Genomic DNA, 121,896 nt, shown 5'->3' with positions numbered 1-121,896 from the left:
CTCGCCTTGGTGAATTAGCTAACCTGACTAGCACGCTATGCAGCGCTTGTTAGCCAGCATGGTCTCAAAAGTCTATATAGGACCGTATCAACGAGGTGGGACCAGACCCTTCATTGACAAGTCTGGGAAGAGAGTAAAGCAGTGCTTGACTGAGACAAGCGGCGGGCGTGTACCTATTGAACCTGTCGGCCCTCTCTCTTCAAGTAGCATCCGGTAACCAACGATAGAGTGCACAGGAGCCGGATTGAGCTTGGGCAGCCACTGCACACACCACGCCCAGGCAGACAAGACATTTGATTCGACCAAAGATCCAATCCATCTCTGCTTCCCACAACTCCAATACAGCCGAGGTACGGCCACCCGGGAGAGGAAGTCACTATAGGAAACACCAAGCCACCTAAAAAATGCTACACGATTGTCAAGAGAACCTGCGTGTGGACTAGTATGGGCTCAGTGCCAGCCGTCCCCTAGTCCTGCACACAAACTGATTTGAACGAGGGCACTGCAGAGCATGCACCGAGACATACAAGACAACATTTGGGCACGGGCGCGAACCCGAACCCGGCTTAGCCTTCGTCATCTAGGTCGCATCTTTTGCCATCTTAATCATTACTAAAGCCAGGCCAAACAATCTGAAGAATAACTAATTGTTTGTGATTAGGTAACTATGAGAACCATACAAACTCCAGCACACAACGTCCAGAGGGGAAACTTTAGTCCGCACAACATAAGACAGTCTCATGTTTCATTTGTTTGTTTTAGTAGCGTGAATCATTCCTGTTCACACTGAGGTAAAGAGCGGAATAATTGAAGGAATTCATCCGAGCCTCATGCTTATCACCTGAGGAAGGCAGGGATTCCAGCGAGGTGTGGATTTCATTGGCCTTGTCAGGCGTGATTTTATATTCTTCAACCGAAGTCGCGAGTGCGACTCCCCATATTATGTTGTAAGGAAGTTGACTAACTGAAAGCGAACACATTGGGAGGGATCATAGACCATTCCTCCATATAGAATCCTTCCAGATCCTTGATATCCTTAGTCTACGCTTATGGACTGCCCTCTTCAATTCAAACCACCAAAATCTCCTGCGTTGTATGGGTGTGCTACTGCACCCAACTCCCCTTTCTCCATTGGCTACTAGGAACTTATTTTTTCTTCTCCTTTTTTAGGTGGGGGGGATGAGAGGTTGGGGGCTCTCTTACTTGACAAAAACAAAAATTTTCCAGCTTGATGTGCATCCCTCTATCACTGCTATTGTGCACCAAGGGAAGTGAACAAGTGCACACTTCGGGAGAAAGGAGATTAGATTATTGGGACGCAGCCCACATGCTTTAGAGTCCTCCACATCTACTGTCCAACCCCTTTATAATTTCGGGTTGCGTGTGGGTGTGATATCTGACCCTCTTGCACTGCACACAACCATCCCTCCCTCTCCATTAACTACTTTGTTTGCGTCCTTCCACTCCACCAGAGTTGCTTCTTTACTACGACGGAATATCTAAGGTAAGGAAACCTTATTGGTTATCATTCAGACAGTGCTATTCACTTTTACAGCGAATTTTGATGGCAGCATCTTATTGATGTTGTTCCTAATAGCATTTTTTTTTAAATTCTCTTCCATTTGTGATATATTAATGAACATATGCATGTGCCACGAGGCATGGTTTATTATAGTTTCTTTGCATTATAACCCCCACATTTGCATTATAACCCCCACATTTGCATTATAACCCCCACATTTGAATTGCAATGTGAAATTCTGGTTTAGGATTTCCAATGTTTTTATAAGAAATAAAGTTGAATTTGAACCTTGTGACTAACCAAATAGACTAAACTATGTGTTGAGCTATAACCCAGTCTGTAGGCATGGTGCGTCAGTCTCAACCCACCATTTGGAAAGCATTGTCCTTGGTTAGCACATAGTGCTAAAAATGCATTTGTTAAAAAATTATACATAAAATCTCATTGTTATCCCCTGAGCCAATATATATATTTTTATTTTTACGTGAAAGGTTAATATGCTTTTCTCGTTTTTTTGTGCAGGGAAGTACTATAACACTTTACACTACAGTGCCCTTATTACTATGTACTCGTGTAATTAGGTTAACAAGTAGTCTATTATTAGTACACTGTACTTTAACATTAGCCCTAACCCTGACCTGGAGTAACCTTGAGTACAGTTTTAGAAACATGTAATAATGAGTCATTATAATACATGTTACAGTGTAGCAGGAATCATTTCACATTAACAAGAGCACTATAAGGTATAGTATAGCCAGAATTACTGCCCTCAAATTATAGAAAAATACCTCTGCATTTACATTATTATTATTTCTACAATAATTATCAGTTTGTAGTAATTTTGTTGAATTTGACCCATAGCTTACAATGTTGAACACTCATATTGAGGTCAATATAAACTGAAATCCATGAGCATCTAATCATCAAAAGTAAATACAAATGTACGGTCACCTTGGTCATTGAAAATGAGTTGTCACCTCTTATAATTCTCAGGTTCAGAAGGTGACAACATGAAAGCATTGATTGGACTGGTCGTGTGTGCCGTGGCACTGCTATCTGGGTGTTGCACTGCTGGTAAATACATACATATATATCATAAGGTTTCCAAGGAATGCTGCCACTGGTCCAGGTTCAAATATTTCATAATCCTCCTAATGGTACGGTTAGGATTTGGGGTTGGGTAATCTGATCACAGATCTGTGTTTGAGGGCAATTTCTACCTTAATCTACCAGTATTACTTCTTCCCTGCTACGGTCGAGGGTACTCATTAACCATTACCACTATTACACTGACCCCTTGTGGTATAATGTATAAGTGGTCAAGACACCTCTGAAGTATCTTAGGTTATCTATTGGAATTTGAGGAATAAGGGTTGAAAATACATTTAGAAAACATACTGAGGCACCAAGCTGTGGCAGGCAATGGCTCTCTAGTGCTGCCTTAATAAAACCAGCCTGGAGGTCAGCCTTTGAAATTCCTCCAGCATCCCAGCATGCCCTAGCCTATGGGAGGGTGCCCTAAAATGGTTAGTGTCTCGACATCTGACTCTGCCCATTGACCGAGGCTGGACGGCTGGAGCCCTAACAAACCCCGGGGCCTCATCAGATCATTTCTCACGAGCCGTCCGAGAGGATGCCTGCCACGGCCAACAAAAGAGTGTGATAAATCAATTGAGCTTGCAGACAATGGCTCGGGGCAGGCCCGTGAAATGACAGACATCTCAGTGGGCTTGTAGGTCGATGCCAAAGGTCTTTTACAAATTACTGTTGATGTGTGTCAGTATGCCACTGACACCATACGATACCGAGGGAGCACCCCCGACTGGGCCCACCACTGTATGTGGAGCGATTGCGCCCCAGCACCTCCGCTTCCCCGCCTCTAACCCTGGCAGGGCTTGTTAGTTCTTGAGACGGACATGCTGAAATGGCATTGGTCACAGTCAGTCTACGGCAAGGAAAACTATTTTCAGTGTCATGCATAATGGAGGGGGATTGGAAGGGGGGACTGTTTGCTTCTTCTGCTGGAGACGTTCGATGGAGGGGTTGTTGGTTCCAGAACATGCCTTTAGGGAAGAGCGGGGTGGGTAGGAGCCCACTTTAGTCTCACCACAGGAGGTTCAAAACAGTCCTGTTGTACCCCATTAATGTCCCCCTACATTGCCCCCAAAATGGACTCCTTATCATTGGAGAGAAAAGTGTCTCGTTAGAAAGCTGCATTACAATACAGCCATTCTTCTCTATCCTGGCTCTTGGGTCTTAACTCCTGAAGTTGGAAGAGAGGACAGAGCATAACATGGTATGATGATACGCTTACATTAGAAGCCCTCAAGAAGCAACTTCTACTAGTTTTCAACCAGACAAAGCAAATGAACCAATGCAAGGGAAGGGATTAACGTTGAATCCTATTAATCCCTCACATTATATTTCATTACACAGACAGACTAAAGAGCAGTGTATATACATCGACGTGTTTGGTTTTTGTTGTTCCAGGGCCTGCAGCGTTATCCATCACCACTATATTGGTAAGGTATTACACATCATACTAATACTTATCGCATTCATATTATCATACTGTAAATTGTTTATGCATATCATCAGACATATGGCTAACATTCATTTTTATATTTCAAATTCATATTTATCATAATGACTCTTCTGATCCAATGCATTTATTTGGGCACACCTGTTCGAATGACACTGTGGCTTCTTTTACACATGCAGCCCAATTCCGATGTGATGAAATATCTGATACCTATCAGATTTTCCACCAAATGTGTAAACAGGAAAAACGACATAAAGTGCCCAATTCTGATATTTTGCCCAATTATTGTTCTTTTGAACAATCAGATTAGATTCCATGGCTGTGATTCCATAGGCCACATGATTCTGATCTGTCATGACATACACGGACCTCCTATTGAGATGCGCCTTTTGTTAAGTCAATCAGAAGTCAAATGTGGTGAAAAGGAGACTGGTGTGCCACTTCAATGTAACTCTATGATGGAATGCAATGTTTTAACTTATGATCCACTTGTCGGATTCTCTCCCACCAGCAAGAGCCATACACCATGACCCAAGGGTCTGAGCTGGAGGGGTATTGCATTGACCTGCTTGCGGAGATCGCTAAGAAGTTGGGCTTCAAGTATGAAGTGCACCTGGTGAAGGACGGCAAATACGGGCGACAGGACGAGAGCGGAAACTGGCACGGGATGATCGGGGAGGTGGTCCGAGGGGTGAGTGACCTGGACAGAAAGTAGCAGGTGGTGGTATACGCTACGCTGGGAGATTGGTTAAGTCATTCAGACTTGTGTTCAGTAGGCCGTGGATGGCTATACTCACTCACACTTGTGTGCGTGGGTCCCTATTCCTGTTTGTTTGTCCCTGTTCCTGTGTCTGTGTGTTCCTGCTCATGTGTGTGTGTCACTGTGTGATGTGTGTGTCTGCTTTTGTCTGCTCCTATTTATCAGGAGGCCGACCTGGCGGTCGCCTCTCTGACCCTCACTGCAACCAGGGAGCTCTCGGTGGAGATGAGCACTCCCTTCATGCAGATTGGTGTTGGCTTCATCCTGAGCAGGGACCCGGGCTCCGAGGAGAGCCACTTCGTCAGCTTCCTCTTCCCCTTCTCCACGGAGATGTGGGTGGGTGTCCTCGTGGCCTTCCTGGTGACTGGCCTCTGCATTTATCTGGTGGCCAGGTGAGATATCATCATCCACTCGGCCCCATTCCTAATCTAGCCCCTAGCTATAAACCCTAGTCATAAACCCTAGAATCCTAACTTCCACATAAGTCTGTCAGTCATCCATTAAAGTCAACGAGACTAAGTAAAAATACGTAGAAGTTAGAATCTTTGCATACAAAGATGTCAACATACAAATAATGCGTAATGCTGTGAAACATATAGGCTACATGATGTCCAGTGTACAACTCTAGCGTGGGAGATAGGGGTGGTTGATAATAGAGTACGTCAATGGAGGTAGAAACTACACTGCTATTTCATCCTTCTAAGAATCTGGTTTGGCCACTGTCCAGAGAATGAAGTTCTGTAAAGAAAGACATCTCAATGCTCACTTCACCCCCTTAGGATAAGCCCCTGTGAGTGGGCTGACCCCGAGACAGACGAACACAGTTTCACCCTCCTGCACAGCTTCTGGTACATCACCGGAGCCCTGACACTGCAAGGTAACGCAGCTATGAGCCAAATCGCCCGGACTTGTGTGTTTAATTTTTTTTTTTTAACATAGCCCTGCATCCCCTCCTTTACACAATTACAGACAACGGTCCTTAATAAATCGCAATCTGGGTCAGGTGGGCATAATTTGAAAGCTTGTTCTATTGCAACATGACTAGCTAAATTATAAAAAATACGAAGACTGACATTATATTATGAAATATTTATAGGCGCTAACAGGAGATAAAATTAACATATATTAAGTGGACGGGTGTGGATGGACACCCGACCCGTGTGTGTGTGTGTGTGTGTGTGTGTGTGTGTGTGTGTGTGTGTGTGTGTGTGTGTGTGTGTGTGTGTGTGTAATACACGCAAAGACGATGAAAACGCAAGGTAGGGATGCCAACATGCAAATGAGATTTAACAAAAAACAAGTAAATACATGAAAACAATAACACTTCAGATACATGCCCAAGCCAACACCAAACGATACTGTAATGAAACAGCAGGGGACAGGTCTCGAACCCTTGACGTTCTAGCCCGAGGTCCGGCACGCTATCGACTGTGCCGCAAAAGCATGCTCAAGCGGCAGAGTCGATTTCCGCGCTTTTAAACCCAGAGTCGTTACAATACCTTGCTTTTGCTTTTTTGTTTGTTGAATTTTTTTATTATTAGTATTATTTTTGTATGACTATTATTTATTCGGGTCAACAATTACTTGTACCATAGTACCAATTATATTGTTTTATGAAATGCTGATTGTTGGCCTGTTTAGGTTAATTATTTTATTTTCAGTTTGGGAGGGGGGTAAATGTATACAGTATATCTTTTGCTGTGATTCTGTTGTGATCAAAAACCAATATATAACAAGTATTTAAAAAATATGTGATGTGCACATTTGGACTCGGGTGTTTGGCTTGCTTGTATGACTTCAAAGCGGTATTTATAATAATCCTCAACTTCTCATCTTTCAAAATACATAGAGTCCACGTAATGTACAGCATTTTCCTCACTCAGACAACAAACAAATTGCATAAGTTACCCAGTTAGCAGTTAGCTGGAGAGGCGGGGGCAACTTCTTGTCGTGCCCGGTGCTCAAATTCAGAACCGCTGTCAGACAAAACCCATTCAGAACTTTAAAACAATTTTATTTTTATTTTTTTTAATTCAAAATACAGATCAACAATTTACATTGTTACATCATACAAAACAGAACGCAGGTATTAACGAGAAAATACTAAAACATACAAAAAAACATTCAGATCTGTGAAGCGGAGACCCTGAGCTCTGACGTCATGCATAGCATGTTACTGTACAGCCACTGTGTTCTAATTTAGGCGCTTATCAAATCAAATCAAATTTTATTTGTCACATACACATGGTTAGCAGATGTTAATGCGAGTGTACCGACAATGCAGTAATAACCAACGAGTAATCTAACCTAACAATTCCACAACTACTACCTTATACACACAAGTGTAAAGGGATAAAGAATATGTACATAAAGATATATGAATGAGTGATGGTACAGAACGGCATAGGCAAGATGCAGTAGATGCTATAGAGTACAGTATATACATATGAGATGAGTAATGTAGGGTATATAAACATAAAGTGGCATAGTGTCCAGATCTGCAATTTCCAACCCGTATACGGGTAGGAGTATGAAGTTTGCGTTCTCTATGGTTTGCGTTCTCAGGTGCTGGCCCACACCCTAAAGGCCTGTCTGGCCGCATTATCAGCGCCATCTGGTGGGTGTTTGCGGTGGTGCTCTTGGCCTGCTACTTCAGCAACTTCAACACCATGCTACGCTCGGACACCAAACACGGCTCGGTGATGAACTTCGATGAGCTGGCCAGACAGGACGTCATTGACTATGGAACAGTGGAAGGCGGCTCCACTTTCAATTTCTTCAAAGTACGTGTCGCTTTAAAAAGAAACCGCACAAATATATTAATTAGTAAACGTCAATCGATGTACAAAAATGGTAAATTGTCTGTACCTGCACATATTTCTTTACATTTCCTTCCATAGTGAGTTTCGGATAAAAACGTACACCTACAACTAGAATCGCTAATGTCTCAACAACTATGGCCGAAAATCATCTGACCAACTTTGCATTTCTAAGATTCCCTTTTCGCTCCCATTTCTAGAACTCCAACAACCCCACCTACCGACGCATCTTCCAGCACATGGAGAGGAAGAAGAGTTGTGTACCTTCTGTGGAAGAGGGCAATCGACGTGCCCAGGAAGGCAACTACGCCTTCATTGGCGAGGTAGCGTCTCTGGACCTAGCTGTGGCTCGCTACTGCAACCTGGTCCGCAGCAGTGAACTCATTGCCATGAGAGGGTACAGCATTGCAGCACCCCTAGGTGAGCCCCGAGCAGCTGGATCCACAGTACACCACATAGATGGGCCTGATATATCAATAGGCAACATTGGGAACATTGTCTATGTGTTTTTATGGGTGGTCTGCTGTGGTGATGAATATCTGAAGTATTCAAAATTCAGTACATTACTTGATATGCACCCAAACACATACACACTGACACCCTTCTCTCTCAAGACAAAAAATAACTCCCCTTTCTCACTTGCTGTCCCTCCATCTCCCTCCTCCTTCCCTCTGTATCCTCCCTCCCTCTCATTCCCTGCCAGGCTCCCCTATGATGAAGAACATAACGGTGGCCATACTGCAGCTGAGTGAGTCTGGGGAATTGGCGTACCTGCAGAGTAAGTGGTGGGCCAATAGCTGTATGCCAGAGGGGGGCCAAGCCCCACAGGCCCTCCAGGCCCACCTCCTGAGGGGCCTCTTCATGCTGCTGGCCCTGGGGTGTGGCCTGGGCCTCCTCATTGCCCTCCTGGAGCTTGCCTCCAAGGCCCGCAACCAAGCCAAGGACCAGAAGGTAAGGGAACATGAGGGGATATTGAATGGACTTAAAAAATATATACAGGTGAAGTCGGAAGTTTACATACACCTTAGCCAAATACATTTAAACTCAGTCTTTCACAATGGCTGACATTTAATCCCAGTACAAATTCCCTGTCTTAGGTCAATTAGGATCACCACTTTATTTTAAGAATGTGAAATGTCAGAATAATAGTAGAGAATGATTTATCTTCCTATAATTCCCCCTACTACTCACATTTCTTCTTCTCTCCTATCCTCTCTTCTGTCTCCTTTTTCTCTCCTCAAAGAAATCCTGCTGCTCAGTATTGTCGGCAGAGCTGAGTCAACGTTTCAGATCGGGCAGGGCGAATGCAGGCACAGAGACGTCAGAGAAGAGCAAAGCGTAAAGGATCTGTTTTACTGATTGTCTCCGAAAAGCACCATATAGTTTGATACGCATATTAACCATGTGTGAGGGACCCTGGACCTGTCCTTGGGAGCAGCAGTATCTTCCGTATCCTAGTAGAAATAGACTACTAACAGTTTGTATTTTATATATATTAAGTTGATACAGGCTTTGCAACTAACCTCCAGATAAATTATTTTGGCAACTGTATTTTCAATTGTTTTTGTTGTTGATATGTACTGCCAAAATATCTCATGTGCTACTAAATCTGGTGGCTTATGAGTTGTTTCATTAACCGTTCTATGTGTTTTACTTTAACCAAATTAAATCCCTAGACGTCCCAAATGCATAGATTATTTGTTAGTTTTGTTAAGTTTCACACCTAAGCTCTCTCATGTGTTTTGGATGGATGGATAGAAATAAATAAATACAATTGATTTTTTATGGATTTGTAAAATGGTTGCTTTCCAGGAGTGGGGGGAGTGAACAGGCACTGTGGGTTAGAGGTAGTTATTGTGATAACTGATCAGTACATTTTTTTTGTTGCATTGTGGGGTCAAATAAGATCTACCAAATTCCACGAATGGGCTCATTCTCCATCCCCCTTGGGGTGTCGTCTCGCGAAGCAAGATGGCGCTGCAATGCATACACTGTAAACCCCAATGTGCTGTCATTAGTCAAAACTTTTGAGGAAACCCATTGTACTTAATATATCTGAGTACAGTTACTTAAAGTAATTTTGTAGTCATTACTCAAACCGATAGAGTCACTGTGACAATTTGTTTTCTGAGGTCTTGGCTGATTTCTTTAGATTTTCCCATGATGTCAAGCAAAGAGGCACTGAGTTTGAAGGTAGGTCTTGAAATACATCCACAGGTACACCTCCAATTGACTCAAATGATATCAATGAGCCTATCAGAAGCTTCTAAAGCCATGACATAATTTTCTGGAATTTTCCAAGCTGTTTAAAGGCACAGTCAACTTAGTGTATGTTAACTTCTGACCCACTGGAATTGTGATACAGTGAATTATAAGTGAAATAATCTGTCTGTGAAAAACTAATTTGTTGACAAGAAATCTGTGGAGTGGTTGAAAAACAAGTTTTTGTTTTTCAAACAAAATGACTCCACCCTAAGTGTATGTAAACTTCCGACTTCAACTGTATTTGCTAGAATCTCCTTTGGCAGCAATTTACAGCTGTGAGTCTTTCTGGGTAAGTCTCTTAAGAGCTTTGCACACATGGATTGTTCAATATTTGCACATTATTCTTTAAAGACTTCTTCAAGCTGTCAAGTCGGTTGTTGATCATTACTAGTCAGACATTGTCAAGTCTTGCCATAGATTCTCAAGCCATTTTAAGTCCAAACTGTAACTAGGCCACTCAGGAACATTCAATGTCGTCTTGGTAAGCCTCTCCAGTGTACTTTTGGCCTGGTGTTTTAGGTTACTGTCCTGCTGAAAGGTGAATTTCAAATCAAACTGTATTTGTCACATGCGAATACAACAGGTAGACCTTACCATGAAATGTTAAGTACAAGCCCTTAATCAACAATGCAATTAACCTCTATGGACAGTTCTTGGTCAATATTCAATAATGTGACTAGAATGACGTTGTAAACAGCCTACCATCTGGGACATAGAATTGTCTTATATGGGCAGAAAGCTTACATTCTTGTTTATCTAATGCAGTGTCCAATTTACAGTAGCTATTACAGCAAAAAAAATACCATGCTATTATTTGAGGATAGTGCACAACAAAACACTTTTATTACAGCAACTGGTTTGATACATTCACCTCTGAAGGTAAATAATGTACTTACATTCAGTAATCTTGCTCTAATATGTCCTCCTGAGGGTCCCAGAGATAAAAATGTAGCATAGTTTTGTTTGATAAAATCCATTTTTATATTCAAATGTAGGAACTTGGTTCTACAGTTTGACCCCACTGCTGTCTCAGTGGTGTTTTGTGTTGGATTTGCCCCAAACATAACACTTTGTATTCTTGACAAAAATGAATTGCTTTGCCACATTTCTTTCTGTATTACTTTAGTGCCTTGTTAAAAACAGGATGCATGTTTTGGAATATTTTTTAATCTGTACAAGCTTCCTTCTTTTCACTCTGTTATTTAGGTTAGTATTGTGGAGTAACTATAATGTTGTTGATCCATCATTTTTCTCCTATCACAGATATGGTGCACAGGTTTTTCTATTGATATCGATGCATCATCGGGAATGTAAGGTCATAAGTCTCAATGTAAACGGACTGGGGAGTGCCATCAAGAGAAGTAAGGTAATAGCAAAGATGAAACGGGAGAGAGGTGACTTACTATTCTGGCAGGAAACTCACTTATCCACACGTGAACACGAGAAACTCAAGAAAATGGGATACAGGAATAGTTTTTTTCTTCTTACAAAATGGGTAGAAGGGGAGTTGCGATCTTGATCCCAAATTCAGTTAATTTTGAGTTTGTCAGAAATAAAAGACAATGAGGGTAGATTTATACTTGTTAAATGTAAACTGTATAACAAGGAAGTTACATGATTTAATGTATACGCACCCCCAGGGAGTGATATGGTCTTCTACGGGAAGGTGTTTGATTTAATTGCCACAGAAACCTCTGGCACTCTTATCCGTGGGGTGGATTTTAACACGATTTTAAACTCAAAATTGGACAGCACAAATCAAAATAGGAAAATGAGTCTAGTTGCTTAAAATATCAATAGGATATTGCAGGATCTAGGACTGCTTGATGTATGGCGTGACATCCAAAGTAGTCTAATACTCCAGGTTAGACTACTTTTTTATGTACAATGCAGATAGACACAGGCTTAAGGATTGTAGGATCGGGCAGAGCTACTTAATGGAGTTTACCTTACTCTACACCTTGATAGCAAACCAAGAATTACTATATGGAGACTTAATACAATCATGCTGAATGATCCAGCATTCATGGAATCAATAAAGACAGGATTGAACATCTATCTGGAGAATAAGGATAATGGGGAAGTATCTCCTGCTACATTGTGGGATGCAGCTAAGGCGGTTATTAGAGGAAAGATCATAGCCACATCGTCTCTCAAGAAAAAGATTAAAGCACAGAAACACTAAGAAACTTAGAACGATCTCATAGTCAATACAAAGACCCTCTTATATTACGAGAGATTCAACAGGTAAAACAGGAAATTGACCAGATTTATAGAGAAGAAGTAGAGTTAAAGCTCAGGTTCCTGAAACAACGATATTATGAAGCAGGTTCAAAGGCAACCAAATTACTAGCATGGAGACTCAGGAAACAACAATCACAGAATACCATTTTCAAAATAAAAGACCTCCAAAACAAAGAAGATCACATGCAAATTAGATGAAACACAGAATGCATTTGAATCATATTACACAAATCTGTACAAGCAACCAGAGAAGGCAGATCCACAGACAATAGAGCATTTTTTAACTCACTTGATCTCCCCTCAATTGGGACAGAGCAAAATGACAGACTTACTTCAGAAATATCCACCGAAGAAATTAATAAAGCAATATCTCAACTAAAAGTAAACAAGTCTCCAGGCCCTGATGGCTTCCCTTCAGAATGGTTCAAGACCTTCAGAGAACAACTAACACCTCTACTTAAGGCCTGTTTTAACTGGACTCTGCGGGAGGGGGGGGTCTCCCACCGTCATGGAGAGAGGCCATCATATCTGTAATCCCAAAAGAGGGTAAAGATAAGAAGGAATGCAGTTCATATAGATCTATTGCAATTCTTAACACGGATTATAAACTATATATGCATCAATAATAGCCAAAAGAATAGAGAACATAATCCCAGAATTGATTGACGGAGATCAAACTGGTTTCATACGAAATAGAACAGACCCAGGACAATATAAGGAGAACATTACATGTCATGGACCACATTACTCAGAATTAGACAAGTGCAATATTAATCAGTCTAGATGCAGAAAAAGCATTTGATTCAGTGGGATGGGATTACCTATTCCAAGTTATGGAAATATTTGGTTTCAACAAAGAAGTGATACAGTGCATCAAATCACTGTATACATATCTGACTGCTAGAATAAAGATAAATGGACATTTGTCACGAATGATAAAATTAGAGCGAGGGGCAAGACAAGGCGGTAATCTTTCACCCACGCTCTTCTCCTTGTACCTCGAACCATTAGCGCAGGCAATAAGACAGGACCCAACTTTAGAGGGAATAACAATAAGACAGAACACAACCTTAGAGGGAATAACAATAAGAGGCAGTGAACATAAGATATGCATGTATGCTGATGATGTTGTTATTCCTTAAAGACCCAGGCTCAAGTGTACCTAGATTGATGGATGTTTTACAAACATTTGGAACATATTCAGGGTATGTGCTTAACGTACACAAGACCCAAGCCCTAGTATATAATTATACCCCACAGGAAGAGCTGAAGAGTAGGTATAACTTCACCTGGACCTCTTCATCCATTAAATATCTTGGAGTGTACCTACCAAAAGATACACCCAAACTTTATTGCATGAATTACGATCACATCAACAAGACAATATGATGACCTAGACAGGTGGAATTCACTTCCCTTAGATCTTAGTCGTAGAATTGAAACAAACAAAATGACATCCTGCCGAGGTTACTGTATTTGTTCCAATCACTGCCCATAGAAATCCCACCTAAACAGTTTAGGGATAAATGGATATCAAGGTTTATCTGGAACAGTAAGAGACCAAGAATTAGATATACAACATTACAATTACCAAACAACTGTGGGGGTATGGCCTTACCAAACCTAAAAGATTATTATGTGTCAGCCCAATGAGACCTCTGGTGTGTTGGTGCAATTCAGAATACGAATCCAAATGGAAAGACATGGAGACTACTTTGACAGAGATACCCATACAGAGATACCCATACAGTCAGTTTTGCGAAATAAGGACATGGTCATAGAAATAAACAGTAGACAAAATCAGTGGATGAATTTCTCTCTAAAGACATGGTTTAGGGTAGTTAAGCAAAATCATTTAGACAGAGAGATCAAACTGCTGAGTTGGCCCGCATACGACCCCAGCTTCATCCCTGCAACTCAGGACAGCTGATTTAAACAATGGACGCAGAAACGCATCACATCATTCAGTACAATTATTAAAAAATGGGGACCTAGATAACTTCCAGGACCTAAGTAAAAAAAACATGGCTTGGATAAACAAGATTTTTACAGATACCTACAAGTTCGACACTATTTCTTAGGGGAGATAAAAGTGATTGACCTTCGAGCACCTCAAAAATGTATCCAAGTATTCATTAATGCATACAACTTGGGGAGTAACAAAAAAACTATTTCAAATCTCTACTTGGGTATTCAATCCCCAAAGAAACATTCTACAAACTATATTAAAAAGAAATGGGAGGAGGAACTTAACATTGAAATAACTGATGAAACATGGTTGAACATATTAGAGACTCAACAAAGCTCCACCAACTCAAGGTCATGGAGAGAATTCTGTTGGAAGAATGTTATCCGTTTCTTCATAACACCTCAACTGAAATCAAAACAGACTGGCTCACCACACCCTTGTTGGAGAGAATGCTGTCTATTGAGGGTGGATCACTCTCATATCTTTTGGACCTGCCCCGCAATCGAAACTTACTGGGGAGAAATAATATCTAACATTGGAAAAAGAATGGGATTTGACATAAAACAAACATTCATTTCTTTGTACTTGGGTGAAATACCTGATAACGTACACAATAGAGAAAAGTACCTCTTGAAGGTCCTACTGGCAGCCAGTAAAAAGGCTGTCACTAGGAAATGGCTACAAAAAGACCCTCCCACAGTGACACAATGGATATTGCTAAAGAAATACACCACATGGAGCGGATGACCTTTGCTTTAAGAACACAAAGAGGAGAGAGGTCAGGAATACTGTGAAAAATGAGTTTCATACTTGAAAATGGTCTAATTCAAAGATGTCAATGTAACTAATATGATGAAGGTATGACGTGCACTGTAACTGCCAGATCTTTTTTGTTATTTTACTTTATTTGTACTTGCTTTGTGTTCCTCAATAAAAACAAAGTATATATATAAAAAAAGGCTGTAATGTAAAAACAATTGGGAAAAGTCAAGGGGTCTGAATACTTTCCGTATGCACTGTATGTCAACTGTTCCTGCACACTGCTGTGTAAACTCACCTCAGTCTCCAGAGCAAATACATTTTTTCTTGAATAGAAGCGATGTCTACTTATTTGCTACATTAGCTAAGTTCTTCTAAAATCTTCTAAAATCGAGTAGACATACAAGCGATGTCTACTTATTTGCTACATTAGCTAAGTTCTTCTAAAATCTTCTAAAATCGAGTAGACATACAAGCGATGTCTACTTATTTGCTACATTAGCTAAGTTCTTCTAAAATCCGCGTAAAGAAAATATGCAAATTGTCCCACCAAACGGACTTGGCGCAGATAAAAATCAGAGTAATGACGTAGTCCACACAAAAATAAAGTTTTCATGTACTGTACCGAATAAAAATCTCAAGTTCAATGTGTTTCCATCTCGTTTTGTCACAAAAACAGTTGGTTCAGCGTCCAGGAATTGTGTACAGATCCTTGTGACATGGGGCCGGGCATTATCATGCTGAAACATGAGGTGATCACGGCGGATGAATGACATGACGATGAGCCCCATGATCTCGTCACGGTATCTCTGTGCATTCAAGTTGTCATCAATAAAATGCAATTGTGTTTGTTGTCCTTAGTTTATGCCTGCCCATACCATAACCCAACCGCCACCATGGGGCACTTTGTTCACAAAGTTGACATCAGCAAACCGCTCGCCCACACGACACCATACATGCTGTCTGCCAAATTCTTTGGTTGTGCAAACCTACAGTTATATTATCTGTCCGGGTGGCCTCAGATGATCCCGCAGGTGAAGAAGCCAGATGTGGAGGTCCTGGGCTGGCATGGTCACAAGTGGTCTGTGGTTGTGAGGCCGGTTGGACGGTTGGCTTATGGTAGAGAAATAAATTAACATTAAATTCTCTGGCAACCGCTCTGGTGGACATTCATGCAGTTAGCATGCCTATTGCGCGCTCCCTCTACATTTGAGACATCTATGGCATTGTGTTGTGTGACAAAACGGCACATTTTAGAGTGGCCTTTTATTGTCCCCAGCACAAGGTGCAACTGTGTAATGATACTGTTTAATTAGCTTATTGATATGCCATACCTATCATGTGGATTGATTATCTTGGCAAAGGAGAAATGTTCACTAACAGGGATATAAACACATTTCTGGGATCTTTTATTTCAGCTCATGAAACATGGGACCAACACTTTACATGTTGCGTTTATATTTTTGTTCAGTGTAATAACTCTGCTTTTCTCCAATTTAGTCTTCAAGCTTTGCATAAACAATCAACTAAGCCTCCATAATACAAAGAACTACAGTAGAATTTGTAGCCTACTTATAAACATACCAACTATGACAACAAAACACAGACCATGTTTTGCCGAGCTCCAATATATTTATTTGCTCATCACTGAGTCATGGAAAGATTTAGCAAAGATGACTTAAAGATAAATTGGTCATGGAAAGATTTAGCAAAGATGACTCAAAGATAAATTGGTCAAATAATAAAAGTACTTTGAATTAAGTATAGGGTAGTGTACGTCTCAATTTGACTAACAGCAAAGAACTCTTGGAGATAGTGAGGAAAAACTGTGTGGTGAGCATGTTGATGCCGCTGCAGATGTTGATTGGATCGGACTCTGTAAATACAACACATAGGCCATCTATGTTATCATCTGCAGTTAAGTTCGCTAGCTAATGGTTAGATACGGTCTGGTAGGCTGTAGCTAACGTAACCTAATGTAGCTAAAGTTAGCATGCAAAGTTGCAAATCACGTCGCTAGATAGCAGATGGCTAATTATATTGATTTGCTTTGGAATGTCTAGCCAGTGTATTATGAAAGCTAGCTAGATTTTGGTTTAGGTAAACAAATGGAGTTCGCTAGCTAATTTAGCTATGTTACGTCTGCCCGACTTCTTCTTAGTAAGGTAACTGATGAAATGTTACCCTACCACAGCCTATGTTTGCTTCTAGTTTGCACATCCAGGTACTGAGCACCACACCATGACTAAACTTTACAGTTGTTGTCAACACAAAAATAAAAAGTTATTCGCAAGCCAATGTTCGATAAAAGATTGCAGTTTTGAAACTGCAGTCGACTGGTAATTTGGACGCAGTAATTACAGAATAACTGCAGTTAACCTGCACTCTGATTGCAGTCTTTTTTCGTAAGGGTTGTCTTTTAAAAGTTGATACAGATTTCCACGTTCTTCCTCATGACCTCTTGTATTTCACTGAACCAACAATATTCAGTAGACAATCTTGCTTCCTCTTGTTGTCTGGCTAAAGCAGTAGATAACTGAGTCCACAGGGTTTGATTATTGTGCACTCACTGTAACTGGGTGGCAATGGGAGTGACTTTTCACATGAGCCAAAAACTTCTCAATTTCTAAAGCCTGTGCTGAGTCAGGCATAGAGACACATTGGTTGGGAATTGTGGGGATTCGGGCTATAAGTCCCTGCTGATGTTCTAAAGAGGTCAATCTAACTTGACCATAACAATGGAATTGGCATGGAAACACGTGGGGGAAGGGTCGAGGTGAAAGATCCAGTCTCCTCATTGCCCCCCAGCAAAATGTGCCTACATTTAGGCTATTGTTTTATATGTTTATTTCACACCATTTTGAGGTAAAAATCGAAGTATAATGCTTGCATGGATGTCAACCCCAACACATGTTCATCATGTCATCGTTACCAATCAACTGCATTACAGTTAAAAACTACTTGACTACCATCAACAATTTCTTTATGCTAGCTATGCTAACCAGTTATACTAACAGGAGTTAGCATTTAGCAGTCACTTCTTCTATGCAGTGAAAACAGATTTAAGTAAGCACATTGCGGGCCTGTTACATTACATAAATCATGACAGATACCCGCTTTGTTGGATCACATTTGTTGATTGTGCGCCAATCTGGTCAATGGAACGTCTGCGTTCCTATGGGACACCAGGCTATCAACTCTCAAGCATTATTTTATATCACAATGGACTGGAGAGACTGGGCACATTCCCCTGCCAGATATTACAACGCCTGGATAGCTATTTTACATATCAGCTAACCACATCATGGTCGCCTTCCCCTGCTCAGACGTTGCATGCATCAACCAATGATTGCGTGCCACGTCACCGACTGTGTCATTGACTGACAGATTGCGGTTATCTGAAATTTAAAATATCTTATCCAGGCGTTGTAAGATTTGGCAGGCGTCAGCAACCCCTGGGCAGAGGAACATGACCAAAATGTTATCGCAATCTGTCAGTTGATGACACAGTTGATGACATGGCACGCAACCCATTGGTTGAGGCATGTCCTTTCTGCAGCTTCTATCTTAGTCCAAAACATGTATGTGTATGCACAGCAGTGTTCTATACAGTGGTTCCCAAACTTTTTATAGTCCTGTACACCTTCAAACATTCAACCTCCAGCTGCGTACCCCCTCTAGCACCAGGGTCAGCGCACTCTCAAATGTTGTTTTTTGCAATCATTGTAAGCCTGCCACACTATACATGTATTAAACATAAGAATGAGTGTGAGTTTTTGTCACATCCCGGCTCATGGGAAGTGACAGAGCTCTTATAGGACCAGGGCACAAATAATAATATAATAATCAAAAATGTTGCTCTTTATTTAGCTATTTTACATATAAAACTTTATTTGTTCATCGAAAAATGTGAATAACTCACCACAAGTTAATGAGAAGGGTGTGCTTGAAAGGATAAACATAACTCTGCAATGTTGGGTTGTATTGGAGAGAGTCTCAGTCTTACATCCTTTTCCACACACAGTCTGTGCCTGTATTTAGTTTTCATGCTAGTGAGGGCCGAGAATCTACTCTCACATAGGTACGTGGTTGCAAAGGGCATCAGTGTCTTAACAGCACAATTTGCCAAGGCAGGATACTCTGAGCTCAGCCCAATCCAGAAATCTGACAGTGGCTTCTGATTAAATATCACAGAACCGCTTGTTGCAATTTCGATGAGGCTCTCTTGTTCAGTGGACTGGAGGCAGGGCATGAAAGGGATAAGGAATCCAGTTGTTTGTGTCATCCGTTTCAGTTAAGTACCTGCGTATTTGCGCACCCAACTCACTCAGGTGCTTTGCAATATCACATTTGACATTGTCCATAAGCTAGAGTTAATTTGCACACAAAAAATCATACAATGATGGAAAGACCTGTGTGTTGTCCTTGTTAATGCAGACAGAGAAGAGCTCCAGCTTCTTAATCATAGCCTCAAATTTGTCCCGCACAGAGAGTCCCTGTAATCCTAGATTCAGATCATTCAGGCGAGAAAAAACATCACCCAGATAGGCCAGTCATGTGAGAAACTCATCATCATGCAAGCGGTCAGACAAGTGAAAATTATGGTCAGTAAAGAAAACTTTAAGCTTGTCTCACAATTCAAAAAGAATTGTAAATACTTTGCCCCTTGATAACCAGCGCACTTCTGTATGTTGTAAAAGCATTACATGGTTGCTGCCCATATCATTGCATAGTGCAGAAAATACACCAGAGTTCAGGGGCCTTGCTTTAACAAAGTTAACCATTTTCACTGTAGTGTCCAAAACATCTTTCAAGCTGTCAGGCATTCTCTTGGCAGCAAGTCGGACGGATGCTGCAGTGCACTGACGTGTCATTGGGAGCAAGCATTACCACTCCACTATGTCTCCCTGTCATGGCTTTTGCGCCATCAGTACAGATACCAACATGAGCAACAGCTACGTTTAGCTACTTACGGACTGTTAGTGGAATTTCCGTGAGAGAGTAATGGTTCATATGATTGGATGTTAATTATTTGACTAGGCTACCTGTATTTGTGTTGTTATTTCGTACTGGAGCCGCCTTATTGGGGAGATGCACGTTTGGTAGCTATGTCACAAAATTGGAAGTCGGACTATCGCGTTTTAGCATCTGTGGACTATTGCCGCGTTCAAAACAACTGGGAAATCTGAAATCTCCCGACTTCCGAGTACAGTGCATCCAAGACAACTGGGAACTCATAGAAACGAGCTCCAACTGGGAAATATCTTTAGAACGGTCAACCATCTTGAATTTCAAAGTCGGAAATTCTGCATCTTTCTAGAGCTCAAAATTTCCGACCTGAAGATCACTTATGTCATGATTTAATCCCGTTTTTCCCCCCGAAACCCATTTGTGTTGAACGTGCCCTTTAATTTATGCTTGAGCCCTGCCCCGCCAGAGATGACTGTTGCTAAGGACGCATTTCCCAAGCAAGATGGCTGCTGTCAAAAAACAAATAAGAAACTCTCGCTACTATTCCGGAGAAGTAACAAATCTTACCCGGAACGGTAAGTTTAGACAGTATACGCTCAGAAGAACACTTATGATTTTCTTCATGATTTAAGTAATGACAACCCGTCAAATATTTGCTATAAAAAGCGTATTATCAGCAGGTGCGTGAATCTGTCTGTTTATCTATCCCCACCACCATGCAGGGTTTGGCGTGTATGTGTATCCAAACAGCTTTTTTCGCTATGAGGGAGAGTGGAGTAAGGGCGAAAAACATGGTGTGTATGCCCTATGCCTTTGGTAGTAACTAACTACGTTCTTTTGGTAATAGCAGAAGGTTACACTTGGCTATGTTGCTGACAATATGATTGCTGATGAAATGAGAAACAACAATAAATGAAAAACATAGCTGAACCTTATGTCGCATAGTGTGACTTTGCTACCATGTTTGCTTGTTATATTATAATGATATGCAAACTATATGTTTAGCCTATGCTATCTAGCTAATCACCGTTTGACATAGCTAATCAAACACAATTATATAATGTTGTATAAGGGAGGGAAAGGCTTAGCTTTGATGCAAACAAGATCGTTTTTACAGAGTTTTTACATTGTGCTGAAGGTAAACTCTATTGGTTGCACTGAAGCTAGGCTAGGCTATGCACTTGAATGAAACTCCTACTTTTTTATTCAGGGCATGGAAAACTCTTGATGAAAGATGGAAGCTACTACGAGGGAGAGTTTGCTCATGGGGAAATAGAGGGGAATGGGTCAAGGTTCTGGGCAAAAACAGGTACATGCACTCACCTAGCTTCAATGGAACCAAGAGAGTTTTCACATTGTGCTGGACTCTCTTGGTTGCATCGAAGCTAGCACTCACCTAGGTTAGTCAGTCTCAGAGCCATATGTACACTACATGGCCAAAAGTATATGGACACCCCTTCAAATTTGTGGATTTGGCTATTTCATCCACACCCGTTGCTGACCGGTGTATAAAATTGACCACACAGCCATGCAGTCTCCATAGACAAACATTGGCAGTAGAAGAGCTCAGTGACTTTCAACGTGGCACTGCCATTGGATGCCACCTTTCCAACAAGTCAGTTCGTCAAATTTCTTCCCTGCTAGTGTAACAGTATAACTTTATGGCCGTCCCCTCGCGCGCACCAGGGACCCTCTGCACACATCAACAACAGTCACCCACGAAGCATCGTTACCCATCGCTCCACAAAAGCCGCGGCCCTTGCAGAGCAAGGGGAACCACTACTTCAAGGTTTCAGAGCAAGTGACGTCACCGACTGAAAGGCTGCTAGCGCGCACCACCGCTACCTAGCTAGCCATTTCACATCGGTTACACTAGATCTGCCCTGGTCAACTGTAAGTGCTTTTATTGTGAAATGGAAACATCTAGGAGCAACAACGTCTCAGCCGCGAAGTGGTAGGACACACAAGCTCACAGAACGGGACCGCCGAGTGCTGAAGCCTTTAAAAATCGTCTGTCCTCGGTTGCAACACTCACTGCCGATTTCAAAACTGCAGCCGCACACAAGCCTAAAATCACCATGCGCAAAGCTCGCTGCCATTGGACTCAGTGGAAACATGTTCTCTGGAGTGATGAATCACGCTTCACCATCTGGTAGTCCAACTGACATATCTGGGTTTGGCGGATGCCAGGAGAACTCTACCTGCCCGAATGCATAGTGCCAACTGTAAAGTTTGGTGGAGGAGCAATAATGGTCTGGGGTTGTTTTTCATGGTTCGGGCTAGGCTCCTTAGTTCCAGTGAAGGGAAATCTTAACGCTACAGCATACAATGACATTCTAGACCATTCTGTTCTTCCAACTTTGTGGCAACAGTTTGGGGAAGGCCCTTCCCTGTTTCAGCATGACAATGCCCCCGTGCACGAAGCGAGATCCATACAGAAATGGTTTGTCGAGATCGTTGTGGAAGAACTTGACTGGCCTGCACAGAGCTCTGACCTCAACCCCATCAAACACCTTTGGACGTCCAACATCAGTGCCCGATCTCATTAATGCTCTTGTGGCTGAATGGAAGCAAGTCCCTAGTGAAAAGCCTTCCCAGAAGAGTGGAGGCTGTTATAGCAGCAAAGGGGAACCAACTTCATATTAATGCCCATGATTTTGGAATAAGATGTTCGACAAGCAGGTGTCCACATACTTTTATCCATTAGTGTGTGTACCACACACACACTCTGGTCAGTCCACTTCCTAAATTTGATAAGAATTCAGTGCTAGAAGACTGTATAAAGCATCAGACTTGTAGCCTAAAATGTAATATCAAGTGGTTTCAATTAACAAAGTATTTATGAATCTCTCAGGTGTATCCTATTCTGGCCAGTTCAGTGGAGGGGAGCTTCATGGCTGTGGTGTGATGCAGAAAGGCAATGGAGAGAGATATAAGGGAGAGTTCTCCTACGGACTCCGAGATGGTGGGCAATACTAGACCTATGTCCCAAAAAGACATGTCCTGCACCGGGAAGCAAAGTAGTTTTTGCATATTTTGACATATTAGCCTATGTGCTAATCTGCATCTACTGCAGCGTAAAGGAAAATATAATCTACTGCAGCGTAAAGGAAAATATCTATAGGACTTCTTTGGGTGTGTCTGCAATGGCACCTTTTATGTAGTGCAGGAAAATGCCATTGTAACAGAGTGATGCTGAGACTCAGATTTTTCATTTTAAAATCTATGCCAAACATAGACCAATGATTGCAAAGTTAAACAAACCATACAACTATGTGCACAAGGACGACAACAATTTCCACTGACAATTTTACAAAAACACATTTACTTGAAGAACAGTGCAGATGCAACATTTGGTAACAGAATGACAGCACCAACAGCACTGTACCATTTCAGATGTAGCCAGGACTTCTGTCTGACCTTGATATGTGAAGTCAAACGTCAAGATTGTGTCATTCAATTATATTTCGCATATTCCTATCATCCAGGCAATGGGTTTCTGTTGGATAAGGATGGACAAACATACGAGGGATCATTTCATCAAAACAAGCGGCATGGTGAAGGACAAATGCATTACAGGTACAACGTTGTCCCTCTCTTGATTACGTTGCAAAGGACCAGAGTTCTGAGTTAGATATTACTGTCTCAAGAATGTATTGCAAGTACTAAATGTTGTTCATACCAGTCAAGATTATTCATTAGATTACGCATTTTTCATCACACTGGAAATTCGAACCCTATAGGCTGGACAAAGTTGTTTCAAACTGAAAACATACCCAGATTAAGTTTAAACATGTTCATGGACAGAAGTATGCTAAACCCAATGAGCCATCCTGTTGGAAACCAATGTCCGGTTGTTGTTCAGATGACCTCGAGATGAACTTTGCTTAATTTGACAGGAATGGGGATCAATATGAAGGAGGTTGGCTTCTGGACCAACAACAAGGCCACGGAGTGATGCACTTTGGGGATGGATCAGTGTACGAGGTGGGTGTCCATTTTGATTTCAATTTCTTCACAATGCATGTATGTTCAGTCAAATCAAATGATCGATACATGCGTGGTTTATTTTTCTTTCTTTCTTCGATGTGATATAATGTCCAGATGACACAGTTTTTATTGGGGTGTACTATTCGCGTCCTCAAACTTTTATTCCCAAAAACAAGATTTGATTTGTCCTCAAGCTGGCCACAAATAAACATGTTGCTGTTTTGAGCGCCTCATAATTAGAACATATATTTAGCTGCTGTTCATCCAAATTGCCACTGCGGGTCACCATTGTATTTCTACTGAGGATCAGATAGTATGTCAAGCATGCCGTAATTTGCACTACATCCTAGGACAGGAGTGCCAAACTAATTCTGCCCCGGGGGCCGCATTCGGTCTTCAACGAGGTCCGGAGGGCCACACTGAAAATGTGTTATATTTCCTAGCTGTGAAAATGTGCAAATGTGCAGTCCTTTTGGAAGATGTCGATGCTCCTTGACTGTCTAGCTTTCATTTCAGTGATTATTAGCGAGCTGAACACAGTCAAGAAAATGTATGATTGTAAGTCCAGTATCATTTCTACAGTTTAAAATGACTAAAACCAAATCTAAAGTACATCAGCGTTACAAAACACTTCAATACACACACAGCTGCAATACGCTGACTGCACAAATGGCAGGACTTCCGTTTTTAAAATTTTGCCAAATAAAATACACATTTCACTACGTTCAGACCACATAATAGGGCAACAGTATGTGATTATACTAATCACGATATTTCACATTGTTCATCTGCTTAATTTAAATCTAACATTCATTTGCAAGAGACAAAGCCCACTTGATCAGTAGTTATTGCTCTAGTATCCTTAGCTCATTCATAGACACTAACTACTGTACCTCCAGCATCTATTCATTTAAGGATTCATTAAGGTATCTGCTGGCCAGGGGACTTTAAGAGCCCCGATGCTTGGTCTGAATGTTAACACGCAGTTAAATTACAGCACAACTTTATAGGGTTAGGGTTCCTACACGGCCATATCTCCATGTTACCGTGCTTCTTTACGGAAGTCAGACAGAAGACAGAGGCGACCAACTGTGCTAATTAGCTATCTAGCGTGCTTGAACACCTGTGTGTAAGCCTAACTGGGAAGTGTAATGGAAGTGTAGTTAATCACTGGAGGCACACACAGCCGTATTGATCTGTGCAAACCTGCTACAGTAAGTGTATATTTTTTATTTGAAAGATTATTTCTCGCTGATAGGAAAGATCTATCTATAAAGGTAAAATGTTTCGCAAACCATATCGCAAGCTATGATTATTGACATTTCTAAATGTTAAAACAGAGCGTTGGGAATGTAGTTCACACCGGTAAGCAGTGTCTGAGAACCCTTGGGATAAGGCAGAATTCCTTGTTAATGCCTTGGGTTCTCGAGAGCAATTTTATCCTATAGTGCCACTGGTGCCAATGACATCTCTAGTGCCACCAACTGGTCTGGTCCAGCCATCTAAGGTTGCAGTGACTTTATATCCACACAGCTTCTAAGGACAAATACTGTACATAAGATTTACATATCAAATGTCATTGCTCCATGTCCATCGGTTCAGTTCCAGTAGCCGGTTGTTGTTGCCCATGGTGGAATCATCTAGCCCGCTGACTCCTGAAGCCCCCATGAACTCCAGAGTCTAGAAGCCGTCTAGCTAATGCGTAAGCTGGCTAGCATTGCAAATGAGCATTTCACTAGTTAGCTGAGCTGTTTAAAAGAAAATGGTTGAGATGACTCAAACACTGTAGCTAGTTAGCGTGCCTTCCTTGGCGACAATGTTATTGGGGCGCAGGCATGTTAGATCTTTTCATTTTAAGTTAACTGTCATTTTAAGTTGGTTTGTTGCTACTGGTTTCAGATCTGAGGCGAGAGAAACGGTCTGCCATGTTTTGGTAAGGGCTCAGAGTGACGTCACGTACCCAAGAAGCCTCAACCTGACGGATATTAATGACTTTGCCTCCGGGTATCCTACAAAACAACATTTTGCGACCGGATATGCGATAACCCATCATCTCCGGGAAAAAAAATATTGTATACAGAGTGACACACTTTCACAAGAATTTACTTCTGGGCAACTGAGATTACCCCAAAATACATGTCTTGCACCAGAAGCAAAGTATTTTTTGCCTATTTTAGCATATTAGCCTATATGCTAATATGCATCTACTGCAGCGTTTCCCCAACTCGGTCCTCGGGACCCCAAGGGGTGCATGTTTTAGTTTTTGCCCTAACACTACACAGCTGATTAAAATGATCAAACTTGATTAGTTGATTATTTGAATCAGCTGTGTAGTGCTAGGGCAAAAACCTAAATGTGCACACCTTGGTGTCCCGAGGACCGAGTTGGGGAAACCTTGATCTACAGGTATAGTGTGGCCATCTTTGAATGCATCAACTTTATTTTCTCAAACTCTTTAGGGACTATTGTGATGAGTCCAAAGACCAAATTTGAAGTGAATCTGACTTTCAGTTCTTGAGGGGGAAAAAGTATGATTATTTTAAGCATTAGCGTTAGTTTATTTCACCTTTATTTACCAGGTAGGCAAGTTGAGAACAAGTTCTCATTTAGAATTGCGACCTGGCCAAGATAAAGCAAAGCAGTTCGACACATACAACAACACAGAGTTACACATGGAGTTAAACAAACATACAGTAGAAAAATAAGTCTATATATAATGTGAGCAAATGAGGTGAGATAAGGGAGGTAAAGGCAAAAAAAAAATAGAAAAAAAAGGCCATGGTGGCGAAGTAAATAAAATATAGCAAGTAAAACACTGGAATGGTGTATTTGCAGTGGAAGAATGTGCAAAGTAGAGAGAAATAATGGGGTGCAAAGGAGCAAAATAAATAAATAAATACAGTAGAGGGAGAGGTAGTTTGTTTGTTGTCGTTTGTATGTGTATATTTTGTATTTATCAAATAAAATCGTATAAAAAAACCATATGTACCATGGGTATACATACCGAATTTGGACTTATGGCCCATGACAATACGTTTTTCAAAGTTTTCAAAAATGGCCAAATCGACGACAATCGAACCTGACGGACCTTATGGGTCCTTACGGGAAATTTGTTCAGCATGAGGAAAGACGCCTACATACAAAGTTTTGAGTCTCTTGGTCAAATGGGACAGCAGGTATGAGGGTTTAAAGGTAGACTTGGCGATATGAAGTAGATTCAGAAAGTAAATAGCGTAGTGACTCAATTTCCAGAACAACAACTAGCGTTGAAGCGCAAGGCCAACTGTGGAGATGGGAGAACCTTCCAGGAGGACAACCGTCTCTACAGAACTCCACTAATCAGGCCTCTATGGTAGAGTGGCCAGATGGAAGGCACATGACAGTAAAAGGCACATGACAGCCCACTTGGAGTTTGCTGAAAGGCCCCTAAAGGACTCTGACCATAAGAAACAAGATTCTCTGGTCTAATAAAACCAAGATTGTACTCTTTGGCCTATATGCCAAGAGTTACATCTGGAGGAAACCTGGCACCATCCCTACGGTGAAGCATGATGGTGGCAGCATCATGCTGTGGGGATGTTTTTCAGCGGCAGGGACTGGGAGTCAGGATAGAGGGAAAGATGAACGGAGCAAAGTACAGAGAAATCCTTTATGAAAACCTGCTCCAGAGCGCTCAGGACCTCAGACTGGGGTGAAGGTTCACCTTCGAACAGGACTATGACCCTAAGCACACAGCCAAGGCAATGCAGGAGTGGCTTCGGGACAAGTCTCTGAATGTCCTTGAGTGGCCCAGCCAGAGCCCAGACTTGAACCCGATCGAACATCTCTGGAGAGTCTTGAAAATAGCTGTGCAGCAACGCTCCCCATCCAACCTGACAGAGCTTGAGAGGATCTGCAGAGAAGAATGGGAGAAACTCCCCAAATACAGGTCTGCCAAGCTTGTAGCGTCTTACCCAAGAAGACTTGAGGCTGTAATCGCTGCCAAAGGTGCCAAAAATGTGAAAAACCTGTTTTTGCTTCGTCATTATGGGGTATTGTGTGTAGATTGATCAGGGGACAAAAAACAATTTAAACTAATTTAGAATAAGGCTGTAAGGTAGCAAAATGGGGGAAAAAGTCAAGGGGTCTGAATACTTTCAGAAAGCACTGTATATACTTTTTATTGAAACAAATTGAAAAGTTTGTTTAAAATGTGTACATTGAAAATAGCCCTGTACCCTACAGTAACTACCTACTTTCACAGTAAACTCAACTACAGTTGTTTGGATATTTACCCCCACCTAACCCTCGATCCAGTGTTTCTATTAAAATCTAAAGGAAACATATCTCTCCTCTGTGACCTGAACTTGAACTTTGTAATGAGTTGCAGGACTCATTGATTTAGAACTGGCAGCAGGCTGTGGCTATGGGGAGCCAGGGGGGTAGAGACCCAGGAAAGACAAGTATTGACTATTCACCACACAGCTTCTTGACAGCTGCACTAAGCTTCCAACCAGAGAGAGAGATGAAGAGAGAGAGACTGCCTAAGCAGATGAAGCCATAATCCCAGTCGATTTCACCTAGGACATTAAAAGTCGGATTATTGATGATTATGAATGTGGAAATATTATCTGCTTTGAAATGATCTAGCCTTCTGTCAACTGAAAACATAGGGGTGAAGATAATTTTTCATTTGGAAAGATAACGAACAACGTAGTTCACCAACATGAACTCATTGATATATGTGACGGTTGTCCAAAAGACGCAAACGTTAAAATTGCAAGGTTGCAGTCAAACCTCCAGTTCTTCCCCTTGGTACTGTAGGTCATCAGAATTCCCACTGAACATGGTCCAGCAGCAATTAAAGCTTTATTTCTTTACTGTACTGTATCCTTTTGAACAACTTTCTATCTACACCACCTCTCAAGGCCTCAAGACATTCAAAGGTTATGATTGATGTAAATCGTGACTATTTTCTTTAGGTTTATTAAAGGAAACGGTGCATACTGTAGAATACCCATGGTAGTCTCTGTTTCGCTCTCTCTCTCTCTCACTGAGCAGTGGCCTAGTTTTTCTCTGCGCATTTTTGCCTGTGCCATAGCCTTAGGCCTGTCGATGCGATCAGAATTAGAAATTCTAATGGACGTGTCACCACTTTGAAGTAGTGTTCGAGAGCTTTGAGTCTGGAGCTCCCTTGGATCTGCCAGGCAAAGTCTGTGCATTGATCCCCCTGAATATGTTTGACTTTGACAGTCTCTTTCTCTGTCTCCCTTTCCCCTCTCTCTCGCTCTTTTACTTTCTTTCTTTCTCTCTCACTCACTCTCCCCCCTCTGTCTCTCTCTCTCTCACACACACACACACACACACACACATGCATACATACATACATGCATGCACACACACACTCCTCCCCTCTTATCTCAGAGGTATGGCTTTCAGCGTCTCCTGATGTACATGTCTTCTTTGTTTCTTAACAAGTTGTACACTAAGAATAGTACAGTAGTATAAATATGATGCCTCAAACCTAAAATACAATCTCCTTAAAAGGGCCAATGGCGTAATAACCTCTTCAACGGCCAGGGGACCATGATCCACTGTTCTGGGATTATCTATGAGGGGGTGTGGACCAACGGCAGACCGCTAGGTAAGTAGGACCGCAATATACTGTACCTACGAACATATGCACGCAACTTCACACACACAGCCTGAGTGTCAGGCGGTTTGCCAAGTCCCAAATCAACCCCTAGACTCTACCCCTAAAGGCCCATCTAATAGATCTGTAAGGATAAAATGTGCGTAAGCTTATTGGCCCTTTAACAAGACTAGACTAATGGCTCTGGCCCAGTCCAAGAAGACAGTGGGTTGCATCCCAGATTATACCCTATTCCCTATTTAGTGCACTACTTTTGACAATAACACTATGGGCCCTGGTCAAAAGTAGGGCATTTGGGATGCAAATTTAACCTTTTACTGCAGTGGGCTAAATCAGGGTCACACAGTATTTCTTGGTTGTCTTAAACAAATCTACTTTGAATCAAAAGTATACACCTCACACACATGGTTATGGGCTTAAAAAAAAGAAGACATCTGTACCATATCAGATATAGAGTGTATTCAATTTTGAGTTTGCATCCCAATATTACACTGAATATACACTGAACAAAAATATAAACGCAACAATTTCAAAGGCTTACAGTTCATACAAGGAAATCAGTCAATTGAAATAAATTCATTAGGCCCTTATCTATGGATTTCATATGACTGGGAATACAGATATGCATCTGTTGGTCACAGATATCTTTTTTTTTTTAAAGGTAGGGGTGTGGATCAGAAAACCAGTCAGTATCTGGTGTGACCACCATTTGCCTCATGCAGCGCAACACATCTCTTTCGCATAGAGTTGATCAGGCTGTTGATTGTGGAATGTTGTCCCACTCCTCTTCAATGGCTGTGCAAAGTTGCTGAAAATTGGCATAACCTTGAACACGCTGTCGTACACGTTGATCCAGAGCATCCCAAACATGCTCAATGGGTGTCCTGTCTGAGTATGCAGGCCATGGAAGAACTGGGACATTTTCAGCTTCCAGGAATTGTGTACAGATCCTTGCGACATGAGGCCGTGCATTATCATGCTGAAACATGAGGTGATGGTGGCGGATGAATGGCACGACAATGGGCTCAGGACCTCGTCACGGTATCGCTGCATTCAAATTGCCATTGATTAAATGCTATTGTGTTCGTTGTCCATAGCCTATGCCTGCCCATACTATAACCCTGACACCACCATAGGGCAGGCACTCTGTTCACAACGTTTTCATCAGCAAACCGCTCGCCTACACGGCACCATACATGCTGTCTGCCATCTGCCCGGTAGGGTTGAAACCGGGATTCATCCATGAAGAGCACACTTCTCCAGCGTACCAGTGATCGTCGAAGGTGAGCACTTCCCCATTGAAGTCGGATATGACACCGAACTGCAGTCAGGTCAAGACCCTGGTGAGGACGACGAGCATGCAGATGAGCTTCCCTGAGACGGTTTCTAGCAGTTTGTGCAGAAATTCTTCGGTTGTGCAAACCCACAGTTATATCAACTGTCCGGGTGGCTGGTGTCAGATGGTCCCGCAGGTGAAGAAGCTGGATGCGGAGGTCCTGGGCTGGGTTACATGTGCATCTGTGGTTGTGAGGCCAGTTGGACGTAATGTTAAATTCTCTAAAACGACATTGGAGCGGCTTAGGGTGGAGAAATGAAAATTACAATCTCTAGAAACAGCTCTGGTGGACATTCCTGCAGTCTGCATGCCAATTGCACAATCCATCAAAGCTTGATACATCTTGGCTTTGTGTTGTGACAAAACTGCACATTTTAGTGGCCTTTTATTGTCCCCAGCACAAGGTTTAATCAGCTTCTTGATATACCAAACCTGTCATGTGGATGGATTATCTTGGGAAAGGAGAAATGCTCACGAACAGTAATGTAAACAAATGTGTGCACAACATTTGAGAGAAATAAGCTTTTTCTGGAAGCTTTTATTTCAGCTCATTTATTTCATTTATTTATTTTGAAACACTTTACATGTTGCATTTATGTTTTTGTTCACTGTACATCACAAAAGATTGAAATATAACAAAACCGTTTGAAATAGAAACACCAGATTTTCGGCTGTTGTTTTTAGTGCGGGCTCTGGTGAAAAGTAGTGCACTATATAGGAAATAGGGTGCCATTTGCGATAGCCAGCGGCAAAGCAGGAACAGTATGTTACCTACCTAGGCTAACCTATCCCGTACATGACAGACACGAGCCTGTCTAACATACACTGCACCTTGTATAGTAGACTGAGTAGGTCATTGATTTAGCAGTTTTTTGGCCTTAAATTATGATCAGTCTATGCCTTTTGTCATCCAGAAAAATCTAAGGAGCGTCCATGATGTGCGTCTCCTGATTGGTTTTTCGATGACAACTATAACTATACCATTGTTACATCTCGACGCTCTGCATCCTTCATATTCGTACTTATAATTCGTACAATAAATAAAGCGTCCTCCTAATGGTTACTCTGTCCTCAGCCATTTCACAAACCACCATATTACACACCACTCAGACTGTGGAGTGGATCACATTGTCGTTGCCACAGGTCGAACCTGAGGCTTATTTAGGACGGCGGAACGTTACAGAAAGTTTAGCTATAAATACATAATGTAGAAAATACTTTTGCCTTCGTCACTATGAGCGACATCGAAGCGACCCTCCGGAAACACACCCCAAGAATGTATACAGTAATACGTCTAGTTAGGCTCAGCCTTTTGTCTTTTTTCTCTGGCTGGCAGGCTGAATTTCTGGCTAACTAACTGGCTGAGTGGTTAACTGGCTGGCTGGCTGGATGACTGACTGGCTGGATGACTCATCGTTGAGGTGGGGAAATATTAAGCGGGACAGGCCGGCCGATGTCCGGGACCCTAGTAGCGTATAAATCACACAGGGAAGGGACAAGGGAGGGAGGGATTCGTATTGCATTATTGATTGTCCTTCGGGAGGGATGAGTGTGCCTACTAGCAGCGGGGGAGGGGGGGGCTGTTTTAAGACATTCCATAGTCCTGCCTGCTGCAGACATCCACAGGTTGATCCCCCTCTGGTCGGTGTTGGGCTAGTTGCAAGACCGTGGACAGGGGTTGGACTGGGACTAGGAGAGGGGGGTGGTGTATGAGGAGGATGGGGGTTGAGGCTTAGGGGGGAGCAGAGCATGCGAGATGAAGTTGCGCGGTAGGAAAACCCACTCATCGTTTATGGAGCGGTCTTTGCACACCGCTACGGGCTCAACGGCCTTTCTCCTGCTCTGCCAAAAAATCTATCATCACTCACAGGGAAAAAAACTGCCACTCCAAATAAAAAATAAAAAAGATAGTCACAAAAGTGTTTGTTAAATGATGTACCATTTGGTTTTGAAGTAGACTATCGTAAGAAGCTGAACTGGATCTTGTTTCATTTATTTACCCAAGAGAGCATTGCTACAGTGGCAAGAAAAGGTATGTAAACCCTTTGGAATTACTTGGATTTCTGCATAAATTGGACATCAAAATGTATCTGATCTTCATCTAAGCCACAACAATAGACAAACATATTGTGCTTAAACATTTCAACAACTACAGTGGGGAGAACAAGTATTTGATACACTGCCGATTTTGCAGGTTTTCCTACTTACAAAGCATGTAGAGGTCTGTAATTTTTATCATAGGTACACTTCAACTATGAGAGACGGAATCTAAAACAAAAATCCAGAAAATCACATTGTATGATTTTTAAGTAATTAATTTGCATTTTATTGCATGACATAAGTATTTGATACATCAGAAAAGCAGAACTTAATATTTGGTACAGAAACCTTTGTTTGCAATTACAGAGATCATACGTTTCCTGTAGTTCTTGACTAGGTTTGCACACACTGCAGCAGGGATTTTGGCCCACTCCTCCCTACAGATCTTCTCCAGATCCTTCAGGTTTCGGGGCTGTCGCTGGGCAATACGGACTTTCAGCTCCCTCCAAAGATTTTCTATTGGGTTCAGGTCTGGAGACTGGCTAGGCCACTCCAGGACCTTGAGATGCTTCTTACGGAGCCACTCCTTAGTTGCCATGGCTGTGTGCTTCGTGTCGTTGTCATGCTGGAAGACCCAGCCACGACCCATCTTCAATGCTCTTACTGAGGGAAGGAGGTTGTTGGCCAAGATCTCGCGATACATGGCCCCATCCATCCTCCCCTCAATACGGTGCAGTCGTCCTGTCCCCTTTGCAGAAAAGCATCCCCAAAGAATGATGTTTCCACCTCCATGCTTCACGGTTGGGATGGTGTTCTTGGGGTTGTACTCATACTTCTTCTTCCTCCAAACACGGCGAGTGGAGTTAGACCAAAAAGCTCTATTTTTGTCTCATCAGACCACATGACCTTCTCCCATTCCTCCTCTGGATCATCCAGATGGTCATTGGCAAACTTCAGACGGGCCTGGACATGCACTGGCTTAAGCAGGGGGACCTTGCGTGCGCTGCAGGATTTTAATCCATGACGGCGTAGTGTGTTACTAATGGTTTTCTTTGAGACTGTGGTCCCAGCTCTCTTCAGGTCATTGACCAGGTCCTGCCGTGTAGTTCTGGGCTGATCCCTCACCTTCCTCATGATCATTGATGCCCCACGAGGTGAAATCTTGCATGGAGCCCCAGACCGAGGGTGATTGACCGTCATCTTGAACTTCTTCCATTTTCTAATAATTGCGCCAACAGTTGTTTCCTTCTCACCAAGCTGCTTGCCTATTGTCCTGTAGCCCATCCCAGCCTTGTGCAGGTCTACAATTTTATCCCTGATGTCCTTACACAGCTCTCTGGTCTTGGCCATTGTGGAGAGGTTGGAATCTGTTTGATTGAGTGTGTGGACAGGTGTCTTTTATACAGGTAACGAGTTCAAACAGGTGCAGTTAATACAGGTAATGAGTGGAGAACAGGAGGGCTTCTTAAAGAAAAACTAACAGGTCTGTGAGAGCCGGAATTCTTACTGGTTGGTAGGTGATCAAATACTTATGTCATGCAATAAAATGCAAATTAATTATTTAAAAATCATACAATGTGATTTTCTGGATTTTTGTTTTAGATTCCGTCTCTCACAGTTGAAGTGTACCTATGATAAAAATGACAGACCTCTACATGCTTTGTAAGTAGGAAAACCTGCAAAATCGGCAGTGTATCAAATACTTGTTCTCCCCACTGTACTTGCTTTTTCTCTAATCTATTAATGATCAGCTACTTCAGTTGTCACTGTGGCTCTGTTGTGTTTATAGACAACTTTAGCACTGTTACAAACTTAGACTCCTCTTCTTTTATACATTTCTGGAGCTGCGGAATGCACTCATTCATTGTCTTGCTATCAATTACATAGGCTGTTTGACCTATTTCTTGGTCGATTCATATCAACATCTCTGCGCATTAGTGGTGTGGTAGGCTAAATAAATACATCAGAATAGGCATAATTAAAAGAACAATGATGAAGGAAATAAAAAATGCTGGGCCAAGCATGACCAAAGCTGGTGGCTGAGCGAAATTGGAGCGAGAGAGAAGGCCAAAGCTCCAATTTTTGGAAAATCCAGCCAAACTACACACGCTCCGCTCCTCTCCGCCCACGTCCTCTGGGGCTGAGAGGAAATGGCATTCCTCCTCTGGGAAGCAGGCAGGTAGGGATCTGGTACTTAAGCATTGTAAAAAAGGCTGTCCCTCTTGTTTGTTCATGTATGCCTTTTGTATTGCCATATTATCATTAGCCGACTGCATTGCTACCTGTGTCCGCGTGAGTGTGTGTGTGGTGGTGACCAAGTTACAGTAAGGGGCCTCAACATCACGTTCTAACTGGACAGCACTATAGTGGGCAGATTTTAGTGAATCAGTTCAAGTGTACTAGCGGGTGAGGGCATTCACAGCTGACCGCTAAGACGAGCTCCAGCTAGCCATTTTTCATGGTCCTTCGAGCCTGATTTAGCATCCGACTGTGTTTTTCATGGTCCTTCATATAGCCTGATTCTGACCTGCTATAATTTTGATGTTGAGGTACCTCGAAGAGGACTTTGTGCGTCTCACCACGAGACACCTGTCACCACCCACCTCAGCCCACACTGCCACAAGACGCCGTCACGCACCAGATGAACTGCGAGGCCTCTTTCACCCCTGCGAGGCCTCTCACCTCTCTTTCATCCAAGATACTACAAGCCCTGCATCAGGCCTCCTCAGTGATCATTGAGTGGAGTGATCACACCCTCTCCAGTTGGGAGATGCAGAGAGACTATGAGGAGCTGCTCTATGAGAGGGAAGAGATCAGGCGCGCATGTCTAGGACCTCCCAGTCAGAGTCACCACCCCGGGAGCACCGCCACTAATCTCCTGACTACCACCGCTCTAGCCCCCCCCCCCCCCCCCCTGCTTAGAACCATCGTCAACGCCACGGGAGCACCATCACCGCCTCTACTCCCTGAGTCGGCTAGGCTACTCCCCTGAGAAACACTACACCGGGGCCCCCGGCCTGAGCGTTCACCGTCTCCACGGTACTGTTGGGACTTCCACTATATCCCAAGGTAGCCTAGCTACTCACCAGATTGACGGCACTCCAGGCCCTCCCGGTTGGAGCATACTCCATATCTACCAAAACATCGGGAGCCGCTGCCACCCCGGGCATGAGCCACCAGAGAGCCGGGTCCGCTTCTGCTCTCCAGAGCGGCCCAGCTCCCCATCAGATGACAACACAGTCCACCACATTAAGATCTGCACCCCACTCAGCTAGAGCCTTACTAGCCATATTTAAGGATGCCCCAGCTCCAATCGTGGAGCCACACGCAGTTGCTGCCATGGGGTCCATTCAAGTTGCCATTTGCGGAGTCATCCTCTCCTCCCAGGGGGGATCCCCTGCTAGTTGAGGCAGTCGCTCGGGTGCCCAAGGTTCGACTGTCTGCTGTCCTGGAACGTTCAACCACGAAGCCAGTGGTGGATTATTCACCTGCTCCTAGGATGGAGCCACAGCCTGCATCTACTACATATTTCAAGTGCAGTCAGGACGTTGGGGCCTCTCCATCCCCGCCTGCATTCACTGTGATAGTTCAAGCCCTGATTTTCAGTTCCTGCCTTCCTGCCAGGTGTAAAGTGTCCAGGCTTTGAATGTCTTGCCCCTCAAGTAGGTCCAGTGTATCCTGCCCCCGCTGTAGGTTTAAGTTCCTTGCCTTCCTGGTAGGCCCAGTCTATCATCTACCCTTAGTCCCTAGCACTAGGTCCTCAGTCTCCAGCTCTACAACTGTTGGTCTGCTGTCGCCAGCACTAATCGGCCCTCAGACCCTAGCCCAGATGGGTCATCAGGGTCCTGCCCGGCTAGGTTCAGAGTTACCAGTTCCTCTCAGTCGTTCTCCCTGTCAGGTCCAGAGTCAGTTGTCCCTGTCAGGTCCAGAGTCAGTTGTCCCTGTCAGGTCCAGAGTCAGTTGTCCCTGTCAGGTCCAGAGTCAGTTGTCCCTGTCAGGTCCAGAGTCAGTTGTCCCTGTCAGGTCCAGAGTCAGTTGTCCCTGTCAGGTCCAGAGTCAGTTGTCCCTGTCAGGTTACGTACACATATTTTGCAGATGTTATCGCGGGTGTTCATAGCTCCAACAGTGCAGTAATACCTGACAATACAAAACAATTCACGCAAATCCCAAAATAAAACGAAAGGAATTAAGAAATATAAAAATATTAGAATGATCAATGTTAGAGGCCGGAATATAAATAGTATATGATAGACATTATGGACTGTATATGAATAGAAAAGGTGTGACTAGAATACAGTATATACATACAGTGGCAAGAAAAAGTATGTGAACCCTTTAATTAAGAATTACCTGGATTTCTACATAAATTGGTCATAAAATGTGATCTGATCTTCCTCTAAGTCACAACAATAGACAAACAGTGTGCTTATACTAATAACACATAAATTATTGTATTTTTCTTGTCTATATTGAATACTTAATTTAAACATTCACCGTGTAGGTTGGAAAAAGTTTGTGAAACCCTAGGCTAATGACTTCTCCAAAAGCTAAATGGAGCCTGGAGTCCAATCAATGAGATGAGATTGGAGATGTTGGTTAGAGCTGCCTTGCCCTATATAAAAACACTCACAAAATGTGAGTTTGCTATTCACAAGAAGCATTGCCTGATGTGAACTATACCTCAAACAAAGGAGATCTCAGAAGACCTGAGATTAAGAATGGTTGACTTGCATAAAGCTGGAAAGGGTTACAAAAGTATCTATAAGCCTTGATGTTCATCAGTCCACGGTAAGACAAATTGTCTATAAATGGAGAAAGTTCAGCACTGTTGCTACTCTCCCTAGGAGTGGCCATCCTGCGAAGATGACTGCAAGAGCACAGCGCAGAATGCTCAATGAGGTTAAGAAGAATCCTAGAGTGTCAGTTAAAGACTTACAGAAATCTCTGGAAGATGCTAACATCTCTGTTGACGGGTCTACAATACGTAAAACACTAAACAAGAATGGTGTTCATGGGAGGACACCACAGAAGATGCCACTGTTGTCCATAAAAAAGCATTTCTGCATGTTTGAAGTTTGCAAAAGTGCACCTGGATGTTCCACAGCGCTACTGTTGTGTGTGTGAGTTGGGTTAACTGTTGTGTGTGTGAGTTGGGCTAACTGTTGTGTGTGTGAGTTGGTCTAACTGTTGTGTGTGTGAGTTGGGCTAACTGTTGTTTGTGTGAGTTGGGCTAACTGTTGTGTGTGTGTGTTGGGCTAACTGTTGTGTGTGAGTTGGGCTAACTGTTGTGTGTGTGAGTTGGACTAACTGTTGTGTGTGTGTGTTGGTCTAACTGTTGTGTTTGAGTTGGGTTAACTGTTGTGTGTGTGAGTTGGGCTAACTGTTGTGTGTGAGTTGGTCTAACTGTTGTGTGTGTGTGTTGGGCTAACTGTTGTGTGTGACTTGGTCTAACTGTTGTGTGTGTGAGTTGGGTTAACTGTTGTGTGTGTGCGTTGGGCTAACTGTTGTGTGTATGAGTTGGGCTAACTGTTGTGTGTGTGAGTTGGGCTAACTGTTGTGTGTGTGTGTTGGGCTAACTGTTGTGTGTGTGAGTTGGGCTAACTGTTGTGTGTGTGTGTTGGGCTAACTGTTGTGTGTGTGTTGGGCTAACTGTTGTGTGTATGAGTTGGACTAACTGTTGTGTGTGAGTTGGGTTAACTGTTGTGTGTGTGTGTTGGGCTAACTGTTGTGTGTGAGTTGGACTAACTGTTGTGTGTGTGTGTTGGGCTAACTGTTGTGTGTGAGTTGGGCTAACTGTTGTGTGTATGAGTTGGGCTAACTGTTGTGTGTGAGTTGGTCTAACTGTTGTGTGTGTGAGTTGGGCTAACTGTTGTGTGTATGAGTTGGGCTAACTGTTGTGTGTGTGAGTTGGGCTAACTGTTGTGTGTGTGAGTTGGGCTAACTGTTGTGTGTGTGTGTTGGGCTAACTGTTGTGTGTGTGTTGGGCTAACTGTTGTGTGTATGAGTTGGACTAACTGTTGTGTGTGAGTTGGGTTAACTGTTGTGTGTGTGTTGGGCTAACTGTTGTGTGTGTGTGTTGGGCTAACTGTTGTGTGTGTGAGTTGGGCTAACTGTTGTGTGTATGAGTTGGGCTAACTGTTGTGTGTATGAGTTGGGCTAACTGTTGTGTGTGAGTTGGGCTAACTGTTGTGTGTGTGAGTTGGACTAACTGTTGTGTTTGAGTTGGGTTAACTGTTGTGTGTGTGTGAGTTGGTCTAACTGTTGTGTTTGAGTTGGGTTAACTGTTGTGTGTGTGTTGGGCTAACTGTTGTGTGTGAGTTGGACTAACTGTTGTGTGTGAGTTAGTCTAACTGTTGTGTGTGTGAGTTGGTCTAACTGTTGTGTGTGTGAGTTGGTCTAACTGTTGTGTGTGTGAGTTGGTCTAACTGTTGTGTGTGAGTTGGTCTAACTGTTGTGTGTGTGAGTTGGGCTAACTGTTGTGTGTGTGAGTTGGGCTAACTGTTGTGTGTATGAGTTGGGTTAACTGTTGTGTGTGAGTTGGACTAACTGTTGTGTGTGTGTGTTGGGCTAACTGTTGTGTGTGTGAGTTGGGCTAACTGTTGTGTGTGTGAGTTGGTCTAACTGTTGTGTGTGTGAGTTGGGCTAACTGTTGTTTGTGTGAGTTGGGCTAACTGTTGTGTGTGTGTGTTGGGCTAACTGTTGTGTGTGAGTTGGTCTAACTGTTGTGTGTGTGAGTTGGTCTAACTGTTGTGTGTGTGAGTTGGGCTAACTGTTGTGTGTGTGAGTTGGTCTAACTGTTGTCTGTGTGAGTTGGTCTAACTGTTGTGTGTGTGTGTGTTGGGCTAACTGTTGTGTGTGAGTTGGGCTAACTGTTGTGTGTGTGAGTTGGGTTAACTGTTGTGTGTGTGAGTTGGGTTAACTGTTGTGTGTGTGAGTTGGGTTAACTGTTGTGTGTGTGAGTTGGGTTAACTGTTGTGTGTGTGAGTTGGGTTAACTGTTGTGTGTGTGAGTTGGGCTAACTGTTGTGTGTGTGAGTTGGGCTAACTGTTGTGTGTATGAGTTGGGCTAACTGTTGTGTGTGTGAGTTGGGCTAACTGTTGTGTGTGTGTGTTGGTCTAACTGTTGTGTTTGAGTTGGGTTAACTGTTGTGTGTATGAGTTGGGCTAACTGTTGTGTGTGTGAGTGTTGGTCTAACTGTTGTGTTTGAGTTGGGTTAACTGTTGTGTGTATGAGTTGGGCTAACTGTTGTGTGTGTGAGTGTTGGTCTAACTGTTGTGTTTGAGTTGGGTTAACTGTTGTGTGTGTGAGTTGGGTTAACTGTTGTGTGTGCGAGTTGGGCTAACTGTTGTGTGTATGAGTTGGGTTAACTGTTGTGTGTATGAGTTGGGTTAACTGTTGTGTGTGTGAGTTGGGTTAACTGTTGTGTGTGTGAGTTGGGTTAACTGTTGTGTGTGTGAGTTGGGTTAACTGTTGTGTGTGTGAGTTGGGTTAACTGTTGTGTGTGTGAGTTGGGTTAACTGTTGTGTGTGTGAGTTGGGTTAACTGTTGTGTGTGTGAGTTGGGTTAACTGTTGTGTGTGTGAGTTGGGTTAACTGTTGTGTGTGTGAGTTGGGTTAACTGTTGTGTGTGTGAGTTGGGTTAACTGTTGTGTGTGAGTTGGGTTAACTGTTGTGTGTGTGTGTTGGGCTAACTGTTGTGTGTGAGTTGGGCTAACTGTTGTGTGTGAGTTGGGCTAACTGTTGTGTGTGAGTTGGGCTAACTGTTGTGTGTGAGTTGGGCTAACTGTTGTGTGTGAGTTGGGCTAACTGTTGTGTGTGAGTTGGGCTAACTGTTGTGTGTGAGTTGGGCTAACTGTTGTGTGTGAGTTGGGCTAACTGTTGTGTGTGAGTTGGGCTAACTGTTGTGTGTGAGTTGGGCTAACTGTTGTGTGTGTGAGTTGGGCTAACTGTTGTGTGTGTGAGTTGGGCTAACTGTTGTGTGTGTGAGTTGGGTTAACTGTTGTGTGTGAGTTGGGCTAACTGTTGTGTGTGAGTTGGGCTAACTGTTGTGTGTATGAGTTGGGCTAACTGTTGTGTGTGTGAGTTGGGTTAACTGTTGTGTGTGAGTTGGGCTAACTGTTGTGTGTATGAGTTGGGCTAACTGTTGTGTGTGTGAGTTGGGCTAACTGTTGTGTGTGAGTTGGGCTAACTGTTGTGTGTATGAGTTGGGTTAACTGTTGTGTGTGTGAGTTGGGCTAACTGTTGTGTGTGTGAGTTGGTCTAACTGTTGTGTGTGTGAGTTGGTCTAACTGTTGTGTGTGTGAGTTGGTCTAACTGTTGTGTGTGTGAGTTGGACTAACTGTTGTGTGTGAGTTGGTCTAACTGTTGTGTGTGTGAGTTGGACTAACTGTTGTGTGTGAGTTGGTCTAACTGTTGTGTGTGTGAGTTGGACTAACTGTTGTGTGTGAGAGTTGGACTAACTGTTGTGTGTGAGAGTTGGTCTAACTGTTGTGTGTGAGTTGGTCTAACTGTTGTGTGTGTGAGTTGGGTTAACTGTTGTGTGTGTCAGTTGGGTTAACTGTTGTGTGTGTCAGTTGGGCTAACTGTTGTGTGTGAGTTGGTCTAACTGTTGTGTGTGTGAGTTGGACTAACTGTTGTGTGTGAGAGTTGGTCTAACTGTTGTGTGTGAGTTGGTCTAACTGTTGTGTGTGTCAGTTGGTCTAACTGTTGTGTGTGTCAGTTGGGCTAACTGTTGTGTGTGAGTTGGTCTAACTGTTGTGTGTGTGAGTTGGTCTAACTGTTGTGTGTGTCAGTTGGGCTAACTGTTGTGTGTGAGTTGGGCTAACTGTTGTGTGTGTCAGTTGGGCTAACTGTTGTGTGTGAGTTGGACTAACTGTTGTGTGTGAGTTGGACTAACTGTTGTGTGTGAGTTGGACTAACTGTTGTGTGTGTGTTGGACTAACTGTTGTGTGTGTGTGTTGGTCTAACTGTTGTGTGTGTGAGTTGGACTAACTGTTGTGTGTGTGAGTTGGGTTAACTGTTGTGTGTGTGAGTTGGGTTAACTGTTGTGTGTGTGTGTTGGTCTAACTGTTGTGTGTATGAGTTGGGCTAACTGTTGTGTGTGTGAGTTGGGTTAACTGTTGTGTGTGTGAGTTGGGTTAACTGTTGTGTGTGTGAGTTGGACTAACTGTTGTGTGTGTGAGTTGGGCTAACTGTTGTGTGTGTGAGTTGGGTTAACTGTTGTGTGTGTGAGTTGGTCTAACTGTTGTGTGTGTGAGTTGGTCTAACTGTTGTGTGTATGAGTTGGGCTAACTGTTGTGTGTGAGTTGGGCTAACTGTTGTGTGTGTGAGTTGGTCTAACTGTTGTGTGTGTGAGTTGGGCTAACTGTTGTGTGTGTGTGAGTTGGTCTAACTGTTGTGTGTGTGAGTTGGGCTAACTGTTGTGTGTGTGAGTTGGTCTAACTGTTGTGTGTGTGAGTTGGGCTAACTGTTGTGTGTGTGTGAGTTGGTCTAACTGTTGTGTGTGTGTGAGTTGGGCTAACTGTTGTGTGTGTGAGTTGGGCTAACTGTTGTGTGTGTGTGAGTTGGTCTAACTGTTGTGTGTGTGAGTTGGTCTAACTGTTGTGTGTGTCAGTTGGGCTAACTGTTGTGTGTGAGTTGGGCTAACTGTTGTGTGTGTCAGTTGGGCTAACTGTTGTGTGTGAGTTGGACTAACTGTTGTGTGTGAGTTGGACTAACTGTTGTGTGTGAGTTGGACTAACTGTTGTGTGTGTGTTGGTCTAACTGTTGTGTGTGTGTGTTGGTCTAACTGTTGTGTGTGTGAGTTGGACTAACTGTTGTGTGTGAGTTGGGCTAACTGTTGTGTGTGTGAGTTGGGCTAACTGTTGTGTGTGTGTGAGTTGGTCTAACTGTTGTGTGTGTGAGTTGGGCTAACTGTTGTGTGTGTGTGAGTTGGTCTAACTGTTGTGTGTGTGTGAGTTGGTCTAACTGTTGTGTGTGTGAGTTGGGCTAACTGTTGTGTGTGAGTTGGGCTAACTGTTGTGTGTGTGAGTTGGGCTAACTGTTGTGTGTGTGTGAGTTGGTCTAACTGTTGTGTGTGTGAGTTGGTCTAACTGTTGTGTGTGTCAGTTGGGCTAACTGTTGTGTGTGAGTTGGGCTAACTGTTGTGTGTGTCAGTTGGGCTAACTGTTGTGTGTGAGTTGGACTAACTGTTGTGTGTGAGTTGGACTAACTGTTGTGTGTGAGTTGGACTAACTGTTGTGTGTGTGTTGGTCTAACTGTTGTGTGTGTGTGTTGGTCTAACTGTTGTGTGTGTGAGTTGGACTAACTGTTGTGTGTGTGAGTTGGACTAACTGTTGTGTGTGAGTTGGGCTAACTGTTGTGTGTGTGAGTTGGGCTAACTGTTGTGTGTGTGTGAGTTGGTCTAACTGTTGTGTGTGTGAGTTGGGCTAACTGTTGTGTGTGTGTGAGTTGGTCTAACTGTTGTGTGTGAGTTGGTCTAACTGTTGTGTGTGTGAGTTGGTCTAACTGTTGTGTGTCTGGCACCCTCTCCTCCAGCGGCGTTGTTTTGGGTCGGCCTCTGGAATCGGTTCAAATGCCGTGAGAAGTGCAGACAAAGGATCTACGTATACCGGTGACATTATTTGATAACTGGTTAGATGCCGTTATGTATTTCAAAACTTAGCTGGTGATAGCAACTGGCTGACGCATACAGTGCTAATGTAACGTTAGCAGGCTGGTAGGGCTAACAACCATACAAGCTGATTTGTAACAAAAAATTACATTTAAACCAGTAGTCATGAGTGCAAACAATTTGGTTTAATTTATGACATGAATTTGACATTCTAAGGAATTCTGATTTGGTTTTATGTAATAACTTGAAAAATGGAAAGTGAGGTAACTTTGCGTTGGGACTTTTGATGTGTATACTAATGCAAATCCATATGTTACATGTGGTTACGTTTATACTACCTACCCTTTAAACGATGAATGAGCAGTGGCAAATTCAAATACTTCCCATTCAAGCCTATGGAGCTTTTTTATTAACAATTAAAATGCTTATAGTTCAAAAAGTATAAATGGTATCAAAATTCTGAATGCAAGAAATCTAAGTTAGGTAATTCTGCACGTGTGAACATTGGTTTGGAGTTGATAGCTTAAACGGTGAAAGGAGATAACTAGAATAAAAGAAATTAGCATTCAAGCCCATGGGTCTTTTTGCCATTAAAATGCATTGGGAGCTCATTTAAATATTGTTGTAGTACAAAAAGTATAAATGCTATAAAAATATTTTCTCAAGCAATATAAGTTGGGGCAGTCTGTAGGTTTTAAAAGTTTGTTTCGTATTCATAACTTCAATTGTTTAAGCTCTAGAGTGGATGGAAGAAATATAATTATAACTACAGTGGGGAGAACAAGTATTTGATACACTGATGATTTTGCAGGTTTTCCTACTTACAAAGCATGTAGAGGTCTTTAATTTTTATCATAGGTACACTTCAACTGTGAGAGGAAGGAATACCAAGGAATACCTAGGATAGGATAAAGTAATCCTTCTCACCCCCCCCCCCCCCTTAAAAGATTTAGATGCACTATTGTAAAGTGGCTGTTCCACTGGATGTCATAAGGTGAATGCACCAATTTGTAAGTCGCTCTGGATAAGAGCGTCTGCTAAATGACTTAAATGTAAATGTAAATGTACTGGCAAAATATTCTGTGGACAGATGAAACTACAGTTGAGTTGTTTGGAAGGAACACACAACACTATGTGTGGTGAAAAAAAGGCACAGCACACCAACATCAAAACCTCATCCCAACTGTAAAGTATGGTGGAGGGAGCATCATGGTTTGGGGCTGCTTTGCTTCCTCAGGGCCTGGACAGCTTGCTCTAATCGACGGAAAAATGTATTCCCAAGTTTATCAAGACCGTTTGCAGGAGAATGTTAGGCTATCTGTCCGCCAATAGAACCTCAGCAGAAGTTGGGTGATGCAACAGGACAACAACCCAAAACGCATAAGTAAATCAACAACAGAATGGCTTCAACAGAAGAAAATACGCCTTCTGAAGTGGCCCGGTCAGAGTCCTGACTTCAACCCGATTTTGAGATGCTGTGGCATGACCTCAAGAGAATAGTTCACACCAGACACCCCAAGAATATTGCTGAACTGAAACAGTTTTGTAAAGAGGAATTGTCCAAAATTCCTCCTGACCGTTGTGCAGGTCTGATCCGCATCTACAGAAAACATTTGGTTGAGGTTATTGCTGCCAAAGGAGGGTCAACCAGTTATTAAATCCAAGAGTTCACATACTTTTCCCACCCTGCACTGTGAATGTTTACACGGCCTGTTCAATATAGACATGGAAACGTAAAATTGTTTGTGTCTATTGTTGTGACTTAGATGAAGATCAGATCAAATTGTATGACCAATTTATGCAGAAATCCAGGTATTTCCAAAGGGTTCACATACTTTTCTTGCCACTGTATGCAGTGGGTTAAACAGTATGTAAACATTGTTAAAGTGACCAGTGTTCAATGACAATGTAGGGCAGCAGTCTCTAAGGTGCAGGGTTGAGTGCCGGGTGATAGCTGCCTAGTAACAGTGACTAAAGTTCAGGGCAGGGTACTGGGCGGAGGCCAGCTAGTGGGAACTATTTATTATCAGGCTGTTATAGCAGCAAAAGGGGGACCAACTCCATATTAATGGCCATGATTTTGGAATGAGATGTTTGACGAGCAGGTGTCCACATACATTTGGTCATCTAGTGTATATATGTATATTGGTGTGTGCAATGTCTGACCCTAACAGGATTAGGCCGAGTTGTTAGGTTTAAGAAGTTTGAGAGTTTGTTTTGTCATGCTTTGCTTATAGCTAATGCTAGTGCTATTGTTTGTTCATGCATGCCTTTTGTATTTCCATATTATCATTTGCCTACTGCATTGCTACCTGTGTTGAGTGTGGCCATTTAACTGTTATATTTGTAGTGTCTATATCACATGCTACCTCAGTGATTTCTATAGTTTTTTTATGGTACTGTTAGCAGGCTGCCGTTGCAAAATGTCTGTAGCTTTCCGACTGTATCCAGCCTGCTCTCGTGCTCTAGAACATGTGCAGTAGCCAAGCCATCAGATAAAATCTGTTGCCAGGCCTGAGCAAGAACCATAAATCTTAATAACCCTAGGCTCAGTTCTCTCCCCCTCACTGGCAATAAGTTTACATTGCTGATGTGTGAATATGTTATACTATAGCAGTCCTTGTTAGAACATCATACTTTCTGTTTGCACATATTGTTATTGCATTCTTAATTATGTAGAGTCCACATTTACTATTGCATGATGTATATTTATCTCAGTAGTCTCTTAGAAATGGATCCTAATGATTGTTTTACTCTGCCTTTCCCTGTTAGAACGCGATGTTGAGGTCCATTACTGTAACTTGGTCACCACCACACACCATGCATATAAAACATCTTCAAATGGAAGCTGCAGTGTGTGTGTGGTTGTGACCAAGTTACAGTAATGGACCTCAACATCACGTTCTAACCGGACAGCAGTATAGTGGGCAGAACCAAAACCAATCAGCATTATTAAGTACTAGCCGGTGAGGGCATATCCAGCCAACTGCTCAGACCAGCTCTAGTTAGCCGTTTTTTTCCAAGCAGGCTTGACGTCTCCTCTCCTTGGCAGGCTGCTGCTGCCCAGGGTGAGGCAGGTGTGGAGTGAAGGTGGGGGGGATCACTCCCATCGGGGGGATTTCCTGTGCATGTGTACATGCAAACATGCACATGTTGGAGGAGGCAGGTTACTTACACCTGATTCATTTGAACCAGCGCTGAGCTGACAAGGTTGTAAATTGCTCTGATTAGGATTCTGAGGATTGTGGCATCTGTTTACTCTTCATCGGTAATGCCTGCTGTCAACGAGGCGCCATCGCTCCCAACGTTATTGATCTACCACTCTTCTCTGCCCGTTGTTTTCACCAGGCGCACAACACAGGGGTGATCATCTCCAATCATAAGACTACTATGCATCGCGCCCGGCGTTGAATGCTAATGCCCATCGTAGATAGAACACATAGTGCTTCTTGGCACTAGGAGATGGCAGATTTATGATTTCTTAGTGCTGCCCACTACTGAATGCTAAGCCAGTGTACCGTCCTGCATGGCAATGCACCACACACAACTTCTTGTGCCCATATTAATAACGTCTCAGAGTGCTGATCTAGGATCAGGCCCATGTAATCGTGTTCATTATGATCACGACTGTGGGAAGGCAACGCTGTTCCTAGATAAGCACTCCTACTCCGAGATGCTTTCTGAGTACAGGCCCAGCTCTTCGACTTTTGGCGTCTGTTTTTGTTCTTGGTAGATTTGAAGCGGCGGTACATGAGTGTACATGACGTGGCGTGATGACTTCCTTGACATGTCATGACAAGGTTTGTTAATGGAGTCGTCTGATCTGCATGCCAACTAATGGGTGGGGATGGGATGTAGTTGGGGATCTATTCATGAGGTGGGACCTGGCAGGCGCTTCGAGACGACTCAGAACAGTGACATATGCTAATTACCTATCCTACTGAGGGCAGAGAGAGAGAGAAATGGGGAGAGCGAGAAACCAACAGAGGGAGAGAAAGAAAAATAGTTTACTCAAACTAGAGAGTGAGGGGAGAGAGAGCGAAAGAGTGAGAGAGCTAGTTTCCTTTTGTTATACACTAACACGTTGACCTGTCTTAGCGTAGCTCCGATCAAGGGGTTTTAATGAGACCGTGGTTTTGGATGTCGAGTGGTATTGAAAAGAAGTCTCTTTGGTGATGTGGTGCATGGAAAACTGAATGGCCTTGATTATTCATTGAAGCCCATTTGTATACCACGGCAGGTGGCGCTTCGAAAGTTGTAATAGAGGGAGGAGATGTCTTGGAGGTCTTCCAAGAGACTCCATTTTGTGTGGAAGTGCAACTGCAGACGGAGGCGGGAGAGAAGGCAACGGGTGAGACACAAAATGGACGCCAGATAGGAATATCACAGTTTACTTTACGGTTACCAGGGTTGGGGATTGGGTCAATTCCATTTCAATTCAGTAAATTGAGGAAAATTCTAAACTGACTGTTACACAAAAATGCAGTTTTTAAAAATACAACGTTTACATTTGATTGAGAAGTGTGAACTGTAAAACCATGTACAATTTCTCTTCTTTTTCCAGGTGAAAATGGCAGAGTCTTACAAATATCCACTGCTATCAGACTCTGTGATCTCTCGCCGTCAACAACTCCAGCGAGCCTGCTGAAGATGATGGAAGACATCAAGGAAACACCCATCCCCACACCATTGTAGGATATGTCAATCATAGAATTAAATAGAAAATGTATCCCTGACCAAGATGGCTGCCTTTATCAGCACATAAGAGCAGGGATGGGCAACAGGTGGATGCGGCCGGAAAGCCGATTTAAATACAGCCGGCAGTCAATTTAGTAAAAATAAATAAATTGGGGAAACAACACTTGAACTTCTAAAACCTGATTATAAATATTTTTGGAATGGGCCGATGTATTTTGAAATAACTGTCCTTTTTTCCCAGACTGCAAATACATTTTTACAAACAAATCGGTCCACATTTGTTTTTGCGTCACTCTGTTCAATTTCCAAGTCTCGGTGTGGTCCTCGAGCCTCGATGTTGCCTATCCCTGTTCTAGAGCTATGCAGGTCAATGACATTATCCGCTCCAGTGTAATCTCTATGACGCAACTTTATTCCAATGTAGTTCCATGTTTCCACTCCTTCCGCCATGCCCATGTTTGTTCATCTTTTTTTTGTCCCATGGTTGGCAGGATGTGCTGTGTTTGAATTGCATGGTCTCTAGTTCTCTTGGCATAGTCTAGAGATTGGGAGCTGTGTGGATTACACGGATGTGTCATATCTCGCACTCGCTGTTTTCATTCTTTTTCATTCACTCGCTCTGTCACTCTTTTTCTACCCCTTCTATGCCTTTCTCTCTACCTATTTCTCCTTATTTCTTCTCTCTTTTTCTCACTGTCTCCCCCTCTTCCTATTTTATATCTATTTTTCTCCCCCCACTCAGTGGCTTTCAGGTTGTCAGCTACCCTTTGATGGAGAGAGCCTTTGGAAGCCAGGTCTTCATAGACACTGCAGCCCCCCTAGCCGTGGCTGCGGTGGCGGCTAAATCAGGCTCAGCGCAGGCTGTCTCGCCACTGCTTCCCGAGGGCGAGTGGGAGTCTGGAAGCGGATCAGACGGGCCGCCACTCGTGGGGGGTACCCCCAGCTACCTGGATGGTAAGGGATAGCGAGATAGTCACGGCAAGTCATTCGCCACGCCGCCCTTTATTTCTCTCTCACACTGTTTACTGGGCCTTCTGTTATTTGTACACTCACTCACTCTCTTTCTCTCTCACTCTGTCTCTATTTTTCTCTATCTATTTCTCTTGCTTTCTCTTTCTTTCTCTCTTTAAAAAAAACATGGCTTCTTTATCCTGTTTGGGATAGTGGGCAGCATTTTCACGTTCGGATGAAAAGCCTGCCCAGAGTAAACTTCCTGCTACTCAGGCCCAGAATCTAATATATGCATATTATTAGTAGATTTGGATAGAAAACACTCTGAAGTTTGTTAAACTGTTTGAATGATGTATGTGAGTATAACAGAACTCATATGGCAGGCGAAAACCTGAGAAATATCCAACTAGGAAGTGGGAAATCTGAGGTCTGTAGTTTTTCAACTCATTGCCTTTCTAATATACAGTGTCTATGGGGTCATATTGCACTTCCTAAGGCTGTTGACTAGATGTCAACAGTCTTTAGAGCCTTGTTTGAGGCTTCTACTGTGAAGGAGGAGGGAATGAAAGCTGTTTCAACCAGGTGTCTGGCAGAATGCCATGAGCTGGTCAGGCGCATGGCCATGAGAGCGACCTGCATTCCATTGCATTTCTAAAGACAATGGAATTCTCCGGTTGAAACATTATGGAAGATTTATGTTAAAAACATCCTAAAGATTGATTCTATACATCATTTGACATGTTTCTACGAACTGTTATATAACTTTTTGAACTTTTCGTCTGAACTTTCGCCTGGACTTGCCCGCGCCTCGTGAGTTTAGATTGTGAACTGAACGCGCTAACAAAAAGGAGGTATTTGGACATAAATGATGGACTTTATCGAACAAAACAAACATTTATTGTGGAACTGGAATTCCTGGGAGTGCATTCTGATGAAGAATATTTGTGAATATTTGAATATTTATAATGCTATTTCTGGCTTCTGTTGACTCCACAACATGGCGTGTACCTGTATGGCTTGTTTTTGTGTCTGAGCGCCGTACTCAGATTATTGCATGGTGTGCTTTTCCGTAAAGTTTTTTTGAAATCTAACACAGCGGTTGCATTAAGGAGAAGTATATCTTTAATTGTGTGCATAACAGTTGTATCTTTTATCAAAGTTCTATGATGAGTATTTCTGTAAATTGATGTGGCTCTCTGAAAATTCGCTTTCGTTTTCGAGGGACAACATTACTGACCATAACGCGCCAATGTAAACTGAGATTTTTGGATATAAATATGAACTTTATCGAACAAAACATAAATGATTTGTGTAACATGAAGTCCTATGAGTGCCATCTGATGAAGATCATCAAAGGTTAGTGATTAATTTTATGTCTATTTCTGCTTTTTGTGACTCCTCTCTTTGGCTGGAAAATGGCTGTATGTGTTTTTGTGACTAGGCTCTGACCCAACATAATCATATGATGTGCTTTCGCTGTAAAGCCTTTTTGAAATCGGACACGACGGGTAGATTAATAAGAAGTTGAGCTTTAATTTGGTGTATTGCACTTGTGAATGTATGAAAGTTCCATATTTCCAAAAAATATTTTTGAATTTCGCGCTCTGCCTTTTCAGCGGAATGTTTTCAAGCGGAACCCCTAGCCATAAGAAGTTATAGGAGATGCCTGCAGAGCAGAGTCTCTATCAGTATGTGTGCCTATAAAGATGTCTTTAATGTTTTGGCTGCTGTAATGTACTTTACTTAGGATTTTCCTCAGGGAGGTCCCATTTTATGGAGCGTTTCAAGTCTATCTGGCTTCACAGACGTCTCAATCAGCTACAGAGGTCTTGGCAGTAAAATGTTGTGTTTGATGAATCAAAAACGAAATGCCTTAATTTGTTTAATTAATCGCAAACACATGATAGACTTTGTCTTTTATATAGAAAAGCTTGTGAACAAACACAAATAATCATATTCGTCATATCCACTCATCGACACTGTTTTAACCAATAGATTATTCAATTATTCAAGCCATCGCGACACATGCGACCTATCACATCTAAGTTGCCCCCGTTTCAAAAAAGGCTCTCTGCAATTCAGACACCAATTCAGACGCTGTTTGATCAACAGCATTAATCTCAGCTAAATGCCACTTTAAACTTAAGCTGCTGTTCCACCCCACTCACCATGCTACCAGCCCATCACCCTGACTCCGGGAGCTAGCGCGCCGCCCTTCGCTTACCGTTAGAATTCTTGAGACATTTACCTTGGCAGGCCGGATGTAGGGGTGATAAATATTTCATACGGGCGTCCATTAAAGACACAAGAGGCTCCTCTTCATCGAGATGAGAGGCCAGGCCTCCCGCTGTCTAGAATGTTAATGATTGTGTAGTGCAGTGGTAGAAGGGTGTGTGTGTGTGTGTGTGTGTGTGTGTGTAGGAGGGTCGAAGGGAGAAGGCTGGGGATCAGTGATATTTCAAACAGATGTTGTTGTTTTTTTTTAAAGTTAATTTGTGTTGTGCTGTTTGGTACACTCCATTGCTCTTGTCAGTGTTCTGGGTAGTTTTTGTTTTGTTTTTAGGGGGTGGATCAGCTTTAATATTGCAAATAGATTGTGGCTTCTATCAATGGAATTGCCTGCATAATTTCAAATCCCCCATATATACATGCAGTTGAAAGTATGACGTTTACATACACTTTGGTTGGAGTCATTAAAACAAATTTTTCAACCACTCCACAAATTTCTTGTTAACAAACTATAGTTTTGGCAAGTCGATTAGGACATCTACTTTGTGCATGACACAAGTAATTTTCCCAACATTTGTTTACAGACAGATTATTTCACTTATAATTCACTGTATCATAATTCCAGTGGGTCAGAAGTATACACCCACTAAGTTGACTGTGCCTTTAAACAGCTTGGAAAATTCCAGAAAATTCTGATAGGCTAATTGACATTATTTGAGTCAAATGGAGGTGTACCTGTGGATGTATAATAATCATATTTGTCATATCCACTCACTACCATACCATGTGTCATCGACACTGTTTTAACCAATAGATTATTCAATTATTCAAGCCATCGCGACACATACCGCTCAGGAAGGAGACGTGTTCTGTCTCCTAGAGATGAATGTACTTTGGTGCGAAAAGTGCAAAGCAATCCCAGAACAACAGCAAAGGACCTTGTGAAGATGCTGGAGAAAACCGGTACAAAAGTATCTATATCCACAGTAAAACGCGTCCTATATCAACATAACCTGAAAGGCCACTCAGCAAGGAAGAAGCCACTGCTCCAAAACAGCCATAAAAAAAGCCAGACTACGGTTTGCAACTGCACATGGGGACAAAGCTCGTACTTTTTGGAGAAATGTCCTCTGGTCTGATGAAACAAAAATATAACTGTTTGGCCATAATGACCATCGTTATGTTTGGAGGAAAAAGGAGGAGACTTGCAAGCCAAAGAACACCATCCCAACCGTGAAGCAAAGTTTACATTGGCGCGTTATGTTCAGTAATGTTTTGCTTTCAAAACATCCGGTGATTTTGCAGAGCCACATCAATTTACAGAAATACTCATAATAAACATTGATAAAGGATACAAGTGTTATGCATGGAATTATAGATAAACTTCTCCTTAATGCAACCGCTGTGTCAGATTTCAAAAAAGCTTTACGGAAAAAGCACACCATGCAATAATCTGAGTACATCGCTCAGAGACCAAAACAAGCCATACAGATACCCGCCATGTTGTGGAATCAACAGAAGTCCGAAATAGCAATATAAATATTCACTTACCTTTGATGATCTTTATCAGAATGCACTCCCAGGAATCCCAGGAATCCCAGACCCGTCCTTTAAAAAGAGCACACAGGTTGTCGTCCCAGTGACTGGCAGACCACCCCTGTCCACCTGTATCCTAGGGCCCATCCTTTAAAAAGAGCACACAGGTTGTCGTCCCAGTGACTGGCAGACCACCCCTGTCCACCTGTATCCTAGGGCCCATCCTTTAAAAAGAGCACACAGAACAGAAGCAGTTTAACTGCCAAAGCATTTCCAACGCACTCACCTCCATTGTATTGTATACTGTTATTTAAAAATATATATATGTAAAGAAATTGTGCATATCTTAATTTATTTCCTCAATTAACAAACACTAATATGTAGGCACTTCATACGAAGGATTGTTATCTATAACCAGGACCGGCATTACAAAAATATATTTTTTGGGGGAAACAATTATTGTGATTCATCTTATACTGTCCCTGACATCATTACCCCTTAGCAACAGATGTGGGGTACATACACACCCTTCCCCCACAAACAACCACAAGCTCAGATGTTCAACAGTTGTTCAATCCCCGAGCCCAACTCAACAGAAGACTTGATGTGTGAATGCATATACAGTTGCAGCTGTTTGAGAAGGCATGCAAAATTGAGCAAGAATGGGGAGATTTGCTTAACCAATGTCAAGTCCTAGTGATGGAGCTCAGATACACCCCTTTCCCCTGAAACACAAACACACGCTGGTCCCCCGTTGTGACCATTTCCCCAAGCGTCTCTGAGTAGTTAGACCTTTGGATTATTTTGTGCCGCTAGGGTCACAATAATTTGCCCCCTCTCTGATTGTCTGAGTGTGACCCCCTCCCCATGGGTTACTGCAGCTAGTGTTGCCAGCCCTGCCACTACCTGCGTGGGGGTTTCCACCGGAATTCCCACCGGCTAGGTACAAGGTCGTCAAGGTTCTCATTAGCAGCTTTGAGAAATCCTTGTATATTATGCTTACCCACCCGGGGGCTTTGGCTTTGTTGGACCAACACTGCCAGGCAGGCTCAGACTCTTGAGGATTCTGCTTTAGTGGGTCTCTGACCACGTTTATCTTTCTGTATAGGCTGCTTGCAGTAGCCTATAAAACAGATAAAGACTTCTCCTTAGTGTGTCGGTCGCTCAGATGGGTGTCTAGGGTATAGGGTTCGGGAGCGTTCCATCATGATAGGACAATAAATAAATAGACTATTTGTAATTTTTTTTTAAATGTGTATCCCATATCTGCACAAACTGTAAAACTCTCACTGTCACAACTCCTGTTCGCAGACACACATGGGCTCTGGCATTTGCAACCATTTTCCTTTTTCAGTCACTCGCCACACTTTTCCAATCACGAAAACACACACCCCATCTTCCATTACAACAACACTCCCCCACATATACACCCGCACATTCCCACACTGTGCCGTCTATGTCCTCTGTTTGCTGTCTTTTTATCCCTACTATGTTGATTCCTACTTCATTTTGGGCTTTTGAGTACTTTTGTGTTCCAGTGCCTTTATATTTGAAGATTATTATTATTGTTTCAATAATGATCCATTCTTCTAATGCTATCTTTAATCTGTTTCTAAATACTCTAAATTATTTTACAACATTCCCTATCTTGAATGGTATAGTGTATTTGTGGTTTATTTCTTCATCAATTTATGTATTTGATTATTTTCTGTTTTTTTTATTACAATTCCTACCATGGATAGTATTGGGTGTTCCATTATTCGACTCCTCTATGGGAACTTGGTGTTATTTAGAATAGCCATGGAGTAGTCTTGGTGTCTCAGAACAGCTGGTTATCAATGTACAGTTTATCTACTGCGAGAGCTACACGTTTCCCTTTTAGTCTATTCGCTTTGAAGAGTGGGTACAGAACTTTGCGCCGTTCTGCAATTTGCCCAGGTTTTTAACCATTATTTTTATCCTTAAAGAATGCAAATCTGGCAACAATCGGGTGCTCGTTTCTCTGTCCGAAAAGATGTACACTTTTGATTTTGTTGACAGTCTTGCCTGGGATCTGTAACACTCTCTGGATCTTCATCCTCATTCTCTTTTAATACCGTTAGTGCCATATTTTCTCTCATAGATCTAGTCTGTATTTCAAGTAAGGCTCCTCTCAGAAACATATTCTTTAACATCCGTTTCAATAGTATGGACTGTAGCGTTTAGATTTTTTGTTTCTTTCTCTATTGTCGTAGATTTTTCGTCACTCATCTCGAGGCTCGACTTTAACTCCTTTATCTTTACCGACTAGTTCAAGTATGCCCAACTTATCATTCATCGTCTTTAGCAAGACGGTCTCTAGACTTGTGTTGTTTTCCAGATTGAAGCTTATTGCCCACGAGTATGTGGAGTGAAGTGCTAATATTTAGTCAGATTTACAGATATTGAATATTTTATTTTTATCTTGAGGCATTCTGTTCCGCTGTCTTCAGTCTGCCATTGTTCCTCCCTACACTCTGTACTGCTTGGTTGTTTTTTGTTTTGTGAGGGAAGTGTATTCAAATTCCAATACTATTATCCATAATATTATAGCCGGCCCTACACATTCCATTTCCCTAACCAAACTGAGACACTGTCACTCTATGGCCTGCAGAGTTCTGATTCTGTGTTCTTCTGAACTAGGCAGATAATGACGATACACTATCTGGACATGATGCATTATATCATATATACCAGAGCCTTATCGATATACTGTCTAGTAGTGTATTATATTGTATGTCAGGACCATGATAGAGTTGAGTGTGCTTTCTCTGCTCAGGAAAGGAAGTGAGTGGGGAGCAGAATCAGTCAGGAGAAGGGGAATCGACCACCATCACCGAGTTCTTCTCAGGTAATTATGCCTCTCGTTAACACATCTGCGTCTTTAACTTCTTCAAGATTCATGAAAAGGGTTTGGAGATTTGGATTGCCATATAAGTTATAGGCTAGAGTTGGCAAGAGGGTCCATCAAGTTCACTACCTTTAAAACCTTTTAAATGTAATTGTCAAAATGTAGATTTACACCTATATAGACGTACCCAAAAGTAATTATTTACCGAGAGGGCCATCAACAATACCTAGTAATGCTTATACTGTCTGAAAGATTAAAATCTCACCTTTCTGGTAAAACATAGTTATAAATTGCTGAGATGTAGTCACATTTAAGGACAAGCTCAAGTACACAGTACAAATATGATATATATATCTGAAAAATTATATGGGAATAGGACTTGAACTGATTTGAAATGCTTTCTAAATATAGTAACAATCAAATGATAAACTACTTAAAACATTTCACCTTTCTTATAACTGTAAAATAAATATGATCATACTTAGTGATAGTACAACATTGGCACCATTTCATATAACTGATGACCGAGTATTTCTGCCCAGCGTCCTCTGAGCGAAGCACAGACGCCATTCAATTGCCTGCTCACTCGTTGAAACTTCAGCTTTTAGCATGTCTCTCTGTTACCAAGAGAAAGTGGTCTTCTACAAAATTATTTTGTATTTTTTCCGATCAAAACGAACCTACCAATGGGACATTAAAAACTGTAATATCTTGTGTTTCACCGAGTCGTGGCTAAACGACGACATGAATAACATACAGCTGCTTGGGTTTTTCGTGCATCGGGAAGATAGAACAGCTGCCTCCGGTAAGACAAGGGGTGGCGGTCTATGTCTATTTGTAAATAACAGCTGGTGCACAAAATCTAATATTAAGGAAGTCTCAAGGTTTTGCTTGCCTGAGGTAGAGTATCTCATTATAAGCTGTAGACCACAGACTGGAATATGTTCCGGAATTATTCTGATGGTATTGAGAAGTACACAACATCAGTCACTGGCTAGACGCACAGGCATTTCACTTAACTTGCATTAACATCTGCTAACCATGTGTATGTGACCAATAACATTTGATTTGGTTTCATCAATAAGTGCCATAACGCTTGTCACATGTGGCATGGCTTGCAAACTATTACGGACTCCAAAGGGAAGCACGTCCACGAGCTGCCCAGTGACACGAGCCTACAAGACGAGCTAAATGACTTCTATGCTCGCTTCGAGGCAAGCAACACTGAAGCATGCATGAGAGCACCAGCTGTTCCGGACGATTGTGTGATCACACTCTCCGTAGCCGATGTGTGTAAGACCTTTAAACAGGTCAACATTCACAAGGCTGCAGGGCCCGACGGCTTACCAGGACGTGTCTTCACTGACATTTTCAACCTGTCCCTGTAACACCAACATGTTTCAAGCAGACCACTATAGTCCCTGTGCCCAAGAACCCCAAGGTAAACTGCCTAAATGACTACCGATCCAAGGCAGTCACGTCTGTAGCCATGAAGTTCTTTGAAAGGCTGGTCATGGCTCACATCAACACAGTTTATCCCAGATCCACCCTAATTTGCATACCGCCCAACAGATCTACAGATGACGCAATCTGTAGATCTGGACAAAACGAACATCTACGTGAGAATGTTGTTCATTGACTACAGCTCAGCGTTCAACATCATAGTGCAGTCGAAGCTCATTGCTAAGCTAAGGACTAAACACCTCCTTCTGCAACTGGATCCTGGACTTTCTGACGGGCCACCCCCAGGTAGTAAGGGTAGGTAACAACACATCCGCCACGCTGATCCTTAACACGGGGGCCCCTAAGGTGTGAGTGCTCAGTCCCCTCCTGTACTCCCTGTTCACCCATGACTGCACGGCCAGGCAGAACTCCAACACCATCATTAAGTTTTCCGACGACACAACAGTGGTAGGCCTGATCACCAACAACGATGAGACAGCCTGTAGGGAGGAGGTCAGAGACCTGGCAGTGTGGTGCCAGGATAACAACCTCTCCCTCCACGTGATTAAGACAAAGGAGATGATCGTGGACTACAGAAAAAGGAGGGCTGAGCACGCCCCCATTCTCATCGACAAGGCTGTAGTGGAGCAGGTTGAGAGCTTCAAGTTCCTTGGTGTCCACATCACGAATGAACTATCATGGTCCAAACACACTAAGACAGTCGTGAAGAGGGCACGACGACGCCTATTCCCCCTCAGGAGACTGAAAAGATTTGGCATGGGTCCTCAGATCCTCAAAAAGTTATACTGCTGCACTATGAAGAGCATCCTGACTGGTTGCATCACCGCCTGGTGTGGCAAATGCTCGGCCTCCGACTGCAAGGCACTACAGAGGGTAGTGTGTACTGCCCAGTACATCACTGGGGCCAAACTTCCTGCCATTCAGGACCTCTATACCAGGCGGTGTCAGAGGAAGGCCCTAAAAATTGCCAAAGACTCCAGCCACCCTAGTCACAGACTGTTCTCTCTGCTACCGCATGGCAAGCAGTACCGGAGCGCCAAGTCTAGGTCCAAAAGGCTTATGGCTCCCAAGCCATAAGACTCCTGAACAGCTAATCTAATGGCTTCTCAGACTATTTGCATTGACCCCCCCCCCATTTTTACGCTGCTGCTATTCTCTGTTTATCTATGCATAGTCACCTTACCTCTAGCTACATGTACATATTACCTCGACTAATCTGTGCTCCCCACATTGAATCTGTACCGGTACCCTCTGTATATAGCCTCACTACTGTTATTTTATTGTTGCTCATAAATTACAGTATTTGTTATTTTTCACCCCAAAAAAGTTATTTATTTTTTACATCAGTTTATTTTAGTAAATACTTACTTATTTTTCTTAACTGCATTGTTGTCTAAGGGTTTGTAAGTAAGCATTTCACTGTAAGGTCTACACCGGTTCTATTTGGCGCATGTGACAAATTATATTTGATTTGATTTTGAAATAGGGGACTAAATGTTTTTAAATGGTGAAAGCCTACATTGGCGCTCCCCATCTAAAGGCTTCTGTTGACATACTCGAGGCACTGTTCATTCAGATAGGAGAGAAAGGCCAGTGCCTGTTGCGCACTGCAACCTCAGTCATCTTGCAATCTGAGCGGTCAGTCAACATTTTGAAACCATAAAAGTATTTTTTTTTTAACTGTACTGTTTTTGTCATCATTTTTCTGTGTTCGGACCATAGGAATGGTGAAAGGATTATTTTATAAACAGTTCCTCATATGCCATTGAACCCAGAATATCTGTCATGTTCTCTACTGTCTTTTGTTGTCCAGCAGCCAAAGACACAATCCGAGTCATATTAACAACCCATCTTTAGATCTTATCTCTTTCTACATTTCTAAAGGATATTTTCATCTGTCATATGAAACCGCTTGCATTTGCCGTGTGCTTTTCAATCATTTAATTTTGGAACATTTGCGCTTATAGACAACTGCCGTGCCCACATTGCTGCGTTCATAATGTGAAGAAAGCCTAATAGTTTATCAAAATGTGAAGTGAAACGTTTTGATCTGTAGCAGCAGCCTCATTTACTTTTAAAAGTTGTATTTTATGTACAGCTGTTGTATTCATTTGGGATCTATCATCCCACATCTGTCCCAGTTGAGTCTGTTATTTATTTCTCTCACAGAATGACAAGCTGACCAATAGAATAGGTCAACTTTTGTACTATGGAGGATAGTAGATTGACATACAGTAGGTTTGTGCTTTTGCTGTTCGTTACTCATCTTGTTGCCTGACAAAAAGTAAATGTGGACAGTTCTTCTAACATCTTCAATATGCACCTTGGAATTCGATAAGGACGTGTGCCGTTGCATCCCCGATGTTTCTGTCTTCACTTGTAGCCTACTTCGGAGCTGCTAGGCCTGTGGAAAGGAACCGATCATGTGACGGCATTGGCTAATAAGAATTGAGATATCTGAGTGAGCCACCTGAGTGATAGGTGCTTTGGAGCACTGCGATTGGCAGCCGGGAGAAGGGAATTATAATTATTATATTCAGCCCATGGGCACAATGGCCACTTCTTCTGCAAGGCATGGATTGTTTTTGGGGACTTTACATCCACACAAGGGGTCACCGGCGGCCTTAGCCGTCATTGCCACCGGGAAATTCGAGGCCTGGTGCCCTCTATCCAATTATATGGGTACATTTTGATAGACAGCAGAATTCTGAGGAGTTTTTTCTCAACCTCACCACCAATGACCTTGAAATCCAATTTTTAGTCTGAACAATGTTCCTCCCTATGGTCGCTTAGTCCTCTTGTTAAGTTGTTATTGACAGCATTACGATGTTCTCTCGGAATTAAGTGAAAGTACACAATATTAGTGTATTTTATTTTCCTCTTTTGCGGGCCTTGTTTTTTGACCGATTTTACAGTTATTTTTGTTCTCTGTTGTCCAAGCTCTGAGGATCAATGCTCTTTGATCGAGCCTGAGCTCTACTTCGAGTCGAGAACTTGCGCTTATCTCTGTTCAAAGTGCCACTGATAGTGAAAATCCATCGAGGCTCTCTTCGGACAGCACGAGCAGTTCTTTTACTTTATCTCTCTCGCTCTTTCTTGCTCCCCAAGCGCATCTCCCATTCATTTGCACTGAACAACAGTGGACTGCGCAGGGCTTCGCCCGCAAAGTTCAAAGGAAGCCCTTTCAGTTAAGTGGAAATGCACAGGGGATGATAATTCACTGCTCTCCATGCTGCGAGAGAGAAAGAGGGAGGGAGAAAGGATGAAGTAAGTAATGGAGTAACTGAGGAGAGAAAGGAGTGAGTAAACGAGATGAAAAGGAGAGATGAAGGGCAGAGAAGTAGGAGAGCGAGAGCGAGAGAGTAATTACGAGTTTACAGAAGCAGCACAACTGAGTACATTCGTGACTACTAAAACAGAGCTTAAATTGTATTAACTTTGATAAAGTATCAGGACATAGAAATGGGAGTGTGAGGAAGAGAGAGGCAGTGCAAGAGACCGAGATGAATTGCGAGGACGTGTGTTTGTTTGTACGTACGGGTTTGTGTGCGTGTGCGTGTCAAAAGAGAGAAGGTCAGAGCGCCGGCGAGGCTGCTTCCGACTCGCCTCGTTAATTTCCTGACGGCCTCGGCTCATTTCGCAGCAGTTAAGCTAGGTGAGAAAGCAACTGACCCCTAAGGCTAATCCTCCCCCCGCTGCCACCTGCCCCCTCTCTCTCTCTCATACCTCTTTCACTGTCTCGCTTTCATTCTCTCTCCCTTCTCTCTCTTTCACTCTCTCTCCACTCTCTTTATCTGTCTACCACTCTTTCTCCCCCTCTCTCTTACCCCCCTCGCTTCCTCTCTATCTTTGTATATGGTTGCTGCGTTTTCACCATCAGGCCACTCCCATAGGAGCTACAGCTTCATCAAGTCTAGGAGCATACGAAAGGGCATCATCATTAGGTTAGTTTCTGATCGCCCTCCCTAAGTAATTATCCCTCGCCTAGACTCTGGCAGCAGACATAATTGATTTAATGGAGTGTTCTCTCTCTCCACTTCTTTTACGACGCTCAGGAGTATGTTTTCTCTTGTTAAAGATTGGGATACATTTTTGATTAATGGCGTACAACACCGCATAACACTTTTATTGAAATCTGAATGGGATTTAATGTGGAGTGTAAATGGTTAATGTCATAAATGGAGATCCTTTTGTAAGGGGTGTTCTGTTTTTCATCTGCTTGTTTATTTCTGTATCAAGGAGAGAATGTTTCTCTCACCATAGAAAAGACCCAGAGATTGGAGGTGTCAATTTGAAACGATTCTAACTTTTTATCGGTACAGTACATCACACATAAAAGGCCCATAGCCATTTCAGAGAGATTTATTTACCGAAGGTGCCATTGACAGGCATTAAAACACCGAATTTACAGTTTTCCATCTGGTTTTATAATACTTCTGGTCAAATATGTGCGAAAAATCCAATTACGTTTTATTGATCATCAAAACTATCTGGAAGCTTTGGCCTTGAATTTATGAGAGTGGGGTGCAGACGTGATTCAGACCTGATAAATCAAGGTAATTTCAGTTGGCCTCCAGAGGTGGGGTGCTTGTAGAGGTGAGCCTCTACCTCCTTCATCCATCCATCCATTCCTCTCTCTTTCACCCTCTCTCTGATGATTTAATCATGGCGTTCGCTTAGGGACCATACCTTGAAAATGATGTATATCTTAAAGGGTGCCCGGTCGACTGGAACAGAAAACAGACATGCATTTAAATGTCCCCCCAAATTCTTCATCCTTTTTATACCTTCATTGATAGATGTTGAACCTGGTTAGTAATGTTAAAGAAGCATTACTCTACTCTACCATAATGGCTTTTTCCTGGCTGTGGCTTAAGACGAACGGTCGTTATTGTGGTTTAGAGTGATTCCATATGAAACCAGGACAAAAAAATACAAGGATTTGGGGGATTTTCATGACATTTATATATAAAAGCATAATTGAGAAATAATGTATCAAAGTTGGCATATTTCTGACATTTTGGCCTTACCTTGGCCTCCTTTAAGACTCCATAATATTTCATCTGTAGGTGCTACAAAGAAACAACCACTTGCTCTGTAATATGAGTAGTATTTTAATTTCAGTTAAAAAAAAATACATTAATTTATGAATATTGTAAAATATAAACATGAATATTGAAAAAACACATTTTGGATTTGGCTAATATATACAGTAAAGGCCTATCAATGTCCCAGAGTGGGATATCTGCTCCTTTAAGGGTTATGATCCAATTTGTAAGCATTACAACAGAGTGAATGGGAAAATGGATTCAAAATGATCACCCTCTGCTGGTAATTTGCAGGATGTGCAATGATACAAGTAAAAGAAGGGCTGTGATTGGTTACATTGCCTTCTATTCCATTTTCTCTGTATAAAATGGGCCATAACTTTAAAACTAGCAGAGATCCCACTCTGAAACTTTGATATACCCATAGAATATGTTCAACAATATAGAACAATTAGCAAAATCCAAAATGGTGTGTTATCAATATTCATTTTTATATTTTTAAATATTTTGATCAATGTAAAAAAAATTTTTTTTTTATTGAAATTAAAATACTACTCATACTGTATTACAGAGCAAGCGGTATAACTTTGACACCAATGTTTGCTTTGTACACTGAACAAAAATATAAACGCAACATGCAGCAATTTCAAAGATTTTACTGAGTTACAGTTCGAAGGAAATCAGTCAATTTGAAATAAATAAATTAGGCCGTAGTCAATGGATTTCACATGACTGGGTGGCAGGTAGCCTAGTGTTTAGAGCGTTGGGCCAGTAACCGAAAGGTTGCTGGATAGAATCCTCGAGCTGACAAGGTAAAAATCTGTCGTTCTGCCCCTGAGCAAGCCAGTTAACCCACTATTCCCTGGGCGCCGAAGACGATTATGGCAGCCCCTTGCACCTGCTCCTTCGGATAGACTTGATCAGGTTGATGATTGTGGGCTGTGGAATGTTGTCCCACTCCTCTGCAATGGCTGTGCAAAGTTGCTGGATATTGGCGGGAACTGGAACACGCTGTAGGACACGTCAATCCAGAGAATCCTAAACATGCTCATTGGGGTGACATGTCTGAGTATGCAGGCCATGGAAGAACTGAGACATTTTCAGCTTCCAGGAATTGTATACAGGTCCTTGCGACATGGGCCCGTGAATTATCATGCTGAAACATGAGATGATGGCGGTGGAGAAATGGCACGACAATGGGCCTCAGGATCTCTATCGATAAAATGCAATTGTGTTTGTTGTCCGTAGCTTTTGACTGCCCATACCATAACCTCACCGCTACCATGGGGCACTCTGTTCACAACGTTGACTTCAGCAAACCGCTTGCCCACCTGACGCCATCTGCCCAGTACTGTTGAAACCTGGATTCCGTGAAGAGCACACTTCTCCAGCATTTCAGGGGCCATTGAAGGTGAGCATTTGCCCACTGAAGTCAGTTACGACGCCAGTCAGGTCAAGACCCAGGTGAGGACAACAAGCACTCAAATGAACTTCCCTGAGACTGTTTCTGACAGTTTGTGCAGAAATTCTTCGGTTGTGGAAACCCACAGTTTCGTGGCTGATCTCAGACGATCCCACAGGTGAAGAAGCCGGATGTGGAGGTCCTGGGCTGGCGTGGTTACATGTGTTGTGAGGCCGTTTGGACGTACTGCCAAATTATCTAAAACAACGTTGGAGGTGGCTTATGGTAGAGAAATAAACATTTAATTATCTGGCAACAGCTCTGGTGGGCATTCCTGCAGCCAGGATGACAATTGCACGCTCCCTCATAACTTGAGACATCAAATGTTATTAGTCACATGTGCCGAATACAACAGGTGTAGACCTTACAGTGAAATGCTTTCTTACAAGCCCCTAACCAACAATGCAGTTTAAAAAATACAAATAAGAATAAGAAATAAAAGTAACAAGTAGTTAAAGAGCAGCAGTAAAATAACAATAGCGAGACTATATACAGGGCGTACCGGTGCGGGGGCACTGGTTAGTCGAGGTAATATGTACATGTATGTAGAGTTATTAAAGTGACTATGCATAGATAATAACAGAGTAGCAGCTGCGTAAAAGAGGGGGGGAGTCTTATGGCTTGGGGATAGAAGCTGTTAAGAAGCTTCTTGGACCTAGACTTGGCGCTCTGGTACCGCTTGCCGTACGGTAGCAGAGAGAACAGTCAATGGCTAGGGTGGCTGGAGGCTTTGGCAATTTTTAGGGCCTTCCTCTGACACCGCCTGGTATAGAGGTCCTGGATGTCAGGAAGCTTGGCCCCAGTGATGTACTGGGCCGTACGCACTACCCTATGTAGTGCCTTGCAGAGTAGTTGCCATACCAGGCAGTGATGCAACCAGTCAGAATGCGCTCAATGGTGCAGCTGTAAAACCTTTTGAGGATCTGAGGACCCATGCCAAATCTTTTCAGTCTCCTGAGGGGGAATAAGCTTTGTCGTGCCCTCTTCACGACTGTCTTAGTGTGTTTGGACCATTCTAGTTTGTTGTTGATGTGGACATCAAGGAACTTGAAGCTCTTCTTCTGCACCACTACCGCCCCGTCAACGAGAATGGGGGCGTGCTCGGTTATCCTTTTCCTGTAGTCCACAATCATCTCCTTGGTCTTGATCACGTTGAGTGAGAGGTTGTTGTCCTGGCACCACACGGCCAGGTCTCTGAACTCTTCCCTATAGGCTGTCTCGTAGTTGTCGGTGATCAGGCCTACCACTGTTGTGTCATCAGCAAACTTCATGGTAATCCTTCTGGTCTTGTGTCCTTGTGAATATTGACCTGTTTAAAGGTCTTACTCACATCGGCTGCGGAGAGCGCGATCACACAGTCGTCCGGAACAGCTGATGCGCTCATGCTCAGTGTTATTTGCCTCGAAGCGTGCATAGAAGTAGTTTAGCTTGTCTGGTAGGCTCGTGTCACTGGGCAACTCTCGGCTGTGCTTCCCTTTGTAGTCTGTAATGATTTGCAAGCCCTGCCACATCTGACGAGTGTCGGAGCCGTTGTAGTACGATTCGATCTTAGTCCTGTATTGACACTTTGCCTGTTTTGATGGTTTGTCGGAGGACATAGCAGGATTTCTTATAAGCTTCCAGGTTAGAGTCCCGCTCCTTGGAAGTGGCAGCTCTACCCTTTAGCTCAGTGTGGATGTTGCCTGTAATCCATGGCTTCTGGTTGGGGTATGTACGTACGGTCACTGTGGGGACGACGTCATCGATGCACTTATTGATGAAGCCAATGACGGATGTGGTGTACTCCTCAATGCCATCGGAAGAATCCCAGAACATTTTCCAGCCTGTGCTAGCAAAACAGTCCTATAGTATAGCATCTGCTTCATCTGACCACTTTATTGACCGAGTCACTGCTGCTTCCTGCTTTAATTTTTGCTTGTAAGCTGGAACCAGGATGATAGAATTATGGTCAGATTTGCCTAAATAAGGGTGAGGGAGAGCTTTGTACGCTTCTCTGTGTGTGGAGTAACGGTGGTCTAACATGCTGATAGAAATTTGGTAAAACAGATTTAAGTTTCCCTGTATTAAAATCCCCGGCCACTAGGAGCGCGTTTTGGATGAGCGGTTTCCTGTTTGCCTATGGCGGAATACAGCTCATTGAGTTCCTTACATATATGCATAGCAGCAACATTATGTACAAAATAAGTAAAATAATGACTTGCAAAAAATGAAAATAAAAACACAATCGGTTAGGAGCACGTAAAACGTCAGCCATCTTCTCCGGCGCCGTCTCTCACATATGTGGCGTTGTGTGACAGAACTCCACATTTTAGAGTGGCCTTTTATTTTCCCCAGCACAAGGTGCACCTGTGTAATGATCATGCTGTTGAATCTGCTTCTTGATATGCCACACCTGTCAGGTGGATGGATTATCTTGGCAAAGGAGAAAGGCTCACTTACAGGGATGTAAACAAATTTGAGCACAACATTTGAGAGAAATAAGCTTTTTGTGCGTATGGAACATTTCCGGGATGTTTTATTTCAGCTCATGCAACATGGGACCAACACTTTTATCAGGATAAGGTAAGACCCAGATGCAGACCGTGTCGAAGTAACTGTAACGGCAGCCTTCCTCCTCTTCACGAGAAGAGGAGGTGTAGCAGGGATTGGACCAACACGCAGCGTAGCCAGTGCTCAACATGTTTAATTAAGACGATAAACAGTGAACACTTACAAATACAAAATAACAAAATGTGGCAAACCGATACAGCCCTATCTGGTGCAGAGAAAACACAAAGACAGGAAACAACCACCCACAAATCCCCAACACAAAACAAGCCACCTATATATGATTCCCAATCAGGGACAACGATTGACAGCTGCCTCTGATTGAGAACCCTATTAGGCCGAACACAGAAACAGACAAACTAGACACACAACATAGAATGCCCACCCAGCTCACGTCCTGACCAACACTAAAACAAGCACAACACACAAGAACTATGGTCAGAACGTGACAGTAACAATGTTTATTACAGCAACAGAGGCAAAGGCACAGGACGGCGGTCAGGGGCAGGCAGAGTGGTCAGGCGGGCGGGTTCAGGACAGGCAAGGGTCAAAAACCAGGAGGGCGAGAAAAAGACAGGCTGGGAAAAGACCGGAGCTGACAGGACAAACGCTGGTAAGCTTGACAAACAAGACCAACTGGCAACAGACAAACAGAAAACACAGGTATAAGTACACGGGATAATGGGGAAGATGGGCAACACCTGGAGGGGGGTGGAGACGAGCACAAAGACAGGTGAAACTGATCAGGGCGTGACAACTTTACATGTTGCATTTATATTTTTGTTAAGTGTAGCACCTCGACCTACATTATGGAGTCTTAAAGGAGACCTGGGTAAGGACAAACTCATAAAAATTCCTAGTTTGATCAATTATTTATCAAATATGCTTTTTAGAGACAGCCTTATTCTGAAAGGGATTAAATAAAACATTTTCCTCATCAATCTACACACAATACCACATAATGACTAAGCAAAAACAGTTTTATTTTATTTTTGCGAATGTATTAAAAATAAAAACCTGATATTACATTGACATAAGTATTCAGACCCTTTACCCAGTACTTTGTTGAAGCACTTTTGGCATTACAAGCTTTGCACACCTGTATTTGGGGAGTTTCTCCCATTCTTCTCTGCAGAATCTCTCAAGCACAGTCAGGTTGGATGGGGAGCATCGCTGCACAGCTATATTCAGGTCTCTCCAGAGATGTTAGATCGGGTTCAAGTCTGGGCTCTGGCTGGGCCATTCAAGAACATTCAGAGACTTGTCCCGAAGCCATTCCTGCGTTGTCTTGGCTGTGTGCTTAGGGTCGTTGTCCTGTTGGAAGGTGAACCTTCACCTCAGGTTCAGTCTTCAGTACCTTTCAGTTCACTTTTAGAAACACGAGTTTGGCCAGAGTCTGTGACTTCAGGCTCATGCGATGGTGCCTGGAGATCAGGCCAGCATCGGAGAATACCATCTCCGCCCTTGCTGAGACACTGAGGATGCTAAACACCCTTCAGGCGACTCTTGCCAGGCTGGGCAGAGTGGTTGGCCAAAAGGTTTTTAGGCAAATAACTTTCCACATTCTAGAATGATTCTTTAGTTGTGGACACTACATCACCGCACTCCCGCTCTTGCTCTTGGTCCTCCTCATCTTTGTCACCTTGATTATGCACCTGTTTTAACAGTTTCTTTCTGAAAACTACATGACAGTAGCTCAAGCAAGGGTCTATAGCAGCACACAAGTAGCCTACAAATGCATGCTGGGCTGGTCATGCCTTGAGCTGGCGAAGTGAAGTGAGCGGTACTTGAGCGGTACTGGAGCGAAATTGAAGCGGGCGAGAAGGCCTCACTCCAGTCAAATTGGGCATGCTCTGCTCACATACTCTGATCCATTGAAAGTGGAACACATCACCATTTGTGCTCCACTCATCATTCATTATGGTTACAAAGTAAATGCTCAAACTAAAATTTTTAACTAAAAGGGTTCCGTGTGGCTCAGTTGGTAGAGCATGGCATTTGCAACGCCAGGGTTGTGGGTTCGATTCCCAGGAGGGACCAGTATGATGAACATATATGCATTCACTACTGTAAGTCAGAGAGTCTGCTAAAATGTAAAATCCAGGCCTCCCGGGTGGCGCAGTGGTCTAGGGCACTGCATCGCAGCGCTAGCTGTGCCACCAGAGTCTCTGGGTTCGCGCCCAGGCTCTGTCGCAGCCGGCCGCGACCGGGTGGGGCGACGCAAAATTGGCCTAGCGTCGTCCGGGTTAGGGAGGGTTTGGCCGGTAGGGATATCCTTGTCTCATCGCGCTCCAGCGACTCCTGTGGCGGGCCGGGCGCAGTACGTGTTAACCAACGGGGCCAGGTGCACGGTGTTTCCTCCAACACACTGGCGCGCTGTGTTAAGAAGCAGTGCGGCTTGGTTGGGTTGTGCTTCGGAGAACGCATGGCTTTCGACCTTCGTCTCTCCCGAGCACGTACGGGAGTTGTAGCGATGAGACAAGATAGTAATTACTAGCGATTGGATACCACGAAAATTGGGGAGAAAAGGGGGTAAAATTAAAAAATTAAAAAAAGTCAAATCCAAATGCCCGTTTTATGCATGTCCCTGTCAAAACGCATCAAAAATGCATTTCTCGTCCACATGTAAGCAATCCATATTCCCCTCAATTATTGACAAAACTGGTTGCACTGTGTAAAGGAAAACATGCACACCTGCTGAGCTGTCCTGCACCAACACTCTTATATACTTAAGTTAATGAGAAAGCCCGGCAATCAGAGAAGCAGGCTCAGGCATATTCTATGCTGTGAGGTGCAGCTTGTTACTCCAGCATGTTAATTGGCTGTAGCGCAGCACAGACACCCAGACACAGGCATTAAACCTGAGGGGAGTTGGTAAAACAAGGCCTCGGATTTGAAACACAGGGACCATATGCTCCATGTCAATCCCTTTACGGCTAAGGACAAAACTGGTGCACGGCAGGGAATGCTTGATTTGAAAATGAATGGGCCCTGTTTTCCCCCCTCTTCTGCCACTTCAAGTCCAGGTAGTAGATACCGGACCTTATCAGATATGTAGTTGGTGCTGTATATTAACTCATTTGCATGGGTTCTAACTTGAACAATTATTTTGTAAGTTTACAATTGTACAATTTATGCTCTCTGCATATAAAATCCACGAAGACTGCCGGAAAGTCCCGAATGCAAGATGGTAATTTCTATGACTCACACGGTGGAGGAACATATTGCCTGTAGCCTACTGTACATGGCAAGCTGGTGCTCACCCAGTGGCTGTGAGGATGTTTCTACAATATTCACAACATATTGACACAATTACGATATTTATAGAATAAAAATCTAATTTCATCAATTACATGTGTAAAACGTTATGAGTGAACGTTAGCAAGCCAGCAGCAGATGAAACAGAAAGTGAATTCTATCCTCCTTCTCTCCACGGTTTTAGCTTGTGTCTATCACTGTCTAACTGGATAGGTTTGGGATATTTTCTAGTCCATACCAGTGACAAACATAGCTATGTTATCGACATATGGCAGTACACAAACAAAATCTAGCTCACTTATTTTGATAGCTAGAAGGATAGCCACAAATTCATTCAGAAATGGAGGAAGAGGATAGCTAGCTCTAAGCAAGCTAACGTCATCTGCTTCAACAAAAAAAAAAAACGATACAATCCACCCCTCCAAAGAAAGCATGGCTCCGGGGCTTCTCCGAAATGCTACCCGATCCACGATCAGATCCATGGCCCGAAGGATTGCATTTCAGTTTAGCCCGCACTCAGAAGGCCGTATAGAAAACTGCCCCTGAGCCACAGAACGACTGAATTATCGCAACTTGCAGCCCCCACAAACACATTAAAAACTATGGTTTCCATATTCCATTCCTAAATCTGTTGGACTGTAGGCAATATATTCCAGATGCCCTAGCCCATAGCAGATATAGCAGAATAAAATGATGCTGTAAGTCTCCATCAACCTGCGTGGATCCATCTGACCAACCATCCACACACACAGACACACACACACAGAGCCCGAGTACAGACAACCAGCAGCTCCCAAAACACAATTCACGGTGAGCTCCAGAAATGAACTTTCCAGATTGACCAAAATCCACAATCCACACCTCCAAAGAAAGCCTGGCTGCTGGGCTTCTCTGAAATGCTGCTTGCATTTACCCGGTTTACTTCCATGCCAGTGACAATGCTCAGTCACTGCTGGTGCTACTGGCTGTTTGAGATGTTTTAGAAGCCATGTTAATGGTAGGGACAGCATCTACTTTGAGAAGAAACTTCTTGCTGAAGCCTTCCTTCCATTATTGATAGCTGTGGAAGTTCTCAGGAATGAAATTTGAAGACGTCCAATTCACCTACCTCATTCTCACAAATGTATCCCACTTTTTTTACGACGTTTTTCATTCACCATGTGACGCTGACCGCAGGGCGTTGTGGGATTGTTTCCGAAGTTAGAGCTGATTTGAAGTAAACCTCAAAGTTTGTAATTTGGAAATGTTTTTTTGGGGTGCTCTAAGTTACTATTATATGCATTTCTGGCATTGGGAAATAAGTGCTACACTGCTTCTGCAGCCACAACGTCCCTCCTCCCACTTTTACTGCTGTTCCTCTGGCCGTGGATGAGGAGACCTTGCAGTTATAGCGCGGCTAATTTAATTAAATATTGGTGTGTCCTTGTTGCTAGAGCAGTGGGAGGTGCCCGGCAGATCTTGATTGAGTCGTGCATGCAGACCAAACTGTTAGATTTTTAGGGTTCATGGTTTATGGGTTTGTCTGAATTTAAAAGTAAAACCCCAGCTGTGTATGCCTCTGTATTTTGACCAATCAGGCTTTGTCTAACCTTTAAAGGGGAAGGTATTGCATGAAAGTTTTGAGAACAGATACCTTTTAATGGATCCTTTTCCAACGTGAGTTGTCAGTCTAGCTGAATAGATGTTTTATTATCACGGGCAGATCAGTTGAGGTTCTAGGTGACTTTGACTGTCTTGAACGCTCTTCTCTGGCAAAACAGCTCGGTGCGATAGTCCTTCACCTGGCGTTCATCTTGGGTTTTAGTGTTATTAAAAGGGACACCTTGATGTTTGAGGTCACGACCCTATCGCTTACATTTGAACTGAACCGTTACAGGACCTGCTGGGCTCTCACACCCAAACAATCTGACACCAGCAGCCAGAGTATACAACCCCACTAAAAACAATGTTTTGAAAAGAGAGTTGAGTCGCAATAGCCTGTCAGTACAAGGACGGATGTTGGAGAATGGATTTGGAGCGACTGACTGACTGTTGACTGAAGAAAAGGAAGAGGTTAGAGACAGCAGTTTGGTGACATAAGTGATGACAAGACCGCACAGCATAATTAAAGCAATAGAGGCTCTGAGTGAATCTCGAATTTCAAGGTTGATAATTCACTATATGATAATTGGAATGTGTCTATTGAAAACAAAATTATTTCACACTCACATCCATTACAGATGATGTCTGTCCTTATATGTATGTTTTGTTCTGACTTGACTTGATGTGGCAGGTCATTTTATGAAGCCCTTTCAAACCCCCCTGTAACTCTATTGAAGTCATATTAAAGAACTTACAGTACAGAGACTGATGCTTTTCTTCTGCAGAAAACGTATGTCCTTCAAACATTTTCACCCATGTAGCTATTCTCAAAGTAGGCATTTAATTTTTTGCTGTCCCTGGAAAAAGTAGGCTATGCGGAAGCTTGTGCGATTTTCTGTTATCAGAATGAACAACTTTTCGGTCACAAATATTCAGTGGTTACGTTACTCTATTGAAGTCATATAAAATAACTTACGGGACGTAGACTAATATTTTTTACTGTTCCGGTAAAAAGTAAGCGTAGGCATATGCAATTTTCTATTATCACAACGAACAACTTTTTGGTCATGAATATTGTTCCTTGGTTGGGAAAAGACTCCCTCATAAGGTGAAATTATGGTATTTTTCAATGCTTTGGATAAAGGAAGAGCAGTGTCGGGAATCTGGATATGATTTTATCTTACAGTATATCAGTATATAACCTTTGTGTAAAAGACATCAAATATTTTTAGTGACAAGTCAAATGGTTCACGTTCTCACCAAAAGGGCAACTTCCCATACTTTGAAGCAAACACTCTTCAAGGCATCTTCCCCAGTATTTGTTGACGGAACGCTTGAATTGAGGGTGGTGAGGATTTGTTGTATTTCAGACATCAAAGAGCAATGAGCATGACAGCTGCAAATTGGTGGTGGGTGAGAATTTAGTATATATATAAAAAAAATTGCAGCTAAATCTGTCTACTTGGGCTGGTTATATTCAGAGTGGCTGACACATAGACGTGAGTAATATTTAACTGTAAACCTCATTTCAAATGGTTAAATCCAGCTTGCTAGGTCGATAAAGCCAATAAATTTTCTCTAAAGAGAATGCCCACCTCTTATGTGATGACTAGCCCATGAAATGGGATATAATCAAAGCTAATGCTCAAAAATGTTATGTCTGAACAGTATGTTTTTTTACAGGCACTAATGTACTCCATTGTGCTGCTTCTGTAAACTCTTAATTACTCCTTCTCTCCTACTTTTCTATCTTTTATCTCTCATTTTCCTCTAGTTTACTTACTCCTTTCTCACCTTCTCTCCAAAACTCAATTGTTCTCTCCGTACCTACTCTTTCATCCCCGATTCTTGGCAACAACCCTGTATTTACCCCCTTTCTCTCTTGACCTTCCATTATCCTCTCTCCCTCCCTTTCCCCACACCCCCGCCCCTCTTCCCTCAGTGTCCTCTCTACCCCTCTCTCCTCCTCAACCCCTTTCTCTCTCCCTTCCATTATCCTCTCGTCTCTCTCTTTCCCCTCACTCACGCTCCCTTTCTCGCTCTGCCTCTTCCCTCAGTGTTCACTCTCCTGGGGTGCAGGAGAGTATGCTAATTAGCCGCTGGCTGCGCAGTGCCGGGAGGTCAAACGATCCTAGCCAGCAGCATACCACCCTGCATCCCACGGATGGCTTGCCTCTGAAGCTAAGTAGGGTTGGTCCTGGTCAGTTCCTGGATGGGAGACCAGATGCTGCTGGAAGTGGTGTCGGAGGGACAGTAGGGGGCACTCTTTCCTCTGGTCTAAGGAGATCCCAGGGCAGTGAAGTGGATATTGCGCTGTGTAGGGTGCTGTCTTTCGGATTGGACGTTAAACATGTGTCCTGACTCTGTGGTCATTTAAAATCCCATGGCACTTATCGTAAGAGTAGGGATGATAACTCTGGTGTCATGACTAAATTCCCAACCTGGCCCCATTCCATCATGGCCACCTAATCATCCCCCTCATTCCTTAATTGGTTATATCACTCCTCACCTCTGTAGCTAATGTGTGGTGAGTGTTCTGGCACAAGAAAACGGTCGCTGTGCATCATCCAGGTGGTGGATGAGGTGCGTTTTCCTCCTACTATGTAAAGTGCTTTGAGTACCTCGTTTGGTAGAAAAGCGCTATATAAATCCAATCAGTAATAAACACATGGGATGTGTTTGGCTTCCATATTAGGATATCATCAGTTGTCGTACATGTGGGCTAGCATCATGTAACGATATTACTTGATGTTATTTGCTGAAGATACGTGTGGTCTTCTATATCTGGAGATGCAGCCCCTATTTTAGCGCCAACCCCATCAAGGTAAATCCTATTTTTCTCTGCAAAATGGTATCCTCTTGAGTTCTTTTCTTTTCTTAAAAACAACGGCAAATTGCACTAATGAGCGATTTCCCTCCCTTTGTGCTTTTGTGCCTTATTGTACAGTACCAATGGTTCCACTCCACCACTCTCAGTGAGCTAGCTAGCTGAAGTCATCGCTATTTCAGCGTCGGATGCATTAAGTAAATGAGCCTCTCGACCAGAGAAAGCGCTGCCTGAGCACTGCCAGAAAAGGGCTCTCATCCACTTAACGCTTCCTTAAATGATGCCATACGGAGTCACCGTGCCCGTGGTTTCCAGGGAGACGCAATACCAAAAAAACGAAAGGAAAATAAATAACAGCCTGACTGAGACAAAGTATAAGGCAGACTTGTACTGTAGGGTTTCACTTGAACTGTTTAGCTACAATGAATTATAATATAATAGAAAAGGAACAGAAGGATTATAAAAAGGATGTATGATGTCACATAGCGTATTTAATTGGTTTATGCTATTTGTGTCTTACACATCTGCTTTTGTACAAAAAAATATATATCCCCCAATCACAGGACTCTATGCTGGACAAGAGGAGGACTCCACCCCTCCTCCAGCCAATCAGAGGGTGGAAGAAGGCCAAGCTAAATTCCAAAATCTACTGTTGGCCCCTCCCCCTCATGACTTCATCCCTTATCAGCTGATGGATGAGCTGAAGGTGAATGGTTTTACTATGACCTTTCTCACAAAGTATTGTCTAGCTTTCAATCAAAGTCAGACAGCCACATATTAGGAATTAGTTGTAGATGATCCGTTGCATAATTATTTTTGAATAATCTGAGGTGTTCATTTTGGGGGGTAGATAATCATTAACCACAGCTTGCACTGTTATTGCAGTTATTTGTGTGACCAAGTGTAGTTGTCTCTATACTTATGTAAAGTGTTAATGATCAAGATGGTTCATTTCTATGATATTTTTATTCACAGAGAAACATAAAGAAGCCGTCCAACAGAGCCCCAACTGATAGACCGGGCCTCTCCCAGGACAAGAACTCAGAGCGCAGGTATGTACCACGCATGCACACACACGCACACTTGAAAACTTGAAAAACGCGTTTTCCAATCTCAAGAGGTTAAATAACTAAATGACTACAGTAATTGCATATTAAATGGCAAATAAAGTAACAGGGTTGACTGTGACAGGGTTGATGATTTCTGCTTAAATATGCCTTGTGACAAGGGGAATGCAAGCTTCACCCCAAAAAATGTAATTAGTCAACTATTTCTAGCCTTTCTGTCTATGGGTAACAGGGTTGATGTGTTATGCTCGACCCGCTTAGTTTCCCACCACAAAACACCAGAAAATTGCTAAAAAGAATAGAAGCAGCTCACCTGCTTTTACTCTATGGTTTGACTATATGTTAAATGTTTCATTTGAGAAAAATATTTTAAAAGGAATAGTTTTACCATATTAAAATGAGAGTTCAGGTCACGTAACAGGGTTGACCTTAAAATGAGGGACAGACGTAAATGAATCACAAATCAATATTAAATCAATAATAATCTTCAGAAATGACTGTCAAAGCAACAGAAAAACGAGGGCTTTACAATGATGGTGAAACTTGGAGAAATGTGTGAATAAAGTGGATTGATGGATGGACATGTCAAAATGCATATTCATATTAAAAATACGATTTATTGAATTCTCTACTTAAAATATCAAAGGGACTAATTTCATGGAATGACCCACATCTCTACGCATGCAGGTGTTTTGACATTGTTTGATGCTATATACACATCAGCACCCGAAACAGAGAAACAGTATTTATGTAGCATGTTATTTGGCGGCAAAGAACCAACAGAGCCGTCTGATTATCCTTTGTGCACTCAACATTTTGTGTAATGGAACAATTAGTTGTACACCATGACCAGCCACTCTGTAGCGCTAGCATTTCAAAATGGTGGATTTAAGGTAATTGCAGCACACTCACCTGCAGCTACTTAATGGAATCATGTACTGTAGGGACAGATGGCTGGGGGTACTGGAATAGGGAACGTGCATCATTAACTCAATTAGCCTGCCAATGGAGGTTGAGGAGGCCTTTGTGCGCTCTCTCCCGCAGATTTGACACTAATACACAATACATTTTCATTTCTCCAATTCCCCATCCCTTCATCCCGCCCACTTCTCTTTGTTGTCCCTCCTTCCTGTGTTCCACCATCTGCACATACTTTGAGAGCTGTGCAAGCCATTGGGGCACCAGCTCCTCTTTGACTGACAATAAAAACATGTTTTATTATAGAGATTTTTTGGAAGAGTGGAAATTCTATTGTTTTCAGCTGAAACACAATGCCTAGAGCTTACCCATGATGTTGCACAACGATTGAAGTCAATAAGTCATAGTTTTAGTCAAATTATGATATATTTGGGCGTGAAGTGGGAAATCCGAAGGGCTAATACTTTTCAGTTTCTTTTCAAGGCTGGGGTTTATTTGAATGTTACCACCCACCAGCATGGCATTGTTTATTAATCAGAAACAGTGACAAAGTTATTCTTCTTCGCGACTGAATTTAGCCAAACAGTCTTGCGTCCACTTGGTCACCTGAGCTATGGAACAAATAAAAATATGGGGTGCAAGTTTGTTTTTGCACCTCTCTATTTTTCTTACCAGAAAATGTTCATAATTTGTCAATGTTCACTTATGTTTGAGCTATTCTGTATTAAAAACATATACACTGCTCAAAAAAATAAAGGGAACACTAAAATAACACATCCTAGATCTGAATGAATGAAATATTCTTATTAAATACTTTTTTCTTTACATAGTTGAATGTGCTGACAACAAAATCACACAAAAATGATCAATGGAAATCACATTTATCAACCCATGGAGGTCTGGATTTGGAGTCACACTCAAAATTAAAGTGGAAAACCACACTACAGGCTGATCCAACTTTGATGTAATGTCCTTAAAACAAGTCAAAATGAGGCTCAGTAGTGTGTGTGGCCTCCATGTGCCTGTATGACCTCCCTACAACGCCTGGGCATGCTCCTGATGAGGTGGCGGATGGTCTCCTGAGGGATCTCCTCCCAGACCTGGACTAAAGCATCCGCCAACTCCTAGACAGTCTGTGGTGCAACGTTGGTGGATGGAGCGAGACATGATGTCCCAGATGTGCTCAATTGGATTCAGGTCTGGGGAACGGGGGGGCCAGTCCATAGCATCAATGCCTTCCTCTTGCAGGAACTGCTGACACACTCCAGCCACATGAGGTCTAGCATTGTCTTGCATTAGGAGGAACCCAGGGCCAACCACACCAGCATATGGTCTCACAGGGGGTCTGAGGATAATGGCAGTCAGGCTACCTCTGGCGAGCACATGGAGGGCTGTGCGGCCCCCCAAAGAAATGCCACCCCACACCATGACTGACCCACCGCCAAACCGGTCATGCTGGAGGATGTTGCAGGCAGCAGAACGTTCTCCACGGCGTCTCCAGACTCTGTCACGTCGGTCACATGTGCTCAGTGTGAACCTGCTTTCATCTGTGAAGAGCACAGGGCGCCAGTGGCGAATTTGCCAATCTTGGTGTTCTCTGGCAAATGCCAAACGTCCTGCATGGTGTTGGGCTGTAAGCACAACCCCCACCTGTGGATGTCGGGCCCTCATACCACCCTCATGGAGTCAGTTTCTGACCGTTTGAGCAGACACATGCACATTTGTGGCCTGCTGGAGGTCATTTTGCAGGTCTCTGGCAGTGCTCCTCCTGCTCCTCCTTGCACAAAGGCGGAGGTAGCGGTCCTGCTGCTGGGTTGTTGCCCTCCTACGGCCTCCTCCACGTCTCCTGATGTACTGGCCTGTCTCCTGGTCGCGCCTCCATGCTCTGGACACTACGCTGACAGACACAGCAAACCTTCTTGCCACAGCTCGCATTGATGTGCCATCCTGGATGAGCTCCACTACCTGAGCTACTTGTGTGGGTTGTAGACTCCGTCTCATGCTACCACTAGAGTGAAAGCACCGCCAGCATTCAAAAGTGACCAAAACATCAGCCAGGAAGCATAGGAACTGAGAAGTGGTCTGTGGTCACCACCTGCAGAACCACTCCTTTATTGGGGGTGTCTTGCTAATTGCCTATAATTTCCACCTGTTGTCTATACCATTTGCACAACAGCATGTGAAATTTATTGTCAATCAGTGTTGCTTCCTAAGTCGACAGTTTGATTTCACAGAAGTGTGATTGACTTGGAGTTACATTGTGTTGTTTAAGTGTTCCCTTTATTTTTTTGAGCAGTGTATATCTGGCCATTTAACAAACGGTATAATTGCGTAATATGTTTGCATTTTGCAACCCTGCTCCCCCGTCGCTCCAAGGTGACTGGTTTTGACCACTAAAGTCTTGCTTCATTGCACACTTTACTACTTTGATTGGTGCAGCTAGAAACCACAGTGTCTATCTTATAATGAACAGGCGCACGCAGAAGAAAATTCACGGAACTTGTTGATCTATTTTGTTGTGCTGTTACATTTGTATTGGTGTTTCATGTCCAGTGCACTCATGGCGTTACATGTTATTTGCAACGTGCAAAGTCATTGTAGTCTATCATTTCACTTCCCCTGTGAGAACCATGAGCAAGGACTGACTTGGCTTTGCTGTACCGCAGCCGAAGCCTGCCAGCAGCCTACCTACCAAAGGTTGCGTCGTATCCATTGCAATGTAGAAAAACGTATGTCTGTTATACAAGATACCCAAGGTAACAATAGATGACAAAGACAAAGATACTGGTTTCCATCTGTGGTGAAGTCTTCACTAAATGCTTATGACAAATCCAGCTCCAGAAGCAGCATAGCCTAGCCAGCTGGCTAATCTTTTAAATACGGTGTAGTTAATTTAAAAAAAACATCAACAACCGATAAGGTTAGGAAGCTAGCTAATTTCACTGGCAGCTGTCAGCTCCCTATTTGTTTATGTTTCTGGACTCCACGTGGAAATCACCGTCATCGGAGGTGGAACCTAAACAAGCATTTCCGCTCTACGGCATGAATTGCGTTGAAATAGGGGTGCCTTTTTAAGTTTTAATGTCACATGCACAATTACAGTGCAATGCCTTTCCTGCAAAGTCAAAACCCAACAATGGAATAATCAATAACAATGTGTTACTAGAAAGAAAGAAAAACACACAAGAAATAAGAATATTAAATACACAAAGTAATTAGGTATGCATACTGTATACAGAAAATATTTTAAAAGTCATATCCAATTCCATATTTACATGTGCAGGCATACTGGAGGGTTAGAGGTAGATATGTATAGGCGTAAGGGGACTAGGCAACAGGCTATAAGATAAACAGAGTAGCAACAGTTTGTAAATGTAAATGTATGTGCATATTATGTGTGAGTGAGCAAATTATGGCGTGTTTGTGTGTGTGTTGGAGTGACAGTGTGTGCGAGTGTATAGGGCCCTGTGAGTGTGCAGAGATCAAAGGTCAATAAAAATACAAGGTAAACTCAGTCTGTGTAGCTATTTTGTTAGCTATTTATTAGTTGTATTGATAGGAGGTAGAAGACGTTCAAGAACCTGTTGGTGTCAGACTTGATTCACCGGTACCGGCAGCAGAGAAAATATTATTTTCTTTGGCTTGGGTGGTTGGGGTCTTTGACGATTTTCTGGGCCTTCTTTTCACACCACCTGATATAGAGGTTCTGGATTGCAGGGTGCTCTGTCCCAGTGATGTACTGGGCTGTCCGCACAACCCTCTGTAGTGCCATGCGGTCGAGGGCGGTGCTGTTGCCATACCAACAGATGCTTGGTTTGACATTTCCCAACGGGGTTGAGAATTTAGAATGATGTATTTATATTTTAGAAGAATTGCGAGAGATGCCCCTTACTGGTTTGTTTTGGTCTAATCATATATTCTTCCCTAGTGGAATGCACCCAATTAGCTAGCTCGATCAAATAGTGACTAGTATCAAGGAAATGCACATTCCCACCGATTTATGAACATGTTATTTGAAACCAGATATTTTCTTTAACATTTTTTTCCCTTTTTTGCTGAATTATCTTTGTGTCTAAGCTAGTCAACTCAAATACAATTACGAGTGGTTCTTTTGAGAGAGAAAAAAATCACTTATGCTTTCCCCCAAAGGAATGCGATGTGGAATTTCTTCATTCATCATGTTGTTATGAAGTCCATTAATGTACTCATTTAGAAACCCGGCAGTGAGTGCCCTCTTTGTATACCTTTATTTTTCATAGTTAGGTTGACTGAAAGTGCATTCTCTCAACAGCAAGAGGATGCAGGAGCTGGTAGTGATTTAGTGGCTATGGTAGTACGAGTTGCCAGGTTGAAAACTTTAAAGACAGCGTTCTTCATTGAGAAACACAAAACTTCCATGCACTTTATCCATTGACATTACTGCAAATATCGACAACCTTAGATCTCAAGCATACAGTTACATTTGGTTTGCAGAGATTGCCTTCCCATTTAAAGCGAGATGTTTTTCTGATAGTACATCTGTAGGCCTGATGTCAGACCATGTTCATTCGGGACAAATCACTGAATGTAAATACCATGTTTTAAACAACAGAAACCCATGCATTTCAAACAAATGCCTTTTTATGCCATTTGTAACAAGACTTGACCAGGTTGAGCATTAGAAATACTGGGAAAGACAGCCTGTTAAGTATTTGTATGAGGGGAAAAACACATTTACTGAGATTGTCCTACATTCATCTCTTCCCCCTAATCAATATCCCAAGAGGTTCAAGTCCCTCATGTCAACAACAATGTGTGAGCAAAGGCGAAGGACCTCCATGTAGACCCCACACAGATAGGCATTCACTGCTTTATCCTGCCTATTCTTCCTTATGTAATTCAAGTGTAAATTTACCACTGGCTCCTATGTAGAGTATTTTTGCGCCTATTGTCTAAGCCTAGTCAAGTGAGATGGCTCCCTCTTAATCATTGATCCAATTAATTTGGACAACCTTGTCCCTCTCTCCCCAGAAGAAAGGACAGCACTGAAAGAACACTGTTACAAAAGGAGTGACTTCATACCGACCAACTTTTTTGATTGACACCGGTGCCAAAACGGCGCCAGGTCACTATTATAGGGGATGAAGTTATAGAACTTTGGAATGAGAGAGTGGAATCACTGAAAGAGCTAAACATGTCTCTATGCCAAATAAATGTTCTCAATTATTCAACTAACTCAAACAACCCCAATGGACTTTTTGTACGGCATACTTTCCTACAATGTATTGGAGGGCAGAGCTTAGAATCCTGTCATATTAGCCACGTTTTCTTTCCTGTGGACACCTGGCATTTCTATGCACCATTCTTAACTCCCTCCACAAGGGAAACATTGAGTTTCTCTACAGTAGGTCCAGAAGTGTATGAATCTGTTTGTTCCATTAACCAACAGACCCAGAGAGAATGATGTTCAAGGTTTTTTACTCTATTCAGCCTAAATCATGCAGCCAAATTGTAAGACTTCTCAGCAGTTTGGGGGGGAAAGTACTGAACCAATGCTTTAATGCTCATAGATTTGTTGTTGTTTGTGTGCAAGTTAAGTTCTGACTCAATTCATGTCCGATGATTTTGGTTCCTAATGTGTTTCTCAAAATATTACATACATTATCTAAGGAACAAATGCGCATGATATTCTTGTATTTGATAAACGGACATTTACCTCGCAAAGACACAACTAGTGGTAATTGGAATATGTTCTGGGACTCCGCCGATAGCATCGACGAGCTAAACACTTCTTTCATTGGCTTCATTAGGAAATGCATAGCCAACATTGTCCCCACAGTGAAGGTTTGCTGCTGGCTCAATCAAAAGCCAAAATGTAAGGGCCTGAGAGTGGCGCAGCGGTCTAAGGCACTGCAGTGCTTGAGGTGTCACTACAGATCCAGGTTCGATCCCGGGCTGTGTCACAGCCAGCTGCAACCGGGAGACCCATGAGGCGACGCACCCTTTGGCCCAGCGTCGTCCGGGTTAGGGGATGTTCTTGTCCTATCGCGCTCTAGCGACACCTTGTGGTGGGCCGGGCGCATGCATGCTGACACGGTCGCCAGTTGTACTGTGTTTCCTCCTACACATTGGTGCAAGGGAGTGTGCACATGCAACTATTCTGTGTTGAGCGTTTAACAAAGTGCTCATTTGAAACAGGTCCTCCTATATGCTTAGTATAGTTATTTATGCAACTTTAGTTGTGATACAAACCTTAGAATGTATTAGAACTCGAAACATATTGCCTAAGGCTGATCGATGCAACTCTTTTGGGGTGGCAGGTAGCCTAGTGGTTAGTGTTGAGCCAGTAACCGAAAGGTTGCTAGCTCGAATCCCCGAGCTAAAAATTCTGTCGTTCTGCCCCTGAACAAGGCAGTTAACCCAGTGTTCCTAGGCCGTCATTGTAAATAAGAATTTGTTCTTAACTGACTTGCCTAGTTAAATAAAGGTACAAACATAATTTTTTGAAAAATGTGCATCTCATTCACAGTTTGACAAGCATTTGATAATATTCTCAACCAGCAGACTATTCTCAATTTAATCTGGTCTTTACATATATCCTACTAATATATATATGTGGAATTATTTTCAGCCACAAAAAAAACATGTCATCCATAGACTGCACTCGAAAAGCGAATGGAGGAAGCTCTTCCCACGTTTACGTTTTTTAAATAATATGCCAGCCAAGTAGGCTACGCCGGTTCTAAAGCGAAGCAATGTGCTTAATATTAGGAAAGTTAAGAAATAAATATATTAGGCCTTATCAAGGCTCAGGCTAAGACCCAGATGCAAACACAGGAGGCAGATAGTACGAGTCTGAGTTTATTATAGTTCAAGGGGCAGGCAAAAGGTAAGTCAAGGCAGGGTCGTAATCCAAATTAGAGTCAGGCAGGTACAGGACGGCAGGCAGGATCAGGACAGGCAGAAAAGTCAGAACTGGGAAGACTAAGAAAAACTAGTGCACAGGGAACATGGGAACACGCTGGTAGGACATGACGGGACAAGACGAACTGCTAACAGACAAACAGAACCAGGTATAAATACACAGGGGTTAAAGAGGGGTGATGGGAGACACCTGGTGGGGGGTGGAGACAAGCACAAAGACAGGTGAAACAGATCAGGGTGTGACAGGCCTAGCCTATAGAAAGCTGATGGGACACCGGTTGTAAAGAAGATTAATGTGCTTAATTCTAAGAATTGAGCAATACATATAGCAGCACCAGAAAGCTGGGATCCTCTTTTAAATAGTGTCCAGTTAAAACTGTTTTCACACGGCAATGTGCAATTACTGGGCTTATAGGAACATGTTTCACTACTAGGTTCTATAGGCTATGGGCTCTGCAACCCCTTCAGTTGTGATACAAACCTTATCAAAACATATAGGCCTATGGGCTAGGCTACATGGTGCATTTTTCTATGATTTGAAAAACTCGCAAAAAAATGCATATGCTGTTTCTTGCCTTAGACTGCACACACTGGGCATCATTTACAAGTGCTAATGGCCGAGCGGCATAGGCAAGGTGCAATAGATGGTATAAAATACAGTATATACGTACAAGTGATGTAAGATATGTAAACATTATTAAAGTGGCATTGTTTAGAGTGGCATTGTATAAAGTGACTAGTGGTCCATTTATTCAAGTGGCCAGTGATTGGGTTTCAATGTAGGCAGCAGCCTCTCTGAGTTAGTGATTGCTGTTTAGCAGTCTGATGGCCTTGAGATAGAAGCTGTTTTTCAGTCTCTCGATCCCAGCAGTGGCTTGGGTAGTTGATGTCCTTGATGATCTTTTTGGCCTTCCTGTGTAATCGGGTGCTGTAGGTGTTGGTCAATTTCTTCAACAGATAATCAGGTCTATATAATTATGAAACATATATTAGTAATGGAAAGGAAACACAGACTCTTTGTTTAAGTATTAAATGTATCCTTTAGTAATACAATTGTAGGCAGAATTTGGTACAGAGTACAGTATATGATAGCTCTCCCCAGGTTCTGCAAAGTGTCTAAGACATCCTGTAACTCTTATAGCCTCCCCAGTCCCCCTTGCGTGACTTTCCCTGGAAACAACATTTTAATAAATCTAAACTCCCCCTGACAGCAGCAACCATCTTATTGACCTTTCATCACAAGTATAGTGTCATAACAAGGTGAACAAGTCTAAGCATACTCCGACAGGTGGCAGTTTTCATCAGGCCTGCGGCAGCCTTGTGTTCTCAGAAAACCAGTCGTATTCTCAGAACCTCAGATAGCCACGGTGGGGCCCAGACAGGAGGAGTCTGAGCGTAGGCAGTTTCCGCCTTCTGATGGTGTCTGAAGGGCACAACACTCAAAACAGGTGTTAACACACACACACAGAGGTCTCCTGAGAGGGGACATAACAGTTTATCATAACACACTTTATTAACCCTTTAAAAGGTATAAGGCCTTGGTTTAATCCCTTCAGTATCATGGAGGGTAGGTAGTTTGCCCCGGTGATGCGTTGTGCAGACCGGACCACCCTCTGGAGAGCCTTGCGGTTGAGGGCGGTGCAGTTGCCGTACCAGGCTGTGATACAGCTCGACAGGATGGTCTCGATTGTGCATCTGTAAAGGTTTGTCAGGGTTTTGGATGACGAGACAAATTTCTTCAGCCTCCTAAGGTTGAAGAGGCGCTGTTGCACCTTCTTCGCCGCACTGTCTGTGTGGGTGGACCATTTCAGTTTGTATGTGTTGTACGCCGAGGAACTACCTTCTCCACTGCTGTCCCTTCGATGTGGATAGGGGGGTGCTCCCTCTGCTGTTTCCTGAAGTCCACGATCATCTCCTTTGTTTTGTTGACGTTGAGTGAGTGGTTGTTTTCCTGACACCATACTCTGAGTGCCCTCACTTCCTCCCTGTAGGCTGTCTCGTCGTTGTTGGTAATCAAGTCCACTACTGTTGTCGTCTGCAAACATGATGATTGAGTTGGAGGCGTGCATGGCCATGCAGTCGTGGGGGAACAGGGAGTACAGCAGGGGGCTGAGAACGCACCCTTGTGGGGCCCCAGTGTTGAGGGTCAGCGAAGTGATGTTGTTTCCTACCTTCACCACCTGGGGGGTGGCCCGTCAGAAAGTCCCGGACCCATAGGTATTCCTTTTGTCCAGATGGGATAGGGCAGTGTACAGTGTGATGGCAATTGCGTCGTCTGCGGACCTGTTGGGGCGGTATGCAAACTGATGGGGGTCTAGGGTGGCCGGTAAGGTGGAGGTGATATGATCCTTGACTAGTTTCTCAAAGCACTTCATGATGACAGAAGTGAGTGCTACGGGGCGGTAGTCATTTAGTTCAGTTATCTTTGCCTTCTTGGGTACAGCAACAATGGTAGCCATCTTGAAGCATGTGGGGACAACAGACTGTGATAGGGAGTGATTGAATATGTCCGTAAACACACCAGCTAGCTGGTTTGCGCATTGTCTGAGGACGCGGCTAGGGATGCCGTCTGGGCCAGCAGCCTTGCGAGGGTTGACACGTTTAAATGTTTTACTCACATCAGCCACGGAGAAGAGGGGGGTGTGCAGTTTGTTAGCGGGCCGCAACGGTGGCACTTTATTATCCTCAAAGTGGGCAAAGAAGGTGTTTAGTTTGTCTGGAAGCGTGAAGTCAGTGTCCGGGACATAGCTGGTTTTCTTTTTGTGGTCCCTGATTTCCTGTAGTCCCCGCCATACATCCATGGTTTCTGGTTAGGGTAAGTTCTAATAGTCACAGTGGGTACAACATCTCCAATGCACTTCTTTATAAACACACTCACCGAGTCAGCATATAGGTCTATGTTGTTCTCTTGATGCTTCCCGGAACATTTCCCAGTCCGTGTGTTCAAAACAATCTTGAAGCTTGGCTTCCGATTGGTCGGACCAGCGTTGAATGGTTCTCGTCACTGATACATCCTGTTTGAGTTTCTGCCTGTAAAGACGGTAGGAGCAAGATGGCGTTGTGGTTGGATTTGCCGAAGGGAGGGTGGGGGAGGGTTTTGTATCCATTGTGGAAGTTAGAGTAGCAGTGGTCGAGGGTATTGCCCATGTGCGTAGCACAATCAATATGCTGGTAGAATTTAGGTAGCCTTCTTCTCAAATGTTCTTTGTTAAAATCCCCAGCTACAATAAATGCAGCCTCAGGATGTATGGTTTCCAGTGAAGTTCCTTGATTGGCCGTCTTGGTGTCTGCTTGAGGAGGAATGTACACAGCTGTGACTATAACAGACGAGAATTCTCTTGGTAGGTAAAATGGTTTGATTGTAATCTAGGTGGGGTGAGCAGAAGGACTTGAGTTCCTGTATGTTGTTATGATTATACCATGAGTCATTATTCATGAAGCATACGCCGCGCTTCCTCTTCCCAGAGAGGTGTTTATCTCTGTCGGCGCGATGCATGGAGAAGCCCGGTGGCTGAACCGATTCTGACAACATATCCCGAGAGAGCCATGTTTCCGTGAAACAAAGAATGTTACAATCTCTGATGTCTCTCTGGAAGGCAACCCTTGCTCGAATTTTGTCTACCTTGTTGTCAAGAGACTGGACATTGGCTAGTAGTATACTCGGGAGCGGTGGGCGATGTGCACGTCTATGGAGCCTGACCAAGTGGCCGCCGCATCTGCCCCTTCTGCGGCGCCGTTGTTTTGGGTCGACTATTGGAATTAGATCCATTGTCCTGGGTGGTGGTCCGAACAGAGGATCAGCTTCGGGAAGGTCTTATTCCTGGTCGTAATGTTGGTAAGTTGACGTTGCTCTTATATCCAATAGTTCTTCCCGGCTGTATGTAATAACACTTAAGGTTTCCTGGGGTAACAATGTAAGGAAAAATACATAAAATAATTTCATCAGAACTCGAAGCGAGGCGACCATCTCTGTCGGTGCTATCTTGGGCTTTTCCATCTAGCACTCACATTTGTAATCATGAAATGCTTTGAAAGGCTGGTTATGGCACTCCATCATCCCAGACAATCTAGACCCACTCAAATTTGCATACCGCACCAACAGATCCATAGACGATGCAATCTCAATTGGGAGGGAGGGAGGAGGGAGGTCGTCAGTGACCTGGCAGTGTGGTGCCAGGACAACATACTCTCCCTCAATGTCAGTAAGACCAAGGAGCTGATTGTGGGGGGTGTGGACAGCCCAGTACATCACTGGGGCAAATCTCCCTTCTATCCAGGACATATATCAGGCAACGTGAAAGGAAGGCCCAGAGAATTGTTAGACTCCAGCCACCCAAGCCATAGACTGTTCTCTTTGCTTCCGCGCGGCAAGCGGTACCGGCGCATCAAGTCTGACACCAACAGGCTGCTGAACAGTTTCTATCCCCAAGCCATAACATGCTGACTAGACGCGTGTGCGAGCGTCCACGTGCGCCATTGCATTACCACCACAATCTGGACTGGAGTGTGGACCACAGTTCATCTTTCAATCACCCACGTGGGTATATTACACGTTTCTAATTTTGACAGAAAGTGGTTTCATTTCAAGCTAAAGTGCTAGCTAGCTAACATTAGCTGGCTGGCTCCCTAGCTAACGTTATGTGTATGACATTATTATTCATATCCCAGAACCGTTTGCTTTGCTAGTTAGAGCTTAATGTTAGCTAGCAAACATTGAACCTGGTTGGTTGGCTCCCAGCAGCTTCATGCAGGGTAGTAACGACATGATTTGGCACTATGTTCATTGTTGTTTTAGCTAACATTAGCTGGCTGGCTCGTTTGCTAACGTTACGTGACGTTGTTTACCTAGCTAGGTTCATTGTTTACCTAGCTAACTAGCTACAGGTGTCAGTAAACGTCTGCAAAAAAGTGTAATGAAATTGTTGCCAGCAGAGCTGGTTTGGCTATTTTCGTGTTATCCAGAGGTAAACAAATCATTGGCCAGAGCGTCTGGTGTGCGCTCTTAACACTCCAAGGGCGAAACAAGATGGGTGAGGCTAAAGCTTAAGAGGGTGTGAACGATGGTGAATGGGTGTAGACAAAGAATAGCTCTTCAGTAGATAACAAAACATTCAAAGGCCATTTTCTCAAGTGACTTTACAAGTTTATCAACTTTCAAAGCAGAATTGCTTTCCCATTGTTCCTCAAAAATGCAGTGTATGATATACAATTTTGTAGCTCTGAGTCTCTACTTTTCTGCAATGTAAAGAACACAATTTCAAATTTTGCTACATAAGACCGAATCCAGGTGGTGAGTCACATATGCTTCTATAAACCAATGAGGAGATGGGAGAGGCAGGACTTGCAGCGCGTCAAGCATCAAAAATAGAACCAAGTTCTACTTTAGTGCCTGGCTACGAAGAGCAGTTTGGATGAAATGATTGAATAACATGTTTGTGTAAATTGGCGACATGGACTATCTGCATTGACCCTTCTATTTTATTTTTGCACTGTCTCTATGCACACTCACACACTCACTCCATGCACATTCTACACACTCACTCACTCACTCACACACACACATTCATACTGACTCTATACACACGCATACCTAGTTACCTTACCCTACCACTCCAGTATCCCTGCAAATATGTTATTGGCACTGACCCTGCATATAGCTTACTTACTTTCCTGTGTTCTCATTTCTATTTCTTGTGTTTTTGTTCCACTTGACTTGTTTCTAAATGTTTTCTAGTACTACTGCATTGTTGGGAAAGAGCAAGATCCTCATGGATCCTTGCAGAGAGGAAAAGTTACAGCATAAAGGGAAAGGGGGATACCTAGTCAGTTGCACAACTGAATGCATTCAACCGAAATGTGCATTAAACCCAACCCCTCTAGGTTACATTGGATAGATTTGACTCATTCTGTATATTGAAAACGTTCACGCACACACAGCGTGTGTACCATTGCGAGAGAAAAATGTCACCCTTAACGATATGGTGACATCACCAACCGTTTTCCCCAAAATATTCTTGAAAAAACTCTGACTTTAACAAGAGAACTAAAGCAAACAATAACAATCAGAGTGTAGTCTGGAACTCAGGTAATGGAGCCCCGGGCACTGGCGACATGATCAACACTAAATAAATAATGTGTAACCACGGGGAGGCTAACCGCCCGCCCGGCCTCCACTACTGGGAGTATTCATGTTTTACAGTACAGCTGCTGCACTGTTTTAATGAACTACACAATGAGAGCTGGGCTGCCGCTCCATCCAATACTACATTCCCTCTCTCACTGCGGTCTGCAGCACTGTCTCGTAATTACTCCCATTGTAAATTCCATTCCATAGAATACAGCTGCATGTATTACCGTTCAGAGTTGTTGGCAGCTGAGATTTCACTTGTTTTCTTGAACTAAAGCAAGGGTGTTGGAAGTTTTACATTTTTTTAAGAGATGTTGCAATGTATTGGATTAGTATTTTTTAAGTGTAGGAAATTATGGAGTATATCAGCAACTTGTCATTTTCAAGGGTCATTTTGCTCTGACTATAAATGTTTGTGCTGTATGTACAGTGGGGTCTGAAATGATTGACATCCTTGATAAAGATGAGCAAAAATTAATGATACATACTGTAATAAAACATTTGGTAAGTATGTCTTTAAACTATAAACGTAACATGTAAAGTTTTGTTCCCGTGTTTCATGAGCTGAAATAAAAGATCCTCAAAATTTTCCATATGCACAAAAACCTTATTTCTTTTAAGTTTTTTGTATAAATTTGTTTACATGCCTTATAAACTTGGATTAGCTAACACAACGTGCCATTGGAACACAGGAGTGATGGTTGCTGATAATGGGCCTCTGTACGCCTATGTAGATATACCATAAAAAATCTACCGTTTCCAGCTACAATAGTAATTTACAACATTAACAATGTCTACACTGTGTTTCTGATCAATTTGATGTTATTTGAATGGTCAATTTTTTAAAATTTTCTTTAAAAAACAAGGACATTTCTAAGTGACCCCAAACTTTTGAACAGTAGTGTAATTGGCAAAAGTGGGCATGTACGTAATCCATCCATACCCGTCGTGACACACTCACTTCCACATCTTGTTTTGGACACGACTGACGTTATGACCAAAATTATCCTATTTACACTTTCTAGTAAATCTTGACACTAGAATGAATGTTTCTGATTCATACTGATGGCACATAGGCCATTTGTAACCAAGAAGTTGATTCTAGGAGGCAGTTCCACTTTAAGGTCAATGGCATCATGAACTTTACCCAGTACCAGGACATTTTACCCCAAAAACCTGGTTGCCTCTGCCAGGAGGCTAAAACAAGACAATAACCTCAAGCACATATCAAAATCCACAAAAATGGTTAATTAGCCACAACATCAAAATTGTTCTATGTCCATCTCAGTCTCTCTGGATTTGAAACCCATTCAAAATCTGTGGTTTGAATGGAAGAGGGCAGTCCATAAGCGCAGACGAAGGATATCAAGGAGCTGGAAGGGTTCTGTATGGATGAAGGGTCTAAGATCCCTCCCACTGTTCTCTAACTCATAAAACATTTTAGAAAAAGGCTCAGTGCTGTTATCCTCACACGGTGAGGCATTGGAAGGTATTACAAATCATTTTGACTCCTTCCATATTTTTTATGTTTTATCACTTTATCACAAATTCTCTTTCTCTGAGCAATTGTAGTAATATAAAATAATATAATTTCCCAATGCTTTTGAGTGTACAATACAGTTCATTATTTCAATTATTTATTTTATACAGTTATTTTTGCAAGGGTGTCAATCATTTCAGACCCCACTGTACACTGAGTGTACAAAACATTAGGAAAACCTGCTCTTTCCATGATAGAGACTGACTAGGTGAATCCAGGTGAACGCTATGATCCCTTATTGATGTCACTTGTTAAATCCACTTCAATAAGTGTAGATGAAGGGGAGGAGACAGGTTAAAAACATATTTTTATGTCTTGAGACAATTGAGACATGGATTGTTATGTGTGCCATTCAGAGGGTGAATGGGCAAGACAAAATATTTAAGTGCCTTTGAACGGTGTATGGTAGTAGGTGCCAAGTGCACCGGTTTGAGTGTGTCAAGAACTGCAATGCTGCTGGGTTTTTCACGCTCAACAGTTTCCCGTGTGTATCAAGAATGGTCCACCACCCAAAGGACATCCAGCCAACTTGACACAACTGTGGGAAGCATTGGAGTCAACATGGGCCAGCATCCCTGTGGAACGCTTTCGACACCTTGTAGAGTTGAGACTGGTCTGAGGGAAAAAGGGGGTGCAACTCAGTATTAGGAAAGTGTTTTGAACACTCAGTGTATGTTTGTGCTGTATGCTCTGTCCACTACCAGAACCACAAGTCTATGTACTTAATCTGTCATCAATATTGCTACTTTATACTTTTCCCCCCATATTTCTGTGTGGCTCAGAAGGGCCTATTGCTTCTGCAGTTGGTCCATCTCTACGTGCAGTCTTTCACTGACGTGATTTACAGTAGCAGGAGGTAAACCAGCGGGCACCACAACCACACATACACACATTCTCCTCCTCCAAAGGCTGCACACAAAGGTTGAATCATAAGAAAACACACAATGGCACAAGCGAGACAGCTCCCACCACTCTCTATGCACCAGCCAGGAGAATACATTGTACATTAACAATACCAGAGAAGAAAAAGTGGCTTTTTATACACCTACTGAATAGGTCTGAAAAGCTAGGCTCTGTTCCCATTGGCGGTGGGGGATAATAACTAAAAGTATGTGCGCTGGGGGGGAGCTTCGGTTTACTCTGGGGTTTCACTGTCTTCACTCCCTAATCCCCTCAGCTCTGCTGGAATAGCTCTTCTGTGACGTAATGCAGGGAGGGAGCTGAAGAAAAAAAACTCATAGCCAAACATATTGAGGGGGGATTGTATAGTATTGCAAGGGGACCTAGCTAACCCCCTCTGAATAAAAAAAGCCTCTTGTATGGAGTGTGCATGTTTGGTACGTGCATGCGTGTGTATGTACGTGCATGCGTGCCTGAGACATACCCAGGGTAGAACACAGTAAACCATTAGGCAACGGCAGGAGAAGTGTTGAAGAAAAGTTCCCCCAACTCTCAGATATAAATCTGGACTCTGTAGAAAAGGTAAACCCTGCAGGTGGAACTGTGAAAAGTTACATCCAACCTAGATTTTGGAACCCGAAGTGTGCATCTTTGATTTGTTGCATCAGGTGAATTGAGTAAAGGCGATTTACAGGGATCATTGGTCGCCCCTTGAGTGACGTCCCCCTCTCAAAAGGCAGCTCCATATCCTGTTTACAATAAACTTCTGCACTCCATGGGTTCTCGCTCTTTCACTCTCCCGCTTCTCCGTCTCTTTCGTCTTCTGCCGCTGTCTCGACAAGACGTAAAGGAAAGGGATCCTCTCTCTTCCCCCCCCCCACGAGGGGCAGTTTCAGACAGAGAAGCACACTCTCAAAGACATACCCATCACCTTGTGTATTCATTGAAAAGGAACAGCCGGGGGGGAGAGAGAGACTGTATCTCCCGGGGGTCCTTTGTAACCTTAATTTTTTCCCCCTCTGTCTTTTTTCGTAAAGATCTTTGGAATGTGCTCTCCAGCTGTAGGAACCATAGGTGGCTGACGTGGGCGTTAACAATGCCTCTTCCCCCCCCTCCTTACACCCCCAGCTCCATCTCCATGTTCTTATTCACAGAAGTAGGTCTAGGGCTAGTTTCCTCAGAATGGCACCACTGCGTATTTTGAAGGCCCCATGTCTGAAACCACAGGTTTGAACCCTCCCTTCCTTTAGTCCCGCAGCGTTCTCATCTTTTGAAAGCTTTTCAACCGCAATAGTGAAATCTCTTGCATTGGTACGCCAGCATAATGCCATAGACGGAGCCTCCGAGAATGTTGCGGAAAAAGCAAATGAATGGCAACGGACAGCCTTGTGACAGGAAAGCCATTATGTGACGGCTTCATAATAATCGCTGTACTCCCTAGGAAAACCAGACCACTCTCATGCACGACTACTGCTAACCAATGTAATTCCATCATTAGAACCCAGTCCCTTAAATCCTTGCCGAGCTTTTTAAATTTTACAATGCTAAAACCTAAATGAGGGAAAACAATTATGCACACACCGACAGTTCCCTCCAAAATGTCACATCGGTTGTTTATGGACAATATGAATTATAGTATGAAAAGTCGGTGACCTTTGGGGGGGTGTTCTATATCTTGGTTCAGTTTCTGTGGCTCTTTCTTCAACCTTCAGCAATGCCTTGACTTCCCCCATAACTTCCTCTCCAAAGTATAGGCTTGCATAGCCTTTCAGTCAATCTCAGGTTACAGAAAATACAAAAAATGTAAGCTTGGAGCCGAAGTAAAAAGGCTTTGTTTGAAAATGAGGGACCTTGAGTAACCTACTACGTACAGGATTTGAGTCCTGTTAATTATTTCCTATTGAATTGAGTGAGTTATATAACTTAGCTTGGATCTGTCTTCTGACACGATTTTCCACTGCTGGAAGGAAATAGCTCGAAGTCCACCATATTGATGAACCCCATGTGGACAGTGGGCGTTAATGTATGTAGAGCTCTTGAAATGAAGAGTTTTACCTGTCTATTTCATTACATATAGTATGTATGTTGGCTACTTTAGTGTGTCTGTACTTCTCAAAAGTTTACTTTGATTTAATATTACTGTTCTGTTTTTCTATTAAGCTGATATTGATGATAGAGGCATTAAATACCAAAAGAAAGGTTCTGAATATACTTTTTTTTTAGGAGATGTCAGCCTTGGGATTGTTATGTACTTGCCCAACGATGCTGTGGGGGCAGGAACAGAATGTTAAATCACAAGTCACTATTAGAGGGTTACCTAGAGATAGGTCAGTTCAAATCAGCATTTCTGTCATTTCCATATCGTAAAAGTGTCCTACAGTCAGCCTGATTTCCAAGGCATGTATTGCATATCCGCCCAAAACCTCAACAGTCTTCATTTCCAAAAGGAATGGAAAGAATGTAACCTCCCCTTATTACAACTCAATGTCCTTAAATGCATCTTGAAATCGGCAAAATAAGTTACATGTGTAACATGGGTGTATTCGGGACACTTAAAGGGGAACTTGGCTTCATTTTTTGGCTTGCTCCTCAAGAAATGGTGGTGGCCATGACAGAAGCCAAACTTCAGTTGGCTTGGTGGTGTGGTTTGATGTGGGTGTTTCTTGGCTGTGTCCTTGCCACCACTAAGACACACCCATCTGTCAGAAACTTGCCTGCAGCTGTTTCCCCCCCACTCAATAACCACAAACAAACCTCCTGCAGGTTGAGTTCAATAACTACAGGCAGATGTATGAGGAGATGCTGGAGGAAGCTTTGAATAGGTCAGTAGCCTTCAGAGTAATATGAGAATGCAATTGCTGAATTTACGTAGATATTCTAAATGAAGTGTTTTGATACCTTTCAAATGTAGTGAGGTCCATGTATAGAATAAACAACACTTTACCTAATACCACAGCATCAGTGTTCTGCTAATGTAACAATGTGCACATTTCATCGTTCATTGTCATTTCCAGCCGATACAGATATTGTGCCTGTCGGCATTTTGTCTGGTGGTAATGGGGTTACCTTGGCAAACATGTCAGAGTGGTCATATCTTCCTGTGTGGTGTCCTGGTCATATCTTCCTGTGTGGTGTCCTGTATACAACAGGAGTTCCCTGATCCTAGTGCAGAAGACAATACAAGTAAAAGTTGTGTCTAGAAAATGTTTTATGCAGAGTTCCAGGTCTCTCTCCAATCAGAGACATCAGTATCAAGCCTGTCAGTCTGGACAAAGGACAAAGCTTTTTGCTAATGCACTTCACAACCAAAATGAGTCTACTAATTGTATCTGCTTGGCTGGGGAATTAGCCTCCTATTTTGTCAAGCCGTGTATACAACTCTTCAGATTTCACATAACATACATTACCTGTCGTTGTTGATGAAGCCGTCTGTGCTATCTGGGCAGTAACTCGGAGCACTATCTGAGGCCTCATGATGGCGTATCCTTTTCATAGGAGTCGAGGGAGACTCTGGCAACAATGGAGGAGGTGTCGTAAGGGTACTTATGTCACATGACACACGTTTATTCTGAGGTCTTGCCTGACAAGCTGTGAAAATAGCAAGGGATCAGTTAATGAAATAATTTTTTGAGGTGGCTAAACGATTCCAATCATATTGCTGGGCATGATTTGATACCCACCTTTGCTCTTTTTGGTAGGTCCCGGCATGACCAAGGGATCAACCATCCCTCAATTATAAGCATAGCTCGAGAAAATAATGGAACCTGGTTTGGAAGCTAATTTTATGCTTTACATACACTACTGTTCAAAAGTTTGGGGTCACTTGTCCTTGTTTTTGAAATAAAATAAGAAACAAAAATCCATTAAAATAGCATCAAATTGATCAGAAATACACTGTAGACATTGTTAATGTTGTAAATGACTATTGTAGCTTGAAACGGCTGATTTATTATTATGGAATATCTAGATAGGCGTATAGAGGCCCATTATCAGCAACCATCACTCCTGTGTTCCAATGGCACATTGTGTTAGCTAATCCAGGTTCATCATTTTAAAAGGATAATTGATCATTAGAAAACCTTTTTGCAATTATGTTAGCACAGCTGAAAATGTTGTTCTGATTAAAGAAGCAATAAAACTGGCCTTATTTAGACTAGTTGTGCGGTTTTGTCACTCCAGGTTGACGGAGAATTGAATGTTAATTTCTCGAGCATAAAATCATTTTAGAGAATATGGCAGACCGCAGACCACGTGTACCCACGCCAGCCCAAGTACTCCACATCCGGCTTCTTCACCTGTGGGGTCATCTGAGACCAGCCACCCGGACAAACTGTGGGTTGGCACAACTGAAGAATTTCTGCAAAAACTGTCAGAAACCATCTCAGTGAAGCTCATCTGCGTGCTCGTCGTCCTCACCAGGATCTTGACTGCAGTTTGGCGCCTTTACCAACTTCAGTGGGCAAATGCTCACCTTCGATGACCAATGGCATGCTGGACCACTGGCATGCATGGATAAATCCCGCTTTCAACTGTACCAGGCAGATGGCAGACGTATGGTGTCGTGTGGGCGAGCAGTTTGCTGATGTGAACGTTGTGAACAGAGTGCCCTGTGGTGGCGGGGGGGTTATGATATTGACAGGCATAAGCTTCGGACAACTAACACAATTGCATTTTATCGATGGCAATTTGAATACACAGAGATACCGTGACGAGATCCTGAGGCCCAGTATCGTGCCATTCATCTGCCGCCATCACCTCATGATTCAGCATGATAAATCATGGCCCCATGTCGCAAGTCTACCATTCCTGCAAGCTGAAAATGTCCCAGTTCTTTCATGGCCTGCATACTCACCAGACATGTCACCCGTTGAGCATGTTTGGGATGCTCTGGATCGACCTTTACGACAGCGTGTTCCAGTTCCCGCCAATATCCAGCAACTTCGCACAGCCATTGAAGAGGAGTGGGGCAACATTCCATAAGCCACAATCAACAGACTGATTAACTCTATGCGAAGGAGATGTGTCGCGCTGCATGAGGCAAATGGTGGTCACGCCAGATACTGACTGGTTTTCTGATCCACGCCCCTACTTTTATTTTATAAGGTACAGTATCTTTGACCAACAAATGCATATCTGTATTTCCAGTGAAATCCACAGATTAGGGCCTCATGAATTTATTTCAATTAACTGATTTTCTTATATGAACTGTAACTCAGTAAGATTTTAAAATTGTTGCATGTCGCGTTTATATTTTTGTTCAGCGTAATTATAATCTCAAAATGGTATGTACCCTATATCAGTCAACAGAATCCAAGCAGTCTTATCAGTCTACTCTTGGCCTACTTGAAGTAGGCTACACATTGAGAGCGTGCGTAATCGTCCATGCTGAACGGCTTTCAATATCTGGGAAAAGGTTCACATCAGGCAGCAGTGTCGTAAAATGTGGTGATGAGGCTTGTGGAGCCTTACATTGGCAAGGAGAGAAATGTCACCGTGGATAATTTCTTCACTTCACTGTCATTGGTGAACAAGTTGCTTGCAAAGAAAACAAGCCACAAAGTGAGACGGGAGCTCCCACCCTCTGCTCAAAATAAGGAACCTGCACAGCCGTTGTATTCCACAACAGTGCTGAAGAATGACAAGACAACAGGGACACAATAGACAGAAAACCGGAAACTATTACACACTACAACCCCCAAAAATTGTATGTCACCGTGTGTCAAGCAAGTGAAAGTTATGAAGATTTATGTCAACAAGGGATAACAGCTAAATGAAATCCAACTAATGTTATTGCGTGAAGACGCACACAATGTACGCATGAGCTGACAATAGTTTACTCTTTTTGACTGCTGTCATAGCTACACTTACAGTGCATTCGGAAAGTATTCAGACCCCTTCTTTGAGAAATGTTTGTAAATGTATTAAAAATAAACAGAAATACCTTATTTACATAAATATTCAGACCCGTTGCTATGAGAGTCCAAATCATCTTTGAAATGTTTCTACAACTTGATTGGAGTCCACCTGTGTAAATTCAATTGATTGGACATGATTTGGAAAGGTACCCACCTGTCTAATATAAGGTCCCACAGTTGACAGTGCATGACAGAGCAAAAACCAAGCCAAGACAGGATTGTGTTGAGGCACAGATCTGGGGTACCAAAACATTTCTGCAGCATTGAAGGTCCCCAAGAACACAGTGGCCTCATCATCTTAAATGGAAGAAGTTTAGAACCACCTAGAGCTGGCCGCACGGCCAAACTGAGCAATCAGGGGAGATGGGCCTCAGTCAGGGAGGTGACCAAGAACTCGATGGTCACTCTGACAGAGCTCCAGAGTTCCTCTGTGGAGATGGGAGAACCTTCTAGAAGAACAACCATCTCTACAGCACTCCACCAATCAGGTCTTTATGGTAGAGTGGCCAGACAGAAGCCACAGTAAAAGGTACATGACAGCCCGCTTGGAGTTTGCCAAAAGGGACCTAAAGGACTCTCAGACCATGAGAAACAAGATCTTCTGGTCTGAGGAAACCAAGATAAAACTATTTGGCCTGAATGCCAAGCGTCATGTCTGGTGAAGTATGGTGGTGGCAGCATGCTATGGGGATGTTTTTCAGCGGCAGGGACTGGGAGAATAGTCAGGATTGAGGGAAAGATAGATCCTTGATGAAAACCTGCTCCAGATCGCTCAGGACCTCAGACTGGGGCACCTTCCAACAGGACAACGACCCTAAGCACACAGCCAAGACAACGCAGGTCTCTGAATGTCCTTGAGGGGCCCAGCCCGGACTTGATGCCGATCGAACATGAAAATAGCTGTGCAGCGACGCTCCCCATCCAACCTATCAGAGCTTGAGAGGATCTGCAGAGAAGAATGGGAGAAACTCCCAAAATACAGTTTTGCCAAGCTTGTAGCATCATAACCAAGCAGACTCGAGGTTGTAATCACTGCCAAAGGTGTTTTAACAAAGTACTGAGTAAAGGGTCTGAATATTTATGTAAATGGGATATTTCAGTTTAAAAAAAAATTATATATTTGCAAACATGTCTGAAAACCTATTTATATGTTCATTATGGGGTATTGTGTGGAACTTTGTATCCATTCACTGATTGTTATAATATACAGCAAATTTCAACTGAGTTCCGTAGACTGGTCTTCCCTGGCTGTATGACCCTGCTGGGACACCTGTCACCATCTGATCCTGCTAAGACATGATGAGTATAGTGTTGTGTACTGACTGTGCACCATGACAGTGTAGCCTGTAGAGCTGTTTATACCGTGTCATTGTGAAAAGATAGGGAAATAGCTAGGGAAACTGACAGATCAATAACGTTACATTGCTATACCGACTCTAATAAAAACTCACATTGGGATGTCAAAAAACGTCAGAAAATCAGTCTTCAATTGTTTGGCTGCTGGTTTCATCGTTTGATTCAGGTCTAGTGTGATTGAGACAAAAAATAATAGCTAAAGTTAGCTAATGGTACATTTAAAAAAACATATATTTTTTTTAAATGACTACAAAACTTTTCCATACACACAACAGCTGTTAGATATTGCTGCCTAACAGAGCTGAACTGGCTGTAGTAGCTACCGTAATAGCTAGCTAGCTAGCTAGTTCATTCCCTTCAGACAGAACTTCAGTTGAGAGGGGATGAAACATTAGCTAACAGTACATGTCAGTTACAATACTCAGCCCTGGGAATAAATACTTTTTAACATTTTAAGTCAAACAGCAGTTACCTTGCCGGCTACATCAATCAAATAAAGAGTAGCCAGTTTCTGCTCTGTTTGCTTTTACAACTTGGAGAAAAGGTGCAACACGTACACAGACAGCAGCTGCAGACAGCAGCACCGTGCTGGTCTTATAAGCCAGCCTTTCAGAAGCTTTGCACGCCAAACAGCCTACCCAACTACTCTGAGGTGCTTTTTGTATCACTGTGCAATGATAAAGAAATTTTAGAATGTGTGGGGATCATGCCCCCCCCCCCCCCATCCCCAGTGAAAGCCACCTGGGTTTTTGGATGAACTCAGAAAATAAGGTCTGTGGTAAACGTAGGCGTAGGAGATCTGATACGTTTTGTTCTATGAGATCATCTTCATCAGCAAACTTAAAATTTCAAACATTTATGTAACTTAAAAAAGCACATAAAGGCTTCATAAAGGTCATGTTAACTGATGGATATTATTTCATAGAACAAAACCTATAAGATCTCCTAAGCGTGTGTTAACCTCAGACCTTATTGTCAGTGTTTACCCAAAAACCTATTCTTTCCCCATTCATTTTTGCCATAGGAATGGCTGAACGAACAGAGGTAACTCATTTCCGGATTTTAGGACTACAAGCTGGTGAGGTCTATAATCCTCTCTTATGGCCCTCTCAATATATTTTTGATCTTATGCAGCGTTTATATACATGTATGTATGGATGCAGTCGAGATAGCAAGACCCTAACTACACTGTAAGATCGCTTTCCGCTCTTCCGTACTGCGCCCGAAACATAGTATGTACGGTTTGATTCTATCTTTCCCATGCTGAAATATTTGTGAAGGTACACTATGGTTTTTTTGTGGCAATGGATAACAGTGGATAGAATGGGTTCTGTGCCATGTTTAATCGATTGATTTGTAGGCCCCAATTCCGTGATGTTCTTTAAATTAATTGATCAAGCTCTTCTCTCTCTCTCTCTCTCTCTCTCTCTGCAGGTCAAGCACGGGGTCTTGTTTTACCAGCAACATAAAGAAAAGCTCCATTGACAGCAGGAGTGTGAGGCCAGGTGACACAGGCGTCTTGCACCCATTATTTTAGAGGGGGCACGAAGTACGTGAGGATGGGGGGGGGGGGGCTCCGGAAGTCTGAGACTTCAACTGTATCTAGCTGGCTAGCTAAAGCCAACTTCATAAAATTGCTAGGTGGCTAGTATTACAAAGAAACAACAACAACCTTTTTGTTTTATTTATTCATCAAGAAGGAATCAATAGCTTGATCAAATTGGTTTACAAACATACCTCCTGTGAGTCCTGCCCATCACCGGCAGCGAAAATCAAACGTTGTGTGTGTCATTCAAAACTATTTCTTCTCCTCCACTACCGTAGCATATCTTTTGCTCTGTGGTGCACCTTGGAGTGAACCGCTTACTAGGGAGAATGGGGGGTACTCTTTGCGTGGTCCAGTCAGTGTGCCCCCTCCACAAAGTACAGATGACAGATATTTTTCTAAATAATTATGATAAAACGTGAGCTTGAAAATGAAGTTTAGTAATTAAAGGGTAATTCCACCACTTTTTAACCTCAAATTCATTATGTCCAGCTCCATACCAGTGTCTAGATATGTGAAAATGGTGTGTTTCTATGATATCTGGTTAAAAAGATAAGAATAAAGGTCTTAAAAAATGCTTCTCTGTGACATCACAGGGTAGGATTCAAAAGTAAGAGGGAGGACATTTTATTGCTCCCCAAGCCGGTAGACCTTACAGTGAAATGCCTACTTACAAGCCCTTAACCAACAATGCTTTTAAAAGTTAAATTATATTAATATTAGTTATATGAATTATTAATTTATATGAATTATATTATATATTAGTTATATTAATGGGTGTTAAGTAAAAAAATAGAAAATAAAAGTAACAAATAATTCAACAGCAGCAGTAAAATAACAAGCGAGGCTATATTTTGAGGCTGATTCCCTGACCTGTCAATGTTTTTAAGTTGCTGTTTTATGATTTTGTTATACTCTTGTGAATTCAATGGTTTTTACTAGATTACTTGTGGTTTTTCATGTTGTCTGTCTGTAATTGTGTAATGACATGGTGCTGCCTATCTTGGCAGGACGCTCTTGAAAAAGAGATTTCAAATCTCAATGAGCCCTTCCTGGTTAAATAAATAAATATACAGGGGGTACCGGTACAGAGTCAATGTGTGGGGGCACAGGTTAGTTGAGGTAATTGAGGTAATATGTACATGTAGGTAGAGGTAAAGTGACTATGCATAGATAATAAACAGAGAGTAGCAGCAGCGTAAAAGAGGGGTCTGGGTAGCCCTTTGATTAGCTGTTCAGGAGTCTTATGGCTTGGGGGTAGAAGCTGTTAAGAAGCCTTTTGGACCTTGACTTGACTGGTATTGTGCTGGAGATAATGAAAATGAAGTTGAAAAGTGGTGGAATTGCCCTTTAACATCTGAAAAATGTGAGTGGGCACGTGCCCTATGGGCATGACTCTTCTGCCAAGTGAGATTGAGTCAGATCTGCCCTATGGTCAAGGTAAAGCCTTTTGCTCATTTTCAAGAATTGAAACTTTCTTTAAGACCCCTGGCAACAAAGCGGAAAGGAAATCAAAAAACAAAAATGAAACAAAAGTATAAAGCAAGTGTTTAACAGATAATAACAGAGCGGAACTTCCTACAGCAATTCCATTACCCTCTCCTTTCACCGTGTTTCGTGTATAAAAAGACTCATTATATAAATATATGGGGGGATATGAAATTAGATTGTGCCTGGTGACGACCATGCAGAAACTGAGCACCTGTCCGCCCATATCCCTTCCCCTCTGAAGTAACCTGCATGCTGGAGTTTTATTTCCAGTGGTGTAGACCTCTGTGGATGTTTTCCATGGTCTTCTCCCTTCAATGAGTGCTCTGGGAGCATTGCGGCGAGGAGCAGGGAACAGGCAGCAGCTCTGTAATTTTGCGTTCCTCCTGCTTTTGGAACTAAAGATGCTCTCTTTTCAGTTTTTTGTAGATTTATTTTTCCTTTATGATATTTCCAGCCTTGCCTAAGGACACGTTATCTAAGATGGAGGATCAAAAACAATACAAAATGTGAGAAATCTCACTCTGCATTATGTTTAACTAGCATACTGTCTGCGTGTAAACACATTTGCACGTTCAACCAATTTTGAACAAAAAAAGTGAAATGTAGATGTTCCCCTAGTTACTTATACATGGTATATGAGTTGTACATAGTTTATCTATACGAAATATACAATGCAAAATAATTTGACTTGCACTTTAAGTTAAGAATATTCTCCGAACTGTTTTAGATGTAGCCTTTTATACCCTCTTACACGCACACACAAGACACACAACACACACAAACCTCTCCTTCAGCAAGTCATTCAGCCCGCGACAGTGATATTTCATACGTCAGGGGACATGTGTGGCGGGCCCATAACTCAGGAAGTGGGGCTTATGTTCGGGGAAGCCTACCCGCTATAGATACTATGCCCCCTAAGCTTACAGACCTAATTCCTCCATCCCATAACACTACCTGTGCCTCTGTGTGTGGAGGCATGGTATACGTCCCAAATTGCACCCTTTTCACTAGTACACAATTTTTTTTACCAGAGCCCTATGGGGGCTATATAGTGCCCTGGTCAAAAGTAATACACTACATAGGGACTAGGGTGGTATTTGGGATGCAACCCATGATGAAGTGATAGCCCGGAGGAAGAATGCCTGCCCCACGGTAAAACGATCGCCTGGCTGCCACTGCTGCTGAGCTCTCTGTGGACTCGAGCAGTTGGCCAGAGGACAACAGCTGAGGAACCTATCGGCCTAGAGGGCCAGGGCTCTGATGTCTTTGTGCCATGTTAACCCAGCGGATTTACAGGACACAGTGTGATGTCATGGGATATGCCCTGTCAGCTGTGATAGTCCTCCCTTCTTCGCCTCTCTCTCTCTCTCTCCGCCTCTCTCTTTCTGGTGAGTATATACGCAAGGCGGATTGACCATTTAATATTTTTTTTATTTAACTAGGCTAGTCAGTTAAGAACAAATTCTTATTTACAATGACGGCCTACCCCTGCCAAACCTGGACGACGCTGGGCCAATTGTGCGCCGCCCTATTACCAGAGGACAAAGGAAGAAAGAAAGTGAACTCAGATTTGATCTTTCTGCACATGTGGCGAACCATTTGCTTCTGAACAGCCTTTCTATCTGTGCAATCGCTGTGGTACTGCATTGCCTATGTGCTGTCATTCATGGTTTGATTTCATTCATGGTGCTATGTACCAGGAATCCAACATAAAGCATGAACTCAACCAGCTATACTTAGCATTAGCTCCATCATTTTCTTCAGGGACTAAATACTATTTAATCCAGATCAAAATGATTGTGTTGATAGTGTTAAACATTATGGAAATGTAACTGAAATATAACTCAGACAAGGTCATATCACTGCAGCAGCCAACGCCAACCTTCTGTATCAAACAAAGTCCCTTTGACCCCAGGGAGCACTGAGTCTGAAGCCACCAGCCAACCTGTTAACCCATTGACGACTAGACCCATATTTCCTCAACCTTTGTGAGTTGGGAGTACAATGTCACTTAATATTTACATTTGAATTGCTTTTTTCTCTCTGCCATAGGTGAATATGTGATTATGGTGAAAGATGTCACCAACCCACCATTTCAAGGCCAGACCTTACCCCCAGCATTTGCCCTGCTGCGCTTGTTTCCTGCCAAGACCAAAAGTAAAAACAGCCAGACGGACAAAACCAAGAGTAAGTGACGTCCTTCTCAACACGTCAGAGACTTTCATAGAAGACTTTAGAAGAGAAGCATGACACGACCTTCAGCACTCAGAACCTCACAATAAACTCTTCAATGGGACATAAACATGTTTGTTCAACATCAACTTTGGCATTTATTACTTCAAATTGTTTATACATGGTCATGTTTTCAGTATGGAAGAATCCAGACATGGTTTTAGTGACAGTTGTGATAGAAGGGAGATTCACTCATTGATACAGAGCAGCAGAGTTTATACTTTACTGGAAATGCCCTAAATTATGCTAATAAGGTTCTATATGATTGGAAGCAGCCTCATTTAACCTCAAATAAAAATGAGTGAAATAAAAATGACTGGTGAATGACAATCACTCAATGACCAGCATGGCCTCAAAGAATTAGACATAACATAGTAAATGTAAATCTCTGACCCGCCAATTAGTATGATATGTTACATTTGTTATGACAGAAGGTTACTTAAGCCAAAAGGGTCGTTCCGGGGAATGAGTGCCTTTTTGATATTTTAAAGGTCGGCTTTGGGCACGAAAAACTGACCAACTCCACCCCTTTCTCAATATTCAAACAGAAATAGGGTGTGCCTTTGGTGGTTTGTCTGTGTCATTCTGGTCATGCGCGCCACAAACGACGTAGCTAGTTCGTTAGCTAAGCTAGCCAGTAACTCCCCCAGTATGTGTTGACGTCATTTCACAGGATTCGTTTTTTGACTGACGCTGTAGAGATTGGTACGAAAGGGCACTTCTGTAGCCAAATATATTTTTGTTTGTTTTTAAGCATTAAATGACCTGGTATGATGGTGCATTGATTAGTTATACAGTTTAAAGGCTTTATTTTTGCGGGTTTGACCAAAGTAGACCTTTAACTCTTTGACACATACGAACACACGGATATTCATTCTACAGTGGTCGCTGCAGCGTATGCTCAAACCGGTGTGATTAGAACACTTATTTAGAATGTTACGATTGATACAACAGTCAGCGTTTGAGCTGGTTACACTGTTTTTTCACAGAATTGTTTTGGCACAAACACAGTCTTTACAATGTTATGTCCTCAAATGTTCAGACATTCACAGAGACAACATAACACAATTCTCTTCCAAACCCGAAAATGTAGGCTACATTAGTCGTAGCGCTAACTGAGGTAAGAGTGACCTAACTAAAGCGGTCATATTTAGCTAACTCTCGGCTGACAGAAATCATAATAGGAATTAACTAATAGCAATTACTATTTACAATTTATCACATCACGGATGACCTCAACGTTGATCAAAATAATTGCGTAAAACACGTTCTAAAAATTGAAAGTAATCTGATGATGGGTAGTTTATGCGTGCTACCATGTTTGTTTTTTTAGAGTCAAAGATAAGAGGTTACAAGATTAGTTGGGTTTGTTTGCAGTATGCGTGTTGAAGGGGGTGTGTCGTCTACCATCATTTATTTACATCATTCACTTCCGGAAGTTTACTCGAAAGATGAGTGAACCATCCCTTCACCTGGACTGACAGACGTTTACGTGACAATCAGAATGCATTGTATGATGTCAACAAACATGGTGCCACACATAGCTGGCAATTAGCTTGGCATTAGCTCATCATAATCAGTACAACTTTCATATGTGTCCATTACAATCTATGCAATAATTGGAATGCATGACTTGTCGCCAGAACTTGAAAACATGTGAATAAAACAGTAAATACATTATCCTCCATATATACATACGGTGTGCTACAGTGGAAACGACAACATGACATACAGAAACTATGATGATAATGATATAAGGCACTTACTTTGATAGGAACGCACACACGTCCAAAGTAATTATTAGTAAGGAAAACAACAATTAAGGAAATGCGGGTGCCAGACGGAAAAGTTCTTGCAAATTATGTTCTGTCTGGAGATGTGCAAATGTCTGCATACTTGATCTGGGGAAGTGCTTGGGTTCTCCTTGAAGAGAGAAGTTTATCTGGCTCAGTAATGCCTCAAACGTAAATTGTCCGTGAAATGGGCTACTTTTGAAGGGGAATGGGCTACTTCTATGTGAATCCATGAGGAGGTGGAACACACCTCAATTCAAACTGTTGTTAGAAAGTAAAACTTGTTAGAAAATAATTTGAAATCGACAGGTTGAAAAACAGCCTATGAATAATTAGCAGGCAGCGTGCCTTGGTTTGAGGGCTGCCTGGGTTAACTGTCCTGTTCCGTAACAATCACATTTAAGAACAGTGAGTGCATTCTGACATCACGTGCATAAAACAACTCACGCTGGGGCGACCGTTAGAGATATTTGGAACTCAGGCGTGAAGCCTGTTATATTAAAATAAAATAAAAGCCTGTTATGTTAAATGAAGTGCCCTTTAATGTAGACCACATGGGGAATTTTTTTATATAAATAAAGACTTGCTAAAGTGCTCAAATTCAGCATTTTGACATGTCCCTCCGTGAACCGTCTGTGACGTCTTTTTTTCTACCGTCATTGCAAAGCCCTAGTTATTTTGTTACTTTGATTATTATTTATTTCATGTGATTAGTGATTCACATCTGTTCCTCATTTTAAGTTCAACCCTGTTAGGTGAACCAAACTCTCATTTTAATATGGCGAAAATATTCCTTTTGAAAAAAAAATTCTAAAGAAATGTTGAATGTTAGTTCTACTCTTTTTGTAACTTTTCTGATGTTTTTTTTTTGGGTCAAGCATAACACTTCAACCTCTGTTACCCAAAGAGAGACAGGTTAGCAATAAAAAAAGAATCTGAAGCTTGCATTCAATTGCCACACCTTGTTGCACACAACAAGCTTCCATATCCCCTGTCAGATGAGGATTTATGGCTGATTTAAGATGAAATCGTCAACGTTGTTACGTCTACCCTGTTACGTCTACCCTGTTACGGTCTACCCTGTTACTTTATTTGGCAGTTAATATGCAATTACTATAGTCATTTTTTTATTTAACCTCTTGAGAATTGAAAAAGTTTTTTTTCTGAAGTTGAATATGTGCTCTTTATGTCAGAATGTTTTTTTTTTAAATGACCCGAAAACAAACAAAAGGACGGAGGTTAGCAACTAGTTACTATTTTTTAGCTACTTTGCAACTTAGCATGTTAGCTAACCCTTCCCCTAACCTTAACTACCAACCCTAACCTTAATCCCTAACTCTAACCTTAACCCCGAACCCAAACCCCTAGCGTAGCTTACATTACCACAACAAATTCGGAATTCGTAACATATCATACATATTGCAATTTCGTAACATATTGTACAAATTGCAATTCGTAACATATGAATTGTAGTTTGTAACATATCATACGAAATGGATGATTGAAATTCACAAATGAATACATACCATACGAAACGTGATATATCATACTAAATGGAGACAGGTTTACGATTGTGTATCTGAGTTAAGATTGCAACGATGGCAACGCTGCGAGGGATTCAGGTTATTCCAGGGCTGTGTGTGTTTATTTTCACTCGTTATACATGTGCTGAACGGTGTCATTCCTGAGAAATGTTCATTTTAGTATGTTTGAAAGACCAGGATGTCAGACTACTACAGTCAATGAAAAATGAAGTATGTGATAATAATTGGCATGAGAGGAAAGGGGATAACACCATAAGTACTTAAAAATATCTTTCACTCAGTATAAGTAATTTAACCTTGTACCAGCTATTTACAAGCTAATGGGAGGAAACATTTATGGAAGTGTTACCCAATTCTGTACTCAAGGTAGGCCTGTATATTGTTGTTCCACTCCTGGACTGTGTCATGTGCAGCTCATTAACGTTGGATCGGGTCGAGCTGAGAACCTAAATCACGGCTGACATTAACCTTGTGCTGGAATTCCCCCCTGTGTTTCTCTCCAAAGGAACAGCAATAGCTTATAACAGACTGCATTTGAGCCCCTGCCTCGGTTCAAGCGCTCGGCTCTAATGAAAGTAATTGGACTCAATTAGATTTAAAAGTTTAATAATGCACCGCAATGAAACACAAGGATAACTAACATGTGCACTTCACTGCTTAGAAAACAACAACATGTTTAGTAATTAAGTTTTCAGTGTTCCCACATGACTGGTGCCCCCAAGGTACAACAGCAGAAGTTATCCTGGCTCAGTTTTTTGCAATACTTAAATGAAATGTATTCATCCTTGCCTCTTATCTATTCATTTATTTATACATGCATTCGGATAAATAATTGAGGATAAGCCATGACATGGTAAACCATAATTGTGAAATTAAATGTACAACTCCTACGTAGATATGATGTATTATTGTATAAAAAGGGTGTTGAGTTATCTAAATTCAATTAAACATCTGACAATAGTTAGATAATTATATTGGCACTGCATCAGAGACGAGCGTTTCAATTTAATTTCAGTCGAGACATGTTACAGATTGCCTCAAATCCAGAAGTGGATCAATCATGTGATTATTGAGTAGCCAATCAAACCGCACAATAGTTGGCGGTGGATTAGTGACCTGTTTAATGTGTAGCCAATTAGACTGCACATTGATTGATTAGCCCAAAGAGGGGCTAGAAAAGCCATATTGTGGCACCAGCTGATCATCATAGTTTATTAGCTTTCCAATCAGGTATTATGTTCTTGTCATGTCTTTGTGAGAGTAGGCAAATATACACTTAGTGTACAAAACATTAGGAACACCTGACCAGGTGAATCCAGGTGAAAGCTTTGATCCCTTATTGATGTCACTTGTAAAAATCCAATTTAATCAGTGTAGAAGAAGGGGAGGAGATGGGTTAAAGAAGGATTTGTAAGTCTTGAGACAATTGATACATGGATTGTGTATGTGTGCCATTTAGCTGTGAATGGGCAAGAAAAATGTAAGTGCCTTTGAACGGGGTATGGTAGTAGGTGCAAGGCGCACCGCTTTGAGTGTGTCAAGAACTGCACCGCTGCTGGGTTTTTTACCCTCATCAGTTTCCCGTGTGTATCAAGGTCCACCACCCAAAGGACATCCAGCCGACTTGACACAACTATGGGAAGCATTGGAGTCAACATGGGCCAGCATCTTTCGACACCTTGTAGAATTCCGTGCCCCGACGAATAGAGGCTGTTCTGATGACAAAAGTGGGTGGACAAAAGGTTTTCCTAATGTTTTGTACACTCAGTCTATATTGTCCTTCATCCATCCACAACTTAACATTAAAGATAACCATGCCTGGTTCAATGTAATGGAAGTGGATGCTCTTCATGGTTCCATGGTCCAAGCTAAATGTGACTTAAACAGTTGCACGCTCTTACTTCAATGAAAGATCCCTACATGAAGAACCTGCCTGAGACTTGTAAGTTGGAGCCGCTTGACCAATGATTCCAATTATGTGCATCACTTGCCTGCTTTTGCATCATCCTACTGCAGTGTACAGAGGGGTATACTCAGGGTGCGTATTGTGTGGGGGGGGGGGGGGGGCTCAGCTTCCCTGAATGCGGTATTAGCTCCCCTAAATGCAACAAAAGTAAGTAGCGGTGTGCGTAAAAACACTAGGGAAGCCAGTAAAAAAGCCATATTACAACCTATGTTGTGATATTTGCGTTGTTTGCTCTATAACCCATTCGTGACATAGGCCTACAATAACAACAAAAAGGCAAGTCACACAGTGGCGGAATAAATGTAACTACACATACATTTGTTTCATCATAAAACCGGAGAGCAACATCTGTCCAGTGAAGTCCACAAAGCAAATATTGCATGTAACAAACAGTCATATGACCTGCAGCATGGTCAAGCAAGTTAATGTTTTCAACAGTTTACTAAACAACAACGGAGTTACCGCAAGTCAGCACAAAGACAGGAGCACTGCCTCCACTATTTCAGCAGCATTTCAAGTTAAACATTTAAACATCATCAAATCAACAAGGCTATATATGCTTAGTTTATTACACTGAAAACAAACTTAAAGATACCAAAAGCCATTTAGTCCATCAATATTGCTAAATATCATGTGGCTGTCCATGGCACTGATTTTTGTATGTCTATGTATGTATGTATGTATATGTGCGCAAGTAAAACAAAAAAAAAGTTGACTCACCCTACTTGTAGACTAGTTGAATGCCAATGCCATCCTCCATTTCATGTTGGCAAAACGGTCTATGGCTCTGTCATACTGTACACTTTTAGTTTTTGTTGTCATAGGCTACTTAGCTAAAATGCTTGCTAGCCTAACTTCCTCGCATGGGCAACAATGAACCAGCTAAGTTAGAGAGCTAGCTAGTTAACTAGGCTACATATTGAACTTCAATCGTCTCAGGCCAGTGGCACAATATATTAATTTATTGTTTGATCAGAATCGCCGTCATAATCATGGGCCTGTACAGAGAGTTATACAGAGAAGTTCAAATCCCCATCTCCATCCATGGCTTAGGAAAGGGCCAATTTAGCAAACTAGCTACTACAGGATATCAACACAAGTTCCAGACAGCATCAGATACGTGTGCTACACATACTGAGAAAGAGGGGCACTGTTTCCCTGCACAAACCGTCTCCCTGTCCAAGGCGCTGTCCACTCAGTAGTGCTGAATTTCGGCCTCAACTGAGCTCCTTTAATTAACGCGTAGATTTTTCTTTGTACTTGGTCATTTTTGCCAATTGTTTGCCATGTGCCCTTGATAACAATAACCTATGCCTTTATTCCAATGCATTCAATTTATCCGTTGTTTGATCGTTGTTTGATCTTGTCAGTCAGCTGTTTAGGGCTCTCATTGCATTGTTTTCATTGCTTTATTGATGTTCTCTGTGCCGTCCGTGGCCAGAAGAAGTAGACCATTTGTTTAGCTTGATTCTTTTCTATCATTTTGTTTTCTCTCCTGGATCAGCTGATGACTGTCTCCAATATCACTAGACAACAGCTAAACACCAATGCATATCCAATCCATCCAACATTAATGACAGTAGGCCTGTAGTTGACTCTTTCGGTTAGAAGCGTTTGATGTTGCATTGGCATAGGCCTACATTATTTTGGATTTGTGTGCCCATGAGAACTGTTTTCACGGCGAAACATAATGACATTTTACGTACAGGGCATTTTCCGAGATCTCCAAGATCCAGGAATCATACAGGGTTTAAGTTGAATCTTCTAATTCAATTGTTAAATACTTAGTAATTACAAATAATACTGTGAAATGTAATTAATGTAAGGAAAGAAAGACCGTGGTTTATGTCACGCGATCTGTGAAGTGGGGTGGGCCTAGTGGAGGGTAAACGCAACAAAATGCAGTTTAGCCAATGCATCGAAAGTATAGGGAGCTTTACTTTTCACCGCAACCGGCAATCAGAGTTTGCCCACCTATTTTTTTTCACCACTACATCACCGGCTACCGGGCTATTTGGGCTATTTGAAGTTCACGTTAATAGGGCTACAATGTGTAGTAAATTGACTATGTGTTAAGGTCAGCCCCATTTCAGGTGTCCCGACTTTTCAAGCTACCTTTATCAGCAAGACGCATCAATTAATGGAGGCCTAATCAATGGCAATCGCCAAATGTCATTAGGCACACTTTCTGGTTTTGTAAACAGATGTCTATTTCCATCCATCAAATGGCGCGAGTGGACTAACATGCACAGGTACTTTTTGAAGTGATTTGTTTGACAATCAGATGAAAGCATCATGACTGGTTGTGTTCATGCCATATTAAAAGGTAATTCATTTTTACCGTTAAATTACATCTTTACATTTAAACAAATGTCACCCAATAGAGACCCCCCGAATATCATGGTGTAATTCGCACTCTGGGTATACTACGTACGTAGCTAGATAGTACCCATGCTTTTCTGAAATTAGCTACCCGTCTGTGTTCCTCTGCATTTGACTTGGTTTCACAGAACAGACATGTGTGAAATACCCAGCCCCAGGGTTTGTCCTCGTGTGTACTGTACTAACAGTAAATACCAGTATGGTTCACCAAACCCATGGTTAGGTACGTGGTTTTGGGGTCACGGTTAGGCTAGGTTTCGGTACAGCGGGAAAATGACATGCCACATTTGTGGCCTGCTGGAGGTCATTTTGCAGGGCTCTGGCAGTGCACCTCCTGGCACAAAGGCGGAGGTAGCGGTCCTGCTGCTGGGTTGTTGCCCTCCTACGGCCTCCTCCACGTCTCCTGATGTACTGGCCTGTCTCCTGGTAGCGCCTCCATGCTCTGGACACTACGCTGACAGACACAGCAAACCTTTTTGCCACAGCTCGCATTGATGTGCCATCCTGGATGAACTGCACTACCTGAGCCACTTGTGTGGGTTGTAGACTCCGTCTCATGCTACCACTAGAGTGAGAGCACCGCCAGCATTCAAAAGTGACCAAAACATCAGCCAGGAAGCATAGGAACTGAGAAGTGGTCTGTGGTCACCACCTGCAGAATCACTCCTTTTTTGGGGGTGTCTTGCTAATTGCCTATAATTTCCACCTTTTGTCTATTCTATTTGCACAACAGCATGTGAAATTTATTGTCAATCAGTGTTGCTTCCTAATTGGACAGTTTGATTTCACAGAAGTGTGATTGACTTGGAGTTACATTGTGTTGTTTAAGTGTTCCCTTTATTTTTTTGAGCAGTGTAGTTCCCGGCTGCGCCTCAGTTTGAAATGCAGCAAATAAGATTTACATTTTGATTACAGCATGCACATAGGCTCTATTTGTTTTAACGGAATAGCCAGAAAAAAAATTATCCTTGATGTTTCTACAACTTGATTGAAGTACACCTGTGGTAAATTCAATTGATTGGACATGATTTGGAAAGACACACACCTGTCTATATGAGGTCCCACAGTTGTCAGAGCAAAAACCAAGCCATGAGGTCCAAGGAATTGTCCGTAGAGCTCCGAGACAGGATTGTGTTGAGGCACAGATCTGGGGTACCAAAACATTTCTGCAGCATTGAAGGTCCCCAAGAACACAGTGGCCTCATCATATTAAATGGAAGAAGTTTGGATCCACCTAGAGCTGGCCGCACGGCCAAACTGAGCAATCGGGGGAGATAGACCTTGGTCATGGAGGTGACCCTATCGTCACTGACAGAGCTCCAGAGTTTCTCTGTAGAGATGGGAGAACCTTCCAGAAGGACAACCATCTCTGCAGCACTCCACCAATCAGGCCTTTATGGTAGAGTGGCCAGATGGAAGCCACTCCTCAGTAAAAGGCACATGATAGTCCGCTTGGAGTTTGCCAAAAGGCACCTAAAGGACTCTCAGAGCATGGGAAACAAGATTCTCTGGTCTGATGAAACAAAGATTGAATTCAATCCCTACGGTGAAGCATGGTGGTGGCAGCATCATGCTGTGGGGATGTTTTTCAGCGGCAGGGACTGGGAAACAAGTCAGGATTGAGGGAAAGATTAACAGAGCCAAGTACAGAGAGATCCTTGATGAAAACCTGCTCCAGAGCACTCAGGACCTCAGACTGGGGCGACATTTCACCTTCCAACAGGACAACGACCCTAAGCACACAGCCAAGACATCGCAGGATTGGCTTTGGGATAAGTCTCTGAATGTTCTTGAGTGGCCCAGCCAGAGCCCGGACTTGAATCCGATCGAACATCTCTGGAGAGACCTGAATATAGCTGAGCAGCAATGCTCCCCATCCAACCTGACAGAGCTTGAGAGGATCTGCAGAGAAGAATGGGAGAAACTCTCCGAATACAGGTGTGCCAATTTTGTAGCGTCATACCCAAAAAGAGAGGCTGTAATCGCTGCCAAAGGTGCTTCAACAAAGTACTGAGTAAAGGGTCGGAATAGTTCTGCAAATGTTTCAGTTTTGTATTTTTTTATACATTTGCAAAAATGTAATAAACCGTTTTTTTTGTCATAATGGGGTATTGTGTGTAGATTGATGAGGGGGGAAAAACTATATAATACATTTTAGAATAAAGGCTGTAACGTAACAAAATGTGGAAACAGTGAAGGGGTCATACTTTCCGAATGCAGTGTATATATTTGACGTATTCATTGGGGTTCACAGTGCGTACCGAACCGAGGTCCCCGTAATGAACGGTTCAGTACGAATACGTGTACCGTTACATCCCAAATGTTTTACCATGTCCTATGATTAGATGCATGCTTCTTTGAATGTGTTTCATATGCATGCATATGCAAGTTTGCATTAATGTGTTTGACAATGTTTTACATGGCTTGGGAGTAGTGGAGGCTCCTCAGAGGAGGAAGGGGAGGACCATCCTCCTCAGTGAATTGCATAAAAATAAAAATAGTGAACATTAAAAAAGTTAGCATTTTTAAGTAAAACTATAGTAAATATATTCACGTCACCAAATAATTGATTAAAAGATATTGTTTTGCAATGAAGGTTTACAGTAACCTCAGCAGCACTCTGTATGTTAGCACCATGGTCTAGCCGGAGGACAGCTAGCTTCTGTCCTCTTCTGGGTACATCGACTTCAATACAAAACCTAGAAGGCTCATGGTTCTCACCCCCTTCCATAGACATACACAGTAATTATGACAGGTTGGAGGACCTCTTCCGGAAGTTATCAGAGCTCTTGCAGCATGAACTGACATGTTGTCCACCCAATCAAAGGATCAAAGCATGAATCTAGTAGCATGAATCTAGATCGCACAAGCTACAGCTAGCTAGCACTGAAGTGAATAAATTGTAGGTAAGTAGTTGACTCAAAGAGAGAGAAATACAATAGTTGAACAGTTTTGAACAAATTATTTACTTATAACATTAAGGAGAAGCAGGAGAGAGAGAGAGCTAGCTACAGTATATTTGGTTGTATTTTTTTTCACTTTGACTTAGCTAGTTTAGCCTACTTGAACAGAGAGGGATGCTGTGTTAGCTAGCTAGCTATGGCTTTCCAACACTGGAACTCTTCCAAGTCAGGGTAAGATTTTGGTTTTATTAATTTATTGCCACTGGGGCCAACCGGTGTAACTACGAGGTGGCAGGTATCCTAGTGGTCAGAGCGTTGGGCCAGTAACCAAAAGGTTGCTGGATCGAATCCTCGAGCTGACAAGGTAAAAATCTGTCGTTCTGCCCCTGAACAAGGCAGTTAACCCACTGTTCCCCGGTAGGCCGTCATTGTAAATAAGAACTTGTTCTTAACTGACTTGCCTAGTTAAATAAAGGTTAAATAAAAAAAACTGCTAAACTGCTAATGCAGCTAGCTAGTTTACCCTATTCAAACAGAGAGGGGTGCTATGTTAGCTAGCTGGCTATGGCTACCCAACACTGGAACTCTTCCAAGTCAGGGTAAGATTTTGGTTTTATTAATTTATTGCCACCAGGGCCCACCGGTGTAACTGCTAAACTGCTTTCTGACTGTACCTATTGTACTGTATGATTGTAGTGGGTTTACTAATGCGTTAGTTCTAGTAGTTCTTGTTGACTATGACATGACAACAATGTAGGCTGTGTGTAGCGGTCAGGATATGAAGGTTTGGCTTGGAAAGTTTTTCACTGATGTCCACAAGCAAGGGAAAAGGTGAGGAGACCGCGTAGATAGTTGCGAAAATGAATGATATATACAACGAGCAAATGTATCATGCTGTTTTTATGTGGCTGCATTGAAAGTGTAGTGTTTGCTTGTGATCAGGGTGAATTCAGTCCGGCGATTCTGTTGATAAACGTTTCTTAAACAGAAGAAACGGAACAAAATGGGGATAAACATACCTGAATTTGTCCAATGGAAACTCTCATTTGCAACTGTTGGACTAATGATTACACCCTAGATCAGCTAGATGCAGGCAAGAGTGTGCAAGGCGGTATTGAATGTGTCACTGTCTGTCACCTTGATTACTCAAAATTATTTTGACCTGTGCACCTGCTTTGTAAACTTTCTTTCATAGGCTAGGTTGTAGCAACCTCATGATGGGTGAATGGAATATGAATAACAGCCATCCAATATGCTGCAATAGAAATAAGGCCATGCTCATAAAAAAATTATCATCCTCCCTCATCTTAAACGGCACCGACCGCCACTACTTTGGAGCATTGGGAGTACCTTTGGCTATGGGCTTGTTAGCTGCTGCTCATTTTTTCCAGAACTGTGTTTTTTTTTAAAGACGCTTTAAATTCAATGTGTTATTATTATTATTATTAGCTGTGGTGTATGCTGCTGCTTGGTTTGTTTTGAAGCCTGTTGCTGTGTGGTTTTGACATTTGGTTGTTGTGTTCTGTCTTGGATCTCAAGATTATGTGTTAGATGCTCGTTTCAGTAAAGATCAGGCCTGCTTACTTTAAGGAGCACAGACAACACCCCCTGTTGGAAAGGTACTAGGTAGTACACATAATTACAAATTCTTCAAATCAGTTTTTTTGCTCAAATCTAAATCCTCTTGGAAAGGTCTCTGTGTAGTCGTGGATGGCTAAGCTTTCACACCACATTCACTCTGTCACATTTAGAGTGTAGCCTTGTGTACAGCCATTATATACAATCAGCAACTTGCCTCAAATTATATCTGCATTTAGACGTGGATTTTATACAATCGCTCTAGATGTCAAGCCCCAAAGGTACATTAAAGCTTTGTTCACACTGGCAGTTTGAAGTGACTCAAATAAAATAAAAAATGCATATCCGAATCAGATCTTTTTCCTGCAGTCTGAACAGCCAAAAAGCACATGGAATCGGATATTTCAAGCCACATTTCAAACCACCTTCATAGGAATTGTTGTCACCTTAGCTTGCTAGTTGCTACACAACAACTTCTGAGTGAGAGGAAACACGAGCACCATCACCAATCATTCTATGCCACTGCACACACACCCACCACAATTAGCATGACAACTAGCGTGGCCATGTCAGCAAATGACTACCAATCTGATTTGGACAGGCAGTATTCCAAAACTGATTTAAAAAACGAAACTGATTTGAGCATTAAGGCCTGTAGTGTGAACAAGTCTTAAGTCTCAGCGGTCGGATTTAACTTAATCCTTTGTCATATTGTTGTATAGGTAACATAATAATCACTGTACATGAATGTCTTTGCTTAAATACCATTTTTCCCACCCTTCTTTTATCAAACATTTTGTATGGCAATGCAACAGATATTTTGAGTATGTATCACATCCACCGACTACAACCGGCTGAATCTGAAATGATTTTTCACTCATGTCTGGCCCTTCCTGCAGCCCCCCCTAGCCCTTTATCCTTGCCCCCCCCTTCATCCTGCAGATGTTGGCTTGACTTTGTGGTTTGTCATTTCAGCACAAAGCGTGCTCTGTTGATCAGGAACACTGGAAGAAAGGGGCTGGCACTGGCAGCATAATCTGTCCTAGACAGCCGCCCAGAGCGCAAGGGGGGCGGGCAGAGGCTCACTCTCAACAGCCTTCCTCACTCTCACTCCCACCCCTGCTAGCCTCACTACCACCAGCCAGTTTCAATGAATGCGGTCTGTGCCCATTGCCCGGGTATGCAGATCTCAACATGGCAACCCCATCGCGAGACAGAGAAGCTAACTCCGTCGACTGCAGTGTCCTTATTTTGCTTCTGAGAGAAGGAAATGTTCTTAGTATGGAACAATGAAAGCTGTCTGGCTCGTAGGATCAATTTAGAACATTTGTATTCATTAGTCATCTAGCTAGCGTCCTAGCTGGTAAGTGGACACAAAACAGGCCTCCCTCTACCTGACAACAAAGATATGTCTTCTCTGTGGTGCTGCGGAGGCTATGGGTACCACTGTCTACAGAGAGTATGTTCAGAAATTACTATATGCTACATTTCTACTGTGGGATGTGTGTGTGTGTGTGTGTGTGTGTGTGTGTGTGTGTGTGTGTGTGTGTGTGTGTGTGTGTGTGTGTGTGTGTGTGTGTGTGTGTGTGTGTGTGTGTGTGTGTGTGTGTGTGTGTGTGTGTGTATATATAATATAAAATGGGTCTATAGTTTTCATGAAACTATTCTCTGTGGAGTATGTGCAGTGTGGAATCAGGTTAACATGACCAGGTGGAAAATCCAGTGCAGCCACAGTTTACTGCTTTGCCATGGAAACGGGGGATGTGCTTATCTGAAAAACATGCAGTGCGGTGCAAAGGCAAAATCAAAGGAATCGCACAGGCTCGGTTCTGAAGTATTTAACCGCATTGCTAATAGCCATTAAGAGACCTCTCTATGCCATGCGTCGTTTAGAAATGGCTGATTTGTGTGTACAAAATCTCCATTGTCAAACGCGCTATAGTTGGCACGTCTGACTTCACCCCAACTTTGCAGGCTCGACTCTTACTTTGGCCCACATGGTTTAAACTTGGTGTTATGAGTTGAACAGCTGTGGCAGAGTTAGAGACAATGGTGTATTCTCAAACATGCCTGCACAAATCCAGAGCCTGGGGAAGATTTATCGGTCCCAGAGACGGCAGCAATGAGATGCTGTCATCTCCTGGCTCCTGGCCGTACTATCGCTGGATCGGACGGAGGTGATACCGGGCCAAGGTCTGCTCTCGCACCCCCACTGGCCCACATTGCAAAGGGCAGGAGGTGCCCCTGCCAGAGCCTGCCAAACTCACACTGACTCAGGAAATGGCATGTTAGCCTGGCTAGCTGAGAGGCTTGTTAGCCCCACACTAGCTAGCATAGAGGACTGTTATCGTAGGCTAGGTACAGTAGCTGCTAGGACAACGTTATGTTAGCAGCATGTTTAGCTGTGGGGCGTGTTAGCCAATGTTAGTGGAGTAGTTAAGAGTTAGCTTAGGCAAGCAGGACAGCATGCTCACTTGGCTGGAAGAGCAGCATGTCTAGCACTGTAGCATGCTAGCCCAGACTAGTGACATAGCCTAATGCAGGGATGGTGAATTCCAGTCCTCGGGGGCCACAACTTTGCCCCAGTCCCACACGTGACTCCAATAATCAACTAATTGTGGTCTTCATTTTAGAATGCAATTAGTGTGTTAGCTGTAGGGCTGGGAGAGAAGTGTGATACCAATCTGGATTTGAGTTGCATATTCCTGGCCTAATAAATTAGTGGAGGCTAGTAAGTGTTGTGTGCTTTTCTGGCTTGCAGCAATCTATAAGCCCCAGCCCAGCCGTGCTATAATTATTACAATTTATTTTCTGACTGAGATTTGTAGTGCTTTTAAATCCAGACCGTCATTAAACTTGTTAAGAGATTACCTTTCATAAGGCTATGTGGCTGTACCAGTATAGGATGACAGCCCACAGATGAGGGGATATTTTTTTTGGAACATGCTTGTTAAAATGTACACACAAATGTGCCTCATTTATTCAAGTCTGGCCTGAAAAGTGTGTGATGTTATCATAGCCCTCCATGCTGCCCAGCAACAGACAAGGCGGCAAAGTGAATCACCAGGAGGACCATCTGGGGAGCTGAATGCTCCATGCTGTGCCAAACTGCGGTAAAATAACTCACCATCATGCTGCCCTCAGATACAGGGAGAAATAGGGAAATGGAGAAGGGGTAGATGGCGGTAGAGCAAGGTGGTGCACATTTAATATTTCCTGTAATAGATGCTCCCCTCCCCCATTCTACCCTCTGTCTGTCTGTCTGTATGGCTTGCTGAATGGATGTCTGCTCCACTGTATTTTTCCCCATGGTCACTTGGGAAGCCAGCATTATTTTGTCACCCTGCAGTCTATCAAAGTTCTCTCTCCCCTGGATTGTGATGGACTCTCACTTCAACCCAGAATGAGTGTGTCCCAAATGGCACCATATTTCCTATATAGGCTGCGTTTACACAGGAAGCCCAATTCTGATAATTTCCCAACTAATTGGTCTTTTAACCAATCAGATCTTTCACATCAGATTTTTCCAGAGATTATCTGATTGGTCAAAAGACCAATTAGAGAAAGAACTATCAGAATTGGGCTACCTGTGTAAACGCAGCCTTATTGCACTACTTTTGACCCGGACCCTAAGGTGTCTGAGGCCTCATTTATCAACAAATGCTTTAAACCTTGCAGGCACCAGTTTTCCCACAAAATTTATAAATATTTAACTTGAGAGGAAATTGTAAGTATCTCCACGCAAATCTCAGACCATGCGTAAGCATAACTTCTAGTGGTTGATCAACTGTTTGGCAAGAAAATATTGTTATTTTGTGGAAAAGTTAGGTTTTGCTCGAACTGCAGAATGCGCTGCCAGTGTTTGGCACTCGCTATATGCATTTTTTGTATGAAAAAGTCACTGAAAAATATGAAAACATTCTGCCCATACTTCTACAGAAAAGTGAGAAGATGAAATTGTGCTTTCTTTTAGGAACTGTCATGTCCCACTTCCAACGTCTCCAAATCATACAGGAAATCAGGCATTTTTGTCACCAAAAAGGTGAATGGAAGGGACCGTTTTCCAAGTGGGGTTATAATGCTTGTTTATTAGCGCACATAGTATTGCTTTGATTTAGCAATGAAAGCGTGTATATGTTGCATGCGGCAGTTAGATAAATCCCAATAATTATTTGCATACGCAAATCCTAGAATCTCCACGTACGCCAGAATTTAGTGAGAAATGTACGCACGGTTGATACAATGTCAAAAGTACTATGTAGGGAATAGGGTGCCATTTGGGATGCAAACACTGACGTGACTCAGTGCAACCAGACTGCCTTCTCCAGACCAGCTTGACTAGGGTGCTGTCATCCTCCACTGACTAATGTATTGGAGCAGGATAGCAAGACTAGAGCGTCGCTTACTTCATTGTATCGCTTCATCTACTGTTGGCACAAAGACGTAGGCCACAGATTGGAGAAAAAGTTCATCATCCATCTTGTTTAGGTCATGAAATGGACAGGCAGTGATGGAATGGTATGACTATGGTCGTCTATAATTATGTGTATTAATATTCTAACAGTGACTTAAAGGTGCAATATGCAAATGTCTACGAAAATCCGACAAAATTCACATAGACATGTGAGTTATAGATCTGGCATTCTCATTGAAAGCAAGTTTTTCATTTTTCAAAGAAATAAAATGTTATTTGTCACATGCACCTAATACAACAGGTGTAGACTTAAAAACAAAAAAAACTGTATATATACAGGGGGTACCGGTACAGAGTCAATGTGCAAGGGCACAGGTTAGTTGCGGGTAATATGTAAATGTAGGTAAAGTGACTATGCATGGATAATAAATCAATCAATCAATCAATCAAATGTATTTATAAAGCCCTTCTTACATCAGCTGATGTCACAAAGTGCTGTACAGAAACCCAGCCTAAAACCCCAAACAGCAAGCAATGCAAGTGTAGAAGCATGGTGGCTAGGAAAAATTCCCTAGAAAGGCCGGAACTTAGGAAGAAACCTAGAGAGGAACCAGGCTATGAGGGGTGGCCAGTCCTCTTCTGGCTGTGCCGGGTGGAGATTATAACAGAACATGGCCAAGATGTTCAAATGTTCATAGATGACCTGCAGAGTCAGATAATAATAATCACAGTGGTTGTAGAAGGTGCAACAGGTCAGCACCTCAGGAGTAAATGTCAGTTGGCTTTTCATAATCGATCATTCAGAGTATCTCTACCGCTCTTTCTGTCTCTTGAGAGTTGAAAACAGTAGGTCTGGAACAAGGTAGCACGTCCGGTTAACAGGTCAGGGTTCCATAGCCGCAGGCAGAACAGTTGAAACTGGAGCAGCAGCACGACCAGGTGGACTGGGGACAGCAAGGAGTCATCAGGCCAGGTAGTCCTGAGGCATGGTCCTAGGGCTCAGGTCCTCTGAGCGAGAGAGAGAGAGAGACAGAGAGAGAAAAAAAGAGAGAGAGAGAGAATCAGAGAGAGCACACTTAAATTAACACAGGACACCGGATAAGACAGGGGAAATACTCCAAATATAACAGACTGACCCTAGCCCCCCGACAGAAACTATTGCAGCTGAGACAGGAGGGGTCAGGAGACACTGTGGCCACGTCCGACGATACCCCCGGACCGGGCCAAACAGGCAGGATATAACCCCACCCACTTTTCCAAAGCACAGCCCCCACACCACTAGAGGTATATTTTCAACCACTAACTTACTATCCTGAGACAAGGCTGAGTATAGCCCACGAAGATCTCCCCCACGGCACAAACCTAGGAGGGGGCGCCAATCCGGACAGGAA

The 121,896-nt window shown here is 42.7% G+C and overlaps 2 protein-coding genes across 4 annotated transcripts; both read left to right on the top strand.

Moving 5' to 3' along the window:
* The first annotated feature begins 1,357 nt into the window (after positions 1–1,357).
* Positions 1,358–9,428, top strand: LOC139542079 (probable glutamate receptor). The gene is made up of 10 exons (XM_071347099.1): positions 1,358–1,504; positions 2,516–2,596; positions 4,013–4,044; positions 4,576–4,755; positions 4,990–5,216; positions 5,604–5,701; positions 7,390–7,607; positions 7,844–8,063; positions 8,347–8,594; positions 8,887–9,428. Exons 2-10 carry the CDS (start codon positions 2,533–2,535, stop codon positions 8,983–8,985), a joined length of 1,386 nt encoding a protein of 461 aa, XP_071203200.1. The 5' UTR covers positions 1,358–1,504; positions 2,516–2,532; the 3' UTR covers positions 8,986–9,428.
* Positions 9,429–19,798: 10,370 nt separating this feature from the next.
* Positions 19,799–104,238, top strand: LOC139542078 (MORN repeat-containing protein 1-like). 3 transcript variants are annotated; one of them, XM_071347096.1, is made up of 15 exons: positions 19,800–20,426; positions 20,574–20,645; positions 21,062–21,160; positions 22,706–22,816; positions 23,340–23,430; positions 23,751–23,838; positions 29,368–29,464; positions 47,701–47,811; positions 48,025–48,151; positions 48,901–49,112; positions 55,672–55,743; positions 74,494–74,636; positions 74,906–74,982; positions 100,091–100,161; positions 103,746–104,238. In XM_071347096.1, the coding sequence occupies exons 1-15, from the start codon at positions 20,354–20,356 to the stop codon at positions 103,886–103,888; spliced, it is 1,587 nt and encodes a 528-aa protein (XP_071203197.1). In that variant the 5' UTR covers positions 19,800–20,353; the 3' UTR covers positions 103,889–104,238. The 3 variants fall into 3 exon arrangements, with proteins under 3 accessions (XP_071203199.1, XP_071203198.1, XP_071203197.1); XM_071347098.1 differs by lacking the exon at positions 22,706–22,816 and having other exon boundaries at positions 19,799–20,426; XM_071347097.1 differs by lacking the exon at positions 55,672–55,743 and having other exon boundaries at positions 19,799–20,426.
* Positions 104,239–121,896: the final 17,658 nt, after the last annotated feature.

This window comes from Salvelinus alpinus, chromosome 17 (genome assembly GCF_045679555.1).
Source record: "Salvelinus alpinus chromosome 17, SLU_Salpinus.1, whole genome shotgun sequence".
Lineage (NCBI taxonomy): Eukaryota > Metazoa > Chordata > Actinopteri > Salmoniformes > Salmonidae > Salvelinus > Salvelinus alpinus.
Note: the sequence above shows the minus strand (reverse complement) of the source record. Positions and strands in the feature narration are given on the sequence as shown.

Bases quoted from the DNA above. Each gene is read 5' to 3' on its own strand.
- LOC139542079 (XM_071347099.1), top strand. From the start codon at position 2,533: ATGAAAGCATTGATTGGACTGGTCGTGTGTGCCGTGGCACTGCTATCT. The intron at 4,756-4,989 runs GTGAGTGACCTG...CCTATTTATCAG, and splicing joins TCGGGGAGGTGGTCCGAGGG to GAGGCCGACCTGGCGGTCGC. The intron at 5,702-7,389 runs GTAACGCAGCTA...TTGCGTTCTCAG, and splicing joins CGGAGCCCTGACACTGCAAG to GTGCTGGCCCACACCCTAAA.
- LOC139542078 (XM_071347096.1), top strand. From the start codon at position 20,354: ATGGCTGCTGTCAAAAAACAAATAAGAAACTCTCGCTACTATTCCGGA. The intron at 20,646-21,061 runs GTGTGTATGCCC...TTTTTTATTCAG, and splicing joins GAGTAAGGGCGAAAAACATG to GGCATGGAAAACTCTTGATG. The intron at 23,431-23,750 runs GTACAACGTTGT...TTAATTTGACAG, and splicing joins GAAGGACAAATGCATTACAG to GAATGGGGATCAATATGAAG.